Raw genomic sequence first — 144,179 nt, 5'->3', positions numbered from 1 at the left:
AGCCTTTTTATCTGGAGCACCAGATAACAAGAGGGTCCATCTGCAGGAGACGGAACACTTGTCCTTTCACCTCTTCCTTTCCATTGTCCACAGACCAAGCCATTCCAGATGAAGCAGCACTTGACTTGCATTTCTTCTAATCTAGTCTACTGCCTCTGGTGTTCACAATGTGGTCTCCTCTGTACTGGAAAAACCACATGGAGATTGGGTGATTGCCCGACAGAGTACCTTCATTTAATCCGTGGGAGCGATCCTGAGCTTTCAGTTGCCTGCCACTTTAATTCTCAATCCCAGTCCCACACTAACCTGTCTGTCTGTGGCTTCCTGCACTGTTATAGTGAGACCCAATGCAAGCTTGAGGCGAAACACCTGTCTGGATAAATTCCAGTCTTCCGGACTCAATATTGAATTCTCCAACTTTAGGTAACACATTCTTTCTTTCTGCCTGTATCAGAATTGGCCATTTCTACCTGCCATCTATTTTGGCCCAGTTTTTCTCCTTCCATTAGTGTAGTCAGACCCGCTGGGGACATATTCCACAGCCCTGCTATTGGCAACACATAACATAGATATAGAAGCATAATCAGGTTCTAACTGATACCTTAACCCATTTGGTCTCACCCTATCAGGAATATTCTCTTTGTTCTACCCATCCATCCCCTGCCTTTTCTGTGACTGAAAACTGATTTGTTTCACTTTCCTCCAGTTCTGATGAGTGGTCTTGGATCCGAAGTGTCTGACTTTCTGCAGACATTGCCTGAACTGCTGAGTATTTCCAAGATTTTCCCTCTCAGATTTCCAGCCTCCACATTTTTTTGTTCCCACCATTTCCTGGAAGATCGCCATTGACCTCAAACTTAACAACAGGACAGAGACTGTGATGAGTAACTCAAAATGTGACACCACAAATTTTCTCCACTATCTATAAAGCGCAAATCGGGAATGTGATGGCATACTCTCCACTTCCCTGAAACAGAATCTTTATTTTATTCTCCCCACATTTCCATCAGTTCTTCCCAGATTCTGTCACTCGCTGCACACTACGGGCAATTTACAGTGACCAATTCACGTCCCAATCTGCAGACCAAAAAACTGCAGAGTGTTGTGAATGCAGCCCAGTCCATCACGCAAACCAGCCTCCCCTCCGCTGACTTTGTCGAAACTTCCCACTGCTTCAGGAAAGCAGTCAACATAATCAAGGGCCCTTACCACCCCGGACGGTCTCTTCACTACCCTCTCCCATCAGACAGAACATACAAAAGCTTGAGAACACAAACCCAAGGACAGTTTCTATCCCACTGTTAAAAGATTCTCGAACGGACCTCTTATACACAAAGAGATGAACTCTTGATCTCTTAACCGACCTTCTTGTGGCCCTTGCACTTTATTTGTTGACCTGCACTGCACTTTCTTTGTAACTGCAACATTATATTCTGCATTCTGTTTTCTTTTTTCTACCTAGATGTAACCAGAATAGCATGATCTGTATGGCTGCCAAGCAAAACAAAGTTTTTCACAGCATCTCGCTCCATGTGACAATAATAAACCAATTACCAATACCAATGCGCTGAGGGAACCTGTGCCATTGTCCAGCTCAAACCCATTCCCCCTGCCAATGAGAACCCTCCCCACCATTGAGGACATCTTTAAGAGGTGGTGCCTCAAAAAGGTGGCATCCATCACTAAGGACCTTCACCATCCGGGACATGCCCTCTTCTCATTACTCCCATCGGGGAGGAGGTGTGGGAGCCTGAAGACCTGCACTAACGATTTAGGAACAGCTTCTTCCCCTCTGCCATCAGATTTCTGAATGGGCCATGAACCCATGAACACCACCTCGCTATTCCTTTTCTTGCACTATTTATTTATTTTGTAATTTATAGTAATTTTATGTCTTTGCACTGTACTGCTGCTGCAAACCAACACATTTTATGACACTTAAGTCAGTGATAATAAGCCTGATTCTGAGGATTTTGACAACCCGTATACATTGCTGCATAAGTCTGTCAAGGATCAGAGTTAGAATCAGATTTATTATCATTGACTTAAATGATGTGAAGTTCGTTTTGCGGCAGCAGTACGGTGCAAAGACATAAAATTGCCATGAATTACCAAAATAAACAAACAGTGCAAGACATAAAAATTACAATGTTACTAAAATAAATAAATATGCAAAAGAGGAATATCGAGGTAGTGTCCATGGGTTCATGCACCGTTCAGACATCTGATAGCGGAGCAGAAGAAGCTGTTCCTAAAATTTTGAGTGTGGATCTTCAGGCTCCTGGACCTCCTTCCCGATCCTGTGTATTGGAGCATCCATACCAGGCTGTCATGTAACCAGCCAGAATGCTCTCCACTGTACATCTGTAAAAATTTGCAAGAGGTTTCGGTGACATATCAAATCTCCTCAAACTTCTAATGAAGTAGAGCCACTTGCGCGCCTTCTTCACGATTGCATCAACGTGTTGGGCCCAGGTTAGATCCTCTGAGATGTTGACGCCCAGGAACCTGAAGTGGAGTGCGAGGTTGTTGTTGCCACACTACCCAACCAACCAATCTACCTCACTCCTGTACGCCTCCTCATCTCCATCTGAGATTCTGTCAACAACAGTGGCATCACCGACAAATTTATAGATGGCTTTTGAGCCGTGCTTAGCCACACAGTCATGAGTGTAGAGAAAGTAGAGCAGTGGGCTAAGCACACATCCTTGAGGTGTGTCTGTGTTGATTGTCAGTGAAGAGGAGACATTATTACCGATCCTCACTGACTGTGGTCTCCCAATAAGGAAGTCAAAGATCCAGTTGCAGAGGGAGGTACAGAGGCCTGGGTTTTGAAGCTTGTTGATTAGTACTGAGGGGATGATGATGTTGAATGCTGAGCTGTAATCGATAAACAGCAGCCTGACATATGTGTGGTTGTTGTCTAGATGCTCCAAAGCCGAATGAAAAGCCAGTGAGTTTGCATCTGCTGTAGACCTGTTATGGCGGATGAGTGCACCTGCAATAACTCTCAACAAGCTCAGTACCATCCAGGACAAAGCAGCCCACTTTGATCACATCTGATTAACCATCCTAAACAATTGCTGCCTCCACTGGTACCCACTGCTTTCAGTGTGTATCACCTACAAAATGCACTACAAATAATCACCCAGGCTACTCCGTCAGCACCTCCTAAGTCCAAGACCTCAGCTACCATAAAGGACAATGACAGCAGGCACATGGGAACACTGCATCCTGCAGGTACAACTCTAATTCACACATCTCCCAGAACTTGGAAATATATCACCATTCTATCATTGTGGTTGGGTCAAAATCCTAGAACACACCAGCTAGCAACACTATGGGACTAACATCACGAGATGGATCACAGCAGTTCAAAAGGTGACGCCCCCACCCTCTCGTTCTCAGTGTATTTGAGGATGGGCAATAAATGGTGGTCTTGCTAGAGAAGGCAACATCCTATAAATGAATAAATAAGAAATCTATGAGATATGCTGCAACAACTCACCAAGGCTTCTTCAACAGCATGTCCCAAACCTGTGACTTCTACCAGCTAGCTGCTGCCCCCTCCAACATCAGAGACTTGGGTTCAGTCCTGATCTCAGGTGCTGTCTGTGTGGAGTTGGATTGGTATTGGTATTGGTTTATTATTGTCACTTGTACCACGGTACAGTCAAAAACTTGTCTTGCATACTGATCATACAGGTCAATTCATTACATAGTGCAGATACATTGAGTTAGTACAGAGTGCATTGAGGTAGTACAGGTAAAAACAATAACAGTACAGAGTAAAGTGTCACAGCTACAGGGAAAGTGCAGTGCAATAAGGTGCAAGGTCACAACAAGGTAGATCGTGAGGTCAGAGTCCATCTCATCGTATAAGGGAACCGTTCAATAGTCTTATCACAGTGGGATAGAATGTGTCCTTGAGCCTGGTGGTACATGCCCTCAGGCTCCTGTATCTTCTGCCTGATGGAAGAGGAGACAAGAGAGAATGACCCCCTGGGTTTCCCCCGGGTGCTCTGGTTTCCTCCCACATCCCAAAGACTTGCGGGTTGTTAGGTTAATTGGCCATTGTAAGTTGCCCCCAGTGTATAGGTGAGTGGTAGAACTTTGGGGGGGAGTTGATGAGAAAGCAGGATTAGTGTAAATGGGTGGTTGATGGTTAGTGTGGACTCAGTGGGCTGAAGGGCCTGTTCCTGTGCTGTATCTCTTTATGAGTCTCTATGAGAATATAGGACGCAGAACATGGAACAGTGCAGCACAGGAACAGGCTCTACGGCCCATGACGTCTGTGCAGCTAACATTGCCAAAAGAAACTAACCAAACTCAGACCAAGTGACCGTTTCGCAGAACACCTGCGTCCTGTCCGTAACCGTGACCTGCATCTCCCTGCTGCCAGTCACTTCAACTCCCCCTCCCACACTATCACTGATATGTCAGTCCTCAGCCTCCTCCACTGCCAGGAGAATTCTAAGCGCAAACTGGAGGAACAGCACCTCATTTTCCGTCATGGCACCTTGCAGCCTAATGGCATCTACATTGAATTCTCCCACCTTAGGTACTCTCCACCACCCTTCCCCACAAACCCCCCTCCCCCCAACCATGATTCTTCTCTTCTTCCCATTCCCGGCTTTTTTTTCCCTCTCTCTTCTTACCTTTGACCCATCCCCTGGTGGACCTGCTCTCCCCTCCTCCCCCGCTCCTGCCTATCACTATCTCTTACCTGCATCTACCTATCACCAGCTTGAGCCCACCCTGCCTCCCCTCTTTTGTCCACCTATCACTGCTCTGCTTTTCCCTCCTATATATTGGGCTTCCCCTTTATCTACCTTCAGTCCTGAAGAAGGGTCCTGACCTAAAACGTTGACTGCCTGCTTTTCTCCACAGATGCTGCCTGACCTGCTGAGTTTATCCAGCATCAACGTGTTTTTCATCTAGATTCCAGCATCTGCAGTCCTTTGTTTCTCTGAAACTAATCCCACCTTCCTGCACTCGATCCATACCCCTCCATTCCCTTTATGTTTACATGTCTGTCTACATGCCTCTTACATGCCACTACCATATCTGCTTCCATTACCACCTCTGGTAATGTGTTCCAGGCACTTCCCACTCTCTGGTAATTTAGTTTGGTTGTGCAATGCAGTGGAATGAAGAAGTGGCAGAAAGGGTCCCAAACACGGAGAGAAAATAACAGTAAAATAAAAACAGAATACCGATAAAAACACGAAATGGAAGAAGTGAACCATGGTCACATTGCAACCAGGATTGATTCAATTGCAAACCGATGCAGTGACTCTAAAGTGAGAACTCATTGTTCCAAGTTAATCGGTTTGATGAGAATGGAATGTATTTTGTCACATGTAATGATTAAATTCCACAGTAGGAAATATTGGCAGGGCATTTGGCGTGACAAAGATTATTTGTTAATTCAGTAGAAGTTGTGTTCTGCGAAAGACGAATGTATAACATAACTGGTCATTCTAAGCTTCTCTGAATATATTTACTTCTGTTTTTCAGTCATTTGTTCACCAAAATTGGGTTAAATATGGAAGCAGGTCCAAAGCAAGGTGCACCCTCCTCTTGACAGTTCTGGTTACTGGGCTTTGAGCTTGTTACCATAAAAAGATGGCTGAGTCAGGGAGACTTCAGAAAGTGAACGTGCCAGTTCTCATTGGTGAGTCAGAGGTGAAGGGAGTCAGCAGCTTCAAATTCCTGGGCATTAACATCTCAGATGACCTGTCCTGGGCCCAGCATGTGGATGCAGTCACGTAGAAGGTGTGACAGAACCTCAACTTTCTTAGAAGCATAAGGGGATTTGGCATGTCACCAAATACCCTAACAAACTTTATAAGATAAGATATAAGATACCTTTATTAGTCACATGTACATTGAAACACACAGTGAAATGCATCTTTTGAGTAGAGTGTTCTGGGGGCAGCCCGCAAGTGTTGCCACGCTTCCGGCGCCAACATAGCATGCCCACAACTTCCTAACCCGTACGTCTTTGGAATGTGGGAGGAAACCGGAGCACCCGGAGGAAACCCACGCAGACACGGGGAGAACGTACAAACTCCTTACAGACAGTGGCTGGAATTGAACCATGGGTCGCTGGGGCTATAAAGCGTTACGCTAACCACTACACTACCGTGCCTGAAGTATCCTGACTGGTTGCATCATGGCCCGGTACAGCAATTGCAACACACAGGAATGTAAGAGGCTGCAGAGAGTAGTGGACCCATCCTGGTCCATCAGCCCTTCCCACCAGTGACAGCATCTACAGGAGGCGCTGCCTGAACAAGGTGGCATCTATCATTTTCTAATTACTTTTTTTTTGCACTGATGTTTTGTTTTGCACAGTCTTTTTTATTTCTTCGCTGCCTTGTATAATTTATGTATAATTTATACCCTGTGTGTTGTCTACATGCCTGTGATGCTGCTGCAAGCAAGTTTTTCATTGTAAATGACCTCACCGTACTTGCTCTCATGACAATAAACTCAGCTTGACTTGACTTGAGCACGGTAGCGTAACGGTCAGCGTAACGTTATTACAGAGCCAGTGACCCGGGTTCAATTCCAGCCGCTGTCTGTAAGGAGTTTGTACATTCTCCCCGTGTCTGCGTGGGTTTCCTCCGGGTGCTCCGGTTTCCTCCCACATTCCAAAGACGTACGGGTTAGGAAGTTGCGGGCACGCTATGTTGGCGCCGGAAGCGTGGCGACACTTGCGGGCTGCCCCCCAGAACACTCTACGCAAAAGGTACATTTTACTGTGTGTTTCGATGTGCATGTGACTAATAAAGAAATTTTATCTTATCTTACGTAGTCAAAAGAAGTCAGGAGGAGACAGGAGCTTTCAACACCTCTGACAGGAAGCCAAGAGGATCCAAGCACAGAGCAGCTGGCCAGGGTGAAGCTCTGTTCCACATCTCAGCGCTGAGTGGCTGGACCATCCACCCCATCTCGCCCAACACTGACCCTCACAGGCAGCCTCTCCCCACAGAGCCTTACGTGATTCCTGCTGCAGGCACACCAGCTTTACAGCACAGCAATAGGGATAGCAGGTGTTCACGCCAGGCTCCCGGCACAGTGGGGCACAGCCCAAGCAGACGTCTTCTTTAATGCACAAGTGGCTACGTAACTCTGAGTGTTCAGCCTAGAAGACCAAAAGCACTATAACGAATCAGAACTCTGTGGAACAGCGCTAAGCAGGGTGTCAGTGTGCCGATTAACACACTGAACCTCTGGATCATTAACACAAATCTGGAGTCATTCATGCACAATTACTTTTTTTTTGCACTAAGGTCTTGTTTTTACAGTCTTTTTTTCCTCTCTCTCTCTCTTTACAGTCCTGTATAATTTATATATAACAGTAGTGTAGGGGCAGGCACAGTAGTGCAGCGGTTAGTGTAACACTATTACAGTGCCAGTGACCCCGGTTCAATTCTGGCTACTGTCTGTAAGGATTTTGTACGTTCTCCCCGTGATTGCGTGGGTTTCCTCCGGGTGCTCCGGTTTCCTCCCACATTCCAAACACGTACAGGTTAGGAAGTTGTGGGCATGCTACATTGGCGCCGGAAGCGTGGCAACACTTGCGGGCTGCCCCAGAACACTCTACGCAAAAGACGCATTTCACTGTGTGTTTCGATGTACATGTGACTAATAAAGATATCTTTTCTGTGTGTTCTCTGTACCTACGTGCCTGTGATGCTGCTGCAAGCCAGTTTTTCATTGTACTTGTACCTCCCCATACTTATGCAGATGACAATAAGCTCGACTTGATTTAAACTTGACTTGACTTGATTACCACACCTTTGGACAACGGGAAAACTCACTCTCAGATTAAATGTCCTCAGAATGGCTTTTGCTCTCCCATTATAGCTTTGTCAGAAACCCACTATAGCACGTTACAAAAAACGTGTTTCTGTCATCACACACAAAAAGCTGGAGGAACTCAGTGAATCAGGCAGCACCTGTGGAGGGAAATGGACAGACAATGTTTTGGGTCGAGACCCTTCATCTTGTGTCTCCGTGTTTCTGTCACCCTTCTGATAGAGTGGTTCCAGAGATATTCCCATCCCCAATGCTTGTGAGTATTCTGAATGGGTTAATTTCAAAAGGTTACTGCAGATGTGAGGGCAGCCAATAGTACATGGTTATTGTTTGGGTCAGGATCAGAACTACTCTTTTCTCTTAGCGCTGTATAAGGAGAAAGCAATCCAGGAATTCAAAGGCCAAAGAAATCTCCTGCACCACCCAGGAAGCCAGCCCCCTGCAGTTACCTGGATATGTCTGAGAGCCATGTGCCTGCACCATGTGTCAGCTTCAGTCATCTTTGCAGGTTAATAGGAAATCAATTCTCAAAGACTAAAACATTGGTAATTAGTAATTGGTTTATTATTGTCACATGTACCGAGATACAGTGACATCCAAACAGATCATTCCATGCATAAGGTAGTACAAAAGGGAAAAACAATAACACAATGCAGAATATAGTGTTACAGTTACAGAGTAAGTACAGTGTAGGAAGACAGATCATGATGAGGTAGATTGCGAGATCAGCAGTTCATCTTTATCAGAAAAGAGTTCTATAACAATAGGATAGGAGCTGTCGTTGAGCACTAAATTTACAGCAAATTTATCAGTTAGCAGATAGAGGAAAATAAAGCAACATTTTACTTCTGTTCCACCTGGAACCTTGAGCAATCTTTCACTTACAAGCTATATTTCTCTTGCTGTGCATTTCCCACATTTTCGAGATTCCTTCCATCTGATTGACAATGTTTTTCTTGCTTCTCCCAGGGGTTTACACACTAACCAGAGGAAAGTAGTGGCTGTGCTTCAGAAAACCTGAGTGTGAAGAAGCTTGACAGATCTTTCACTGACAAGCATTTTCATATTTCAAATGTATATCCTTATTCTATAACAAATATTTTCTTCTACAATGCATGTAAGAATGTATAGCAGGATGGAGGGAAGTAGGGTAGGGGGCATTGGATGGGAGAGGAAAAACTCTGTCATGTGTATACATGTGTGCTCATGTGTGTGTGTATCTGTATATGCGTATGTGAACATGTGCATGTGTATGCAAAATTGGGCTGTGCAGGCTCGTTGGAACATTTAAGAGAGACAGCCACATGAATGATAGAGAAATGGGGGGCTATGTGGAAGGGAAGGGTTAGACATGTAGATCTTAGAACAGGATAAAATGTCAGCACAACGTTGTGGGCCGAAGGGCCTGTACTGTGTTGTAATGTTCTATGTTCTATGTTGGGCCGGATGGGCCTGTTACCGTGCTGTATAGATGAAGTTTTAAAGTTTTTTTAAAAATGAAAGAGCAAGTTTAATTCATTCTGTGTGCTCCGCTAGTGAATTTGTGCAGCCAAAGATTGATCAGAAGCGTGTGAGCACGCATATGTTTGTGTGTGCATGCGTATGAAAGTGAAAAGACATTTTAAATTGTTCTATGAGCTCCAGGAGTGAAATTGTGTGGACAAGGAAGTCTCAATTCCCCAGAAGATTGTGTGTGTGTGTGTGTGTGTGTGTGTGTGTGTGTGTGTGTGTGTGTGTGTGTGTGTGTGTGTGTGTGTGTGTGTGTGTGTGTGTGTGTGTGTGTGTGTGTGAATCTAATTTACTGACTTCAAGAGGTCAACTATGCAGGAAAACAGCATTAAAAAATAGTCAAAACTCCAGAGTCAGGAAGGTTTTGCATTCCGGTTAAGCCTCTTGTTTTTGGTAATTGTAACTGATATGGGTTTGGTTGGGGATTTGCGTTCAAATTTTATGGCAGCCATATTGCAAATCATGTAGAAAAGTCAGGTAGGTCATGTGGATATAATTGTCCAGTTTTTGATCTCTTAAAGCATTTCCACCTCCTTTCTAATAAGCGGTTCCCTGACCAGGTTTCAGTGCCCCTGGAAGGTTATATCTTACTGCCTGCAGTGATGGGAATATTAACGACACAGGTCCACGTGTGGAGAGGATTATAGGAGATCAGGCTTTGCTGTACTTTGATGAGAGGTCCAGGAGACCAGCCAATTCTGTGCCTGCATCAGCTTCAATATAAATTTTGGAAGTTCAGAGGTTAAACTGTTCAAAGTTAAGCTATTCCAGATGTGGTCATGTCTGCAAGTCTGCAGCGAGGGCCACTTTTCTTTCGGGTAGGCTGGTGACAGGGAACAGTAATGCTCAGATGCAATTTATTCTCATAAAGCAGATCTTCACCAGTTGCAACTCCGAGACGTCCGTGAAATAACAAAACTTTCCAGAAAACCAGGTGCAGAGAGGGGAAAAAAAATGGCTGTGATGTTTTAGAAGCATAAACCAGTCATGTTGAGTCTTCCGTTTCTATAGGTGACGGTGATCTTCTATGAGACATCCCATCTCATTTGTTGGTTTTCCACCCAAATTCTAAGGGGTCTCTAAACTGGAAACAGGAATTGGCATGAACACTGCCCAATCAAATCACTGCAGATCAGGCTGTTGGTATTGTGTGACAACCTCTGTCCTTGCTTCCTTATCGTTGAGAAAAATTAACAAAAGATGTAAAGTGTGTCCCAATCCTGAGGTACCTATTGTCCACTTGCACTTTGTGAGGATTACCCTCAATAAATGATTTTTGATGTAGTAGGCAGTGTGGGAGGGAGTTGGCCAACAGACATAATTATCCCACAAGCCTTATTGTCTACCTGCAATGCACTTTCCTGTAGCTGTGACACTTTACTCTGTATTCTGTTCTTGTTTTTACCCTGTACTACCTCAATGCACTCTGTACTAACTCAATGTATCTGCACAGTGTAATGAATTGATCTGTATGAACGGCATGCAAGATAAGTTTTTCACTGTGCCTCGGTACAAGTGACAATAATAAACCAATACCAAAGCCAAAATGAATGACAACTTCCCTTGTTTTCAAAGTCAAAGTTGAGTTTATTGTCATACGCACCAGTACATGTGTGCACAGGGGCAATGAAAAACTTACTTGCAGCAACATCACAGCACATAGCATGAGATTAGCAGCATTCACAAGAAAAAACATATATTAAACATATTATACACAATTTTTACAAGAAAGAGCTTAGAAAAAGAATTAGAAAAAGAAATCTAGTAATTAGAATTTTGCTGGTTGGTTCAAGAACTGGATGGTTGAAGGGAAGTAGCTGTTCTTGAACCAGGCGGCGTGGGACTTCAGGCTTCTGTATTTCCTGCCCGATGGTAACTGTGAGAAGATTGCATGGCCCAGATGTTGGAGATCTTTGAATCTTTAAAGTAAAGAACATTTTTACAGCACCGTTCACATCCCTGGCAGGATGCCCCAATATGTTTTGCATCCAATGAAGTACATTTGATGGAAAAACTTTGTTGCAGGAGACACAGTAAGCTTACACACATTGTAATCTGACAGCAGCCAGGTAATTTACTTTATTGGAGACACAAGAGACTGCAGATGCTGGAATCTGGAGCAACAAACTGCTGGAGGAACTCAGCAGGTCAAACAGCATCTGTGGGTGGGGGGAGATCCTCAATGAGACCTGTGGTCTATTGAACCTCAAACACACAGCCTCACATAGAGTTCCCCTAGTCCTCACCTTTCACCCTGCATCCAGCTTCGAAACATTGACAATTCATCTCCCCACCACAGATGCTGCTCGACCTGCTGAGTTCTTCCAGCAGATGGTTTGTTGCTCAACTTTATTTTAGTGATGGTTGTTGGTGCATAAATACAGAACAGAACACCACTGAAAAGTCCTATGCTCTTCTGTAAAACAATCTTTAGATTCACGTGAAAATTTAGACTGGTTCTCAATTTTGCGTACTCGAAGAGATGGTATCTCTGATCCTAGACATTGTTGTGGTAAGATCTCTGAAGTGAGACTTGAAATTAGTCACAAGTGAGTGGAGCTTCCAAAGAGTTCTTTACTCTTCTTCAATCAGGAACTTTAACACAAAAATCACCAGAGCTTCACAGAACAGTTGATTGCCTATATTTCATAGCTCTCAATGACATAGAAGTAGGCAATTCAGCCCATCTTGGTCTGAACACTGTCAATAGTTCTTTCTAATGCTTCTCCCCATCATAATTATTGCTATTATCCACCTCCTTCTAAAATCCAATCCTTTAGGAATTGCCAACTCTTGATTCATCACTCACCAGCCTTTTTTTCTGTACAGTATGACTCACCTCCCTGACACCAGCTCAACAGCCACAATGGAGCCAAATAAATTCACTTCACTACCAGCTGTGTGCAGTTCTGGTTGCCCCATTATGGGAAGGATGTAGAGGCTTTGGAAAGGGTGCAGAAGAAGTTTACCAGGATGCTGCCTGGATTAGAGGGTATGAGCTATAAAGAGAGATTGGACAAATTTGGGCTGTTTTTTCTGTAGTGTCAGAGGCTGAGGGGAGGCCTGATAGAAGTTTATAAAATTATGAGAGGAACAGATAGGGTAGACAGCCAGAATCTTTCTCCCTGGGTAGAAAAGTCAAATACTAGAGGGCATGCATTTAAGTTGAGAGGGGGAAAGTTTAAAGGAGATGTGCGGGGCAAGACTTTTATGCAGAGAGTGGTGGGTGCCTAGAACGAGCTGCAGAGGTGGCAGTGGAAGCAGATACGATGGTGGTGTTTAAGAGGCTTTTAGACCGACACATGAATATGTAGGGAATGGAGGGATATGGATCATATGCAGGCAGAAGAGGATGAGTTTAACTTGGCATCATATTCGGCACAGGTATTGGTATTGGTTTATTATTGTCACTTGTACCGAGGTACAGTGAAAAGCTTGTCTTACAAACCGATGGTACAGGTCAATTCATTACACAGTGCAGTTACATTGAGTTAGTACAGAGTGCATTGATGTAGTACAGGTAAAAACAATAACAGTACAGAGTAAAGTGTCACTGCTACAGAAAAAGTGCAGTGCAATAAGGTGCAAGGTCACAACAAGGTAGATCGTGAGGTCATAGTCCATCTCATTGTATAAGGGAACCGTTCAATAGTCTTATCACAGCGGGGTAAAAGCTGTCCTTGAGTCTGGTGGTACGTGCCCTCAGGCTCCTATATCTTCTACCCGATGGAAGAGGAGAGAAGAGAGAATGTCCCGGGTGGGTGGGGTCTTTGATTATGCTGGCTGCTTCACCAAGACAACGAGAGGTAAAGACAGAGTCCAAGGAGGGGAGGCTGGTGTCTGTGATGCACTGGGCTGTGTCCACAACTCTCTGCAGCTTCTTGTGGCCCGGGGCAGAGCAGTTGCTGTAGCAAGCCATGGTACATCCAGATAGGATGCTTTCTATGGTGCATTGGTAAAAGTTGGTGGGCGTTAGTGAGACTTCAGCCCACAGACATCGTGGGCTGAAGGGCCCTGTGCTGTACTCTGTTCTATTTTTGTCTTGCAGTATTTCAAAAACATTGGAAATGCATTAAATTATGAAGAAGTTAGATATAGCTTTAAAAAAATTAAAACATTTATAAATGATGCATTTATAACTGCACTCAATTTCTGTACATTAATTAAAACAAATACTGGAGGACACAGCTTTAAGGTGAGGGGGTGTGGGGGTAAGTTTAAAGGAGATGTGTGGGGCAAGTTTTTTACACAGAGAGTGGTGGGTGCCTGGAATTCGCTGCCAGGGGTGGTGGTGGAGGCAGATATAATAGCAACATTTAAGAGGCATTTAGGCAGGCACATGAACAGGCAGGGAATAGAGGGATACAAACTCTGTGCAGGCGGATGGGATTAGTTAGATTGGCATCAGACATGTCGGTGCAGACATTGTGGGCCAAAGGGCCTGTTCCTGTGCTGTACTGTTCTATGTTCCACAATATTAAGATTAATTAAAAAATCACAAGGCACAATCCTTTATTTTGATGAGGGGTGATGGCTGCATCCAAACGAATGAGGCAGGGCTGGGACGATAGGCATGGCTGGGATACAGCTGAGGGGGCAGATACAGAGTGCATCTATTCCCTCTGCTCAGTTTATAATAGAACTGCCAATGGGTACGGTACTGAGACCAACAGTGGAGCAGAGGGTCAGCTGTGCTGTACTATCGTACTGGAGTTTGCAGTGTGCACAGTAGCACAGCCAGCAGAGCCTCTGCCTCGTAGCTCCAGAGACCCGGGTTCAATCCTGACATCCTGTGATGTCTGTGTAGAGTTTGCACGTTCTCCATGTGAATGCATGGGCTTCCTCCGGGTGCTTCACTTTCCTCCCCCATCCCAAAGGGTCGGTTAATTGGCCACTGTAAATTGCTGTAAGTTGAGTGATAGAAGCTGAGGGAGAGTTGATGAGAATGTGGGGAGAATAGATAACAGGGAAATTTAGCAGAGGATTGGGATTGCTCTGTGAGCCAACACAGACTTCATGAGCTGATTGGTCTCCTTTGTTGTATTTGGTGATATGGAAAAATTGCATTCTAGAACGTTTGACGTATGCATTTAGCCAGCCGGGATTTCTCCATTGAAGAGCTAGCTCACTATCAGCATGATCCAGACTAGTTAACTGTTTTAGCACAGAGGAGTCTGATCAATTAGTAATTGGAAGATTATGATTCCAGTCCCTTTGAGAGAAAGAGCATATTTGAGTTTGGAGACTGTAATGTTTCACTGATAACATGAAATCTCTGCTCAATTACTCAAAAGTAACATGCAGAAACACAGAGCCTTACCTATCAGTGACAGCATCTGTAGGAATCACTGTCTCAAGAAGGTGGCATCCATCATCAAGGATCCCCACCATCTGGGTCATGCCATTGGTATTGATAGTGGTTTACTATTGTCACTTGTACTGAGGTATAGTGAAAAACTTGTCTTGCATACTGATCATACAGGTCAATTCATTGCACAGTGCATTGAAGTAGTATAGGGTAGAAATAATAACAGAATACAGAGTAAAGTGTCACAGCTACAGGGAAGTGCATTGCAGGTAGACAGTAAGGTGCAGGATCATAACGAGGTAGATTGTGAGGTCAAGAGTCTATCTCATCGTATAAGAGAATCGTCAATAGTCTTATCACACTGGGATAGAAGCTGTCCTTGAGTCTGGTGGTATGTGCCCTCAGGCTCCTGTTTCTTCTAACTGATGGGGGAGGGGAGAAGAGAGAATGGCCCGGGTGGGTGGGGTCTTTGATCATGCTGGCTGCTTCACCAAGGCAGCGAGAGGTATAGACAGGTATAGACAACTTCTTGCTACTACCGTTAGGCAGGAGGTACAGATGCCTGAAGTCCCACACCACCAGGTACAGGAACATATATTTTCCTACAACCATCAAGTTCTCGAATGGATCTGCATAAACCTAATCCTACCTCTTCAATATAATACTACAGACCACTTCTTGCACTACCGTGGACTTGTCTTTGATTATGACTTTTTTTTTGGGATAAGGTCTTGATTCTGCACAGTCTTTTTTTTACACTATATGGTATAATTTATATTCTGTGTGTTTTCTGTACCTATATGCCTGTGATGCTGCTGCAAGCAAGTTTTTCATTGCACTATACCTCACCGTACTTGTGCACATGACAATAAACTCGACTTGACCTGGCATTGTCCTGCTTAATGTTTTATCTGTATTTGCACACTTATTTTAGGCAAGCATTGGTCAGAAGGCATAGAGAATGAGCAGGTTAATGACTTGTTCCATTATACCACTTTAACAGTTAGCACCATGTGATGTTAAATGGAAAGGAATTCATGAAATGTTTGTACTTTATCCTGGTGTAATTCAGCGTAGGAGAGAGCTGGACCCATCTGTGGAGTTTATTACGGCAGACAGTGTAAAGTGCCAGATCGTCACTGCTTGTCAGCTTCATGAATGAACTTTTGTTGAGTTGAATGTTACTGATGCAAGGCAAAAAATGGGCACAAGAAGTGGCTGGAAATTCTCTACAATGCCTCCCCTTTCAAAACCACTGCATTGCTTGCTAAAATTGACTTGTTTTCCCAAGTGCAATTGTGGTGAACAAATCCAAGTTCAAGGAGTGAAAAAAATGTTTGTAACTAATTTAAGACGACAATGACGTTGAGAATTGATGAGAATTATTTTAAAATCTATAATGTTCTGACAAGTAAAGGCTGCTGGGCCATTATTTTTAAACAGAATAATAATCTTTTGGATTCTTTTACTGAAAAATCTGCCAAAAAGATTGAGTAATACAGCTCATTGATTTCCCATCGCTGTCATCTGACTTCACAGACTGTGCAGGGGATCAATGGAAGAGTCTTCTCGGACACAACCTGAGCATGTTCGGGTCTGCTGAGCAATGGTAGGGGAGAACACCTGGAAAGACTTTGTTACTTCATTGACTGTGAACTAAATTGTCCAACCAGCAGACCAAATTAAATAAGGATCTCGGTCAATTTGCCTTGCAAGCAACAAACTGGAGATGGTGAGGGCAAATGGAGGGGGGCTGAGATCCACTTTCTGTTGCTTGTGTTATGGTGTAATAATGTAATCATTTGAATTCTGCTTCTGAAGTTTTGCTCCACTGAAGTCAGTTTCAGAAGCAAGAGTTTACTGCAAACATTTCCAATGTTCTCAAGTGCACTTCCTATTTTTAGCAAGGTGGTCAAACGTACGAAGCCGCAAAACAAATAACTGACCTACTTTTGTGGCAATTAGAGTAATGCAGCACCAGTAATTCATCTGGGTATTTCTCAGGATGAAAGGGAATGTTTTAGGAAAACTAGACAGCATGTTAAAAGACCAGGGAAAATGTGCAGGCGGCTGGAATGTAATATTTAAACCTTGATGGGAGGTGGGAGGCCAGGAATTTGCCATATCCCAGATGATAATAATATAACAATGGATTATAGCCAGCAAAGTAACTTTAGAGCAATACTGAATCCACCAGGTAATGAGAGCGCAAGGATGAGAGTTTTATTTTATTCGTTATTCATAATAGAGCAGCCAACTTTAAGCTTTGAAGGAACTTTGACTACCAAGGGTAACTGGAGCAAGGCATCTGCCTTGGAGGGGAATGCAATATTGTGAGACACAGGCAGGGCTGTTTTCAGACTATATTTCTGTACTACATCTCAGAACCATGCAAGTGCCATGTACATTACTTGATAGATGTTTGAACCACACACTGTGCTTGGATTGAAAAGCAGGCAAGCGTTAATGCTACATGCTGAAACACAAGGTTTTGCAAGTTATTCATTGAAAGGTCAGAAAGATGACAAATGAATGCACAGGAAAAAAAAACACAAGGCTCTATTTGATTCTGCTTCTTGGGATAGAATGGAAATTGACCCTGTAAGTAGGGAGAAGTCATCCAACGGAGTAAACCTGGACAAAGAAGTCCATCACAGGCTCGTCACTTCCTTCCGTCCAGCCCATCTTCACGGTGAGTTGCATTTGTAAGGTTAGTAGTATCATCAAGGATGCCTGCCATCCCTGGCCATTCCCTTTCCTCTCTTCTACCTTCTGGGAGAAGATACAGGAGTTTGAAAGCCCAGATGACCAGACTCAGGAACAGCTTCTTCCCCACCGCAATCAGACTTCTGAATCAATCACCTCTTTCACATCCCCTTCCCGATGATGCTGCCATGTTCTCGAACCCTTAATTGTACCTCTTCTGTTATTGTCTCTTAGCATTTCTTTTTTGCACTAAGATAAGACATCTTCATTAGTCACATGTATATCGAAACACACAGTGAAATGCATCTTTGTGTAGAGTGTTCTGGGGGCAGCCCACAAGTGTCGCCACGCTTCCAGCACCAGCATAGCATGCCCACAACTTCTTAAACTGTATGTTTTTGGAATGTGGGAGGAAACCGGAGCACCCGGAGGAAACCCACACAGACACGGGGAGAACGTACAAACTCCTTACAGACAGCAGCCAGAATTGAACCCAGGTCGCTGGCGCTATAATAGCGTTACGCTAACCACTACACTACTGTGTCTGCCCTCGTTTGCACCACTATAATTTATGCCATTTTGTTGTTTTGCACTTGTCATTGTATTTATTTTTGTTTTTATTATTCCCATGTGCACTGTTTACTCTGTGAGCTTTATGTGAGCAAGGAATTTCATTGCTGTATATGACAATAAACTAATCTGAATCAGAATCTAAGGATTTGCTACAGCCTTTAGCTATGTTTACAGAGGAGAACATACCATTTTGTGAAGAGATCAAGAGAAGGTGTAAGCAAACTCTTAACTTTTATTGGAGTGGAAATTTAAAATGACCAAAATACATATGGAGAATCCCAAATGGGTTTAAGTCTGCCATGTGTTTGTTTCGTGAGCTTCTATGACAGGAAATGTACAGGTGGAAACTCTTAGCTTATCTTCGTGAGTTTAAGTGATCCTGACAATGGAAAATGAAAGTCAGACCACCTCTGCTGGCACGGTGGAGATGTTATCATTAAACTTGACCTGATTTAGCATTCAATGCACCCGGAGGGTCAACATTCAAATAAAACATAGAACAGTATATAGCACAACCCTTCAGTCCACATTGTCTGTGCCGACCATGATGTCAAACTCAACTAATCCGATATGCACATGATCTATATCTGTCCATTCTCTGCATGTTCATGTGTCTGTCTAAATACCTCTTGACCATGGCTATCTACTTCCACTCTTCCCCAGCAACACATCCAGGGGATTTGCAAACATACTCAGTGAACCCTTCCTTTGTTTATAAATAGAAGATGAACACAGCATTAGACATTGCTGCGGTGAAAATAGTTTTAAGAGTTTTATCTGAGGAAGAATCTTACTTGGCAAAAAAGGTCCAGATTTCCAGGGAAAGATGGGATTAATCACGGGACACTCTATGAATGTTTGGGAAATATTTCTAGATTGGAAATAGGCCAACATAATAAATCCATATTTAAGAAAGGAGACAATCTAATCTGAGGAATTACACCGTCATTGCTCTGACAGCAGTCTCTGATAAATTGGAAGCATTTATGGTTTCAAAAGTTATTAGTATGTTCTCTTATGTCTGCGTGGGTTTCCTCTGGGTGCTCCGGTTTCCTCCCACATTCCAAATATGTACGGGTTAGGAAGTTGTGGGCATGCTATGTTGGTGCCGGAAGCGTGGTGACACTTGCGGGCTGCCGCCAGAACACTCTATGCAAAAGATACATTTCACTGTGTGTTTCAATGTACATGTGACTAATAAAGATATCTTATATTCTTATTTTGACTTGTAGATGAAACTGTCAAAGCAGCACATTCCAGGAACCCACCACTCTCTGTGCAAATAAAAACTTGCCTCGCACATCGCCTTTAAACTTGTACCACTTAAAAAAGGCTAACTGCAGAACTTTGGAAGAACAAAGAAAAGATGACTGGCGAGGAAGAGAGTTCCATTACTGTAGGTGGAACTTTTTTAAAGAGAGACCAGCAAACACAAAGTCAAAATCCACCTTTGGCACAGTGCTGCAGTGAGGAACAAATTCCTGCTCTACAAATGTTGAGCCTCTTATAGAAGTGGTGAGTTTGTAAATAAAAGAGAGAGCGAAAGAAAACAAGCATGTCAGCAAGAAGGCATTGGTCATGAATTTAGCTTCAGATTAACACCAGGGACTTATTTCAGTGCAGAGAACCTAAGTATAATCACTGAGATATCACAAAGGACGCTGCCTGGATTAAAGGGTGTAAGCTATAAGGAGAGATGTCTTTCTCTGGAGTGTCAGAAGCTGAGGGGAGGCCTGACAGAAGTTTACAAAATTATGAGAGGCATAGATAGGGTAGACAGTCAGAACCTTTTCCCCAGGTAGAGATGTTGAATACTAGAAGGCATAGCTTTAAGGTGAGAGGGGGAAAGTTTAAAGGGGATTTGCGGGGCAAGATTTTTACACACAGAGTGGTGGGTACCTGGAATGCGCTGCCAGTGGTGGTGGTGGAAGTAGATATGGTAGTGACGTTTGAGAGGTTTTTAGACAAGGAATGGATCACAGGCAGGCAGAAGAGGTTTAGTTTTATTTGGCATCATACTCGGCACAGATATCATGGGCCGAATGGCCTGTTCCTGTGCTGTACTGTTCTACGTTCTATATAAATACATGTTAAGAAAGAAACCTTTACCTTGATATCTGGAGGGAAGTGGAATTCTTAACCACAAAAAGTTGTTGAACAAAATGTACAAAAATTTTCTTTAAAAATGATTTTTGCCTAAAAGAGAGAGAAATAGTAACTGGATTGAAAAGAGTAACAGGATTGGAAGATGTGATTTACATGGAGAGCAGACGGTTAGTTCAATGGAGACACCACTCCCCTCTGTCCGCCCTCCTTTTCCCCTTATCCCACCGGCCCCATCATCCCTTCTCTTGTTCCTCCCCTGCCGTCTCAATCAGCCCATCACCCACACATTCCTTCCACTGGTTCCCCTCCTCACCTGCTTCCCTTTATTCCATGGCCCACCATCGTCTCCTATCAAATTCCATCTTCTTCAGCCTTTTGTCACTTCCACTTATCACCTCCCAGCTTCTTACATCATTCCCACTCTCGTCCCCCCTCACCTGCCTATCACCCCCCTCACCTGGATCCACCTATCACCTGCCAGCTCTTGCTCCGCCCCTTCCCTCCACCTCTTTATACCGGCTACCTCCCCTCTATCTTTCCAGTCCTGATGAAGGATCTCAACCCGAAACATCGACTGTCCGTTTCCATCCGTAGATGCCGTCTGACCTGCTGAGTTCCTCCAGCATCTTGTGTGTTGCTTCAGTGAGTTCAATGTCCCTTTCCTGTACTGCAACTTTCTGTGAAGTTCCTTCACAATATCAAGAGGAGTCAGTAAATGAGTGGGGACCTGAAGAAATGTCAGGAGGGACAAACCTGAGGATTACCAGGGGATTTGCAAACATACTCAGTGAATCCTTCAGGCATATATTGAAGAACAACACAGCATTAGACACTGTTGTGGTAAAAATAGATTAAAGAGTTGTATCTGAGGATCTTGCTTGCATAACGCTATTACAGTGCCAGCAACCTGGGTTCAATTCTGGCCACTGTCTGTAAGGAGTTTGTACGTTCTCCCCATGTCTGCGTGGGTTTCCTCCGGGTGCTCCGGTTTCCTCCTGCATTCCAAAGACGTACGGGTTAGGAAGTTATGGGCATGCTATGTTGACACTGGAAGTGTGGCGACACTTACGGGCTGCCCCCAGAACACTCTACAAAAAAGATGCATTTTACTGTGTGTTTTGATGTACATGTGACTAATAAAGAAATCTTATCTTAAGTTTCCAGGGACGGAGGGAATTAATCACGAGACACTCTGAATGTTTGGGAAACATTTCTAGATGAGAAATAGGCCAACATAACAGGTTCATATTTAAGAAAGGAGACAGTCGAATCTGAGGAATTACACAGTCATTGCTCTGACAGCAGTCTCTGATATACTGGAACCATCTTGGATTTCAAGTTATTAGATTTTGAGACATGGATGATACTGTCAAGGCAGCAGTCAGTGTCAGTGAACTTGTATGAAGGCTGCAAGGGTCAAACTACATAGGTGTACCTGGTCACATCCAGGAGAGTTTTATTTATAGCGGTCTTGCAAAGGGATGTGATAGTACAGTTGTGAACTTACTGGATTGGCATCCAGAAGTCGGTGCTATTGATCTGGAGACATGGTTTTGAATCTCATCACAGGAAAGGATGATTTTGATCTGCATCAAAAAGACAGTATCAGTGACAATAAAACTGCCGGATTGCTATAAGACCATCTGGTTCACAAATGTTCTTCAGGAGACGTAACCTGCTGTCTTTACACAGGCTGGGATTTGTGTGATTCTAGGACTATTGCTGTGTGATTGGCTCTTAACAACCCTATATAATGGCCCCATAATCCACTCAGACAATTAATGCTGGCTGGGGCAATTAATACTGGCTGGGGCAAGTTATGCTGGCTGGGACAATTAATACTGGCTGGGGCAATTCGAAATCCTTCATCTGGACTCCATTTCCCTCCAAAGATGCTGCCTGACCCCCTGAGCTCCCCCAGCAGTTTGTTTTTTGATCCAGATTCCAGTATCTGCAGTGTCTTGTGTTTCCACCTTAGAGAAAGGAATACAATTAATATTTCAGGTCAATGGCCTTTCATTAGATTTCAAATACAAATGCAAATTGTTGTGTCCTATGCATCTGCAAAGAAAGAAGGAATGATTTACTGAGCCCCTTACCACATGGACTCTCTTGACATGACTGACATTGGCAATGCTCTCATCCTCAATTTTACTGACATAAAGTTGCACGTTGGACAAGGCACCACTTCTATGGAAAACGGCAGTCATTCCAGACAAAGTTAACAAATTGTTCACTGTTGGGAATACCAGCCATTGCCAAGAGCATTAGCAGTTTGTTCACTGTTGCTGAGTTAATGTGCCAAGATTCAACTTTGCAATAAAAGCTATGCTGCAAGATCCACAAAGCCAATTCCAGGTTTCCGTTGCTTCTTGAATCCTTAATTTCATGGTTTTGGTATTGGTTTATTATTGTCACTCGTACCGAGGTACAGTGAAAAATTTGTCTTGCATACCGATCGTACAGGTCAATTCATTACACAGTGCAGTTGCATTGGGTTAGTACAGAGTGCATTGATGTAGTACAGGTAAAAACAATAACAGTACAGAGTAAAGTGTCACAGCTACAGAGAAAGTGCAGTGCAATAAGGTGCAAGGTCACAACAAGGTAGATTGTGAGGTCAGAGTCCAACTCATCGTATGAGGGAACCGTCCAATAGTCTTATCACAGTGGGGTAGAAGCTGTACTTGAGCCTGGTGGTCTGTACCCTCAGGCTTCTGTATCTTCTGCCTGATGGAAGAGGAGAGAAGAGAGAATGACCCGGATGGATCTAGACCTCAAGAGCTTTCCCGGTGCATTGGATGTTTCTGATGCATTGGGTCTTGCTGGAATGGGAAGAGAGGGAGCAGTTGCAGTGGGAATTTTCTGACCCACAACCTATTAAAATTAATGAATGGAAAATATATATATTCTCTGGAGATTCAAAAGCTCTCGTGGCACTGATGGGCATCTGCAGCTCACACCTGAAAGCAGGAGGCACCACAAAGCATTTCACATCCTTTCTCCTCCAAGTATGGCTTTACTTATAGAGGCACACAGCAACAAACTGGGCCCGTTTCTCTCCACGGATGCTGCCTGACCTGCTGAGTTCCTCCAGCGCTTTGTGTGTTGCTCCAGATTTCCAGCACCTGCAGTCTCTTGTGTCTCCATTTAATGTTATATAAGAAAGGTGGGAGGCAGCACAAAGGCAATTACAGACCTATTAGTCTGACGTCAGTGGTGGGAAAATTATTGGAGTCTATCCTCAAGGAGGAGGTTACCGAATACCTAGAGGCGCAAGGCAAGATAGGACCTAGTCAACATGGTTTTGTGAAGGGGAGGTCCTGTCTGACCAACCTATTGGAGTTTTTTGAAGAAATCACAGGTAGGGTGGATAAGGGAGAGGCGGTAGATGTTGTGTATTTAGACTTTCAAAAGGCCTTTGATAAGGTGCCTCACAAGAGACTGATTAATAAGATGAGAGGTCATGGAATTATGGGCAGGGTAGCAAAATGGGTGGAGAATTGGCTGGTTGGCAGGAAGCAAAGGGTGGAAATAAAAGGATCTCGTTCTGGTTGGTTACCGGTTACTAGTGGTGTGCCGCAAGGGTCGGTGTTGGGGCCTCTCCTTTTTACCTTGTACATCAATGATTTGGATGATGGAATAAATGGTTGTGTGGCTAAGTTTGCGGATGACACCAAGATAAGTGGAGGAGTAGGGAGCATAGAGGAAATAGAAAGAATGCAGAGGGACCTAGACAGTTTAGGAGAATGGGCAAGAAAATGGCAGATGAGATTCAATGTTGAGAAATGTGCAGTTGTACACTTTGGAAGTAGAAATAAGCGGGTAGATTATTATCTAGAAGGAGAGAAGATTGATAGTGCGGTAGTACAAAGGGACTTGGGGGTACTTATACAAGATACCTTAAAAGTTAACCACCAGGTTGGATCGGTGGTTAAGAAAGCGAATGCTATGTTGGCATTCATCTCGAGAGGTATAGTGTATAAAAGTAAGGAAGTGTTGATGAGGCTCTACGGGGCGCTAGTGAGGCCTCATTTGGAATACTGTGCGCAGTTTTGGGCCCCGCATCTTAGGAAGGATGTGCTGACGTTGGAGAGGGTTCAGAGGAGATTTACGAGAATGATTCCAGGAATGAAAGGGCTTAAGTACGATGAGCGTTTGTCGGCTCTTGGACTGTACTCGCTGGAGTACAGAAGGATGAGAGGGGACCTCGTAGCGACATTTAAAATGTTGACAGGTAAGGATAGAGTAGATGTGGCTAGGCTGTTTCCCTTGGTGGGCGTGTCCAGGACCAGAGGGCACAATCTTAGAATTAGAGGGTACAGTTTCAAGACAGAGATGAGGAGAAGTTTCTTTACCCAGAGGGTGGTGAAATTGTGGAACTCCTTGCCACGCACAGCAGTGGAGGCCAGATCAGTGGGGGTGTTCAAGGAGGAGATAGACAGATATCTAAATAGTCAGGGTATCAAGGGATATGGGGATAAGGCTGGCAAATGGGATTAGAATAGTTTTTTTTTTCTCTCTCTTTTTTTCCCACCCCATTTCTTTTTCCCTTTTCCTTGGAGCAGACTCGATGGGCCGAATGGCCTGCTTCTGCTCCCTTATCTTGTGATCTTGTGATCTTGTGATTCCACCACAGCTAAACTGTATCTCATCAATTTTTGCCCATGCCCCCTGATATCTTCACCTAACAAAAACCTACCCATCCCAGACTTGAATAACTTCAGCTGACTCATCAATCACAGCCATGTTGCAGTTCCAATACCACATATTGAATACTTTATTTCTAGTGTCCAGCTCAATATTAAACCTGCTTATGCTGGGCTCCCCTACTGGAGAGAATACTGTCGCTCTGGTATGGCCAACAACGGGAACTGCCCAGTACAAGCTTTGAGGAGTAGGGAGGAGGACAGCTGTAAATGCTGCATCACTATCTGGCAGGGCTGCTTTGCCCAATGGATGTCAGATGTCCCCAGAAGTATAGGTCAGACGTTTCAGGCTTGGTTGGAGTCTATTAAAGAAAAGGTACTTCAGTGATTGCATCTGTCAGGGTGCCTATTACCAGACCACCTCACCTCAGCCAATCTACCTTGGCAAACAGTTTGTGGCTCTCACATAGGACAGACGCCGTGGCAGAACTTGTAGGTTTATAAACCTCTGAGAATTTTACAAAGGCTAGTGTAGCGGTTAGCGTAACGCTATTACAGTGCCAGCAACCCGGGTTCAATTCCAGCCACTGTTTGTAAGGAGTTTGTATGTTCTCCCCGTGTCTGCGTGGGTTTCCTCCCACATTCCAAAGACGTACGGGTTAGGAAGTTGTGGTCATGCTATGTTGGCGCCAGAAGAGTGGCGACACTTGCGGGCTGCCCCCAAAACATTCTCAGTAACGCAAAAAAGATGCATTTCACTGTGTGTTTCGATGTACCTGTGACTAATAAATAAATATCTTATCTTATCTTGTCTAGTCATAGAGTCACAGAGTCACAGAGTTGTACAGCATGGAAATAGACCCTTCAGTCCACCACATCCATGCTGACCTTTTTCCCCACCTGCACTAATCCGACTTGTCTGCATTAAGACGTCCTTCCGTGCTGTGCCTGTTTAAGCGTCAGTTTTAGCACCTAAACAAAGTAATTGCATCCAATTCCACCATCTCTTCTGGCAGGACCTTTCAGACATCAACCACACTGTGTATAAAAACTTGACCCCTCAGATCCCCTTTAAATTCCTTCTTCTTGCCTTGAACCTGTGCCCTCTAGTTATTGATACCCCCACCCTGGAAGAAAGATTCTGACTATCTGCCCCATCTATGCCACTCATAATATTATCTACTCGTTTGTTTGGGAGATCCACAGACCTTCTGTGGTCAGCGTAATGCTATTACAGCACCAGCGACCCAGGTTCATTTCCAGCTGCGGTCTGTAAGGAGTTTGTACGTTCTCCCTGTGTCTGCGTGGGTTTCCTCCGGGTGCTCTGGTTTCCTCCTAACGGGTTAGGAAGTTGTGGGCATGCTATGTTGGCACAGGAAGCGTGGCAACACTTGCAGGCTGCCCCCAGAACACTCTATGCAAAAGATGCATTTTGCAGTGTGTTTCGAACTACATGTGACTAATAATATCTTATCTTATCTTGTCTTATCTTATTTTCACTTGTTTTAGAACATAAGGAGTAGGAGCTGGAGGAGGCTATTCTGCTCCTCATGCTAGCTCCATCATCCAAAGAGATCATGGTTTACTTCCATGAGCTCTCATTGCAAAGACCCGAGGTCAGCACCCAATGTCAGCACAACATTGTGGGCCGAAGGTCCTGTACTGTGCTGTAGTGTTCTATGTTCTATGTTCTCGTTACCTTCCCAGATGCTGTTACTCCATTTTCAGTGGTCACATTCCAGGGATTCCTAGCCCCCTGGATCCTAATCAATGAGATTTTTTTTTCCCAACACTAATCCGTTTCTCTTTCCCCCTATAATTTGACCCCATCCGCCTCTCTGACCATGGGGAAGCTCTGTAACACAGCAGTTTGTGCTGTTTTTGCACAACTCCCAGTGATCCGGACCTCTGGTGTTGTTTGTACTGAGTTTGCATATTCCCCCGGACCTCACAGGCTCCCCCTGGGAGCTCCACTTTCCTCGCACTTCCCAAAGGAGCTATGTTAAGGCAAGTACAGGTAATCCCCGGGTTATGTAAGAGTTCTGTTCCTGGGAACCATGAGCTGATTTCTCCATTTCCGATACTAAACCACATCAGAGGCACAAGAGTCTGCAGATGCTGGAGTAACACACATGGAACATAGGACACTACAGCACAGTACAGGCCCTTCGGCCCACAATGTTGTGCCGACATTTTATCCCGCTCTCAGATCTACCTAACCCTTCCCTCCCACATCGCCCCCCCCCCATTTCTCTATCATTCATATGTCTATCTAAGAGTCTCTTAAATGTTGCTAATGTATCTGTCCCCACAACCTCTGCCGACAGTGCGTTCCACGCACCCACCACTCTCTGCGTAAAAAACTTACCCCTGACATCCCCCTTGTACCTTCCTCCAATCACCTTAAAATTATGTCTTCTTGTGTTAGCCACACAAAACAGTGGAGGAAATCGGCAGATCAGGCAGCATCTATGGAGGGAAATGGACAGTAAACGTTTTGGGTCGAGACCCTTCTCCTGGACTGAAGTCAGAACCATATCATAGTGCTGTACATTCACTTGCTATAACTCTTTAATTTCATTCAATAACCACCCTATCACGACTCATAATTAAACTAATGGAATATATACTGTATCCAATTGTTAATGAATACCATAAAACATTTTATTATTCATAAGGATGTTGCCGGGACTGAAGGATTTGAGTTATGAAGAGAGACTGGATGGGCTGGGACTGTTTTCGTTGGAGTGAAGGAGGCTGAGAGGTGACATTATAGAGGTTTATAAAATCATGAGGAGCATAGATAAGGTGGATGGTCACAGTCTTTTTACCAGGGAAGGAGAGTCTGAACCTAGAGGGCATAGGTTTAAGGTGAGAGGGGAAAGATTTAAAGGGGAAATGAGAGGCAAGTTTATCACACAGGAAGTGATGGGTATACGAACCAAGCCATCAGAGGAAGTGGTAGAGGTGGGTACAGTTAAAATGTTTAAAAGACATTTAGAGAGGTACATGGATAGGAAAGGGTGACGGGATAAGGGACAAACGCGGGCAAATGGGATTAGCTCAGGAAGCACCCTGATCAGCATGGATGAGTTGGTCCAAAGGAGCTGTTTCCGTGCTGGAGAATTCTATGACGGTTAGCATAAAGCTATTACAGCGCCAGCGACCCGGGTTCAATTCCGGCCGCTATCTGTAAGGAGTTTGTACGTTCTCCCCGTGTCTGCGTGGGTTTCCTCCCACATTCCAAAGACGTACTGGTTAGGAAGTTGTGGACGTGCCATGTTGGTGCCGGAAGTGTAGCGACACTTGCAGGCTGCCCCCAGAACACTTTGCAAAAAGATGCATTTCCCTGTGTGTTTTGATGTACATGTGACTGATAAAGAAATCTTATCTTATCTTACTAACTTGAAAAATGCTATGGGAGAATTTGCATGAAGTCAAATTTTAGTAAGTCAGGTCATTCGTAACCCAGCGAGCTCCTGTAGTTGATTCCATTACTAAGTGATAAGGTCACTTGCAGGAGGAATCTATTCTCACAAGCCAGAATCTTAATTTGTGATTTAGCCTCTTTTAGAGCTTTAACTTAAATTTACTGTTGCTTCAATTCTGACAACTGAAATGAGCAGGGATTATGGGATAGAATTCTTAGCCTCCTAATTGCAATCAGATCAACATAAATGGCACTGGAGGAACTAGTGGGTCAAGCAGCTTCTATGGAGGGAAAAGGACACTCGACGTTTTGGGTCAAGACCCTTCATCGGGACTGCTATTTTAAGCTGGGGGCCTTGGATTGGAGGCGGATGATCTTCCGATCCTTCCTGGACACGCAGAAGGAGAAGGTACAATGGTTGAAGGTGTGGATCCGGCGAAGGATGAAGTGGAGGAGAGGTCCGTGGCTGGTCATGGAGAGCGAGGCCCGGAGCCATGAGAGAGAAAGAGAGAGGGCCAGCAGATATCTGTGCATGACAGGGAGGAGTATTGTGGAGGGTCGTGGCTGTCACGTGACAGCACTGCCCACTACCTGGTTGGAAGACACACCACTGTCAATCAAGGTTTAGCCCCGCCCCACCCATCAGCGCACACCTGACCATTGGCCCCTTTAAGTACTTTTGTACTTGGCCTTGGGCCATTGGCCTTTGTAAATTACCTGGACTGGAACCCCCCAGCCCTTCAGCACTATAAAGGGCACCACGTGTGCTCAGCTCACTCTCTTTCCCATCTTCGAGGGACCACCCTGCTTCAATCCAGGCCGAGTACTGTGGAATGGTGCTGGAGAGATCATTGGTGAGGTGTGCACTGTTTAAGGGTTGGGAGCGTTTTAGTTAGTGTCCCTAGTGGCATAGAGCCGTGCCTGCACTGAGTCAAGGGGTGGCGGGTATCGTATTGTTTTTCCTTGATTGTATGTACCTAGTTCATTGTGTGTGCGCGTGTGTGTGTGCGCGTGCGTGTGTGTGTGTATTTTATCCCCGGTGTGATTTTCCCATGCTCACTATAAACTGACCACGTGTGTGTGTGTTATTCCTGTTACCATTTTCCTATGCTTGTCTTTTGTAAATAAAATCCTTGACCGCCAGACTGTGTTCAGAGTCCTTGCTTTTGAGACCCATCAAATCTGTTATCTCACCCGTAACAGGAGGGTAGTGTGCAGAATACAGAGGGAGAAACGGAGGGAGAAGCAATCGATGGAACGTAAATGCCTGGGATCCTTGCTGGGGCCAAACTGGAGAGAGAGAGAGCGGGAAGTCACATGGGACAAAATGGCAGTGGGAACAAGTGCCCAGGAAGGACACGTGGCTGTGGTAACAGTGGTTCTGGGTGAGCCCACGGTCAAAGAGCAGGAGAGCAGCAGAGATCACAGAGAGGGAGCAGTGAAAGAGGGTCTCACAGAACTCCCGTTGAAGAGAGGAGGAAACCTTTATCGAGGTGGACATACCTTGAAGAGGCTTTATAGTGGAGCAACAAAATGGAGACACAAGATAAGATATTTATTAGTCACACGTACATCGGAACACACAGTGAAATATGTCTTTTGGCGTTGCTAAGAATGTGCTGGGGGGCAGCCCACAAGTGCACCAATATAGCATGTCTACAGCTCCTAAGCTGTACATCTTTGGAATATGGGAGGAAACCGGAGCACCCGGAGAAAACCCACGCAGACACACCGGGAAAACGTACAAGCTGCTTACAGGCAGCATCGGGAATTGAACCCGGGTCGCTGGTGCTGTAATATTGTTACGCTAACCGCTATGCTACCAGGTCAACACCCTGTGACCCAGCCATTGCTCTCCATCCTGCCCCCTTCCCCCCTTCTCTCATTTTTCCATTGCCTGTGCATTGATAGAACAACTCTTGTAGCCCTTCTAGTTGAGAACAAAGTTCAGTGACCTGAAGAGTTAACCCTGCTTCCCTCTCCACAGAAGCTCCAGCGCTTTCTGTTTTTATTTTGCTGATCTTGATCATACCACAGTCCTTCTGACTTTTAGATATTTATCTTTACATTCTGTCACATCCCACTGAACCTTGAAATTCTCTCTGGGTTTATGACAGTGCTTGTTTGTCCAAATTGCTATGTGTTTTAATGTCTTGTTTGAACAGATTGTGTGATTGTTTTGGTAATTAGCATTTTCTAGGGGCAATGATACAAACTGCACACCATATGTTTACTCAGCAGGCTTTTCAAACAGTGTTTACTGTGATACTTTACTCTTTGAACATCTTCAATCTGTCCTCCACCTCATCACACTGTTCAAGGCTCATTGTCACTCTTCACTCTGATCTCTCAGTGACCTTTCCCTGATCAATGATATCATCCTTATCTTCCTTCTCCTTCCTGCTGTACGATGTGGAATTTATTTTTGCTGGGTTCAATTCCGTCCTTTGCCATGGTGCCAGTTGTAGTATGCCCTGGTGCCATCTTTGTTTCACTGTCGTTCCATGGAGATCACTTCACCACATCAGTGCATTGAGGTAGTACAAGGGAAAAGCAATAATAGAATGCAGAATATAGTGTTACAGTTACAGAGAAAGTACAAGAGATGAACTCTTGACCTCACAATCTACCTCATCATGGCCTTGCACCTTATTGTCTGCCTGCACTGCACTTTCTCTGTAACTGTAACACTATATTCCACATTCTGTTATTGCTTTTCCCTTGTACTACCTCGATGTACTGATGTGGTGAAGTGATCTGTATGGATGGTATGCAAAACAAAGTTTATCACTGTACCTTAGTACACGTGACAATAATAAACCAATCACCAATTATCTCATCAAAATATTACCCATCCGCTTTCACATATAAAAAGCAAAAAAAAAATCAGCAGGACAAATGGCGTCTGCAGAGGGAGGAAGAGTTAACGCTTCAGGCCAGTGACATTTCTCTTGGACTGGTGATAATCATCTTTACTTCTTCAGGTGCATTTTCTTCAATAACTGTTAGCAAGTGGACAGATGGCTTCTCTGATACCACAGTGTAGGTGAGAAAGAATTGTTTTGTATCTCAAGGCTTGAAGCCGGACTGTCGGTGCCACAGTATACTTCGCTCGCTGAAGGTCCATTTGAGTTCTCCACATTCAGATTCAGATTTAGATGAGCTTATTGTTATTTACACCAGGGTGCAGTGAAATTCTTTCCTCGTGTGAAGCTCACAGAGTGAACAGTAATAATAATAAATACAGTGACTAGCATAAAAACAATGGAATGGTGCAAAGTATGGTAGTGCAAAGTGAGATAGTGCAAAAAGAAATGCTAAACGACATTTAGCAACAACATTTAAAAGACACTTGGACAGGTACATGGATAAGAAAGGTTTAGAGGGATGTGGGTCAAATGTGAGCAAATGGGACTAGCTTAGATGAGCATCTTGGTCAGTGTGGATCCGTTGAGCTGAAGGGCCTGTTTCTGTGCTGTATGACTCTGTGACCCTGAAGTAATAAAATGGAAAAGGTCAAATTAAGGGTTCGAGAATGTGGTAGCACCACTGGGAAGGGGCTGTGAAAGAGATTATTGGTTCAGAAGTCTCATAGCAGTGGTGACGTCTGAGCTTTCAAGCTCCTGTATCTTCTCCCAGAAGGTAGAGGAGAGAAAAGGGAATGGCCAGGGTGGCAGGCATCCTGGACGATACTATTAGCCTTCCTGAAGCAATGCACCGTGAAGATGGACTGGATAGAAGGAAGTGCTGAGCAGCGATGGACTCAAAGCAACTTCCAGATGGTGCCCTTCTTCAGTCTGGTTGCAAACTCCTTCTGGAACTCTCGCATCAGGACCTTCAATGTCATGTCTGAGGAACGGTCTACCTTGGTTCCTATTGTGTTCCCACCACCTCCCCCCCCACCGCCCCCTAACAAGCATAATCCACAGCTTCAATGGAAGTCAGTGAGAGGAGCCCACATGGACTACTCCACACTCACTTCCTGAGCATGGAACTTGTAGTTTCCTGGTCTAAAACTTACAGGCAATCAGCAATTCCAACCAAAAATTTAAGCTAAATCCAACTTTCAAACAAAAGGGTCTTCTTAGCATGATAACTAATCAGATGCTGCCATTGTCCTTTGGATAAAATAACCCCACCACAGACACACAAATCTCGGGCAGTTTATGATGCAAGGGTCAAAGAATTGTGTAGGATTTGGATCCAAGTGTATTCCAAAATTATAGGATAAAATTTCTCTGCAGAACCTTAGTGAAAGGAGCACAAAAGTACCTCTATGCTAGCATTAAAATCAATAAATTGTGACCTCATTCAGAGAAGCCATAAATTTGGAGATACTGATATCAACAGCATCTTGCAGTTATAAATGCCCTGAAAGTCATCCTCAGTGGGAAGCACTAAACCTTTTTTGGGATGGACTTCTAACTTTAGAGCCTTTGCAACTGGAGGCAGATTCATCGATGGTAGAGCAATTAAATTGGTATTGGTATTGGTATTGGTTTATTATTGTCATATGTACTGAGATACAGTGAAAAGCTTTGGCTTGCATGCCATCTAGACAGAACATTCCATACATAAGTACATTGAGGTAGTAAAAAGAAAGCAGAATGCAGACTATTGTGTTACAAAGTGCAGTACAGATAGACAAATGAAGTGCAAGGTTCACAACAAGGGAGATTGGGAGATCAAGAGTTTGTCTTTTAGCATATGAGTGGTCCATTGAAGAGTCTGATAACAGTTTTATAAGATCTTTATTAGTCACATATAAATCAAAACACACAGTGAAATACATCTTTTTGCGTAGTGTTCTGGGGACAGCCCGCAAGTGTCACCACGCTTGCGGCGCCGACATAGCACGCCCACATAACAGTGGGATAGAAGCTGTCCTTGAACCTGGTGGTTCTCAAGCTTTTGTCTCTTCTGCCTGATGGGAAAGGAGAGAAGAGAGAATGACTGGGGTGGGAGGGGTCCTAGGGTCCTTGGGAGGGCTGCTTTCCTGAGGCTGCAGAAGTGTAGACAGGATCAATGGAAGGGAGGCTGGTTTGGCTGTGTTCACAACTCTGCAATTTCTTGCAGCCTTGGGCAGAGCAGTTTCCATACATTTGGAGAAGCACAGAGATCACAGAGTTATGAGGATAGAAGACATTGCAGAGTTACGAGAAAAGACAAGGCTGGGGAGGGATTAGAAAGCAAGGGCAAGCATTTTAAAACAAGAAAACTGCCAGACCCAGCATGAAGAAAGACACAAAAGACTGTAGATGCTGGAACCTGGAGCAACACACAACACGCTGGAGGAACCATGTGAAGGGTCTCAACCCGAAACATTGATTATCCATTTCTCTCCATCGATGCTGCCTGACCTGCTGAGTTCCTCCAGCGTTTGGTGTGTTGCTCTAGTAAGAAGGAATGCTACCATCAGCGGGGTGATCGGTGAATGGGACGACACAAGCATTGGAGACATGAGAGGTTACCGAAGCGGCACACTGAGAGACCAGCTGTTGGAATTGTGAAGCCCAGTGGTAGCTGTAATAAACAGGACGTCACACCGGTCCAGCAGATTGCTGAGGTTACGGCACATTGTTGGGATGGAATGCAGAGTGCTGTACTCTGAAACTAACTGTGCTGATTACAGACAGCTTGCTGTTGCCAGAAACAAGGCAACCTTTCATTGTCCAGTACTCCAGTTCTCACTTATTGATGCACAGCACCCTAAGCGGAGCCATTGAAAGGAACAGTGTCTCCTGGGAATAGGCCTTCTCAGATCTGCTCCCCCCACTCAATACGATCACGGCTAATATACCTCAGGCCTCAACTCCTTTTCTGTGCTAGTTCCCCACAGCCCTCAATCCCCTCGTCTTTCAAAAGTTTGCTCACCTCCTCTTTAAACACCTCCAGTGATCTAGCCTCCACAGCCCTCCAGGGCAGACAACTCTGGAGGAAGATTCTTCTTCTCAGCAGTTTGTGTAACGCTTTACAGCGCCGGCGACCCGGGTTCAATTCCGGCTGCTGTCTGTAAGGAGTTGGTACATTCTCCCCGTGTCTGCGTGAGTTTCCTCCGAGTGCTCCGGTTTCCTCCCACATCCCAAAGACGTACGGGTTAGGAAGTTGTGGGCATGCTATGTTGGCACTGGAAGCATGGTGACACTTGCGGGCTACCCCCAGAACACGCTATGCAAAAGATGCATTTCCCTGTGTGTTTTGATGTACAGGTGACTAATAAAGATATCTTATCTTACCTTTGTCAGTATTTGTTCTCTAAACAACACCATTAAAAGAAATCCCGATTACCTGTACATGTCCACATTGCTACTTGTGGGAGCTTGCCATTTAAGATACGTCGAAACACACAGTGAAATGCATCTTTTGTGTAGAGTGTTCTGGGGGGGCAGCCCGCAAGTGTCGCCACTCTTCCGGCGCCAACATAGCATAGCAACAAATTACAAAGCCAGTATTACTTCTCCACAATTTTCTCTCTTGCATGCAAATCAGTCACCAATTTTGAAGTTCATCCCATAGTTTTGATTGATTCTTTGCAAGATACTAACTTATTGTACTCATCTGCTTGAAGAGACTCCACGGCCTCATTACACATCACTGCTACATTAACAACATTTAAAAAGTACTTGGACAAGTACATGGGAAGGAAAGGTTTAGAGGGACAAGGGCCAAATATGGGCAAATGGGACCAGCTTAGATGGGAATCTTGGTCGGCATGAACCAGTTGAGCCGAAGGGCCTGTTTCCATGCTGTTTGACTCTCTGACTCCAAGTAGTTTCTAATAATGTTATAGTTCTTATTGTTATAGTGAATGATGATTGACACTAATTTCCACAAATATACATTATCACCCTTGTTCTTAGTTTTTTCACAGAGTTAAATGTTGAAGACATCGCAGAGGGACTGGTTGGACAAAACTACTGAGAACAGGATAACTGAGATTAACTTGAAATTCCCTTTTCTTTGTACCTTCCATTCCAGTGAGTGTGTTGGAAAGAATAACCTTAAGTCAATGTTAGGTGTGATCGGATAAAACGACTTGACAATCTCTTGTGCTCGGCTGCTATGTTCTATCATCTCTTTAGGAAAGCAAAATCCACTTCAACCATTAGACAGTTCCAGTCCGCACAATCTATCAGAGGGTGATTCCCGACGTAATCTCAGCTGGTTACAGATGTGGTGACCATCACAGTAGGTGAAATATGACAGAGACTACCAAAGCTAATTCCACATGTGTAATTAATGACTTCACATTCTGAAAGGGAGCCGTCAATCTCAGCGTCCAGACAGGACCCAAATCCACCTCCTATGAATGAGCCCATCATACATCAGCTCATCACAACATTGACCCTGCTACTATAATCCTGAGAAACTACAACTGGCTTATTAGTTAATGTACAGTGCACTTCCCACAGGGACAAGCCATACTTGTTATAGTGTTAAAGGCACTATAATGTTAACTGAAGGTGTTTGTCTTAATAGATTCTATCTGTAAATTTGTCATTAAATACAAAATGGAAAAAAAGATGAACTGACCTTGAATCATCTCAGTAAAAGCTTTTGTAAATGATTTTATTGCAGCTTGCTAGGTGACAAATGCATATTGACCATCCATTGTACTCCCTGCCAACATTCAACTGCACCTTCAAAGTATGTGAAATGTTCTTTGCTCTGGGGTTTGCAGCCGAGAGAGTCTGTTTCATTTATCCCTCTGCCAATGCCATGTTGAGCTCAAAGGGCTCCTAATATTTAGAGGTAAAAGGTGTGTACAGTTTTGGCACCCTGTTATAGGAACAACGTCATTAAATTGGAAAGAGTGCGAAGAAGGGATTGACAAGAATTTTGCAAGACTCGAGGGCCTGAGTTGTTGGTTGGAGAGGTTGGGCAGGCTAGGACTTTATTCCTTCGAGCATAGGAGACTGAGGGGTGACCTTATAGAGACGTATGAAATTATGAGCAGGCATAGACAGGGTGAATGCACACTTCTTTTTCCCAGGGAAGGGGAATCATCAACTAGAGGGTATAAGTTTAAGGTGAGAGGGGAAAGACTTAATAGGAACTTAAAGGGCAACTTCTTCACATAGAGGGTGGTGTATATATGGAACGAGCTGCCAGATGAAGTAGTTGAGGCAGGTAAAATAACTTTTAAAAGACACTTAGACAGGTAAGTGGATTGGAAAGGTTTAGAGGGATATGAGCCAAATACGGGCAAATGGGATTAGTTTAGATGGACACCATGGCCAACATCGACAAGTTGGGCTGAAGGGCCAGCTTCTGTGCTGCATTATTCTATGACTATAGTTATCCTCCAAGTATTGCTTTTATTTCCTGATGTTCCTCACATTTCTTGAACAATTTATTTTGCCCTGCTCTTAACTATTCGGAGCTGATTACAATGACGTTACCTCTCTCTTGGAGGCAGAAGCAGTCTAAAAGCTAGAATGATCCCTGAGATGAGGAGCCTATCCAATCACAACTGGATAAAGAAATTAGATCTATACTCTTTGGAATTATAAAGAATGAGGGGTGATCTTACCGAGACATAAAATCCAGAAGGGGCATGACTGGGTAGATGTCAGGATGGTTCCACTCATGGGAGAACCTGGAACGAGGAGATATAATCACAAGATTAGGGGTGGTCATTTAAAACATATTCTTGCTCTTGTAACATAATTCTGCAAGGGAAATGGCAGTTCCGTTGAAGCCTGAAGACCCACACTCAATGATTCAGAAACAGCTTCTTCCCCTCCGCCATCAGATTTCTGAATGCTCCATGAACACTACCTCGTAATTCCTTTTTTTTGTAATTTATAGTAATTTTATATCTTTGCACTGTACCGTTGCCATAGAACGACAAATTTCATGTAATATAAGTCATTGATAATAAAACTTAATTCTGATTCCGATTCCATTTTAAATGGACAGCATCTCCTTGGATTGAAATGATGAATTCAAACAATGCAGTACTTTGGACCACACAGTCCTCAGCCTAGGTGCCCGATCAAAAAGGGACTCATTTTTACAGAGTTTCACAGCACAGGAAATAGCATAATGGAGAAATGTTGGAGAAGGAGAAAAAGAGCGAGTGAGTGAGGGAGAAAGAGAGAGAGAGAGCGAGCGAGAGAGAGGATGGTAGGAAGGAAGGAAGGAAGGAAACCCAACATGTAAAATCTCTCTGCAGCATATAATGAACTAGCCCTTCAGTGCACTGTTGTGTGAATCATGCGGTAAGATGCTACATTTGTGTGTGTGATTTATCCATTAGGAATAAAAGCAGAAAATTGCACAGGTCAGATAGCATCTGTGGAAAGAGAAGCAGTTAATGTGTCAGGTCCAGGCCCTTCATCAGAACTGAGAAAGGGAGAAACAAAGTAGTCAGGGTGAGCAAGGGTGAAGGGAATTTCTCCGACAGGGTGAAACAGTGGGGCAGTTAAGATAAGATTAAGATGGAGACACGAGAGACTGTTAAGTGCTGGAATCTGGAGCAAACAAGAAGACTCAGCAGATCAGACAGCATCTGTGGAGGGAAACGGACAGTCGGTGTTTCAGATTGAGACCCTTCTGGAGTAAAATTAAGTTGCTTTGTCTGGGTAATGGTCTGTGTAACTGTCTGACTATATATAAAAAAAGGCCAATTCTTATGTAAACAGAAAGAAAGACAGAATTAGCTAAAGTTGAAGAACTTGACATTTAAGAGGGTCTTAGATAGACACATGATAAGATTTCTTTATTAGTCACATGTACATCGAAACACACAGTGAGATGCATCTTCACGTAGAGTGTTCTGGGGGCAGCCCGCAAGTGTTGTCACGCTTCTGGCACCAACATAGCATGCCCACAACTTCCTAACCTTCTGAATGATAGAGAAATGAGGATCTATGTGGGAGGGAAGGGTGAGATAGATCTTAGAGCAGGATAAAATGTCGGCACAACATTGTGGCCCAAAGGGCCTGTACTGTGCTGTGGTGTTCTATGTTCCATGTTCAATGTTGATATTCAGTCCTTTCTGTTTCCTTTTGTGTGGCCAGGCTACACACCATTACAAACTGACATGACTGTATAATGCATTCAGAGCAAGCGACAAGGAGGAATTTTGAGACAACTTATCAATATCATGTTACTGTTTATAGGAACTTGCTATGGTCCAATTGGCTACCTTGTTTCCTGTACTACAATAGTGTCTACACATCAAGTCATGCTTCCTTGGCTAGAGTGTGCTTTGGGACATCACCAGGTCAGGAACAGTGCCATGTAAATGTTCAGATATTTGCTTAACTCTTTTAAAAGGACTGACAGCAACATTTGGTGAGCTCCGATGTCAATGTTATGGGGAAAGGTTCCTTCAGGGTCTGTTTCCTTTCAAAGAAAGTTCATCTTTCGCTTTTGTTTTCTCTCATTCTGAAACCCAAGCGAAATAATTTGCTTCGTTCTCAGTTTTTTGAACGCTTGGCTGATGTCCACTTTCACCCTTCTTAAAAGTTAACTGTTTAGCTCTGTGAATATTCCTTAATGAGTTGGAATCTTGATTCTTGGAATCATCTTCCTTTGAACTCTTTTATAGATCTTTTATAGATCTCTTGCAAATTTTTACAGATACACAATGGAGAGCATTCTGACTGGCTGCATCACTGCCTGGTACGGGGGCTCTAATACACAGGATCGAGAGAGGCTGCAGAGGGTTGTAGACTCAGCCAGCTCCATCACGGGTACAACCCTCCCCGTCATTGAGGACATCTTCGAGACGGTGCCTGAAGAAGGCAGCATTCATCATCAAGGACCCTCACCATCTGGGACATGCCCTCTTCACATGACAACCATCGGGGAGGAGGTACAGGAGCCTGAAGACCCACACTCATGTTTCAGGAACAGCTTCTTCCCCTCCACCATCAGATTTCTGAACGGTCCATGAACCCATGAACGCTACCTCATTGTTCCTCTTTTGCACTATTTATTTATTTTTGTAACTTATAGTAATTTTTATGTCTTTCACTGTACTGCTGCTGCAAAACAACAAATTTCATGACATATGTCAGTGATAATAAATCTGATTCTGATTGATTCTGATTAGATCATTTATAGATAGGGCACCTAAAACAGTGTACACTACTTCAAACCATTTCATATTATTGAATGTTCCAAACTATAGATGAATGTAGAATTGTGTAGAATAGTTACAAAGCAGAAGGAAGCTATTCACCTGATTGAAACAGCTCAGCTCAGGGAGAGGAGATGCAACTCACTGCTGCAGATCTGAATTTCAGATACATGCTTCCAATCAAGGCCAAGTAATCAGAGACATGAGAGATGACAGTTGCTAGAATCTGGAGCAACAAATAAACTACCAAAAGAACTCAGTGGATAGAACAGCATCTGTTGGGTGAAAAAGGAATTGTTGACATTTCAGGTTGAAACCCTCCATTGGAACTGAATTAGGATAAAGTAGATGGTATAAAAAGGAGAGGGGGTGAGACAGGGGTCACAATACTGATAGGTGAACCAAGGAGAGGAGGAAGCAGACAAGGTCAAAGATGGAGAATGGAGAAGATGGAGGCAGGTGGGGGAGAAGGGAGGGTGAAGGTGGAAAGAGTGACTGGAGGGCGGTAAGTGGGGAACACAAAGGATATCAGTGCTGGAATCTGATAAGTAAAGAAGGTTATAATGGGAACCACTGGGGGAGAGGTGAAGGGCGGATGGAACCAGATGGGGAAGGGGATCCGGTGGGTGAATGTATAGGGAGTAGGTGGATGGAACCAGGAGAGGCAGGGTGATGGGGGCTGGAGGGGATTATGGGAAAGGGAATAAAAATAAGAGGACAAGAGGTGGATCAGAAGGAGAAAGAGAGGGGAACACAGGAGGGAAGGTTTACCTGAAACTGGAAAAGCCAATGTTCATACCACTGGGTTGTGGACTACCTGGGCAGAATGTGAGGTGTTGTTCTAGTTTGCATTGTGCCTCACCCTGGCAGTGGAGAAGACCGAGGATGCACAAGTTGGTGTGGGAATTGGGAGGGGGATGAAATGACTTGCATCTGGAAGCTTGGGTTGGCTATTGCGGACAGAGTGCAGGTGCTCTGCAAACTGGTAGCCTCGTTGGCACCCTTGTGCTTTAAAAGGCCAAACAACGTCCAGACAAAGATCACTGAAGGATGGCGCTGTACCTGAGTGCTATCAAATGTTGCACGTGTGGATTGGCTGGTTTGGCCAGTGCTTTCATGGCACTGACTTGCTGTAATCTTTATTTTACCAGTATGTGTTTTTCATACTACTTCTGAACACTAATCTGAAGAATGACATTTTGTCTAACAAGTAGCAGATGCAAAGGCGTGGATTTGGGTTTAACCAGCAGATTGATTTAACTTTCTTTATTTTTTTTCACTGCCACCTTCATTCGTTAAATGCCAAATGCTGCACATTTATTAGCAAATATCTTCAAAGGACACATTTGGTATGGTGTGCTCTTTCAGTAATGAGCGGCACAGACCTGTGAGGAGGAGAGAGGTCAGTAACATTTCAGAGAGATTGACCTACCTATTAAAGTGCCTTTCATAAGTCAATAACCAATTTTACCCCATGGGTCTGCTAGATTCCTTAGAACATACCACTGTGTTGATTTAACCTTGAGGTTTGGATTTCTCTGTGCAGCTAATGGAATCTCATGTGAAGATAGACATCATTGCATGCAACAAGTGAACACTTTTACTTTCAATCTTATCTAATAGAAACCAGTTTGTATATATGTTTTCATCTCTTGGAAACAAAGGGAAGCAGGACTTTTAATTGCACACAGCTTTTTATGAAACCAAAATATCTGAAACTGCTCTGCAATGAATGAAGTAGATTTGAAGCGTAGTCACAAATTCAATGCAGAAAACACCACAGTGAATTTACACACAGCAAAGTCTCACAAACAGCTGAGTTAATAAGGTGATGGGGAGTTTATTTTAATGTAAAGTTATGTTTGATGAAGGGTAGATGTTGCCTAAAACTTTATTTGTTTGCATGCACTGCACTTACTCTATAACTATAACACTATGTAGAGTCAGCGTGTCATAGAATCATACAACGTGGAAACAGGCCCTTCAGCCCAACTCGTCCATGCCGACCAAGATTCCCATCCAAGCTTGTCCCATTTGCCCATATTTAGCCCACCCCCCTCTGAAACTTTCCTATCCATGGACCTGTCCAAGTGTCTTTTAAGTGTTGTCTATGTACCTGCCTCAACCACTTCCTCTGGCAGCTCGTTCCATATATGACCACCCTCTGTGTGAAAAAGTTGACCCTCAGATTCCTATTACTTCTCTCCCCTCTCACCTTAAACCTGTGCCCTCTAGTTCTTGATTTCCCAACCCTGGGAAAAAGACAGTGGATTTACCTTATCCATACCCCTCATAATTTTATACACCTCTATAAGATCACCCCAAATTCTCCTATGCTCCAATGAATAAAATTCTAGACTGATCAACCTCTCTCTATAACTCAGCCCCTCAAGTCCTGGCAACATCCTCGTAAATCTCCTGTGCACTCTTTCCAGCTTAATGACATCTTTCCTACAGCAGGGTGACCAAAACTCAACATAATATTCCAAATGCGGCCTCACCAATGTCTTGTACAATGCAACGTTACGTCCCAACTTCTGTACTCAATGCCCTTCTCGATGAAGGCCAGCGTGCCAAAAGCCTTCTTCACCTCCACCTATAATGCCACTTTCAGGGAACAATGTCCTTGTAGTCCTAGGTCTCTCTGTTCTACAACACTCCCCAACGCTTGCATTCTGTTTTCTTTTTTACTACCTCGATGTACTTATGTATGGAATGATCTGTCTGGATGACACGTAAACAAAAGCTTTTCACTGTTTCTTGGATACATGTGACAGTAATCAACCAATACCAATTCTAATTCTGCAAACGCTTCCTTGCTCTTTTATGTGGCATGCGGTCTTTTATGTCCTCCTGATAGATGAGGCAGTCTTCGGTTTAATACCATTTAAAATATTGCACTACTGACAATGGTAAACTTCCTTATATGTGCCTGGTGGGACAATCTTGAACGAGAGGGCATAGTTTCAAGATAAGAGGTCGATCATTTAAAATTGATGTATGTAAAATTTCTTTTCAGAGAGAACATTGAATCTCTGTCTCAGAGAGCTGTGAAGGCTAGCTCATCGGATGTACTTAAAGTGAAGGCAGTAATATTTTTGAAAGACCGGGGGATTGAAAAGCATGGGGATCTGGCCCAGAAAGACTCAACACCAGGGGTAGATCAGCCATGATGATATTGAATGGTGGGGCAGTCAAATACCCCTTTCCCCAATCCCCACATTGAAAGTAACAGAACATTGCAATATCATCAGTGCAAGACATTGGTAAAACTGGGATCTGTCTACACACTTCATAAAAGTTTTAGAGAGAGAAACAGGCTTAAGATTCAGGTTGATAAACTTTCTTCAGATTAGCTCTGAAGAAAGATCATCAACCTATGCCCTGCTTTTCTCTCTCCATAGATGTTGCCTGATCTGTCTTTATTTCAGACTGCCAGCATCTGCAGGTTTGTTTTTCCTTGTTTTTTGATCATTTTACATTTATAGGCACGGTTTCATTATGGGCAGCCCTCAAACTGCTTGTGCTCCCGATTTGCCATCTACTTTTGTGGTACAACCATGGGTCAGATACTTTGAAAAGAATTCACATCCAGCTTCAGTTATTTATAATAGATTTATCCATAACCTGTATGACGTTTATAAGTAGACAAACATTCCTAAATTTGCAACATTTTTAAAAGTCTATATCCTGCTGTGGCCTTAGACAACCTTGCTCTCTATCCACAGCACCACTAATTTCCGTGTCATCTGCAGACTTACTAATCATACCTTCTACATTCATACTTGAACCCCACTGACTCTCTGTTCATCAAATTTCCTTAGTGCCCTACCATTTACTGTTTATGTGTTACCCCTATTTGTCTTTCCAAAATGCATCACCTCAGTCTTGTCAGGATTAAATTCCATCCGCCAATGCTCTGCCTAACTTCCCATCTGATCTATATCCCGCTGTTGCCTTGACAATCTTCCTCGCCATCCACAGCATTCACTAATTCTTGTGTCACCCGCAAGCTGACTAATCGTACCTTCTACATTCGTATCCAAGTCGTTAATGTATATCACAAACAACAAAGATCCCAGCACCGATCCCTGCGGTACACCATTGGTCATGGACTTCCAAGTTGAAAAGCATCCTTCCACCACCACCTCTGCCTCCGATCACCAAGCCAATTTTGGATCCAAGTTAACCAGCTTGCCTCGGATCCCATGTGCCAACTATATGAGACCTTGTCGAATGCCTTACTAAAGTCCATACATGAATAAATACATACATAAAGTCCATGGTAGACAATGTCTACCACCTTGCTTTCATCAGTCTTCTTAATTACTTTCTCAGTAGAGATATAAGGTATCTTTATTAGTCACATATACATTGAAGCACACAGTGAAGTGCATCTTTTTTGCGTAGAGTGTTCTAGGGGCAGCCCGCAAGTGTCGCCACGCTTCCAGCGCCAACATAGCATGCCCACAACTTCCGAACCCGTACGTCTTTGGAATGTGGGAGGAAACCGGAGCACCTGGAGGAAACCAATGCAGACACAGGGAGAACGTACAAACTCCTTACAGACAATGGCGGGAATTGAACCCGGGTCGCTGGCGCTGTAAAGCGTTACGCTAACCACTACACTACCGTGCCTGCCCAGTATTGTTTCTCTTATCATTTCGAATATTAACTCCTGTAACTAAACCAAGCAAGTCTAAATTAAGAGATATGCCCTGTTAGCACAGTCCTGACCTTTATACTTAAAGTTTCAGTTAAAGGAAGAGATGGGTAAGTTGGGCTTGTTTTCCTTGGAGCAGAGGAGGCTGAGGAGAGACCTGATAGAAGAGTACAAAGTTATGAAAGACATAGATAAGATCGATAGCAAGAAACTTTTCCCTGTGGAAGAGGTATCTAAAATCAGAGAGCAGAGTTTTAAGATAAGATATCCTTATTAGTCACATGTACATCGAAACACACAGTGAAATGCATCTTTTGTGAAGAACGTTCTGGGGGCAGCCCGCAAGTGTCACCACTCTTCTGGCACCAACATAGCATGCCCACAACTTCCTAACCCGTACGTCTTTGGAATGTGGGAGGAAACCAGAGCACCCAGAGGAAACCCACGCAAACACGGGGAGAATGTACAAACTCCATACAGACATTGGCCAGGGGGACAAGTAAGAGGTTGAGAAGGGATCTGAGGAAGAATTTTTTTTACCCAGAGTATGACATGAGCTACCTGAGAAAATTTAAGAAGCATCTGGACGAGCATTTGAATTGCCAAGGCACCGTAGGCCAGGACAGTGCTGCTGAATGGATTTAACATAGTTAGCTATTGAATCAGAATCAAAATCAAAATCAGACTTATTATCACTGGCTTAGATGACGTGAAATATGTTGTTTTGCAGCAACAGTACAGACCAAAGACATACAATTACTATAAATTACAAAAATAAATGAATAATGCAATATTGATAGTTAACATTGGTTACAGTGGATCTGCTTTTGTGCTTTAGAACTATGGCTCTATGATATTGAGACACTGGAGAAAGAGCCTGTTTCTAGAATATAGATGGAATAACTTTCAGAAAAGGTTATGTAGGCTGTAAATTCTGCTTCACCTGGTTTTGTTTTGCATCTTCCTTGATCAATATTTTTCCCACTCTTCAGCTGTGTTTTCCCTCCCTTGTTCTCTCCTTGGATGCTTTAATCCTTTCTGCCTTGAGATATATTTCCTTCAGACTCTGCTTCTTCTGCTCCCCTCCCCCTCGAACTAAATTCCATTATGCACACCAAAAGAATCAGATTGCTGATTGCCAAGTTGTAAAAATAACTGAATGTCTAGACTCACAATCGATCACAGAGACACAACCTGCAATGATGTTTTTGCAAATGGTACAACATAACATAGCAACAGTTTCAGCCTGAAGAAAGGCTCCCCTATGCACCATTTCCACTTGGTAAATGTTTTATAATCCTGAGAACCTGTCGAACTGCTCCTCGAAACTCATTAAGGTTTCTTGTTTCTAGTTTGCTCAGCCTTCCTCTGTCGGCATGTTCATGGGGAAAACCACGACCTGCAGGTTTTCCTTTGAAATGCTGACTTGGAAAGAAACGTCTATTCCTTCACCATCACTGGCTCAAAATCCTTGAACTCCAATAGCAACAGCCCTGTGAGGTTGAAGACTAAAAAGATTGCAGTTGCAAAAATCTTGAACAAAAAACAGATTTTCCCCCTCTTCCGCCCCCACCTTTGTTTACCCTTATTCTCATGGCCCTCTCACCCCATCTCTTTCCACTCCCCCCCCACCCCCCGTCCTCACGACCTGCCCATCATCTGTAGCGTAGCAGTTAGCGTAACGCTATTACAGGGCCAGCGAACCCAGGTTCAATTCTGGCCGCTGCCTGTAAGGAGTTTGTACGTTCTCCCCGTGTCTGCGTGGGTTTCCTCCGGGTGCTCCGTTTCCTCCCACATTCCAAAGACGTACGGGTTAGGAAGTTGTGGGCATGCTGTGTTGGTGCCGGAAGCGTGGCGACACTTGCGGGCTGCCCCCAGAACACTCTACGCAAAAGATGGATTTCAATGTGTGTTTCGATGTACATGTGACTAATAAAAAAATCTTATCTTAACTTACCTTATCTTATTCCATGGTCCACTGTCCTCTCCTACTGGATTCCTTCTTCTTCAGCCCTTTGCCGCTTCCACCTATCACTTCCCAGCTTCTTACATCTCCCTCCTCCCCCACCCACCTACCTTCTACCTCTCACTTGGACGCGCCTATCACCTGCCAGCCTGTGCTCCTCCCCCTCCCTCCACCTTCTTATTCTGGCTTCTACCCTCTTCCTTTCCAGTCCTGATGAAGGGTCTCGGCCCAAAATGTCGACACCATAGATGCTGCCTGACCAACTGAGTTCCTCCAGCATTTTATAGAGTCATAGAGTACTACAACACAGAAACAGACCATTCGGCCCACCTAGTCCATGTCGACCTGATCTTCTGCCTAGTCCCATCTACCTGCACCTGGACCATATCCCTCTAAACCCCTCCCATCCATAACCTATCCAAACTTTCCTTAAGTGTTACAATTGAACCCACATCTACCACTTCCGCTGGCAGCTCATTCCATACTCACACCTCCCTCTGAGTGAAGAAGTTTCCCCTCAGATTCCCCTTATATATTTCACCTTTCACACTAAACCTATGACCTTTTGTTCTAGCCTCACCCAACCTTAGGGGAAAAAGCCTGCATGCATTCACCGTATCTATACCCCTCATAATTTTGTATACCTCTTTAAGATCTCTTATAGGATCTGCTGCACTCTGGGGAATAAGGTCCTAACCTATTCAACCTTTCCCTCTAACTCAGGTCCTCAAGTTGTAACAACATCCTTGTAAATTTTCTCTGCACTCCTTCAAGCTTACTGATATCTTTCCTGTAGGTAGGAATCAGAACAGCACACAATTCCCTAAATTCGGCCTCACCAACGTCTTGTACAACTTCAACATAACATCCTAACTCTTGTACTCAGTGCCCTGATTTATGAAGGCCAATGTGCCAAACACTCTCTTTATGACCCTATCTACCTTTCAAGGAACTATGGACTGTTATTCCCAGCTCCCTCTGATCTACTGCACACCTCATTGCCCTACTATTCACTGTGTATGCCCTACCCTGGTTTGTCCTCTCAAAGTGCAACATCTCACACTTGTCTGCATTAAATTCCATCAGCCATTTTTCAGCCCATTTTCCTAACTGGTCAAGATTTTCTGTGTATTGCTGGAAGAACTCAACAGGTTCTGTGGAGGCATAAGGTATAAGACAATATTTCGGCTCAAGATCTTGCATCAGGACTGAGAAGGAAGAAGAGTTTGCCAATATGTAGCAGTACAGGTGTTGGGGGGGGGGGGGTGCAAGAGAGGCTGGTAGCTGATAGGTTGAAGTTTACCTTCAACAGAAAAACTGCAATGTATCAAAGAAGGCGATCACCACCACCATCTCAAGGGCAATCAGGGGTGGCAATAAATGCTGGCCTTGCTAAGGTTGTCCACATTTTGAAAAATAAATAAAAAGAACTTTGTTTTTCATTGTATTAAACTTTTACAATCCCTTTCAATTTGTACTCTTGAGTGGTGGAGGTCTGGGAACTCACTTGAAATGCAGAGCAACTTAACAAAGTAGCTCTTTACTTAGAAAGAATAATTTATTAATTCTGACTGTAAATGAAGGCTTTTGTGACTACATGTAGATGTTTAAACAAATAGGAGCGGTTTCTGATTACAAAAATCATTAGTAAGTTGCCATGAGAATTCATGATTGCAATTTGAGTATATTCACAAAGCAATTAGGTTCAACCCTGGTTTAAGGATTCGGTTGGATTGTCAAGTTGTTTTTATCAGTTGGTCATCTGGTTTCAATCATTCTCCTTTTAAATTTATATTCCAACACTTCTTAGGTAGGTCAATATCTCAACCCCTTGGCATACATGGGCATGCAAGAATGAACATAGAACACAGAACAGTACAACACAGGAACAGGCCCTTCTGCCCACAATGTTGTACCAAACCAATTGCATTAGTAATAAAATTCCCAACAAGACTAATCCCTTCTGCCTACACAATGTCCATATCCTACTATTTCCCTCACATCCATATGCCTGTCTAAGAGTTTCTTGAACACGCCTATCATATTTGCCTGCACATCTCCTTTGAACTTACCCCCTCTCACCTTAAATGCATTCCCTCTGGTATTAGACATTTCAACCTTGGGGAAAAGATACCATCTGTCTACTCTATCTATGCCTCTCATAATCTTATAAACCTCTATCAGATCTCCCCTCAGCCTCCGCCGCTCCGGAGAAAGCAACCCAAGTTTGTCCAAACTTTACTCATAGCACATGCCCTCTAATCCAGGCAGCATCTTGGTAAATCTCTTCTGCACCCTCTCCAAAGCCTCCATATCCTTCCAGTAATGGGGCAACCAGAACTGAATGCGATACTCCAGATGCGGCCTAACTAAAATTTTACAAAGCTGCAGCATAACTTCCTGACTCTTGAACTCAATGCCTCGACTAATGAAGGCAAGCATGCCATATGCCTTCTTTAACACCATATCAAACTGTGTAGCCACTTTCAGGGAGCTATGAACTTGGACCCCAGGATACCTCTGCTCATCAACACTGTTAGGGGCTTTGCCATTAGCAGCGTACTGTCTCTTTACATTTAACCTCCCAAGGTGCAACACTTCACATTTGGCCAGTTTGAGCTCCATCTGCTATTTCTCTGCCCATATCTGCAACCAATATATATCTCGCTGTATCCTTTGCCAGACTTCTATGCTATCCACAACACCACCAATCTTCGTATCATCTGCAAGCTTACTAACCCACCCACGTACATTTTCATCCAGGTCATTTATATACATCACAAACTCAAGGTGTAGGTTAGGACTCAAAGTATGCATTTTGAGACTCACATCGAAAGGTTATCACATGCTCTAGAACCAGAACCAGAGAATCAGGAGGAGGCCAGGCCATTAGGCCCATTGTGTTCATTCCAACCACAAATGGAACCACTTAGGTCAATCTTACTGCCCAGCTCTAGGTCCACAGCTCCTGCTCTTCAAACTCTCATCCTGGTACTTTTTAAATGTGATAAGGACTTCTGTCTACACCGTCCTTTCAGGCAGTGAGTTCCACACCCTGTCTCTGTCTCTCACAGGCCTTTCACCTGGCAAATGTTCCTCTTGCTAAACTCCCCTGCCTCCATACCCCAGAAAATACTTCCCCCATTAATTCAATTATTTCCCATACAGTTTTTTTTAAGGAGCTATTTTAATTTTACTTTTCACATTAATCATGGAGTAAAGTAACAGAAAAGGCTGTAAGAGTTATTGTCTTCTAGTTCCTATGCCCATCTCCTCAAGGTTCTGGTTTTTTATGGGTTCCTGCCACCTCTGGCCATTGTCCCAACCCTCAGAAATGTGGTATGGAGCAATTCCAGCATGGAAACACTCCAACCTGACATCTCTAACTCACAAGGCCACCTTAATGCCTAGCTAGTACTCAATTAAAAACAAACGGAGGCAATGGTGGCGGTGCAAATAAGATCCACTTGGATGTAACCTGAACTGAGAGGCAGTATGTTGTTTCAGTGGTCTGAGACTAATGAAGGTCTTTGTTTGGAGATATATGGGTCTCCTTGGATATAGATCACAAAAAGTTAATGTGCATTAGGGAACTCCTGACTGGTTGCATCACCGCCTGGTATGGAGGTTCCAGTGCACAGGGTCGCAAGATGCTGCAGGGGGTTGTAGACTCAGCCAGCTCCATCATGGGCACAACCCTCCCCACCATCCACGACATCTTCGAGAGGCAGTACGTCAAGAAGGCGGCATCCATCACAAAGGACCCTCACCATCCAGGACATGCCCCCTTCTCATTACTACCATCGGGGAAGAGGTACAGGAGCCTGAAGACCCAGCCTCAATGATTCAGAAACAGCTTCGTCCCCTCCGTCATCAGATTTCAGAACAGTCCATGAACCCATGAACACTACTTCTTTATTCCTTTTTTTGCACTATTTATTTATTTTGTAATTTATATTAATTTTTATATCTAATTGCACTGCACTGCTGGCACAAGACAACAAATTTCACATCATATAATCAACCTGATTCTATGCCTCTCATGCACTGGGTCAATGCACTGTCTTGAAGGAGTTTGTACATTCTGCGTGGGTTTTATCCGGGTGCTCCGGTTTCCTCCCACATTCCAAAGACGTACAGGTTAGGAAGTTGTGGGCATGCTATGTTGGCGCCGGAAGCGTGGTGACACTTGCGGGCTGTCCCCCAGGACACTGTATGCAAAAGATGCATTTCCCTGTGTGTGATTAGTCCATGTGACTAATAGAACATAGAATAATTACAGCACAATTCAGGCCTTTTGGCCCACAAAGCTGTGCGGAACATATCCCTACCCTAGAAATTACTAGGCTTACCCATAGCCCTCTATTTTACTCAGCTCCATATACCTACCTAACAGTCTCTTGAAAGACCCTATCGTATCCGCCTCCACCACCGTTGCCGGCAGCCCATTCCATGCACTCACCACTCTCTGAGTAAAAAACTTACCCCTGACATCTCCTCTATATCTACTCCCCAGCACCTTAAACCTATGTCCTCTTGTGGCCACCAATTCAGCCCTGGGGAAAAGCCTCTGACTATCTACCCTATCAATACCTCTCATCATCTTATACAGCTCCATCAGGTCCCCCCTCATCCTCCGTCTCTCCAAGGAGAAAAGGTGGAGTTCCCTCAACCTGCTTTCATAAGGCATGCTCTGCATCCCAAGCAGCATCCTTGTAAATCTCCACTGCACCCTTTCTATGGCTTCCACATCTTTCCTGTAGTGAGGCGACAAAAACTCAGCACAGTACTCCAAGTGGGGTCTGACCAGAGACCTATATAGCTGCAACAATACCTCCTGGCTCCTAAATTCAATTCCCCGATTGATGGACAATACACCATATGCCTTCTTAACCACAGAGTCAACCTGCGCCACCACTTTGAGTGTCCTATGGACTCAGACCCCAAGATCCCTCTGATCCTCCACACTGCCAAGAGTCCTACCATTAAGACTATATTCCGCCAACATATTTGACCTACCAAAATGAACCACTTCACACTTATAAGATATGAAGATATCTTATCTTATGAAATGGGAAACCAGCAATGTGGATATACCCACACCGAAGGACTGCAAGAAGCTCATTGCAACCTTCTCAAGGGGAAACTAGGGATGGACAATTAAATACTGGCTCAGCCCACATCACTTGAATAGATATAAACAAAAGGTGTCACAAGTAAATAGGAAAGCAAATTGAATGTCAGATGAATGGAGTGTAAAAATAGAGAAGCCATGCCATAAATGTTTAGGGTAGTGGTGAGAGCACACCTGGAGTACTGTATTGGTCTCCCTATTTAAGAGGATATTCGATCAAGTCAAGAGGGTAATTGGATTGGTAAATGAACTGTAAGAGACAGGGAGAGGGCTTGGAACTCCTTGCCCAAAAGGTTGGTGGGAGCGATGCCAAGAAGGTCCACGAGGCTGGTCCCTTTGTTGAATAGGACACCTTCTGTGGAAAAGTTGAGCAGATTGTGACTAAGCTCTGGTGTTGAGAAGTATGAGAATCAACTTTGAAGGGGCTTGAAGGGCAAGAAGGTGACATAACATTGAGAGATATTTTGTCCATTATATTACAGTTTCTGTAAGCTTGAAAACATAAATGGCTCAAATTTGGATTCAAGCCACGGACTGCGGACTGCAGATCCTCAGTCAATGATTTTCATGAAGGCCGACATTTTTTGATTAATGGCCTGCTCCTATTTCTTATGCTCCAGTGGAAAGTTTTGAGCATGGTTTTGTGTAGGAGTAACAAGCAAGGGACCCACCAAAGTCTTTCTCAACACTTTTCAAACTAACCTTGAAGTATCCTGGGGAACTCTACATTCTGTGCTGTGCATTATGTTTTACAAGTTTCCAGAGTAAAATGTCAAGAACTCCTTCAAGTTACGGCAGAGGCCAGAAAACCCTGTCAGAAATTATTAGCTGCCATTCTGTATCCATGTTATCAGCAACTTCTAAGGATGTGTGTTGAAAATTATTGGGGCAAAGCCTCATGAAACAGCAGGCTTCCAGAGCAACCATACCATTATGGTCATTAATGGACTGTGACTGCATTAATCCTGTGGGTTGGAGTATCCCTCTGCTAGTAATTTTGTACTGCTAAGCAATTGCAGAGAAAAGCCTAATTGTAGTAGCTGCTCCTGGGGGTATTTTTGGAGTACTGAATGCACTGATTAAAAGTAAGTGCACCTTTTAAAGAAATCAGGGAAGTAGCAAATTCAGGACTAACAAGACGATTTGAGTTAGCACAATTTTTTTAAAAATATGTTTTCTTGACTGTCTGCCAGGTATCTGCTCCAAAGCTGCTTATCTGGTAATACACCTTGCAAAACATAAGGCCACAACCACAGAAACGTCACGGCCAAGAAAGTGCACCAGCATCTCTACTTCTTCAGGAGGCTAAAGAAATTCAACATGTTCCCATTGACCCTCACTGGTTTCTACAGATGCACAGTAGAAAGCATCCTATCCGGATGCATCATGGCTTGGTACGGCAACTGTTCTGCCCAAGACCGCAAGAAACTGCAGAGAGTTGTGGACACAGCTCAGCACATCATGGAAACCAGACTCTTCTCCATGGTCTCTGTCTATACTTCTCATTACCTTGGTGAAACAGCCAACATAATCAAAGACCCCCCTCCCACCCAGGACATTCTCTCTTCTTCCCCATCCCATCGGGCAGAAGGTACAAAAGCCTGAAAGCACAGACTACTAGGCACAAGGACAGCTTCTGTTCTGTTGTTAAGGGACTATTGAATGGACCTCTTGTATGATAAGACAGACTCATGACCTTCCAGTCTGCCTCATCATGGCCTTGCACCTTATTGTCTACCTGCACTGCACTTCCTCTGTAACACTTTATTCTGCAGTCTGTTATTGTTTTCCCTTACATCAATGTACTGATGTGATGAAATGATCTGTATTGAATGACTTGCAAAACAAAGTTTATCACTGTACCTTGGTACATGTGACAACAATAAATCAAATTGACCAATGGGCAGGCACAGTAGTGTAGTGGTTAGCGTAATGCTTTACAGTGCCAGTGACCAGGGTTCAAATCTGGCCGCTGTCTGTAAGGAGTTTGTACGTTCTCCCCGTGTCTGCGTGGGTTTCCTCCGGGTGCTCTGGTTTCCTCCCACATTCCAAAGACATACGGGTTAGGAAGTTGTGGGCATGCTATGTTGGCGCCGGAAGCGTGGCAACACTTGCAGGCTGCCCCGAGAACGCTATGCAAAAAGATGTATTTCACTGTGTGTTTTAATGTACATGTGACTAATAAAGATATCTTATCTTATCTTAATTTACCAAATTTAGATTAAAAAATAATGTGCACAATGCCTGTGATGTGTGAATGCTTAGATTATCACCCCTGTAGCAGCAATGAGAGGCAGCTGGTTATATAGAACCTTTCACCTCCACGCATCACTTACAACCAATGATATACTTGCTGCTACAATTTTAAGTTAGGAAACATGACAGCCAACTTGTGCAGAGCAAGATGCCTATCAATGGGGACTTTAAAGGATGAGAAGTGATGAGGACTTTATAGGAATAGTATTTACGCTATTTCTTGTAGCGTATCCAAGAAACACTTCTGAACAGTGCAGCGCTCCCTTAAAACTGTGCACAGGTATCAGCTTGAATTTTTGTGCTGAAGTGGAGTAAGACTTGCAATTGCGTGATGGCTGATAATTGTCCGTTAATTGGTTTAATCTCAGTAAATTACTAATCACCTTTTCTCTTCTTAATATGAACAGTCCTCCACATCTTCCATCTGGCAACAGCTAATTCTTGTTCCATCTTGTTTCTTTGCTTTGAATAGTTTCCAGGTATTTCCCGGTCTTCTGGTAATATAATAGACAATCTGTTCCCCTCGCCAAAAGCAATTGTTTGATCTGTTCCTCCCTGTACATTCATTCCTCCTTTCTGTCGTCTGACCTAAAATTCCATGTTCAATATGTTAAATTAACTTTTATATGGTCAAAATAACACAAACCAACCCTCTGATTTTCCCTGCCTCTTTATAACCTCTCAGTCACTTGTCTTAATTTTTTTTATGTGCCCCATTGTATGAAAAAAGCTCCTGCAAATTTCCTTGAGATGCTTTGCCATATTAAAGTCATCACAGAAACTTGTTATTGATGTTATTTCCAGTATCATGTTGGTTTCTGCAGATAAAGTTCTAACTATTGAACTGGTAACAGGATTGCATCAGGAATGAGTGAATCTGAAACCTAGTGGTTCCCTCAGATCTCTATGGACATCAGGGCAATATTGTTTCAACTGCATCCACATTAGACTATCTTGAAATTGAATATAAATTTTGTTCGCCTGGCGCCACCTTCCATTCTAAATTTAAACAATCCTCTACATCGGGCATCTGGCTGCAGGTAATTCCTGTTCTCTCCTGTTTCCTTTCTTTGGATGCTTTCCAGGTAACTAATGCCATTTCCCTATCTTCCGATTACATAATAAACAGGTGAGTCCAAATTAACTACAGACAGGAACTTCCCTTGGGAAATCAATTGTTTGATCTGCATTGGCTTGTTCAATCAAACACTCGTGCTCTCCTTCTGAACAAAAGATGGCTCAGATTGTATCTTGTCTTTATAAATGGAATAAAAATATATCAAATAATCTTTCAGCTTGGTGGGAGGGTGATGGTGTAGTGGCTCAAGGATGGCTTTTGAGAAGGAGGGGTCTCAAACTTCCAATTGCAGAATTTGGATTACAGTCAAGAAGATGCAAATAATTAGCAACATTTGGAATGCACTTTCAAAGAATGTATTTGAAACACCAACTATGAACTCATTTAAGAAGTGGTGATTATTGCCAGATATGTCAATGATGATAGATGAAGTGGGCTGTGTATTGGCCTTTGTAGAGTTTAAACACCAGTGTGGACCATTTGGGTCAGCAGAACTATTTATTCATTCCATAGTCAATACCGTTCTGGGCAATTGAGTTGAATAAACCCTCCTTATCTTAATAAGCACAAAAGGTTCAACCAAAAGGCCTCTTTTGCACCCTTTTACAACTTATTAAAGCCCCCAGTGAAACAATTTGTGCGATGATTCTCTCTTGACCTCCCCATCATCTTCCCCACTTTCCTTTGTCCTATGAATGACCATGAGGTCATGCAACAGGTTTCCAGCTTTCTCTTTCAGATGTTGACTGATCTAGAGTTATAGAGTCATACAGCATGGAAACAGACCCTTTGGCCCAACCGGTCCATGCCGACCAAGATGCCCATCTAAGCTAGTCCCATTTGCCCTCATTTTGCTCATATCCCTCTTAACCTTTCCTATCCATGCGCCTGTCCAAGTGTCTTTTAAATGTTGTTATTGTACCTGCCTCAACCACTTCCTCTGGCAGCTCATTCCACATATAGACTACACTTTGGGTGAAAAAGTTGCCCCTCAAGTTCCTATTAAATTGCTCCCCTCTCACTTTAAACCTACACCCTCTAGTTCTTGATTCCCCAACCTTAGGAAAAATACTGGGTGCATTTACACTATCTATGCCTCTCATGATTCTATACACCTCAAGATTCTCATTCTCATTCTCTACTCTTTGATGAATAAAGTCCCAGCTTGCTCAACCTCTTCCTGTAACTCGGTCGCTCGAGTCCTGGCAATACCCTCGTAAATCTTTTCAGCAGTCTTTCCAGCTTAATGGCATCTTTCCTATAGCAGGGAGATCAAAACTGAACACGATATTCTAAATGTGGCCTCATCAGCTGCTGAGCGTAATTGTATATTTTCATTTAACTTGATGTTGACCTTGGCATGACTACTGGATTTTGCTCTGACAGGCCAGGTTTATGAATCTCAAAAGAAAGACTTCACTTTATCCATTTTCTAGTGTCTCATTTACAAAACACAAAGTAATGTTGTAATGTAAGAGATGCAACAATGAATGACTGTACAGTACAATCCTACAAGCAGCAATACCAAAATGACTGGATAATCTATTTTGGTGATATGTTCACGCAGGACATCAATATCAATTCATTAAAATATTTAAGGTGTTACATCTTTTACCTCCATCTGGGAGAGCAGACAGTTTATCATCTCACTCCCTCAGTCCTCCCTGGAACATCAGCCTAGATTTTTATACTCAAGTCTTCGGGAAATGAGATCCTCATGTGAGAGGGCCATGGCTGACATCTCACTTAAGATAAGATAAGATTTCTTTATTAGTCACATGTACATCGAAGCACACAGTGAAATGCATCTTTTTTGCTTGGAATATTCTGAGGGCAGCCTGCAAGTGTCGCCACGCTTCCAGCCCCAACATAGCATGCCTTCTTAACCTGTACATCTTTGGAATGTGGGAGGAAACCAGAGCACCTGGAGGAAACACACGCAGACATGGAGAGAACGTACAAACTCCTTACAGACAGTGGCCGGAATTGAACGCCTGGTCGCTGGCGCTGTAAAGCATTACGCTAACTGCTGCACTACCGCGCCTGCCCTACACTACTGTGCCTGTTTGGCTTGGCTTGGATGCAAACTTTCAAGCTCTCAGTAGTTTAAGTACAGCGAAGTCTTGATGTTAACATTCTGTATTCAAATGTATTAACGTGTATTCAAATCCTTCCGTGGCTTGGTTACGCACTCTCCCCACCTCCATAATCTCCTCCAACTCTCTGAGATTTTTGTGCTCTCCAATCCCATTATCTCTGAATACTATGAGTCCAACAGTGGTGGTTTTGCTTTGTTGCCAAGGCTTTAAGCTCTGGAATTTGCTCCGAAACCTTCCCATCTCTCTACCTGTATCTCCTCCTTTAGGATTTCCATCACCTCTACTGATATCCTTTTATGGGGCATGGTGTTGAACTTTGTTTCATAGCATTCCTGTGAATCACTTTGGTATAATTTAATAATGTCCCTGACAGGTCCCCGTTGACACTCATCAATTTTTATGGATGCACTATTGAAAGCATTCTGTTCGGATGCATCACAACTTGGTATGGCAACTACTCTGCACAAGACCGCAAGAAATTGCAGAGAGTTGTGGACAAATCTCAGTCCATCATGAAAACCAGCCTCCCCTCCATGGGCTCTGTCTACATTTCTCGCTGCCTTGGTCTTTCAGGCAGAAGGTACAAAAGCTTGAATACATGCACCACCAGGCTCAAGAACAGCTTCTATCCCACTTTTATAAGACTCTTGAATGGATCTCTTGTACAATAAAGATGAACTCTTGACCTCACAATCTACCTTGTCATGACCTTGCACCTTATTGTCTACCTGCATTGCATCATCTCTGTAGCTGTAACTATAACTGTAACACTATATTCTGTGTTCTGTTATTGCTTTTCTCTTGTATTACCTTGATGTACTGATGTGGTAAAATGATCTGTATGGATGGCATGCAGAACAAAGTTTTTCACTGTTCCTCGGTAATAAACCAATACCAATACCAATGTTAAAGATATGAAATAAATGCAATTTTTACTTATTAAATCTGAAATAGTTGAATAACAACATTTGGAGCCAATGACAACCAGTGGCACCTGGAGACCCCAGGGGCATTTGAGGTCCATGAATCTCTGGTGATGAAGGCATTTCTGAGGCAATGCTCCTGGAATTGTAACTGCGCCCAGCAAATGCAGGATGCTAACAGGGAGAAAAATATGGTATTCACCAAGGTCACCATTGTCCTATGACTTGGTGAACACAATGCTTATTTACTATAACACAGAAAGAGGCCATTCAGCCCATTGGGCACATGACCACTCCCAGCAGAGAAATCCCATCAGTCTCATTTGTCACTTCTCATTGGCCCACAGCCATTCTCTCTCACATGCCTATCAACCTCTCCATTAGATTACCTGCACCGAGACGTAATCTACAGTGTCCAATTAACCCATCAGCATGTGTTTCGGATGTTCAACGAAACCAGAGATTCAATGTCGCGTTTATTGTCACATGCACAAGTACATGTATGTACAGCTGCAATGAAAAACTTACTTGAGGCAGCAACACAGGTACATAGCATCAGATATACAACATTCACAAGAAAAACATAAATTAGCAACATAAATCATACAAAATTATATAAGAGAAACATAATTAGAGCAAAAATAAAGAAAACAAAGTCCATTGCAGTGCAAAGTGATCAAAGTGGTCATAGTGTGGCTATGCTGAGGTAGTGATTAGGGTTGTGCAGGTTGGTTCAAGAACCGAATGGTTGATGGGAAGTAGCTGTTCTTGAACCTGGTGGTGTGGGACTTCAGGCTTCTGTACCTCCTGCCCAGCAGGAGCTGTGAGGAGATGGCATGGCCCGGATGGTGGGGATCTTTGATGATGGATAGGCAGTGCCTCCTGTAGATACTACCGATGGTGGGGAGGGATGTGCCTGTGATGTTTGGGCTGAGTCCACTACTCTCTGCAGTTTCTTACATAACTGTGTAGTTGAATTGCTGTACCGGACCATGATGTAATCAGATGATGGAAACCACTTGATGGAAACCCACATGGTTACAGGAAGAACATACAAACTCAACACTGACAGAAGCAGAGGTCACCATTGAACCTGGGTCACTGTAGCTATGAGGTAGAAGCACTAACCGCTGCACCACTCTACACCGGATTTGTTCTTTCTTCAACATGAGGGAAGATTGCATTCATTTTCCCTGCCAACAAGCTTTCAACATACCATATTTTTAAAGTGAAATAACAAAAGCTCACTACAAAGTAAAGTGAAAGGGAATAAAGGAAGGTATACGACACGCTTGCCCTCACTGGTTGGGGCATAGAATATAAGAATTGGACCATTATATTGCAACTTTTCAAAACACCGGTTAGGCCACACTTGAAATTGGAATCGGAATTGGTTTATTATTGTCACTTGTACTGAGGTACAGTGAAAAACTTGTCTTGCATACCGATCGTACAGATCAATTCATTACATAGTGCATTGAGGTAGTACAGGGTAAAACAATACAGAATACAGAGTAAAGTGTCACAGCTATAGAGAAAGTGCAGTGCAGGTAGACGATAAGGTGCAAGGTCATAATGAATGACTGCCAAGTTGTGTTCCTTCTCCCTGCATACAAACAGAAACTGAAACAGGAGGATCCAGTACAGAAAGTCATACAGTGCTGGTCTGAGGATAGAGATGAGCTTCTACGTGACTGCTTTGAGTCAGTGGACTGGTCCATGTTCAAAGGCTCAGCTGCCAGCCTAGACGAATATGTCACCACCATCACTGACTTTATCAGCAAATGTGTTGAGGATTGTGTACCAAAGAGGACAATCCAGGTGTTCCCAAACAGGAAACCATGGATAAACCTCTATAAGCTATGGATGATGCATCACTATAGAACTATAGTTAGGCTGCATTTAGAGTATTGCGTGCAATTCTGGTCACCTCACTACAGGAAGGATGTTGAGACTTTAGAGAGGGTGCAGAAGAGGTTTACTAGGATGCTGCCTGGATTAGAGGGCATGTGTTATCAGGAGAGGCTGGACAAACTTGGACTCTTTTCTCTGGAGCGGCGGAGGCTGAGGGGTGATCTGTTGGAAGTGTATAAGATTATGAGGGACATAGATAGGGTGGACAAGCAATATCTTTTTCCCATTATTGAGTGATCCAAAACCAGAGGGCATGCATTTAAGGTGAGAGTGGGTAGGATCAGAACAGATGTGAGGGGTACATTTTTTACTGAGAGAGTGGTGGATGCTTGGAATGTGTTGCCTGATAGGGTGGTGGAGGCAAATTCATTGGGGGCTTTTAAGAGGGGCTTGGATGGATACATGAATGAGAGGAAAATAGAGGGATATGGGCATTTTGTAGGTAGGAGGGAATAGCTATGTCAGCACAATATTGTGGGCTGAAAGGCCTGTTCTTTGCTGTACTGTTCTATGTTCTATGTTCTATGAACTGGGTGATCCAGACCCTACTGAAGTCTAGGACTGCAGCATTCAAATCAGGTGATTCTGACCTATACAAGAAATTGAGATACAACCTCGGTAAAGCTATCAGAGATACTTGGAGTTTTTGTGTGCACTTCTGGTCACCACACTACAGGAAGGATGTGATTCCGCTGGAGACAGTGCAGAGGAGATTCACCAGGAGGTTGCCTGGATCAGGGGGCTTTCATTATGGGAAGAGATTGGATATTCTGCGATTGTTTTCCCTGGAACAAAAGAGGCTGAGGTTTGACCTAAAAGAAGTATATAAGGTTATGAGAAGCATAGTGTAGATAGTCAAAGCTTTTTCCCATGGTAGAGGAATCAAAAACAAGAGAGTATAGGTTATACATGAGAGGAAGGAGCTTTATAGGGGATCTGAAGGGTAGGTTTTTTACACAGAGAGTGGTTGATATCTGGAACTCGCTGCTAGATGAGGTGGTGAAATCAGATATAATTATTGGATTCCAGAATCAGAATCGGACATTTAGACAGAGACTTAAATAGGCATAGAAGGAGACTGTTTTAATGCAGGAAATTGGGATTAGTGTGGTTGGGCATAAAGGTCGGCATAGACATGGTGGGCAGAAGGGCCTGTTCCAGCACTGTACAACTCTATGAGTCTATAACTATGACAAGCACTCCTCGCTGCACTTTAACACATGATAACCTGAAGAAGTCATCCCACCAAGTGGAATTAGTTGATAGCTGCTGAGATGTATTTGCTTCCCATGTTGTGTGGTCTTTCATCTTGGGGTTAATTGGAGCCATTGATGTTTTAGGATTGAGAGCATCGCCCTTCCACTTGGAGAGAGTGACCTACCCGACCCCCACCCGGGGCTGAAGGTCAAGAGGTAAATACAACTGTTCTTCCATGCAGAGCAGCAAGGACAGTAATTATGAAGTAATTATTTCCTTCTGGGATTAATTATCTGCCCTTCTTAAGACATCAGAGACCAAAGCAAGGACAGATAGAAGGGAAATCATGCATATTCCCAATTGTTGTAGCTTGTGCTCAAACTAAGTAAATTGTGCTAGAAAGTTTTCACAGATTAGCCTGGGTCCACAGTCAGTCCTTTAAAGTTGGCTACGTACATAGTTGGTGACATTTTAAAAGAAAGTATTTTGGTAATTGATAATTGGTTTATTATTGTCATGTACCGAGATACAGTGAAAAGCTTTTATTTGCATGACATTCAGAGAGATCAATCCGTAGGTAAGTACATCGAGGTAGTACAAAATGAAGAAAAACAGAATGCCGAATTTAGTGTTACGGTTACAGAGAAAGTGCAATGCAGGTTGACAAATAAAGTGCAAGGGTCACAATGGGCTAGATTGGGAGATCAAGAATTCATCTTTATCATGCAAGAGGTCCCTTCAACAGTCTTATAACAGTGGGATAGAAGCTGTCCTTGAGCATGGTGGTATGTGTCCTTAAGTTTTTGTATCCTCAACCACTTCTTTTGGCAGCTCGTTCCATATGTGAACCACCCTCTGTGTGAAGAAGTTTGCCCTCAGGTCCTTTGTAAATCTTTCCCCTCTCGCCTTAAAACTATGCCCACTAGTTTTTGATTCCTTTTCCCTCACATACCCCTCTATTTCCCTATCATTCATGTGTCTATCTAAGAGTCTCTTAAATGTCACTAATGTATCTGCCCCCACAACCTCTGCCGGCAGTGTGTTCCACGCACCCACCACTCTCTGCGTAAAAAACTTACCCCTGACATCCCCCTTATACCTTCCTCCAATCACCTTAAAATTATGTCCCCTCGTGTTAGCCATTTTCACCCTGGGAAAAAGTCTCTGACTGTCCACTCGATCTATGCCTCTTATCATCTTGTACACATTTATCAAGTCACCTCTCATCTTTCTTCGCTCCAAAGAGAAAAGCCCTAGCTCGCTCAACTTGTCCTCATAAGACATGCTCTCCAATGCAGGCAACATCCTGGTAAGTCTCCTCTGCACCCTCTCTAAAGCTTCCACATCCTTTCTATAATGAGGTGACCAGAACTGAACATCCATCGTCAAAGATCCCCACCATCTCGTCCATGCCATCTTATAGCTGCACTATGACCACTCTGACCACTTTCCTACAATGGACTTTGTATTTTTTTGCTCTAATTGTGTTCTTTCTTGTAAGAGTTGGAATAATTTATGTTTAGTTTATGTTTATCTTGTGAATGTTCTGTATCTGATGCTATGTGCCTGTGATGCTGCTGCAAGTCAGTTTTTCATTGGACCTGTGCAGACATGTACTTGTGCACATGACAATAAACTCGACTTTCGACTTTCGACCCCTCAGTCTCCTGCGCTCCAACGAGTAAAGTCCTATAAAGACACAACAGACTGCAGATGTTGGAATCTGATGGAGGAACTCTATGCATATTCACTTTACCTTGTAGTGAGCTTTCGTACACAACATATACACGATACAACAAACAATCCGCTGGGGGATCACAGCGGGTCGAGCAGCATCTGTGGGAAGAAAGGAATTGTCGACGTTTCAGGTCAAAACCCTGCATCAGGACTGAGTTAGCCTTAAGTCCTAGCCTAATAAAGTCCTAGCTGTTTATTTCCCTCCATCGATGCTGTCTGACCTGCTGAGTTCCTCCAGATGTGCATTTGTGTATTGCTCCAGATTCCAGCATCTGCAGAATTTCTTGTGTCAAAGTCCTAGCCTTCCCAACCTCTTCCCAGGCCCTCCATTCCTGGCAACATTCTCACTGTACATCATACTTCAAGTGCAGCCTCACTAACATCCCCAACACTAAGGCCCCAGTAATACTCATATGCTATAGATGGGCAGACTACATCATTCGCAAGCCTGACACCAGACAAATGAAACAGATATTCTGTTCCCAGTTCTGTCACAGCAAGAAAGTACCAGGCAGACAGAGTCAATGATCTGCGCAAACCATCCATGAAGGAATGCAATATCCATGCTAACTCCAATGAAACCCTGGCTCGTGACCACTGAAATTTTAGGAGGAAGTTACTAATCTCAAATCTACAGCACTGGGATTGCACAGAAACCCCATGTGAATAGAAGAAGGAGTCTATTACTTCACCAACTACCCATCTGCCCACTTCAAACACTTCCTCCCCCATCTGTGAAAGAGTCTGTGATGCCTCATCAGTCACTTCGAATCCCACAAATCCAGAGTGGAAGCAAGTTATTCTCGGTCCCAAGAGTATTGGCATTGGAATTGGTTTATTATTGTCACATGTACCAAGACACAGTGAAAAGCTTTTGTTTGCGTGCAATCTAGACAGATCATTCCATACAAAAGTTCACCGAAGTAGTAAAAAGAAAACAGAATTCAGAATAGACTGTAGCAGCTATAGAGAAAGTGCAGTACAAGTAGACAAATAAAGTGAAAGGGCCACGATGAGGTAGATTGGGAGATCAAGAGTTCATCTTTTAGCGTATGAGAGATCCATTCAAGAGTTTGATAACAGTGGGATAGAAACTATCCTTGAGCTTGGAGGTACATGCTCCTAAGCTTTTGTATCTTCTGCCTGATGTGAGGGGGAGAAGAGAGAATGACCGACGTGGGAGGGGTCCTTGACTGCTTAAGAAGGGGAGATTTGCAATTAAAAAAAGACATTGCTCAGTAGTTTGTGAACGGCAGTAGATTGCTTATATTATCCATCCAGCAAAGGCAGCTGGTAATGTTTTACTGAAGCAAATTGAGAGCATTAATAAATTAATTCAGGTCAAAATGCTTAAAATACCACAGTATTCCAAGCTTCCAAATGATCAGAACTGGGATGGGGAGCCAGTAAACATGAAACAGGCAAAAGACTCTCTTACACCTTTACAACCCCTTTTTAGGTTTTGAGAGAGGTCCAACATTCATTAACCTTTGTCATATGGTTACATTTTCCATTTGGCTGTGTATTTCATGTGCCATGTCAAATATGATGGAATTATTATTAAAAACAGTATTTTCACGGGCCTGGGTGAACATGCTTAAGGAGCTTGTTAAAAATTGCTACTGTAATGTGTAACAGTCACAGACATCAGGCGCTTTCTCTTGAGCTTGTGGGGAGTGGAGAGGTTTTTCCAAGCTGTTCCCCCACCCATTCCCATGTAGACTTTCCTCCCCTGTGTGTGTGGTAGTGTTAGAGCAGTGGAGTGGGAGTTTCTTCTCGATAGGCTTGCCCCACTTGTGTAAGATGCCATTTGGAGAGCACAGTGGCAAAGTTAATAGAGCTTGATCCTGACATCAGATGCCGTCTGTGTGGAGTTTGCATATTCTCCCTGTGACCACATAAACCAGTTTTCTCACACGTTCCAAAGATGGGGGTGCAGAAGAGGTTTACCAGGATGCTGCCTGGATTAGAGGGCATGCGCTATGAGGAGAGGTTAGACAAATTAGGAATCGTCAGTGATCAAGAGGTCTGAGGTTCCAGAACGAGGCTATCCATTGCACTTTGGTGTGCTGACCCCTGGGATGTCCCCAAATGCGGGATACTTGACTGCATACTTTGTGGTAGTGGAGGACTGCGTTCACGCTCTCCCCTGGCATAAGGGGCAGGCATGGTAGTGTAGCGGTTAGCATAACACTATTACAGAGTCAGAGACCCGGGTTCAATTCTGGCCGCTGTCTGTAAGGAGTTTGTACGTTCTTCCCGTGTCTGCATGGGTTTCCTCCAGGTGCTCTGGTTTCGTCTCACATTCCAAAGACGTACAGGTTAGGAAGCTGTGGGCATGCTATATTGGCGCTGGAAGCATGGTGATAATTGTGGGCTGCCCTCAAAACATTCTACACAAAGCTGTACTTCACTGTGTTTTGATGTACATGTGACTAATAAAGAAATCTTATTTATCTTATCTTATCTGATAGTTATAACAGACATTCTGTTATTATCTCTGATTTATATCTGACATTATCTCCACTAGAGATAAAATTATGAGAGGCAGAAATAGAATAGGCAGTCGGTACCTTTTTCCCAGAGTTGAAATTTCTAATATAGGAGGGCAGGCATTTAAGGCGATAGTGGGTGAGTTCAAAGGAGATGTGTGGGGCAAGTTATTTACACAGAGAGTGGCGGGTGCCTGGAATGTGCTGCCAGGGGTGGTGGTGGAGGCAGATACGATAGAGACGTTTAAGATGCTCTTAGGCACAAGAATATGCAGAGAAGGGAGGGAGATGGACATTGTGTAGGAAGGAGGAACCAGTTTACGTAGGTGTTTAATTACTAGTTTAATTAGTTTGGCATCATGGGACGAAGGGCCTGTGCCTGTGCTGTACTGTTCTATGTGTGGTTTGGTAGGTTAATTTGCCCCTTGTGTGTAGGTGAGTTGTAGAATCTGGGGGAATGTGGAGAGAATGAAATATAGGATTGGTTTAAATGGGTGCTTGATGTTTGGCATAAACTCAGTGGGTGAAAGGGTTGTGATACCCTGACTCTATAACTCTTTTACCATAAACATAAGGGGGAGCTGTTTTCACCAAGGAGATATTTGGCAAACATTTTGTTCCTTAGGAGGATATTTCAAAGAGAGCAAATGGGACTATAGCTACAGCGTGCACACAGGCACTTCAGCCCTCTGAATCCATCAAGCACCCATTCCCACTAATGCTGCATTAATCCCATTTTATTCACCCATCAGCTCCCTACCAGATGCTACCACTCACCTCAGATCAATTTTCAGTACCCAAATAACCCACCAACCTGCACATCTTTGGGACGTGGGAGGAAACTGGAGCACCCAAGGGAAACCTACGCCTTCACTTGAAGAACGTGCAAACTTCACGCAGACAGCACCTGAGGTCAGGATTGAGCCTGGGTCACTGGAGCTGTGAGGCAGTGGCTCTTCTAGCTGCAGCACTGTGCTGTCCAGTGTAACTATAATTTATAGATCTGCCTCAGACACAATCGCAGATTGGGTGACCTCTTCGTCGAGCACCTTCACTCCGTCCGCTGCAACAGCCAGGACCTCCCAGTGGCCACCCACTTCAATTCCTCATCCCACTCCCACACTGACGTGTCTATCCATTGCCTCCTCTACTGCCACGTTGAGGACAGATGCAGGTTGGAGGAACAACACCTCATATTCCACCTTGAGAGTCTCCAACCTGATGGCCTCATCATCGATTTCTCCAACTTCCAATAACCTTATCCCTTCTTTTCCATCCCCCCCCCCACTCCTTTCTCTTCCTTTATTCCTCTGGCTCCCTTCCCCCACCTTGATGACCTGCCCATCTCCCCTCCTCCCCTCCCCCATCTTTTATTCCATGGTCCACTGCCCTCTCCTACCAGATTCCTTCTTCTTCAGCTCATTGCCTCTTCTACTTATCACCTGTCAGCTTATTTAATCTCCCCCCCCTCCCACCCACCTACCTTCCCCCTCTCACCTGGACCCACCTATCACCTGAACTCACCCATCCCCTGCCTGCGTGTGCTCGTCCCCCTTCCCCCACCTTCTTATTCTGGCTTCTGCTCTCTTCCCTTCCAGTCCTGATGAAGGATCTCAGCCCAAAACGTCGACTGTTTATTTCCCTCCATGGATGCTGCCTGACCTGCTGAGTTCCTCCAGCACTTTTTCTGTGTTTCTCCAGATTCCAGCATCTGCAGAATTTCTTGTGTCTCCATAATCTTCAGTTGACACTGTGCTGGCATTGCGACGCCCTGGAGATCATAGCTTATTTTCAGATATGAGGGCTACTCTTTGTCCTTCAACCATTACAAATGGCATTTGTAAGCCTACCATAACAGAAGGCAAAAAGTTTTTTGACATGCTGAACAGGAAGGAGCTATTTCCCTTGGCAGGGAGATCGATAACTAGAGAAAACAGATTTATGTTAATTGGGAGAAGGATTAAAGGAAAATTAAAGGAAAACTGTCTTGCTCAAAGAACACGGTGACACTTGAACACTGCTGTAAGGTTAGTGGAAGCATAATTTATGAAGTAAGGTATATAATTGAATATGTATAGTTGATACTTGTTTTCCGCAGGCTAGAAGGGTCATGGTGCTTTTACGAGCATGCATCACTGGTTTGATCTTTGGTTGCTGTCTGTAAGGGCTGCATTTGCTGACACGTATACTCAGCAGGCTTGCAGATATAATAACTGCAGAGTCTCCCATGCCAAATTTAATGCACCCCTGGGGACGGGACAATGATATGCCAATGATTTGTAGTATCTAGCCCAAGTTCAAGTTCATCATTGGCATGGTGGTAGCACTCTTGCTTTTCACCCTCAAGGTTATGAGTTCAATCCTGTTCCAGTGACTTATTGTAAGATAAGATATGTTTATTAGTCACATGTACATTGAAACACACAGTGAAATGCATCTTTTGTGTAGAGTGTTCTGGGGGCAGCCCGCAAGTGTCGCCATGCTTCAGGCTCCAACATAGCATGCCCACAACTTCCTAACCCATACATCTTTGGAATGTGGGAGGAAACCGGAGCACCCAGAGGAAAACCATGCAGGCACGGGGAGAACGTACAAACTCCCTACAGACAGTGGCGGGAATTGAACACGGGTTGCTGGTGCTATAATAGCATTACGCTAACCGCTACATTACCGTGCCTGCCTGTGATACTTTATTTTCTCATCAATTATAAGCAAGGATTATCCAAGTCGCTTACTCATTCCCAGCTCTCAACAGCCCAGACTCCGTGTTTGACCACTGGTTGCCTGACATGTCTACCTCACGGTTCATCACCTTCCCACATTAATGGAAAATGAACAGATTCTTTATCCTCAATGTTACTAGAACTGGAAAAAGTCTTCCTATGTAGAGAATAAGAAATGACCTTGTTTAAACATATAAGATCCTAAGGGGGCTTGACAGGGTACACGTTGAGATGTTTACTCTACTGACAGAGTCACGAACATGCAGACATAACTAGAAAATAAGGGGTCGGTCATTTAAAACAGGTGCGTAGAACTTTCTTCTCTCTGAGGGTGGTGAATCTCTGGAATTCTCTGCCTCTGAGGGTGGTGGAGGCCAGATCATTAGATTTGATTGAGATAGATATACTGTATATTTGAAAGATCAAGGTTATGGGGAACTGGCACAGAAGAAGAGTTGAGGCCAGCGCTTATAGCCTGAGGGCACGTACCACCAGGCTTAAGGACAGCTTCTACCCCACTGTGATAGGACTATTGCACAGTTCCCTTATACGATGAGATGGACTCTGACCTCACAATCTACCTTCTTGTGACCTTGCACCTTATTGTCTACCTGCACTGCACTTCCTCTGTATCTGTGACACTTTACTCTGTACTGTTATTGTTTTTACCTGTACTACATCAATGGACTCTGTACTAACTCAATGTAACTGCGCTGTGTAATGAATTGACCTGTACGATCAGTATGCAAGACAAGTTTTTCACTGTACCTTAGTACAAGTGACAATAATAAACCAATACCAATGCCAATATAATCATTTTAATGATGGGACAGCCTTGAAGGTCCTGGTGACTTACTTTTGCTCCTGTTTCCTTATATTCTTATGTTCTATGTCTAATAGTTTTATAATCAGCAAAAATCAACATAGAAAACTACCTTGAATTACATTGAAGATGACCTTTTGTTAAGGGACATGCAAAAGTCAGATAAAAACAAAGAGAGGTGTGGTTTCTGGTTCTAATTCAGACTGAACCTCAGACTAGAAGTTAAGACAGGAGCAAGTGCTGTATGCGTGGCAGTGGGCAGCTGGATCTGCCTTTAATATTCCTCCCTGTGGAGACACCTCTGGCCTCTGGCACAGTCACTCTGTGCGGTAGCTGTTACACATGGAGAACATGAAAGAACGTAGATGGAGAGTGGCTATAAAATGCAATAAAAATATTTCACTCTATTTGTAGATCCTCTATTATTTTTTATTACAATCATTATTTCCAAATGAAGGGTCCAGCTGTGACAGTCACCCATTATGTCTATTTTCACCGAAAACGCACTAAAAGGTGTCTCCAAAGGATTACAACTCCTCTCATGTCAATAACCACAATTGTTTGCTAAAAGTGTTTCTGGAAAGTAGAAATTTGACCTTCTACTAAATACACAATCAAACAGTATATACTTCTGCTGTCTCTGAAATTGATCTTTACTTACTTCCAGATTTTGGAAGCAAGGATTCAATATGCAACCAGAGCTTCATTGTAGATCTACCTTAAGTGACTGCGAACAAATTTTCACCCCCAGAGTATAACTGAGACTTCTTTACTCAGAAGTCTGTTGAATCCATTGTTCATTTACAGTAGCCATATGAATAAATTGAATCTATGATGATTTGCACTGTCTTAATTTGTTGCCAACGACCAGCTTATCTCTTTTATCTAAGCAAGATCACGTCTCCGTAGGCTTCTCTCAAGGACATGAAGCCCAAATACCTTGCAGTAAATTTCCATAGCTCAGTGATGATGAAAGGTGTGGTTATGTGCTTCTTTTATGCCTCTTAGTTGGTTCCTTCTGTTTTATTGGCCACATCTGGCCATTGTCCTCATTGAATGCTTTGACTAAAGAACTCTACAATTCCAGTGCAAGATTTTTCTCTCTATAATACCACATATATGGACCATTCAGCCAAAATGCCTATACTGTCTCTTTAAAAGAACGATTCAATTTGTTCCCTTACTTTGCTCTTGCCCCCAAAACCACGCATAACAAATTTATCTCCAACCATCAAACTAGTTGAAGTCTAGGGAGCACAGTTTCAGGATAAGTGGTTGGCATTAGGACTTGGGGGTGAGGAGTAATCTTTTTTCCTGTATAAGGTTATAAATCTTCGGAATTCTCCATCTCAGGGAGTTATCTATGCACATTCCTGAGGATGTTTAAGGCTCAGATCAGTAGATGGGATGGCACAGTGGCAGAGTTAGTAGAGCCACTCTCTCGCAGTGCCAGTCACCTGGATTTAACCCTGACCTCGCATACCATCTGTGTGGCGTTTGCACGTTTTCTCAATGACCACATGGGTTTCCTTCCACATTCCAAAGATGTGTGGGTTGGCAGATTAATTGGCCACTGTAAAGTGCCCTTGCTGTATAGGTGTGTGTTCGAATCCACAGGCAGTTGATGTACATGTGGAGAGAATAAAATGAGATTAGTGTAAATGAATGTTTGATGAAGGATCTGTTTCTGTGCTGGATGACTCTATGACTCTTATTTCTGGAGTATTAGAATCAGGGAATATGGGGGCCAGGCAGAAAAGTGAATTTAAGCAAAGATCAGCATCGATGTTATGATGTCACTGACTGGAGGAGCCAAATAGTTCACTACTGTTTCTTTTTATAATGTCCTTAGTATTTAAGTGGAAACAGATTATAATCAACCTTTGGGAATGATTTTAGTCTCATTGGTTGAATCCTTTCGAGCAATGCTTTAATATCTTGGTGATAGGTTCAATTACTATCTTGGGTGTAGACTGAACCACAGCATTGTACCAACATCTTTCTGAGGTTGTCTCTGAGAACAGGTTGTGGTCTGTTTTTGGTTCTATGACTGCCATTTCTCACAGATCAAGGCTGTACTCTTAGGTCAGATAGAAACCTCTGTTTCCCCATCTACAACATCTCCATTCACTTCCCTTCATACAGGGTGTTCACTAGGAGATCTCATTATTCTACTCAGCAAGGTTGTGTATTGGCATACTTGCCAAAAGCAGGCCTGTCGTTTCAACTCACAGGAGGTTTTATTTTAAGGCAGAGAGAGGTTATAACTTTCCATTCTTATGTCCTTATCAGCAGGTGGGGAGATCATGGAGGACACAGCCAGGTGGAAGTCAGATGAGGAGTTGGGCAGGAGGTTATTGGAGGTAGGGAGTTTGCTGTAAGTGATCCACTGGGAGTTGGGAGAGCAGAGCTTGCATTGAAGGCTCCACTCACGATAAAATGTTGGTATCCATCAGCCTGACCTTTCTGTTTCTAGGTTTTCCATTCAGAAATTATCCCTATTTTGGTTATTTCCTAAGTTTTATCTGATTTTCAACTGGCCCTCAGCCAATATATTTTCAAAGTCTTCACATCCCACAATGGTCTTACAGCGATGAAGGCTAGTCTAAGTAATGGTTGCCATAAACCTGTTGGATTGTTATTAAAACCCCATTCTGGCGGATTAATCTCCTTCAAGGGAGGAAATCAGCCAGTCTGATCTATATGTGACTCCAGACCCACCAATGTGATTGATCTTTAACTGCTCCTTTAGTTTAGGGACATTCAAGGATGGACAATAAATGTTGGCCATATACCGTGAATATTTTAAAAACTAAAACACATTAGGTCTTCGACCTCCTCTTCCTCTTCATTACCCAGTTCCCAACTTCTCCATCTCTAATGTTGGCCAATGTTCATGTCTGCTTTCCTCTGCACCACCATCAGTGCCAGAGTTCCAGCATCTCCTCTTGCACTCTCAGAATACTCTTCTGAGTAAAACCAGAGTAGGACTTTCACAGTGAACGGTAGGGCCCTGGGGAGTGTTGTAGAACAGAGGGACCTTTGAGTACAAGTGCGTACTTCCCTTATAGTGGCACCACCTGTAGACAGAGTGTGAAGGTGACTTTTGGCATGCCTGGCTTTCATCAGTCAGGGCATTGAGTACAGAAGTTGGGATGTTATGTTGCAGTTCTACAAGTCACTGGTGTGGCTGCATTTGGAGTATTCTGTTCAGTTTTGGTCACCCTGCTATAGGAAAGATGCCATTTAAGCTGGAAAGAGTGCAGAGGTGATTTACAAGGATGTTGCCAGGACTCAAGGGACTGGGTTATAGAGAGAAATTGAGTCCCCTTGGAATGTAGGGGACCGAGGGGTGATCTTATAGAGGTGTATAAAATCATGAGGGGCATACATAGGGATCCAATAACTAGAGGATATAGGTTTATATCCTCTTGGAGAGGGGAAAGAATTAATAGGAATCTGAGGTGCAATGTTTTCACAGGTGCGTATATGGAACGAGCTGCCAGAGGAAGTGGTTGAGACAGGTGCAATAACAACATTTAAAAGACACTTTGACAGGTAAATGGATAGGAAAGGTTTAGAGGGATATGGGCCAAATGCAGGCAAATAGGACGAGCTTAGATGGGCATCTTGGTCGGTATGGACTAGTTTGGCCAAAGGGCCTGTTTCCATGCTGTATTTCTCTGTGACTCTAGTCAATTTTCCTAGATCCTGAAAACCTAGTTTTTCAGCTTGATAAAGGGAACAACACAAATGACATCTACAATGAACTTGTAGACTTATGGCAGCTAAATCCTTTGAAAAATATGCATTGTACTATTCATGCATTTTGTGGTAAAATATTCTTTATTACAAGATGTACAGTAAATTGAATTAACATTATAAACATAACTATACATCAGAGGGCTCTGCTTCATACGTGCTATTAGCTCCAGCACTACCTTGGTACTAGCAGTGTCTCCTTGAGTGCAACATTTATATTCTTAGCTTTTCTTTCCATCATTGTTTTCAATACAATTTAAACATGTGAATGGATGAAAATGTACATTTCTCAAGTGGGCCAATCTGTGGATTCATTTTATCCAGCTGGGATGTGATGGGAATATCCTTATAAAGATAAGTGTGACATTCGTGCTGTCTGTTGTATCCTTCAGCCTTGCTAAAAGATTTCCATTTCAAGACTCACTAAATAAACACACAGCCCAGTGCAGAAGTAATCCTCACAAACCAGTACATCCGGGATTCCCTGCATGACATATAGTTGGCTGTCAGCAGGTTGTGCGCGCGTGTGTGTGTGTGTGTGTGTGTGTGCACGTGTGTAGCTATGTGCAAAATGCAGTCTGCATGCATGTATGATGCAATGTGTTGTCTGTACATACGTACAGTGAGCATGTGTGACGTGCACAATATAGAGTGCGTATAACGTGTGTGCAACATACTGCACGTTCACTGTGTGATGTGTATGCCCATGCATGCAATGTGCAGTGTGTGTATTTTGTAGTGTATCCATCTGATTGGGATTTGGTGTGATATCTAATGTTTTGTTTTACAGCTTTAAATCATCAACCAACTTGACAGCAAAACAATTGGTGGCAATTTATAAAAAAAATACTGAGACATCTGCAAGGCACATCAACCCCAAAGACGTACCAACCTTCCACTGAGGTAAATTACAATCTGGTTGCTTTGATGTTAATGGCCATGTATACCAGCAAACAGCAGCAAACCTCTGGCTGATTTCTTAGCAATTTTAATCTCATTCTTGGAAAGAGACATTGCTGACAAGGGTGGGATTTAGTGGCCATCCCTTGAGGCCTGAGAATGTAGCTTGGGGGCTTCTTTAATGCAAGTAAGTGACTTGCGGAGCTAGTTGAGAGGGTAGAAGCCTTGGTGTAGGTGTAATGCCACATTAGCGGTGGACCAGGTTTCACTCCCCATGGACACGAGTGAATCCTACAGAATATTACACTAATTATGATCACTTTTCTCCATTTACTTCCAGATTTAAAAAAATAATTTAAATTCTCAAACTCACTTTCTCCAGTCACAAATCCAGCAACATAACCCCTGGGTTGATGTGGCTGATTTTTAAAAGGTGTGAACTAATTTACAGGATCTGAGTAAAAACAGAAAATACTGGAAACACTCAGCAGGTCAGGCAGCATCTATGGAAACAGAAACAGGTCTGAAGTCCTTTGTCAGAACTGGAAAGAGAGAAAACAGGGAAATTTTAATTTCGGAGAAGGTGGAGGACAAGTAGAGTGCCAGTGTTCATTCCACAGTGACCCTGATCTTCCTGTTGTCCGTCACTTTAATTCACCAACCCACTCCCACTCTGACCTATCGGTCTGTGGCCTCCTGCACTGATACAATGAGGTGCAACACAAGTTTGAGGGACAATACCTCATCTTATGTCTGTTACAGTCTTCCGGACTTGTTATCAAATTCTGCGACTTTAGATACCTTGTTCTTTCTTCCTGTGTATATCAGAACTGGCCATTTCTACCTGTCATCAATCTATGATTTTTGGCTCAGTTTTTCACTCTCTCATTGTATACCCTGGCCTGTTGAGCATATATCACTGTCCTGATGACACCACTTAACCACAGACAAAGAAGCATAATCTGCCTCTAATTGCCACATTTGGTCTCACCCTACCAGAGATATTCCCCTTGTTCTCCCCATCTCTCACCACCCGCCCCCTTCTCTGTAACTAAAATTGACTTGTTTCCTTTCTTTCCCAGTTTGGATCGAGGGTTTTGGATTTGAAACTTTAACTCTGTTTCTCTCTGTACAAATGCTGCCTGACCTATTGAATGTTTTGATCAGCCATGATCTTCATGAATGGTGGAGCAGGCTCGATGGGCCAGATGGCCAATTTCTTATGTTCTTATTTCCTGCTTCTATTGCCAATTTCCAGTATTTAAGTTTTATTTTCATTTTCATTTGCAGGATATGAGTGTTGTTGACAAGCCTAGCACTTAGAGTCTATCTCCTCCTTGCACTTGAACTGAGTGGATTGCTGCACCATCCTGAGCACTTTGCTGCGGGTCTTGAGTCACACACTACATAAGGATGCTAATTAGTGGTTCAGATGGAAGGATTAGAGGAAAGATGAGGGTCGTTATTTTTTCACCCAGCAAGCAGCAAGTGTTTGGAACTCACTGCCTGAAAAGTCAGTGGACAAACACTAAACAGTACCTCGAAGAACACTTGAGCAGCAACGAGCTGTAGGGTTGTGGACTTAGATCTAAGGTGTGAGGTTAATCAAAGTACCCAATTTTTGGCGAACATGACAGGCTCACTTTGTATCATAAATTGCTCTGATTACTAGATATGATTTCCTAAGGGGCATTGGAGTACCAGTAACCTTTTACATCAATCCTGTAGTAGTAACTATTGTTATTTTGTCTTTTACACTGGATCTAAGATTTTTAGTTAACTGACTGCAATTTTTTTATTGACCTGCTATGGTAATGTCTTAAAGATAGCTTAGCTGTGATATGGCCAATTATGGCACTCTGTTTGCTACCTCAATCAACCATCTCAGACTGAACCTTCCTGGATAACATAGCATTGTGGAGTGGTGGAACAAGCGCCAAAGTAGGTTACCAAGCACAAGATTACAGCAGATATCCCTGCCTTTAAACTTAGCATTTACATAAAACTTACAAGCTACTGGTGCTTTATGTATTTACATAGCTAGTGTAGTGGAAGTGGTCATTTTTATTTCAAATTTTTATCATACAGTAACATTAATTAAAGTAGTCAACCTTTGTAAATTGGTTTGGCCTCAGTTGGTTTTGGCACTATATTTTAGTATGGTTGTCAAATCTTTGGAAATAGTGAAGAGGGATGGTAGCAGGAGCGATAGTCTTCATTCAGGTGGAAAGACTACGAGAAGCCATGAGTCTCCTTGAAGCAGCGAAGATTAAGATTGACTGACTGTGTTCAAAATTCTGAAGGGTTTCGGCAGAGCGAAAGAGGTGAAGCTCTTTCCATTGGCATGAGGGTTTCCTTTAGAGCAACTGCAAAAGGAACCAGAGAGGGAGTTGAGGAGAAATAGTTTAACATAACAAGGCACCATGACCTGGAACACTCCTTCGGAAAGGGTGGTACAAGCAAATTCAATAGTAACTCTGGAGTCGGATACCTACTGGGAAATGATACGTTGGCAGGATGCTGGTGATAATCAGATGTGCTCTCTCTAAGTTGCTCTGGTTAGAACACACGTAGAGTATTGTGTTCAGTTCTGGTCACCTCATTATAGGGAGGATGTGTAAGCTTTAGAGAGGGTGCAGAGGAGATTTACCAGGATGCTGCCTGGATTGGAGAACCTGTCTTATGAGGAAAGGTTGAGCGAGCTAAGGCTTTTCTCTTTGGAGTAACACAGGATGAGAGGTGACTTGAGGTGTATAAGATTATGAGGGGCATAGAGTGGACAGCCAGCACCTTTTCCCCAGGGCGGCAATGGCCAATAACAGAGGACATCAGTTTAAGGTCAGAGGAGGAAAGTTCAGGGGAGATGTCAGAGGTAGGTTTTTTACACAGAGAGTGGTGGGTACCTGGAACGCACTGCTGGGGGTTGTGGTAGAGGCTGATACAGCAGGGACATTTAAGAGACTTTTTAGACAGGCACATGGATGTAAGAAAAATGGAGGGTTATGGGCTGTGCGGCAGGGAAGGGTTAGATTGATCAGGGAGTAGGTTTATACAGGTTGGCACAACATTGTGGGCCAAAGGGCCTGTACGGTGCTGTAGTGTTCTATGTTCTATAAAGAGGCATAATGGATTGAATGACCACTGCTGTACAATGTTAGGACTATAACTATAGGAGAGCGAAGGATTATGAGGAACAAGCAGCAATGTAGAGCTAAGAAGAGGAACAGGCCAGCCATGATCCTACTGAATATCAGATTAGCCCCAAGGACCATATTGCCTACACCTGCTCCAGTTTCTTATGTCCTTACCTTGTTATTATAGGGAGCTCTTGGGGTTTAAAAGAACACTGCTTACAATAAAAAGTACGTTGATTTTGGTAAGTAAAATAGTTAGGACTAATATTGCTATGAGACTATTAATAGGACTAACACTACTATCTGACATAATGCTGTTCGTAAGTTGAGTTGTCAGAAATGTGTTCAAGTTCCATTTTCTTTTATTATAGCTTGTTATTATTGGGATGAGCCCCACTGCTCATTGACAGCATAGTTACTCTACCAATAATGATCAATAATTGAAGACAGACCACTTTATGAAGAAGATCAGCCTGTACAGTCATGATTTCTCCTTTAGGCAATAATGTTGGAGGGAAAAAAAGGATATTTGCTACTTTTACCCAATCCCATGTATTGGCTATTAATGTGCTAGATTGCTTCTCTCAGCTATGAGACATGATGCCAGATCTGTAGACTGGTAGTTCTAAGGCTGTGGAGCTGGACGCTGGAAATTATCTGAATATTTCAATTTAACGCAGATTTTGAATCAAACATTTCTATCCCATGTCCCATCTTTTAAGGCATAAGTTATTAAGTATGTATGCAACTGGTGTCTAAAACAAATTTCAGTCTGAAGTCACTCGAGGGAACATTGAAGCGACATCTTGTGCATTTTCCGTAAAGCTCAGTGAGGACAGTGTGCCATTTCACAACTGGCAGTGCCCACTGCAAATGGGAGGCAGCCGTCTGGGCATTTCATTAGGGAAAAGAAAGACAACAACTTGAAAGAAACGTTCCTTTAAAAAACGTGAACGTAGGTTATCTTTGAGTCGCTACCCAGGAGGTTCTTTGCAGTGCACTTGTAAAAGCCGGTGTCTCTGTTGGACGGGTTCTGAAGGATCAGCGACCCTTGAGGGTGGAGGAATTTGTTGCCAATCAGGCGAGCCTGGAACGCTGCCGTGAGCCGTGTCCGGTCCGGCAGCTCCCAGCTGATTTCTGCCCTCGGAATCCCCATGGCCATGCAGTTTAGCTGAACCGAGGAGCCGTGTCTGGCGTAGGTCACGGGCGTCGGCCCGTTCGTGATGCGTGGTGGGTAGGCTATGACGATCACCGCCACGCTCATCAAGGTAAGCCCCAGCTCACTCACCGCCTTGCACGAGTAGGTGCCCCTGTCATACACGGAGGCCTCGCGGACAATTAAGGTACCATTCTGCAAGAGAGAGAAACGGCCCACGGTTTGGGGTCTGCTCAGAACCACCCCGCTGGGCAAAATCCATGATAACTGAGGCAGGGGGCTCCCTCCAGTCACGCAATCAAGCCGCATGCTTTCCCCAGGTAAAACTTTGACCAGGCTCGTGTATCGATTGCGCATTTCCGGTTTGTGTCCAATCTCCAAGGTGACGAATCTTTCAACGGAGCCTACTGTATTCCTGGCAATGCACCGGTAAGAACCAGCCTCGGTGGCAGAAGGACTACTGATGTGCAGCGTGCCATCTCTTCCATGGTACATCTTTGGCAACTGCTGACCACTCATGAGCTTGTTTCCATTTGGTAAGATCCAGGTTATCTCTGGCGTGGGGTTCCCTCTGGTGGAACAGTTGAGGTTGACGCTGTTACCAATCACGATGGCAACCCCGGCGTTAAGCGGGTTGGTAAATGAAGGTTTCTCCAGGTTGTTCTGCACTTCCAACTGCACTGTGAGCCTTGCTTCTCCCCCTTCATTACGAGCAATGCATACAAATTGGACTCCATCTGACTGCTTCATGCTCCTGATGTCGAGGGTGCCATTTCGATGCACCTGAATTCTATCTCCGTAATATGGTGCTGTCACAATAACATTCTCAGGCAGCACCCACATAACCCGCGGAATGGGTATGCCTTCTGCTTTGCAGTCCATCAGCTTGCGGGTGTCCCTCATCGCCGTGTCCTTGACTACGGTGTTCACCCTCCTCTGCCCATTAATACTTGGGGGTTCAATGATGACTTGTACAGTGATGACCCTTTTCTTCTCCCCTGCTGTGTTTCTGGCTGTGCAGGTGTAGTTTCCACTGTCCGACCTCTGGACCTTCTGTATGAATAGAGTGCCGTCAGTGCTAACTTGGTATTTTGATGAAGGTGAGATCAACTTGTTGGTTGGAGAGTGCCAGGTGATCCAGGGGGTTGGTTCACCCTTGGCTTCACACTTTATTGAGCACACCTCGCCATATGCCACCTCAACAAGAGAGGGTGCGTGACCTTTGAAAGTTGGGGGCTCAGCCAGTACCTTCACGTTGACCTTCATTTCATCCTTGCCAATCTGGTTGACCGCGTAGCAGGTGTAGTCACCTTCATCTTTCAGTCCAACCTCGTTGAAGTACAGGGTACCATTATCAAAAACAATATACCTTCGCATCCTTGTCCCGCTGTCATCCGACTGCATGACGCTGTTGACCATGGTGCCGTCCGGCAAGCCCCATGAGATCTCTGGATCTGGTAGCCCCGATGCTATGCAGTCAACTTTGAGGTCTTTGCCATACATCACCTTGTGGTTGGCGTCTTGCTTATATTCAATTTTCGCTGGCTTCATCATCACATTAACCTTGAGCACCATGAAGTCATCTCCCATGTTGTTTCTGGCGATGCACAGGTAATCTCCTGCATCTTTGTCTGTCACCAATTGGACCATGAGTGTCCCATTGTTGTACACTTTGATTCTCTTGCTGTAACTGCAAAATAAACCACAGTTAGAGTTCAATGACAACCTTTCAGTTTAGAGGAACGGAGTTGATGACATAATATTGCTCTGTTTCTATTGAGAAATTTTAGTCCAGTTTTTTTTCTGTTTTATTAAATTTTTTTTTCCTTAGCTTAGTTTGGTTTGATATATTGTTTATATTTTTTTATTGTTTTGGGGATTTTTTTTTCTTTCTTTTATATTTTATAATAAATCTTTTCTCTTTATATTATATTAATTCACTAACAGAACGTTGGATCTACAGATTTTTTTAATACTTTATTGTTCTTTATGATTATCCATGTCATGATTGTTCTCCTGATCTCTTTGTATTACATGTATAAACATTGATATATTAATCTGTATTAATCTGTATTAATTTGAAAACTAATAAAAAGATTGAAAAAGAAAAGAGTTCAATGACAAAGAGTTGAAGTTTGCAGATGACATCACTGAAGTGGCCGAATCTCAATGGTTCCCTTATACGATGAGATGGACTCTGACCTCACGATCTACCTTGTTGTGACCTTGCACCTTATTGTCTACCTGCACTGCACTTCCTCTGCAGCTGTGACACTTTACTCTGTACTGTTATTGTTTTTACCTGTACGACCTCAATGCACTCTGTACTAACTCAATGTAACTGTGCAATGAACTGACCTGTACAATCGGTATGCAAGACAACGTTTTCACTGTACCTCGGTACAAGTGACAATAACAAACCAATACCAATACCAATACCAATACCAAATAACAATGAGTTAGAGTGCAGGAAGGAGATAGACTGTCTAGTGACATGGTGTCATGAAAACCTGAAGTCCTGAAGTCAATGTCAGCAAAACAAATAAGCTGCTCATTGACTTCAGGAATGGGAGCAGTGCACACACTCCTGTTTACACCAACGGTGCTGAGGTTGAGAGGGTTGTGAGCTTCAAGTTCCTGTTATCGTTTTCCCTTGTACCACCTAAATGCACCGATGTGATGAAATGATCTGTATGGATGGCATGCAAAACAAGGTTTTTCACTGTACCTCGGTACCTTTGATAATAATAAACCAATTTACCAATTTGGTTTACACTTTTCCAAGGGAAAACAATATTTTTTAGTATTAACACTTTTCTGTGCCTTGCAGTTTGCATAGCCTTAATACAATAACTCTTCATATATGGATGTCACTTAACTGGAAAGGGTGCAGAAAGGATTCACGAGGCTGTTACTGGGACTTGAGTTATAAGGAGAGGCTAGATAGGCTAGGCTTTTTTCCCTTGTGCATAGGAGACTGAGGGGTGTCCTGATAGAGGTGTATAAAATCATGAGAGGTGTAAATAAGGTGGATGGTCAAAGTCTTTTTCCTGGGGTAGGGGAATCTAAAACTAAAGGACAGAGGTTTAAGGTGAGAGAGGAAATATTTAAAGGGGACCTGAGGTGAAACCTTTTCACAAAGAGGGTGGTGGGTATATGGAACGAGCTGCCAGAGGGAGCTGTAGGGATGGGTATAGTTACAATGTTTAAAAGACATTTAGACAGGTATATGGATAGAAGAGGTTTAGAGAGATCTGGGCCAAATGCAGGCAAATGGCACTAGCTCAGATGGACATCTTAGTCAGTTTAGGGACTTGGGAGTCCTGGTGCAAGATTCCATAAAGGTTAACTTGCAGGTTGAGTTGGTAGCAAGGAAGGCAAATGCAACGTTAGCATTGATTTCAAGAGGATATAAAAGCAAGGATGTAATGCTAAGGCTTTATAAGGCATTGGTCAGACCGCATTTGGAGTATTGTGAGCAGTTTTGGGCCCCATATCTTAGGAAGGATGTGCTGGCATTGGAGAAGGTCCAGAGGAGGTTTATGAGAATGATCCCAGGGGTGAAAGGGTTAATGCATGAGGCGCATTTGATGGCTTTGGGCCTGTACTCACTGGAGTTGAGAAGGATGAGAGGGGCTGTCATTGAAACCTATCGAATATTGAAAGACCTGGATAGAGTGGACGTGAAGAGGATGTTTCCAGTAGTGGGAGAGTCTAGGACCAGAGGGCACAGCCTCAGAATAAAAGGACGTCCCTTTAGAACAGAGATGAGGAGGAATTTCTTTAGCCAGAGGGTGGTGAATCTGTGGAATTCGTTGCCACAGATGGCTGTGGAGGCCAAGTCATTGGGTATATTTAAAGCGGAGGTTGATAGGTTCTTGATTTATAAGGGTGTCAAAGGTTACAGGGAGAAGGCAGGAGAACGGGGTTGAGAGGGAAAAATAAATCAGCCATGATCGAATGGCAGAGCAGACTCGATGGGCCAAATGGCCTAATTTTGCTCCTATGTCTTATGGTCTTATGGCACAGATGAACTGGGCCAAATGTTCCGCTTCCATGCTGTATAGCTCGATGACTCCATGACTCTATAAACCAGATCATACACAAGAACACAAGAAAATAAGAGCAGGAGTAGCCCACCAGGTCCCTAATGCCTGCACTGCTGTTTTCAATGTGATCATGGCTGATCTATGCTGGCCTCAACTCCTCTTCTGTGCCAGTTCCCCATAACTCTCAAGTCCCTGATCTTTCAAACATTTATCTACCTCCACCTTAAGCATATCTAATGATCTGGCCTCCACCACTCTCGGGAGCAAAGAATTTCAGAGATTCACCACCCTCTGCAAGAAGAAATTTCCATGCACCTCAGCTTTAAATGAGCAGCCTCTTATTTCGTAGCTGTGTTCCCTTGTTTGTGACTCTCCCACATCTACTGTGTCAAACCCCCCTTAGAATCTTATATGTTTGAATAAGGTCATACTTCTCCTAAACTCCAAAGAATACGGGTCCACTGGTCTCGCCCCTCTTGACAGGACAACCTTCTCATCCCAGGAATTAGGCTGGTGAACCTCTAGAGGTGTACAAGATGATAAGAGGCATAGATCGAGTGGACAGTCAGAGACTTTTTCCCAGGGCGACAATGGCTAACACGAGAAGCCATAATTTTAAGGTGATTGGAGGAGGGTATAAGGGGGATGTCGGGGGAAGTTTTTTACACAGAGAGTGGTGGGTGCGTGGAACGCACTGCCAGCAGAGATTGTGGGGGCAGATACATTAGGGACATTTATGAGACTCTTAGATAGACATATGAATGATAGAGAAATGGGGGGGGTTGATGTGGGAGGGAAGGGTTAGATAGATCTTAGAGCAGATGGATAAAATGTTGGCACAACATTGGGGCCAAAGGGCCTCTACTGTGCTGTAGTGTTCTATGTTCCATGTTCTAATCTCCATTGGACCACCTCCAGCTAAGGCGACCAAAACTGTGCACAATATTTCAAGTGTGGCCTCACCAATCCCCTGTACAACAGTAACAAGACTTCCCTATTCCATTTGGGGAGCTCCATTGAGACAAGAGAATATATAATGGGTGGGAGATTATCATGAAGAGGTAGAGGGACCTTGGAATGAATGTCCTTCGAGATAGCTGCATATGTCAACAAGGTGATTAACAAGGCAAATTGGATGTTTTCCTTTGTAAGAGTAGGGAGGTTAAGCTAAAACAGGCAGGCTTGAATATTGCATGCAGTTCTTGTCACCATGTTACAGGAAAAATTTACTATGTTGTTGCCGGGACTCGAAGGACTGAGTTATGGAGAGAGGTTGAGCAGAGTGGGACTTTATTCAATGGATCGTAGGAGAATGAGGGGTGATCTTATAGAGGTGTATAAAGTCATGAGGGGCATAGATAGGGTGAATGTGCACAATCTTTTTCCCAGGGTTTGGAAATCAAGAACTAGAGAGTATGGGTTTAGGGTGAGTGGTTATTGGTTTATTATTGTCACTTGTACCGAGGTACAGTGAAAAACTTGTCTTGCAAACCGATCGTACAGGTCAATTCATTACACAGTGCATTGAGGTAGTACAGGGTAAAAACAATAACAGAATACAGAGTAAAGTGTCACAGCTACAGGGAAGTGCATTGCAGGTAGACAATAAGGTGCAAGGTCATAACAAGGTAGATTGTGAGGTCAAGAGTCCATCTCATCATATAAGGGAACCTTTCAATAGTCTTATCAAGAAGCTATCCTTGGGCTTGGTGGTATGTGCCCTCAGGCTGGGGAGAGATTTAAAAGGAACCTGAGGGGAAAATTTTTCACCCAGAGGGTGGTGTGTATATGGGACAAGCTACCAGAGGAAGTGGTTGAGGCGGGTACATTAACAACATGTAAAAGGAACTTGGACAGGTACATGGATAGGAAAGGCTCAGAGCGATATGGGCCAAACGCAGGTGAATGGGACCAGCTTAGATGGAAATCTTGGTCAGCATAGACCAGTTGGGCTGAAGGGCCCATTTCTATGCTGTGTGATTTGATTGCACTGGATAGGGTGCTGAGGAGATTGACAAGAACATCGGCAGGACCAGAAAGATCTTGCTCTGAGGAAAGATAGGAGTTGTCTTCTTTACTTGGGGTGCAAGGATTGACTCCTACAGTGCGATGGGATCAATCCTGTCCATCTGAGAAGCCGGACGGGGCCACTTTTTAACATCTCATTCAAAAGCCAACACCTCCATCAGCACGGCACTCCTGCACATCTGCAGTGGAGTGTCCAACTGAGACTTTGTGCTCAACTCTTGAGTAAGACCTGAGCACAACCTTCCGAATTGAGAGTGTCACCAAGTGAAGCCCATGGCTCAGTGAGGTGTGCATTCACCTTGCGATCTATTGGGATGGCTTCTGTTGCAACAACAACAATAGCAACAACAACAACTCATCCCTCCTGACCTAAAGGTGTTCATCTGGTTCCTTTACAACTGTACCTGTAGCGTGAATCTACGAGCAATTTTGAAGGCAACCTCCAGAGTATCCTCGGCCCTGGCTCTCCAGCGGCCTCACAGTCCAGATGTAGAATGCTGCCGTAACTAATGTCTACTCTTTGAGGGGAAGACAAGGTGATTTTCGCCATGGCTGAATGCCTTTGGATTCCAATGCCCACCGTCCTCCTGGCGATGCCAACAATGTTGGTCGCCACGCATTCGTAGGTCCCCACTTCCCTCTGCGACAGGTTGCGGATGTAGAGGGTCCCGTTTGGAAAGACGAATAGGTTGCCGTGGATGAACTGGGAGGGCCGGATCTGCATGCCATCCACCAGGATCCAGCGGACGTTGGCCGCCGGAGCGGCTTTGGTGGTGCAGTGGGCGTGCACGGACCGCCCTGGCGCTGCTGAGATGTTCTCGGTCCTCTGCTCCAGTATTCGGGGGGGTAGGGCTGAGACGTGCAGCCTCACTGTCGTCGTGTCCGCCCCCACCGTGTTGCCGGCGATGCACTTGTAGACCCCCCGGTCAGAGAAGGTGGTCTGCCCGATGTCCAGCGTGCCGTCGAGAGCCAGCGTCACGCCGCTGCCCGTGTCACCCGGCGCGCGCAGTGTCCTCCCGCCCGGCAGTAACCAGGTGACATGGGGGGCGGGGCTCCCTGCAGCCCGACACTCCGCCGTGAACGGCTCGCCGAGGTAGACGGTGGCGTCCCGGTAGCGGGCCCCAGTGATCCGCGGCAGCTGAGCCAGCACCACCAGGGTGACCAGCATCTGGTCGGTGCCGTGAGGGTTCTGCGCTACGCACAGGTACTGCCCACGATCCTGCACCTCAGTCTCGTGGATCCCCAACGTCCCATTGTCAAAGACTTCAAACCTCGCCAAGTTGCTGCCTGCAGTCACCACTGCCCCTGGAAGAAGCATAGAGTGGTTAGCACTGAATCGTAGCACATGGAGCGTAGAATATTTGGATGATATTTGCTGCACTTTTAGCTATTTTTGCTTAGAAATGCAGTTTATTACATAGAACATTGAACAGTACAGCACAGGAACAGGCCCTTCAGCCCACAATGTCTGTGCCAAACACGATGTTAAATTAAACTAAATCTCTTCTACCTGCACATGATCCATATCCCTCCATTCCCTGTACATTCACTTGTCCAGCTAACAGCCTCTTAGCCGACACTCTCGTATCTGCTTCCATCAAGACAAGATTTCTTCATTAGTCACATGTACATCAAAACACACAGTGAAATGCATCTTTTGCGTCGAGTGTTCTGGGGGGAGCCCGCAAGTGTCGCCACACTTCCAGCGCCAACATAGCATGCCCACAACTTCCTAACCCATAAGTCTTTGGAATGTGGGAGGAAACCGGATCACACGGAGGAAACCCACGCAGTCATGGGGAGAACGTACAAACTCCTTACAGACGGTGGCCGGAATTGAACCTGGGTCTCTGTGGCTCCCACCACTTTCTGTGTTAAAAAAAAACTTGCCCCATACATCTCCCTTAAACTTTCCCCCCTCTCACCTTAAACACGTGTCCTCTAGTATTCGACATTTCTACCTGGGAAAATGATTCTGACTGTCTACCCTGCTCTATGTCTTGAACTGTGATAGTTGAACTTCAGCCACATTGGTGGTCTGGAAGTACGTGTGGGGTGGACCTGAAGGATGTTGGTGAACCAGATTAATTTTTACAACAATCTGAAAAAATTTATAAACTTCTCTCAGGTCTCCCCTCAGTCTCTGCAGACACAGAAGTGGGCCATTCTGCCCATCATCGGCATGCCGGTCCAAACTGTTTAGGCTAATCCTTATTCCCAAGTTTCAACCACCACCAGGGCATTTTGTAATTGTAGAGGTGTACAGGTCTGACATATCCATACCCACCATTAAACAGTCATCCACACTAATCCCATTTTTCCTCTTGTATCCTCTTCAACTACCCCCACCCCCCTACCACCCGAGCATCCCCCTATTTCTCCTGCCACTGACCTATACTATGGGAACCCATACTCAACTATTCAGGAGCAGCTTCTTCCCGTCCATCATCAGATTTCTAAACGGTCCATGAACCCATGATCTCTACTTCATTGTTCTTTTTTTGCACTCTTTATTTATTTTGTAATTTATAGTTTTTTATGTCGTTGTACTGTACTGCTGCTGCAAAACAACAAATTTCACATCATATAAGACAGTGATAATGAACCTGATTCTGATTTAGAATGGCCAACTAACCTGCAAACCAGGACACCTTTGAGACATGGGAGGAAATCGGAGCACCTGGACAAAACACAGGTGGTCACAGGGAGAAGTCCACATGGGACTCGAGGCCCTGAGTTATAGGGAGAGGTTGGGCAGGCTAGGACTTAGAGCATAGGAAACTGAGGGATGACCATATAGGGGTGTATAAAATCATGAGGGGCATAGATAGGGTGAATGCACACTGTCTTTTTCCCAGGGTAGGGGAATCAAGAACTAGAGGGCATAGGTTTAAGGTGAGAGGGGAGAGATTTAGTCAGAACCCAACAATCCACCTTTTTATGATCTTGCACCTTATTGTCCACCTGCAATGCACTTCCCTGTAGCTGTGTCACTTTACTCTGTACTGTTATTGTTCTTACCTGTACTACCTCAATGCACTCTGTACTAACTCAATGTAACTGCACTGTGTAATGAATTGACCTGTACGATTGGTATGCAGGACAAGTTTTTCACTGTACCTCGGCAGTGACAATAATAAACCGATACCAATACCAAATGGGATGAGCTTAGGTGGGTATTTTGGTTGGCATGGATGAGTTGCGCCGAAGGGCCTGTTTCCATGCTGTGTTACTCTATGACTTTATGACTCTATGTTGGCACCGCAGGTCAGGGTTGAACCCGGGTCTCTGGAGCTGTGGAGCAACTCCATCCCCCACACCCCAGCCCCCAAGGGATTGGTGAAGGCACTGCTGATGGTAGAGGGAGGAGAAATAGGCATGATGACAGATGTGGGCACAGGTGAGAGAACAGCCGATGGCAAAGGTGAAGCGACATGAGGGCATGGATGAGGGTACAGGTGAGGTTATTCGCAAATGGAACCAGGGTGTCCACCTTTGAGGCAGTGCGTTCCTGACTTCCAGCATCTTTGGGTGGAAAGCATCTTCCTCACCTGCCCTCTATTCACTCTACCAATTACAATGAATCAACGCCCAGTAGATATCAACCTCTCTGCTCTCTTCAGCCTAAAAATTAGCAAGGACACAACAGGCAATCTCTGCACACTCATGCCCTCACCACAAATTCACCTGTAACATCAGCCACCCATGTCGTCAGTGGACACAGAGGTGTCTATTTTCACATGTCCACTGTTGCACATTGCTTATTGTTCATGTATAGAGAGCACAGCTTCTGCAACTGATTCTTGGTCGAAATGAATGAGTGGATACTGACACACAATACATTTTGGTTTTACCTGACCTTACTGAGATCACTCCCATTTTCTGTTCATTGACAAAGACTAAAGCAGTGTGCCCACTGAGCAATTTTATGGAAACATTTATGCCAGAACGCAATGGTATCAAGGCTCTAATCAAGTAATTGAAAATAGGAAAATAAAGAAAGACTTGTCAATAACTGCACGATTCTAATACAGTTCTTCATATTGGATTATTTTTATACATTTCTTTAAAGGCAAAGGGTACTTAAAACTGGAATCCTGTTTCATTTGCTTAAGTAGGTGATTTAAACTCTCAGAACTTATGTCGATGACAAACCAGAAACAGAGGGACATAACTTTAATAGTAGTTACAGAAGACTCAAGGGCACAGGTGAGATCTCAAGTGATGGTGCAGGTGAGAGCATGGGTGAAGGCAACAGGCGAGGTTACGTAAAGGGATGGGTGAAGTTACAGATGACGTTATGGTGACACTACAGGTGAGGGCACGGATGAGGAGGCAGAACGTGTGAGAGCACAGGTGAGAGTGCAGATGAGTGTACAGGTGAGGGATTGGAAGCGGTTAGAGCTGAGATTACAGGTGAAATTATGGATGAGAGCACAGGCAAGGGTACAAGTAGGGCACAGGCAAGTGCACAGGTGAGGATACAGGTGAAGGCACAGCCAGGGGCACAGGTGAGGATACAGGTGAGGGCACAACCAAAGGTACAGGCAAGGGCACAGGTGAGGATACAGGTGAGGGCACAGGCAAGGGCACAGGTGAGGATATAAGTGAGGGCACAGCCAAGGGGACAGGTGAGGATACAGGTAAGGGCACAGCCAAGGGCACAGGTGAGGAAGTAGATGAAAACTACAATCATAAACCTGATAGGGTACGTCAGCTGCAGGGCAGAACCCTTGTTGCCTGCCCAAACCTTTCCTGGAATATTAACAAGTGCTAAATGTGTTGGATTCTCAGAAGACTTACAACACAGGAGGCAATTCAGCCCTCACCTGTACCCTTTCCTGGCCTCCTCAGAGAAGTGCGAGCCAGCCTAATCCCACCTTTCACTGCTTGGCCCATGGCCCTGCAGTCACGGCTATTCACGTGCGTACCCAAGTACTCTTTGAATGCAATGAGAATTTTTGCCTCCACTGTCCCTTCAGTCAGTGAGTTCCAGACCCCCTCAGGGTGAAAAAAAAAATTCAACATGCCTTTGAATCCTGCTACTGATTACTTTAAGGCCCCGCTTCCTGCTTTTTGGCCTCTGTTTATGTAAGTAAATTCTTCCTATTTGACCCATCTAGCCCCATGCTTGTATACACCTCAACTGTCTCCCTTCAGCCTTTGCTGTTCCAAAGAAAGCAACTCCAGCAGTCTTTCATCCTAGCTAAAATGTTTCAGTCCTGGCAACATCCTCGCAAATCTTCTCCAATGTAATCTCAACTCTTTTGTAATATGGTGACCAGCTGTGGTCTAACCAGGGATTTATATAGTTCTAGCTGACCTTCCCGCTGTTATGTTTGACTTTTTGGCTAATAAAAGAAAGCATTGCATATGCTTTTTTAACTATGTTTCCACCCATCCTGCTACCTGTGAACACAAGTGTCCTCTGTTCCTCCAAACCTCTCAATATCCTCCCATTTGATGTTGGCTCCATTTGCATTGATGAACCTTCCCAAAGGCATTACCTCACATTTCTCTGGATTGAATTCCATTTACCACTAGTCTGCACAACTGGTCAAACTTTCCTACATATTTCATTACAATGCAGATGGAGGCCATTTGGCTCATCGAGTTCATGCTAGCTTCCAGAGCAATCTCACCCCCGCTTACTTCCCTATAATTAATTCCCACACACAGACCTTCAATATCTTCCTGCAGTCTAGCTGTTTCCCCCTCAATATCAAGCACACAGCTAATTTTTGCTTCATCAATTTTCTCCCTTCATGTAAGTTTAATTCATTATTACAAAGCACGTGAGACTTGAGTACTAGGTCCTGTGGATCCCACCGGTAACAACTCTCCAGTCATCACAGAAACCACCAACATTACCTTTTGTTTCCTACACTGAACTAATTTTGGATTCCGGATCGCTCTCCCTTGAATTCCATGGGTTTCTACTTATAGGACCATAAGACATAGGAGCAGAATTAGGCCATTCAGCCCATCAGATCATGGCTGATTTATTTTTCCCTCTCAATCCCATTCTCCTGCCTTCTCTCCATAACCTTTGACACCCTTACTAATCCAGAACCTATCAACCATCGCTTTAAATACACCCGATGACTTGGCCTCCACAGCCGTCTGTGGCAACAAATTCCACAGATTCACCACCCTCTGGCTAAAAAAATTCTTCCTCACCTCAGTGCTAAAAGGACCCCCTTTTATTCTGAGGCTGTGCCCTCTGGTCCTGGACTCTCCCACTACTGGAAACATCCTCTCCACGGCCACTCTACCCAAGCCTTTCAATATTCAGTAGGCTTCAATGAGATCGCCCCTCATCCTTCTAAACTCCAGTGAGTACAGGCCCAGAGCCATCAAACGCTCCTCATACATTAACCCTTTCATCCCAGGATCATTCTCAAAAACCTCCTCCGAACCCTCTTCAACGCCAGCACATCCTTCCTTAGATATGGGGCTCAAAACTGCTCACAATACTCCAAATGTGGTCTGACCAACGCCTTACAAAGCCTCAGCATTACATCCTTGCTTTTATATTCTAGTCCTCTTGAAATGAATGCTAACATCGCATTTGCCTTCCTTACTTACCAACTCAACCTACAAGTTAACCTTTAGGGAATCCTGCATTAGCACTCCCAAGTCCCTTTGACCACATAGCCAGCAAATCCATCATCCAGATCATGAACGTATAACGTGAAAAGTAGCAGACCCAACACCAACCCCTGCAGAACACCACTAGTCACCGGCAGCCAGCCAGAAAAGGCCCCCTTTATTACCACTCTCTGTCTTCCACCAGTTAGCCAACCAAGCCAACTTACTTGACCAGTCTACCACGTGGGTAACCTCTCTAAAGCCATGCTCAAACCCAGGTAGAATACTTTAAAGGCACTGTGTTCATCAATCCTCCTCGTTACTTATTCAAGAAATTAACCAGGTTAGCCAAACACAAACTTCCCTTTCCTTGATGAATGTCCTTGATTAATCTGTGTCTTTCTAACTGAATGTTAATACTTTCATAGAACATAAAACAGCACATCACAGGAACAGGCCCTTCAGCCCACGATGTGTGTGCTGACCATGATTCCAAATTAACCTAAACCTATCTGCCTGCACATGATCCATATCCCTCCATTTCCTTCATGTTCATGTGTCTGTCTAAATGCCTCTTAAATGCCACTATCATATCTGCTTCTATCACCACCCCTGGCAGCCCGCTCCAGGCACCTACCACTCTCTGTGTAAAAAACTTACCCCATACATTTCCTTTGAACTTTCCCCCTCTCACCTTAAATGCACATCCTCCAGTATCTTGACACTCCTACCCTAGAAAAAAGGTTCTGACTGTCTACCCTATCTGTTCCTCTCATAAGTTTACAAACTTCTATCAGATCTCCCCTCAGCCCCTGACGCTCCAGAGAAAACAATCCAAGTTTGTCCAAATTCTCCTTATAGCTAATACTCTCTAGTCCAGGCAACATTCTGGTGAACCTCTTCTGTACCCTCTGCAAAGCTTCCACAATGGGGTGGCCAGAACTGTGCACAGTACTCCAAATGTTTTACTTAGCTTCAACATGACTTCCTGACTCATGTTCAGAAATTGACTCTAGTCCCTCAGAAATGATTCCAATAAATTGCTCATCGCCAAACTGGCCTTAAATGACTCTGTTTATTATTTCCTTTTCAAACAATGATAAAGCTTTAACAGTCCTCTAATCTTCTGGCACTGCCCCCGTAACAGATTTTGTCAAATAAATACTTTAAGAGAAAATCTATCATTCTACCTTCAAAATGAGAAAGAATAAATTTGAAAATAGTTTGGAAAATTCAGTTCTTTGAAATAACGTATGATCTGTTCCAGTGACAATACTGGCATCTAAGCTAAACTCATATTGTATCTTTTAATTTAGATTTTTTTCAACAAAGTAAAACATTCCAAGGTGTTCTTCAGAGACATTATCAAGCAAAGTTTGACTCCAAGTTACGACAGGAGAAGTTAGGACAGATGATAAAAACTTAGGCCAATATGGTAGGTTTTATAAAGAAGCCTTAAAGGAAGAAAAGTAAAGTAAGAGAGGCATAGGACTGGAATTTCAGAGCTTAGATTTTTGACAAGTTCAAGTGTGGCTCTCAAAGGTGGATATTAAATTAATAATAAAAAGGCCTGAATTAGAGAATCAAAAATATCTCACAGAATAGTTCGCACATAACGGGTGAGGCTGTGGCACCAATTGAAAACACTGAGTATTTGAAGGCAGAGCCATTGATTAATTAGGAGACAATGAAAGTCAGCAAACACAAGGGTGATGCGTAAACAGACGGATGATGCAGACACACGCAATAGAATTTTGGATGACAATTATGCAAATTTGTATTGGAGGCCAGACCTACTGAAATATCTCTCCTGAATGGGAGAAATATTTGACCTTTTTTTAGGAGAAAAAAGCTGGGAAGGAGAGGAGCATTATTTGGTAGGCAGCGCCATAAACATTATAGTGATTTTATGAAGTTTATAGTCTTGTAACTTACAGCAATTCAGATGTAATTTATAAAGCATCTTCTGAAGAATCAAATGTTTTTTTAAAGGTTTCTGCTTCTACCACCCAATGGTGTCTGTTATAAAACTAGTTCTGCAGATCAAGTCCCAGTTATAGTGTCATAGAGTCATACAGCATGGAAAAAGGCCCTATGGCCCAACTCATTCATGCCGACTATGTTGTCCAGCGAGCTAGTCCCATCTGCCGGTGTTTGGCCCATAGCCCTCTAAACCTCTCCTGTCAATGAGCTTATCTAGATGGCTTTTAAATGTTGCTAATGTGCCCGCCTCAACCACTATTTCTGGCAGTTCATTCCAAATACGCACCACCCTTTGCGTGAAGAAGCTGCCCCTGATGTCCCTTTTAAATCTCTCGCCTCTGATCTCAAACCTGTGCCCTCTTGATTTTTACACCCCCTCCCTGGGAAAAAGACGATGTGCTTTCACCCTGTCTATGCCCCTCATGATCTTATATACCTCTATCAAGTCACCTCTCAATCTTTTACGTTCCAGGGAATAAAGTTCTAGTCTACACAACCTCTCTTTGTAACTCAGGCCCCCAAGTCCGAGCAACATCCTGGTAAATCTCTTCTACACTCTCTCGAGTTTAATAACATCTTTTCTTTTACAGGGTGACCAAAACTGTACACAGTACTCCAAGTGCAGCCGCACCAATGTCTTATATAACTGCAACATAACCTCCCAGCTCCTATACTCAGTGACCTGACTGGTGAAGGTCAGTGTGCCAAATGCCTTCTTCACCACCTTATCTACCTATGACACTGCTTTCAGCAAACTATGCACTTGCACTCCTAGGTCCCTCTGTTTCATAACACCCCCCACCCCCGCCCAGGGCCCTATCATTCACTGTAGGGCATGCACGGTAGTGTGGCTGTTAGCATGACGTTATTACAACGCCAGTGACCCGGGTTCAATTCCCGCCACTGTCTGTAAAGAGTTTGTACGTTCTCCCCGTGTCTGCGTGGGTTTCCTCCGGGTGGTCCGGTTTCCTCCCACATTCCAAAGACGTATGGGTTAGGAAGTTGTGGGCACACTATGTTGGCGCCGGAGGCATGGCGACACTTGTGTGCTGCCCCCAGAACACTCTATGCAAAAGATGCATTTCACTGTGTATTTAGATGTACATGTGACTAATAAAGATATCTTATCTTATCTTATCTAATAAGTCCTACCCTGGTTTGATCTCCCAAAATACAATACCTCATACTTATCTGGATTGAAAGCCATTTGCCATTACATAAACTGTTACATTCTTCTCTACTGCTGGTTGCATCTTTGTAGACATAAATCTCTCTTACCTGTTGACACCTTTGACCAAGAAATAATAGGCTTGGGCTCCCCATATGCTTCACAAGGGAGATATGCGTCCATCTCTGCTTTCACTGACACAGGCAGGGGGCTGCTGGTAATTATTTTTGGTTTGGTTCTTGTTGTTCTAAAGCTGGGAGATGGCAGGGCAACACTAGATGTATCTCTCTCGACATTTGCCAGGTCCAGGGAATAGTTTACCCTTCTGTTCTCTGAGGCATTTCTAAACAACCGCTCAGTGGCGGCTGGGGTGGATATGGTTGTCTGAGTGGGTACAGGCACTGGGTGCGTGGTTGTCTTGTAGGCGGTCGGTGAAGTTTTCACATTGGTAAATTGAATCGGAATCTGCACAAAATGTAACTTCTGATTGCCTCGACTAATGTTGGATTTTTGCACAGTAGATTCCTTCATTGGTAATGCGTAATTTGTGTTATTAGTCCTTGAACGGTTGCCTAAATCAGCAACAAACTTATTGGCAGGTTTGTTAAATATCACCGGGATCGTTCGGATTGGAGGCACTAATGTCACAGGTAGTTTGATAAAAGGTTCGTCTGGCTTTGGTGTGCTTTGTCCACCCTTTGTTTCAAATACTTTCAAGTTGGGCTTGCTGGTATCTACTGACGGTGCTCCAGTTACAGAGTAAGGGGGCTTATCTCTTACTGCAGGACCAGGCATTTTTTGTGTTGTTTCTACAAGGATATATTTGGGAGATTTACGCCGAGTGTCTTTGTTTGGAATGGGTATCGGCCTGAGGCTTGCACTTGGCTTCCATCCACCCCTTACAATCCAGGTTAAGTTGTTGGTCTTCCCGGTGTATATTTCCTTTAATTGTTGCCAACCATTTGTATGGTGTTTTGGAATGAATCTATCTGGTATAGCATTGCTTTCAGATGTTCTCATGGTTTCTATTCTGTCCTGTTCAATTCCTTTCGCTCCAGTATTCAGCTGAGTGGGTGAATCCCTTTCCTGAGAGGTAACTCCACCTAAATTAACATCTGGAGACAGGACTGCTTTGTGCTCTGTAAAGGTAATTTGAGAATGCAAAACAGGAACTGTAACCAAGGCTCCAACAGTCGGTTGCACTCCTGGTACAACGCTTTCAATTCCCTTACTATCTGGAGTTCTATTTTCAACAGAGGATAGTGAAGCAGATGTATCAACATAAGAAAGGGAAGGTACTTCTGGTGGGATGTCACCTCTGTGGTCTTGAACTGTAGAAATTCCATCATCAGGATGAAGCACTGGTGATTCAGGATCAGGTTCTAAAACTGTTGTAGTTGGTATTTTTACCACAGTGTTTGATGCTTGAGTGTTGCTTGATCCCTGTATATTAGAAGCAGTAGTTGATGCTGTAAGGTAATTCGTCACAGATTTTGATGTCGATGTAACTGTTTTGGTAATAGGAAGTTCTGTACTTGGGACAAGTGGACTTAAGATAACATCTGATGTTTTTCTGTTGTCCTCTACTGGAATATCTACAGTAGTCGTTGTTCTGCTTGATACTGGCACTTTACTCGACTCTGGAGAATCTGGAGGTTTACCAATGGAATTTACCATTAGAGGCGACGCAGTTGTAGTCATGAATTTTGGGCGCAATTCATAGTGGCTTTGAATATGCAGAGTTTTTGACTGATGGATGTGAGGGATAGAATTCGCAGCCTCTGGAACAGATCTTGCCGTGTCCTGTGTTGCCTGCAGTGTTGGAGTTGAATTCGGTCCTTGCAGCTTTGAGCGATGTTGCACTAGGCTGGGACTTGTACCTAGATGTGGAGACTTTAGAATGGTTAAGACATGTGCTGATTTCAGTTCTGGTCGCTCTGTGGTCAGTTGTTGCGGGCTTATTTTGTGGTAAGCTGCTGTGGACAACATTGAATCAGCCTTATTTGCTGCGGTAGTGTTGACCTTGACCTGGCCACCAACCAAATTGTTCATTTCCTTTGGAGCAACCTTCACAGCCGGCCAAGTGGTTGATACATCATTGGCCTTGGCTTTTGGTTGTGAGTTATGGTTCTGCCTAAGTCTATTGAGGCGATACCTCCTACCAGGGCGCCTCTTCCTGCTGTACCTTCGAGAACCAGGGTAAGGCCAACGCCTTCTAGCCGCTGCCCGTGTGTTGGTGTTGGCACCAGTGGTCGTGGTCGTCATGGTGCTGGACTCCATTGGCCTAGATATAGTTGCTTCGCCTGAAGAGGTGGGAACAATGATTGATGCAGTTGAGATATTATCAGCTTGGGTGATAATACTAGTGGCAATGGTGGTTATTCTAGCTGTGGTGGTGTGAACCAGCTCAGTAGTTCCCTTCAAAGGTTGGTCTCTGGTGCTCACTGTAGTTGCTTCAGGGGTGTTCATTGTTGTAATGGTTTCACTCGCTATACTGAGATCCCCTCTGAAGTATGTGGTGTCGTTCTCACTGTTCACATCTACATCCATCACATCAACCATGGATTCCACTCCACGAAGCTTGACTTCTGGATGATCAAGGCTTTTAGCAACCCAGCCTCCTACAATGTACTCATCTGCATCTGTTTTCAGAACACTTACTTGCTCCACATCACTCCCCCCTTCCTCCTGTGTCGACTCTATGTCGATAAATTTCCCTGTCGCTTCACTAGGATGCACTTCAACTGGTGGGATGGGGGTCGGTACCAGTTCCAAAATCTCTGGCTCCCAAATGAACGTTGCCACAGTGGTAGACTTGGTGGTGTTTTCAGGAGAAGGAGGAGGTGTAGACTGGTCTTCTGAAGAGCCACGATGGCCTTCTACAGGTTGGAGTTCAAGGACGAGGTTTTCTTGGAGCGTAGCGGTCTCTGGCATACCCACCAGTACATTATGTGATGTGCCGACGTGAATTAACTCATCCTCAGAGAAACTCAGATCACCATTTCCCGAGGAATCTTCCACATCGAGCCCTGCCATTGGACTGAGCCTAGCGGGCAGTTTCACGGTGGGATCCGGCACTTGTCGTCCAGGGGTGATTGGAGATGTGAAGGTTGATGTGTAGACTTGACGCAATGGGGCGACTGTTGGTCTGGGAATGGATTTCCTTCTGACTTTGGCCAAGATATCCGCCCACTTTTGTGGGTCTATCTTTTTATTCGTCATGTTGATCCGTCTGCGGGAGTCCAACCTTCTCCTGCCTTCCGCTGCCAACATCCCTCTGCCTCTCTTAAACCCTTTCCTCAGTCTGATGTCCCTGATATAATCTACTTTCGAATCGTCCTGGGCTCCATCAGCATGAAGGTTCCTCCTCCCATTGGGTGGACCACCTGTGTATACGTTGTAGGTTACCTGCTTCTGACTTTCATGTGCTGTCTCTTCACCCGAAGCCTCCCCTTCCTTTTCCTTCTGATACCCAGCTCTTAGGTAGAACTTCGGTGACGGATTCCCCTTCTTGACTATCTGGCTTGGCAACTTTTTAATGACTGCCACATTGACAGTCAGTACATCTAAACCGTACCTGTTGGTGGCTATACACCTGTAGTGTCCGCTATTGCCATCGTGGCCGCCTCTGATGACCAGAGACCCGTTTGCCATGACGGACCCGGTCGTGGTGTTTATCGGGGCAGCAAGCACGCTGCTGTTTGGAAGGATCCAGGTTAGTTGAGCGTCCGGTACTGAAGAGGCCGTGCAGGGAAGAGAGATGGTGTCGCCATAAGGCACAGTGATGCCTCTTTCTCTGACTTGCGATGCAGGGAGTTTTGCAGGCTGCACAACGACCCTGTAGGTCATTGTGTCTGTATCATCCTTCACAGACCCAATGCACCGATATAAACCCGCATCATGGTGTTCCACTGCCTTCACCACTAACCTCCCAGTGTTAAAGACTGAAATACGGTTGTCTTTGCTGGTGTTTGGCGCTAACACTTGGCTACCATCAGGAAGCACCCATTGGATCGATGGATTCTCAGAGGCTACCACCTGACATTTTAGCTGCAACATGGTCCCAGTAACCACAACGTGAACCAATTTTGTCTTGTCGCTTACTTTGATCAAAACCCAGTCAGTCTTGTCTCTTGTAGTACCCCTAATTGGGAATTGTTGAGACAGGTACAGTGAGAATATGAGGATGACATCATTTGCAGTAGTGAGTTTTCTATCAAGCTTTATGTTGACATAATCTTGCATTAACCAGGAGGGCTCAGCCTCAATGTTAGCCCTTACATCGGTGTAGTAATAGGAATCACTGTCAACCACCTGTCTATATTGGTAGCTTGAAGGTCCTTTAGACAACATTAAGCCCTTTTTTAGTCTTACAGGTGTTTCGCTGTAATAGGCAATAAGTTTCCAAAGTCTTTCCATGCTTTCTTGATTCATGGGGCACGTAAGTTTTACCGAGAGGGTCATATTGACTGCTATGTCTTGTTCAGTTAGCCGACGCCACTGGGCATGCCTCTCATTCCCCATACTGTTGATCCGACAGAACAAGTCATCTGTGTTTCCTTGCTGGTCAGTTAAGTTCAAGGTCATGCGGCCAAGAGGTTTTTGATAGTTCTCATGTGATGTATCTTCGCCTTCATCTGCTTCCCATTCATTCCCGTAACTCTTCTTTAATGTGGATTTGATGGTGGGCTTTGTGCAGGCCAGTTCACTGGAGTCCAGTTTAAACAGCTCTTTCTTGCTGAACTGTTTGGGGTCCGAACAGACTGAGCACACTCGACCTCTGGGGTTCGATCGGTCCTTTTTACATTTCACCACATCTGTGAATGAGAAGGAAAGGATAATGCGCCAAATTATTAGACAGAAGCAGCTTTGCTTTTGCCAATCTCTCCTACATTTTTTTGCGGTACCATGTTGTACCGCACTGTCTGAAGACGGGGTCTGGAGATCCAGTCCTGGCTCGGTGCAAAGCACAAAGGAACATCAACCCTGGGAACTGTTCCACCATTCAATAAGCTCATTACTGATCTTTATGTTAACTCTGTACATCTACCTAGGTTCAGCAACCTTTAAGACCCTTGCTTATCAATTGAGATACAAGAGTCTGCAGATGCTGGAATCTGGAGCAAAAAGCTGGAGGGAGTCAACGGGTCAAGCAGCATGTGGGGGATAAGGAACTGTCCATATTTCGGGTCAAGACGTATCAACTGACCCAGCCACAACAGATTTTTGTTTTAAAGAGGTCCAAATTTCCACAATCTTGAGCGAGAAGGAGTGCTTCCAAACGTCACTCGAGCTGAAATTTTAAGTAAAATCGGTAAGTGCAGGAAACACTCAGCAGGTCAGGCAGCATCTGTGGAAGGTGAAACAGAGTGAACGATTCAAGTGAAAAACCTTTTGTCAGAACTGGGATAGTTATTTTTAAGTTATAGAGAAGCTGGGGGAGGTACAGACTTTGACAGGGTGAGGCCTGGGTCCCCTTTGTCATATTCACTCAACTACCTGCCCATCCTCTCTGCACATTCAAACTAACTTGTTATCTTTCTTTCCCACTGCTTCAACATGAAACATGAACTCTGTTTCTCTTTCCACCGATGCTGCTTGACCTGTTGAGTGTTTCCAGCATTTTCTGTTTTTAATTTGGAATTCCAACATCTGTAGCTTTTGTTATTCATTTACCAGACTGAACCATCTAGTTCCTTAAGGTCTTTCAGTGATTCCAGAGAGCCACAACAATGTGGCTAACGCTTCTGCCCTCTTGAATGGTTGAATAATTCAAGTTTGTGTTTCTCCGCAACTTTAAATTTGTTTAGAACATAGTACAGCACAGGAACAGGCCCTTCAGCCCACAATGTTGTGCCAAACTAATTAAGCTAATGATGCCTAAGTATGCTAATCCCTTCTGCCTGCATATGGTCCATATCCGTCCATTCTCTGCATAAATCCCTCCAATCTGTTTCATTTCTATTTTTTTTTCTGATGAAAGATTATCAACCTGAAAAGTTAACTCTGTTTCTCTCTGCACAGATGCTGCCTGACCTGCTGAGTGTTTCCAACATTTTTCCAGTTTTATTTCATGGGGGGATTTGGACTGGGCAACTTCATCAGCAATGTCCTTCTGGAAATAGCATGAAAAACACACCACCACCGATTGCTTGATGGCATTACAGACACCGGAGATTCCTCGGTTTGATGCCAGAATGAAGTCTGCACTAGAGCTTGACAGATTGTTGCAGGTGATTCTCTTCAAGGTCAACAATGAGTGCTGTCACTTTGCCACTGACAAGAAAATAGTGGCCACTGAATTTTACAGGAGAAAGGCGGATCATTCAGCCAAACTGCATTGTTCATTCCACAGCCCCTACCCACTCTATTTATTCAATTATGTCCTTCTATTTCTTTATTTTTCTTTACTTCTCCTTAAAAGCATCTTCTATTTGCCTCCCCCATTCCTTGTGGGAACAGGTTCTCTACTAAGTAAAGCAGTTGCTCCTGAATTCCTTGTTGGATTTGCTAGTGACTATCTCATTTTCATTACCTTTGGTTTTCGCTCAAATTACAATTTTTCTAAACCTGCTCCATCAAGCTTCCTCATAACTCACAAGTTCGTCTTCTCATTCCTACATGGAGATTCTCTCTGCAACCTAAGTGTACTGTACCACACCTGAGTACAGTGGAAAATCAAAATGCACTGTTCTCCGACACTAATACCAATACAAAAATATGTTCCTTCAAAAAGTCATTGATTACCTCCAGCCTCTTTTCCCCAGTCCAGCAGCCACTGCAATCTACAGTCACAAGACCACGGGTTATCCTGCAGATAGATGCTTTCCAGCTGTAACATCTGACCTAGCATTTCTCTGGGCAGCGTACGGATGGAATTATCAGAGAGGTAGAGGTGCTTTATTGATGAAAACTTAAAATGCTGTAGAACAGAGAGGGTTACAAAGGTGTTTGGATGGATTTGTTGCAACTGGTTTCCTTCAAGATGCAGTAGTGTCAGGGAAGTCATTCCATAGAATGCGCCAGGTTGAATGAATTCTATCTTGTTATGATCCAAGTGCAACCGCAATAAATTCACCAGCCCCTGAAATGTATATCCCGTTATAGCAGTCATTTTATTGTAGCTCATTTTAAGTGCCTGGAAGAAATGAATATAGCATTAAATAACAAGAGGCAATTCAAAACAAAAACTAAATCAGTTCAATATGCACAATGATTTCTACCAAAATGCCACGGCACTACATTAACAAGCAACACATGCATAATATTCACAGATCATTAAGGTGATTAGTTTTGAATTTCCCACAGAGAATTATTGAACTTTACTGGATCATCTTGGGAGGTTTGAGGAAATAAAGGAGATGGAGGAAGGTAATATCTTGTGGCACTGGTGGACAGAGAGGTAGAATGGGACCTAACAGTGAAAGCCTAACGAGGCAGTAAAATATAGGATGAAGCCAATATTCTGTTTAAAATCTCTTCAATCTTACTGTTAAAGTCTCTACAATCTTACTCTTTTAAGCTCACTGGTAAAATATTTTTCTCCTGTGTTTTAATTTCTGCTTCTTCAATCAAGAGGAATGGAGCTCTTGGATTACAAAATTGTACTCAATAAACTTTATCATTTATTCAGGTAATTATTGTGACATGGGCAACACATTACCGTTCAGAGAATCTGCAGCCAGACTTCCTGAAGTGTCTCACTTGATACACAGCAGGGCCCTGATATTTTAGTCAGATTCAAATGCTGCATTTACTCTGTACTGTTATTGTTTTTACCTGTACTACATTAGTGCACTCTGTACTAAATCAATGGAACTGCACTGTGTAATGAATGTGACCTGTACGATCAGTACGCAAGACAAGTTCTTCACTGTACCTCAGTACAAATGACAATAATAAACCAATACCAATACCAATGATGAGCAAATCAGTGGGGAAGAATATACAATACTAAGATTTTCATTGCCAGGAGCAGTCCTGCAAAGGAATTTTTGAACTATGTCACATCTTAGACAAGCACCATGTCCAACATATTTAGCACTGGTTGACTCACAATGGTAATGTCAGTTTAATTTTCTATGTTTTAATTACTGGGGATGGTGGCACCTTGGTTGTGTTATTGGAGAAGTAGTCTTGGAGCCTAGACTGATGATCCAGAACAAAGAACATCACAGCACAGTACAGGCCCTTTGGCCCACAATGTTGTGCCGACGTTTTATCCTATGCTAAGATCTATCAGAGATTTGTTCGAACCCCAATAGAGCAGCTGGAGATTTGTTTACTTGGGTAAAAACCTACTGCAAGTAGATGGTACCAGTAAAAGTAAGCATGGAATTGAATGGTTACAAGACTGCTATGGAGACTCATCTATTAATGTTCTTTAGGGAAGGTAGTTTGTCATCTTTACCCAGCTCCTGACGTGTTAACTGGCCCTCTGAAAAGGACTAGCAAGTCACTCGCATGTCAAGAAGAAGTCTCACCACCCTTTCTCAGGGGAAGGAATGGGCAATATATGCTGGACATACCAGTTATTCCTGCATCCTGTGAGTGATATAAAAAATATATGACAAAGTGCCATTAGCCAAACTAGGTTAAGAATAGGGAGACAAAATAGAGATAAAAAGGAACCTTTGTGATTAAGCAAAAGAGTCACAGTGGAACCACACAGTTACAGTTGCTTCAACACTTTGCAAATGGCTTTGAGAATTATGAACATTGGCAATATTGTTGGAAGGAATGGTTTTCCATGAATTTCCACATGTGAAGAGTGAGGATGATTAAAGATATCTGGCAGTGCATTCTCAGCAACCTGAAAGAGCAGGAAGTGATAGACTTTTTTAAATTCCAAATAAACTTCTAAACTTTAAGAAGGATATGGAGATCCGAGAGAGGTTATAGAGAAAAATTATGAAAATGATTGGAAGGCTGAGATATTTCAGCCTCAAGTTAAACCAGGGAAGCTGGGGTTGTTCTCCTTGGAGCAAAGAAGGTTGAAAGGAGATTTGATGGAGACTGACTTAAATAGGGCAACTGAAGAGAGACTGTTCCCATTAGCATGTAGCTCAAGGACTGGGGGGACAGGGAGGGGGGGTGCAAATTTAACATTTTGGGCAAAAGAAACAGGAAGGGCGTGAGGAAAAACGTGTTTAATGCAGAGTGTAGTTATAATCTGAAACTGTCGGGATCGTGAAAATAGAATCAATTGAGGCCTTCGAAAGGTACTTGAGGGAGAGTCATTTGTAGGGCTGTGGGGAATGAGTGGGAGACCTCACCTGACAGATTCCTCGACTGGGGCTCAGCAGAGACCCACTGGCCTCCTTCTGTGCTGTAACAATTCTATGATCCTACATTCCATATATTTTAAACTTATTTGTGATATTCACTCTTGTACCTAACAAAAACATAAATGTAGCTTTAAATAGTTCATGTAATTTAAATAATGTTCTAGAGCCAAGTACTACCTGCAGTGATTTCAAGTTTTTGAAGACTTTATCTGGAAGGCTTTGAATATCATTGCCATGAAGCATTAGAAGTTCCAGCCTTTGCAGTCCATCAAATAGTTCTTTGCTCACACTCTGTATATTGTTAAAGCTGCACAATACAGAAGAAGGACATCACTCCTCTGACCCATGAAAGAAAGCCAACTAATGCAGTTCATTATGGAGGTCAAAACTCTCTGACCTTCCTATACCAGACATTTCACTTATCGGGCAGATTTATTTCTTTTCTGGTTGCCTTTAAACCTTTACTTCTGACAGAAGATTTGAACAGAAACTCTTCAGCGAGGATAATGCAAAGAAATACAGGGATGCACTTTTACAGCATCCTCTCTGTCACAAAACACAATACAGCCAATGATGCTCTTTTGAAGAGTAATGGCTGGTGTAATGTTGAAAATGTACCAGACTGTTTGCACACTCAAATAAAGCACTGATGTAAATTATTGCAATGTTCTTCATTTTAAAAGCCATCAATTATAATTATTCAAGCAATTTATAATAAGCACACTTAATTATCACTAAACTGTGTTTTTAATCTAAGCTTAATAAAGTTTATCATCTACCACAAAAATATATTTCTTTGCTAAACAATTAAAAGAATTCTGATTTAAAAAATCGTTCAAACAGCAATAAAATGAATAGCAGGCGGATTTGGTTGATTCATATCGCCCAGGACACCAGACATATTCCCTTGGCTTGTTTGAATCGTGCCATGGAGGGTTTTTTTTTGTCTTGACCGAGAGGGCCTTGGTTTAACACTTCAGATGAAGGATAGCACTGCTGATGGTGTACTGTCCTGTCAGTACTGCAGTAGAAGTCAAACTAGGTCTTGTGCTCAAGTCTCTTGAGTGGGGCTTGAACCCAGAAACTTTTGACTCAGAGAGCAGGCTGCCACCACTAAGCTACAACTAAGGGCATGTCTAGATCAGGGATAGTGAGCTCATACAAGGTGAATAACAGTCCCCATTGGGATTGAACATTTCTCTCAATGTGTTCAGTGCAATTAAAAATACTTTTTGCTTGGTAGAGATCCGAGCTACGTAAAAAAATGCCTTGCAGACTTATAAAACATGCTGTTAATAAAATCACGTCCAGAGGGGTACGCACCCAAAATTGATCCTTTCTACCACCTTTGGTATTCCTGCTGGCACAGCTGTCAGCGATCGAAAAGTACAGTGAACTTCAGTGGAGAAATAACAGGCACAGGGTTGTGGACATGAGAGCGTCAGGCTTGGAAATCCCAGAGGCAGCATCAGCACCATGGAGAGGGTTACCACAGGAACCATTTGGGGCGATGCCTCAAACATCTTTGCTGTCCTTCTGTAAGAGGTACCAGAATTTGAATGCTATGGATGGCAGAACGAGGGACGATGTTGTTTGTTTTAAACTGACAAGTGGCATAGGCTCTACTTTGGTTCTCTTAGGGAATGTCTTTGCGCTGTTACTTTGGCAATGGCGAGCAGTTCATCAAGAAGGAGGCTGTTTAGAAATGATTGCCTTGGTATTGCATCAACTTCTGGCTTGTTCTGTCAGAGAAAAAGAAAAATAACATTCATTCACTGATCAACTGATATCCAAAATATAATAAAGTACAGTTCACGTAAAGGATGTCTGCTTCGTTGTCCATTCTTTTTGCAGGCCATGTACAATCTCACTCAACCATGAATAAATCAATACGTTTAGTCTGTCAAAGAAAGGTTCCGCATGACCTCCCCCTCAGGAGCTAAATCCAGGCAAATTCCAGAGCACCAGATAACCTTACACCTTAGACATATACTTGATATTTGTCAAGACATTTCCATAGTGCCATTAACATAGTAATGAATAATAGAAGTTTAGTCCTGACCCCATTTTACCACCAATTAGGTTTCTTCAGACAAAACATGGGGCTATGAGAGATAACTGATAAATATTTGGCATATTGCGATAAAAGCTTGTGATTATATCAGGCACCATCACCATACTCAAAACTCTTCCATCATTTAAGCACATTAAAAACTCACATAAGCGCCAAAATATTAAAGACTTCTAAACTGCAGTTCCATTGCTTAAGATTCTTTCATTTACCTTCTGTGTTTTTTCCATGCCAGCACAATGCAGATCAAACCAACTTTACAGCATGGCAATCCTTTCAATCTCTCACTCAATCTTATCTCCCCTTCATTATCTCTCGATCATTATCTTACTGTCTCTGATCTCCCTCTCTCCTTTCTCCCTTGCTTCTTTTTGCTCAAGATGCTATAATGACCACTGATGTCAGTTTCTGTCTGCTTGCAGACATGATACCTGGTGACATTTTTGGAATGTAATTTTGTCTTAGCGTTATGTTGCACGTTCCATGGTATAATGTGTTATCTAACTTAGTATGAAAAATGCTTAAGGAGATTTGCTTTCTCAACATAGATACACAACATCTCAGGAACATAAATGATGATGTGACATCAGGGAGGATATCTGGGCTATTCCAGAGGGAGTCTGCTTTGCTTAGCCTATTCATCTGCTATGTATAGTCCTTCACCTTCAGGGCTGTTTCAGATTTGCTGTATACTCAGAGGGCCATAATGCCTCTCGAACCTGCTTCATCACTCAGTGAGACTCAGACTATCTTGTTTTCCAAAGGCACAAGAGACGGCAGATGCTGGAATCTGGAGCAACAAACAATCCACTGGAGGAACTCAGCAGGTCGAGCAGCATCTGTGGTGGGAAGGGGACAATTCCTTTCCTCCCACAAATGCTGTACGACCCGCTGAGTTCCTCCAGCAGATTGCTTGTTGCATCGTGTTCTTCAACTATGCTGTATTCATCCCTGCTGTAGGAAGGATGCCATTAAGCTGGAAAGAGGTTTACGAAGATGTTGGCGGGACTCGAGGGACTTTTTTCACTGGATTGCAGGAGAATTAGGGGTGATCTTATAGAGGTGGATAAAATCATGAGGTGTTTTGGAAATCAAGAACTAGAGGGCATACATTTAAGGTGACAGGGGAGAGATTTAATCAGAACCTGAGGGGCAACTTTTTCACCCAGAGGGTGGTCAGTATATGGAATGAGCTGCCAGAGGAAGTGGTTGAAGCAGGTACATGGACAGGAAAGGTTTAGAGGGATATGGGACAACCATGGGCAAATGGGACTAGCTTAGATGGGAATATTGGTCAGAATGGACCAGTTGGGCCAAAAGGCCCGTTTCCGTGCTGTATGACTTTCTGATTCTATAACTTCACTCACAGTTCTTACCTCGCATCCATTAATGTCCAAGCCTAATAACAAGCTTTGCATTTCCCTTGACACCCCAGACTGTCTCTGGTGTCCCAAGGTGCCACATGCTTCTCCTTGTCTTTCAGCTCACATCAGCTCTCTTCTCACTCTTTCCAATGAACTTATCATGTCTTCATTTTAAATGCCAATCCTGAGAAATTTGGAGAGAAACTGCTCCTTCTCACGGGAACACTCCATTAACACAAGTAACCCTGTTTCTACCTGCCATGAACAGAAGTAAGCAAAATCTTCAGTAATCCCTAAAATATAAACTGTCACCCAGTTAATGCTTAGATAACATTTGGTGCACACACACACACACACACACACACACACACACACACACACACACACACACACACACACACACACACACACACGAAAGGAGCCTCTATATTAATTTTCACCTACTAATGGAGAAACCATCCAATTCACCTTTGTTCTAACACATTCCACATGACGGCAATCTTTAATATACCACATGCTTTTTTATTGCTTTCAAACTGGTAAAGAAACCTTATAACAATGCACCTTCCAGGAAAGCACATTGCTGCTCAGTAGTAGTGAAACAATCAAAAAGCACGCTTGAGACACATCCTTTTTGTTAGCACATTATTTGGTACAATTATAAAGAGAAGTGCATGGAATTACATGGAATATACAGCACAGAAATAGGTCATTAATGCCGGTTCTGATGCTCCTTGAGAGTGGCCAAGATCACAATTTAACATCTCATCTGAAGGGTGGCACTTCTGACTGTGCAGCACTCCCTCAGTGCTGAGCTTGAGTGCCAGCCTCAATTTTGTGTTCAAAGTGGTGGCTGGAACCAAGGGAAATAGTTAGATGGCTTTATTCATTAACACTTCTGCACCAGACAGTGAGTTTGAGTGGAGCAGGTGTTGTGACACAGCAGTTAACTGTGCAGTTCACAAGGTATTTATTAAGAAAGTCTGCTTCAAGAGGAGAGGTAACAGAAACCACAGCTGCTTCTTCCAATAAAAGCAGGAAAATTTCTCCCAAAGGTGCAGTGAAGTGGAGGATATTTACAAATGCATCATGTTAACAGTCTGTCAATCATTGTCACTGTGGTTGGATCTAGTGTTGTAGCCTCAAACAAAGAAATCAATGCATGTTCCAGGGCATGGGTGGATTTGATAACATCAAGCCCTCCCACCGGCCTCAGGGAAACTTTAATATGTGTCAGATAAACTTTATTTTGTGTTGCTCTTGTTGGTAATTGGTTTATTACTGTCACATGTACCAAGAGACAGTGAAAACTTTTGTTTATGTGCCACCCAGACAGATCATTCCATACATAAGCACATTGAGGTAGTACAAAAGGAAACAAAAGACAGAATGCAGAATATAGTGTTGCAATTACAGAGAAAGTGCAGTACAGGTAGACAAATAAAGTGCAAGGGCCATGATGAGGTAGAGTGAGAGATCAAGAGTTCATCTTTATTGTATAAGAGATCTGTTCAATAGTCTTATAACAGTGGGGTAGAAGCTGTCCTTGAGCCTGGTGGTGTGTGTTCTTAAGCTTTTGTTGTCCAGAGATGTCTTTGCAACCAAAAAATTTACTAACTCATACAACCTTGCAATTACTCATTTTAACATTGTCAGTCATGTGATGGTGAGCTGTGGCTGTTGACAATAGTTCAAAGGTGAAATGCACTCCACGGAGTTAGAAAGGCTTCCGGTTAGAGGCAAGGCTTCTTTTTGCAAGTGGGAAGTAAAACAACATGTCATTCCCACTGAATTCAATGCACTGAATTCAGATACATTGAACTCCTGATACAAGTTTAAAAAATATGAGGCATAGGTAGGGTAGACAGTCAGAATCTTTTTCCCAGGGGAGAAATGTCAAGTACTAGACAAGCGAGAGAGGGGATGTTTAAAGGAGATCTGCGGGGCAAGTTGTTTTACATGGAGAGTGGTGGGTGCCTGGAATGGGCTGCCAGGAATAGTGGGGGAAGCAGATATGACCGTGGTGTTTCAGAAGCTTTTAGAGCGATACGTGAACATACAGGGAATGGAGGGATATGGATCAAGTGCAGGCAGAAGAGTTTTAGTTTAATTTGGCATCATGTTCAGCACAGACATTGTGGGCTGAAGGGCCTGCGCTGTACTGTTCTATATTTTATGTAATAAACTGCATTTCTAAGCAAAAGTTGCAGAAACTGCAGCAATTATCATCCAAATGGGAAATGCTGTTTAATGATTATGATAAAGCACTCAGGACAATGATTCAAGAAGATCGTTTGCAGTTTTTACATGTTTGAAGTGAATCAGGTATCATAGACATTTCCCAACTACCCCTGTTCTCCATCCAATGCCACCACCTGGGGGGGAGGGGGGAATCTCTTATGTCCAAATAGCCCCTACCCTTCCCAGCAACCACACCCAGGAGCTGATCAGTCTTTCCCTTGGCTACAGAATGGGATTAGACTCCAGCTGCAGAGATCCAAAAAAGGGAGGACATTTGGAAAAAATCAGTTGCCAGTGAAAGAGAGAATAATAGAAATCTGCTTGTGGTTATTCAATAGTAATTTCGTAAAGGTTCATTTATCTTGAAGTAATCATAGTAATAATCCAATCAAACTATTTGGATGCAGAAACCTGAATTAAGAAATTATTCACCAGTATCCACAGCATGCATTTGAGGTTCTCAATAGTTCCAATGTACTAATCTTTAACCTAACTTTCGAGGCACAAGTCTCTGCCAAATCCATACAGGAAATATTACTCCCTGAAATAGTTTGCTACCTCACTACTAATCTGGCTCTGATACAAGTCATAAGGAATGGCAGTTTCTATGCTCTTTGGTCTGTTTTTTCACAGGAACTCTTCACTCTTAATTCCAATGCAGTGCCATTTCTTCTTGTGAAATAGATATTGACTCAACATAAAATGTCTTAGTGGTGCAAACCACTGGAATACAGTTGTGTTATCTATGGTTACTGCTCCAGTGCCTTGACTGAACATAATGGTGAATTGATCCAGGTTGTTAAGATTACCTATGGGGTTCAGTCAGTAATTGGAATGGGAGATCCAGGAAGGGTGATGGAAGATGGGAGATTGGACCCACACAAAGAAAGAAGCATCTTGAATTGCCAAGATATAGAAGGCAACAGACCTAATGTGAGTAAGTGGGATAGGTACAACAGGCAGCATGGACAAATGGGCTGAATGGCCTTTTTCTGTGCAGTACAACTCTGTGTCAGAGAAAAGTGATGGAGTCTGTCTTAGTGGAAGATGAAATGATTCCTCTGACTCCCTGTTGTATATTTGATGGTGTAACTGAAAAAAAAACAAAATTTTTTATGCACATTTGGAAAGGTATGTCCTGCTTAGGAATATTCAACATGGCTTTGTGCGGGGCAGGTCACGCCTTACAAACTTGATTGAGTTTCTTGAGGAGGTGACAAAGGTGCTTGATGAGGGTAGGGCAGTGGACGATATCTACATGGACTTTAGTGAGGCATTGATAAGGTCCCTCATGGTAGGTTGATTCAGAAGGTAAAGATGCATGGGATCCAGGGAGAATTCCAAGTTTGGATTCGGAACAGGCTTGCCCATAGAAGACAGAGATCGGGGTGGAAGACTGTTATTCTGGCTAGAGGTCCATGACCAGTGGTGTTCCACACGGATCAGTGCTGGGACCTCTGTTGTTTGTGATATATATCGGTGATTTGGATGACAATATGGATGGGTGGATTAGCAAGTCTGTGAATGACACCAAGATTGGTGGAGCTGTGGACAGTGTAAAGGACTATCAAAGGATACAGCAGGATACAGATCAGTTACAGATATGGGCAGAGAAGTGGCAGATGGAGTTTAATCCAGGCAAGTGTGAGGTGTTGCACTTTGGGAGGTCAAATGAAAGGTATACAAGTAATGGTAGGCCCCTGAATAGCATTGAGGTACAGGGGGATCTTGGTGTCCAGGTCCATAATTCACTTAAAGTGGCTATGCAAGTGGATAAGGTGGTAAAGAAGGCATATGGAATGCTTGCCTTCATTGGGAGGGGTGTTGAATATAAGAGTAAGGAAGCTATGCTGCAGCTATGTAAAACTTTAGTCAGACCACACTTGGAGTATTGTGTGCAGTTCTGGTCATGGAATTATGGGCAGGGTAGCAAAATGGGTGGAGAATTGGCTGGTTGGCAGGAAGCAAAGGGTGGAAATAAAAGGATCTCGTTCTGGTTGGTTACCGGTTACTAGTGGTGTGCCGCAGGGGTTGGTGTTGGGGCCTCTCCTTTTTACCTTGTACATCAATGATTTGGATGATGGAATAAATGGTTGTGTGGCTAAGTTTGCGGATGACACCAAGATAAGTGGAGGAGTAGGGAGCATAGAGGAAATAGAAAGAATGCAGAGGGACCTAGACAGTTTAGGAGAATGGGCAAGGAAATGGCAGATGAGATTCAATGTTGAGAAATGTGCAGTTGTACACTTTGGAAGTAGAAATAAGCGGGTAGATTATTATCTAGAAGGAGAGAAGATTGATAGTGCGGTAGTACAAAGGGACTTGGGGGTACTCATACAAGATACCTTAAAAGTTAACCACCAGGTTGGATCGGTGGTTAAGAAAGCGAATGCTATGTTGGCATTCATCTCGAGAGGTATAGTGTATAAAAGTAAGGAAGTGTTGATGAGGCTCTACGGGGCGCTAGTGAGGCCTCATTTGGAATACTGTGCGCAGTTTTGGGCCCCGCATCTTAGGAAGGATGTGCTGACGTTGGAGAGGGTTCAGAGGAGATTTACGAGAATGATTCCAGGAATGAAAGGGCTTAAGTATGATGAGCGTTTGTCGGCTCTTGGACTGTACTTGCTGGAGTACAGAAGGATGAGAGGGGACCTCGTAGCGACATTTAAAATGTTGACAGGTAAGGATAGAGTAGATGTGGCTAGGCTGTTTCCCTTGGTGGGCGTGTCCAGGACCAGAGGGCACAATCTTAGAATTAGAGGGTACAGTTTCAAGACAGAGATGAGGAGAAGTTTCTTTACCCAGAGGGTGGTGAAATTGTGGAACTCCTTGCCACGCACAGCAGTGGAGGCCAGATCAGTGGGGGTATTCAAGGAGGAGATAGACAGATATCTAAATAGTCAGGGTATCAAGGGATATGGGGATAAGGCTGGCAAATGGGATTAGAATAGTTTTTTTTTTCTCTCTTTTTTTCCCACCCCATTTCTTTTTCCCTTTTCCTTGGAGCAGACTCGATGGGCCGAATGGCCTGCTTCTGCTCCCTTATCTTGTGATCTTGTGATTATAGGAAGAATGTGGAGACTGTGGAAAGGGTACAGAAGAGGTTCACCAGGATGCTGCCTGGATTAGAGAGTATGAGCTATAAGGAAAGGTTGGACAAATTTGTGTTGTTCTCCCTAGAGTGTTGGAGGCTGAGGGGAGACCTGATAGAGGTTTTTAAAATTATGAGAGGCATAGATAGGGCAGACAGTCAGAATCTTTTCCCCAGGGTAGAAATGTCAAACACCAGAGGACATGCTTTTAAGGTTTGGGGTGGTGGGGGGGAGTTTAAAGGTGACATAAGGGGCAAGTTTTTTTTTATGCAGAGAGTGGTAAGTGCCTGGAATATGTTACCAGGGGTAGCAGTGGTATTGGGCAGTTTGGTGGAGTTTAAGAGGCTTTAGATAAACACATGAATATGAAGGGAATGGAGGAATGTGAATGATACACAGGAGGAGGACATTTAGTATAAATTGGCATCAAGGTCGGCACAACATCATAGGCCGAATGGCCTGTCCAGTACTGTACTGTTCTATGTTCGATGTAAAACACGTGAATCTGCAAATCTATCTGGGAGAAAACTGCAGAGGAAATTGGCTGGTGTTGTACCTGGGGGTGTGTGGAAAGAATTATGAAGCAGGGATTGGTGGAGAAAACTAAGGAGAGTTTTAACAGAGGTAATCAAAGTTATGAATCAAAATAAGGAGAACGTACTTCCAGCCACAAGGAAACTGAAATCCAGATGTTATAATTTTAGAATGAATGGAAAAAGAACCAGAAGAGAAATGAAGATAATATTTTAATGCAGTGAGGTATTATAACCTGGAATATATTGCCTGAAATGTTGTTGGAAACGGAATCAACAGCAACCATCAAACTGGAAATCCAAACTGGCTTGAAAGAGAAGAAAGATGCAAGGTTCTGATGGATAACTGGGTGGATTTCTTGAAGTGACTAAACAGGCTTGATTGGCCAATTGGCTGGTAACTTTTCCTAAGTGGTCTGTTTGCCAATGAGTGACAGGGTCATTAAGTTTGACATGTTTTGTTCCGACGTCTGTTGTTACATTTGTTGTCGACGTGACCAAAACAACAAATTCCAACTCATATAGCCTTGCACTTATTCATTTTAACGCTGTCAGGCTTATAGTGAATGGTGACTGTTGACAATAATTCAAGGATGAAATGTAATCCATGGAGTTGGAAGGGTTCTGGTGAGAGGAATGGGTTCTTCTTGCATTGAGGAATGTAAAACAACACTCACTCCCACGTAATTCTAATGCAGTTTATAACACAGCTCCATGAAGTGGGCAGCTGGGAATGATATACTGTATCCCTAAATAAAAACTGCTGGAAATACAACCATTAGCATCTGAAAGAGAAATGCAGATCAACGATCAGGAGTAAACATTCAGGGTAATGGATCTAAGGAAGATTTACACCCAAACTGTGAAGCAGTTTCACAGAAACTGAAGGATTATGCATTTTCTGTTTCATAGACAAGCCCTGACAAAAAAAGCCAGATGGGAGAGGAGAACTTTTCAATGCAGTGTGCTGAATTGATCTGGAATGTACTGCCTTAAAGAGAGGGGTTAGCAGATTGAATAGCAACTTTAAAAAGGGAAGTTACTTTGAAAAAGAAACATTTGGGGGAGTTTGGTAGATGAGGCTGACTTGATGTTGGGAGCAGGAAATGTGCAAAATACAGGTTTTCAAAGGTAGGAGGAATTAATTGTTTTTTGTAGGTTTGCAATGAACTAACAGCAGAATTGACAAGTAGCAATGCACAAAAAGTGCTGCAGGAACTCAGCAGGTCAGGCAGCATCTATGGAGGGAAATAAACAGTCGACGTTTCGGGCCGAGACCCTTCATCAGGACTGGAAAGGAAGAGGGCAGAAGCCAGAATAAGAAGGTGGGGGGAGAGAGAGGAGCACACGCAGGCAGGTGATAGGTGAGTTCAGGTGATAGGTGAGTCCAAGTGAGGGGGGAAGGTAAGGTGGGTGGGGGAGGAGGGGGAAGATGTAGTAAGCTGAGAGGTGATAGGTAGAAGAGGCAATGGGCTGAAGGAGAAGGAATCCGGTAGGAGAGGGCAGTGGACCATGGAATAAAGTACGGAGGAGGGGAGGAGATGGGCAGGTCATCAAGGCGAGGGAAGGGGGAATTTTTGTTTGTCAGGGATTCACACCTAGATCGAGATGGGAGGTGGGGAAGATTCTGGGACTACGTTATGGGTTGTGGAGAGGGAGACTGTAATGCAGAGGGGTTTATTTGATGATGATTATTGGAAGGGATTTGATCATGGGAAAAGGACTAAGAATGAGAAGGTAGTGTGGGACTAATTCTTTCAAAGAGATACCATGAATATAAAGGGCTGAATGGCCATCTTCTGTTCCATGTGATATTATAGGGTAGAAATTTTCCTTGGTTGCATGCACTAAGTGCAGAATATCATAGAGACTGTACACCGTTCTCCTCCTCTGTAACTCAGGTAGTCCCTTGAAGTCAATGTGCAAGTTATGGAGAACTGTAGCCTCTGAATGTACAGAGGTAGCTAGTCAGAATGTGTGGAAGACTTGTGTTTAGAATAAAAATGAAACTCCAACCTGATCAATATGATTTAAAGCAGAACGTGGTGGAAATACTCAGCAAGTCAAGCAGCATTTGTGGGAGAGAACAGAGTCCATGGTTTTTCATCAAAACTGGGAAAAGTTAAAAATTGAGACACAAGAGAGACAGCAGATACTGGAAATCTGGAGCAACGCACACCAAATGCTGAAGGGACTCAGCAGGTCAGGCAGCATCTATGGAGGCAAACAGTCAGCATTCTGGGCCGAGACCCCTCATCAGGACTTCCTCAGTCCTGGCGAAGGGTCTCAGCCCGAAATGTCGACTGTCCATTTCCCTCCACAGATGCTGCCTGACCTGCTGAGTTCCTCCAGTATTTTGTGTGCGTTGCTCAAATTTAAAAATGGAACAGGTCTTAAGCTGCAGGGAGGGAGTGTGAAGGGTGGGGGTGCGAAGAAGGGCGAAAAGAGCAAAAGAAGTTTGTGATAGAGTGGAAACCAGGAGAGATTGAATGCTGATGAAGGAGGGTGGCAAAGGTAGGTCTGGAGTAGAGGTAATGAGACAAATAAAATCTGAAGCACCATGAAAAGAGAGGAAATAAAACATGATGTTGATAGAATGCAGAGCTGGGCTGAGAAGTGGCGGATGGAGTTCAACACGGAAAAGTGTGAAGTGATACACTTCAGGGGATCGAATTTGAAGACAGAATACAAGGTTAATGGCAGAACAGTGTGGAGGAACAGAGGGATCTTGGGGTCCACGTCCATAGATCTCTCAAGGTTGCGGCGCAGGTCGATAGGGTTGTTAAGAAGGCGTATGGTATGTTGGCCTTCATGAGTCGGGGTATTGAGTTCAAGAGCCGCAAGGTGATGTTGCAGCTCTATAGCACTCTGGTCAGACCACACTTGGAGTATTGTGTTCAGTTCTGGTCGCCTCATTATAGGAAGGATGTGGAAGCTTTATAGAGGAGACTTACTAGGATGCTGCCTGGATTGGAGAGCATGTCTTATGAAGATAGGTTGAGTGAGCTAGGGCTTTTCTCTTTGGAGAGAAGGAGGATGAGAGGTGACTTGATAGAGGTGTACAAGATGATAAGAGGCATAGATCGAGTGGACAGTCAGAGACTTTTTCCCAGAGCAACAATGGCTAACAAGAGGGGGCATAATTTTGAGGTGACTGGAGGAAGGTATAAGGGGGATGTCAGGGGTAATTTTTTTACACAGAGAGTGGTGGGTGTGTGGAACGCATTGCCGGCAGAGGTTGTGGGGGCAGATACATTAGGGACATTTAAGAGACTCTTAGATAGCCACGTGAATGATAGAAAATAGGGGGCTATGTGGGAGGGAAGGGTTAGATAGATCTTAGAGCAGGATAAAATGTCAGCACAACATTGTGGGCCAAAGGGCCTGTACTGTGCTGTAGTGTTCTATGTTCTATGCAGAAAGTGTGAGCTCTAAGCCTAGAAGGCTGTTATCTGAAATTGCTGAACTCTGTGTTGAGTCTGGGAGGCCATTAAGCAGTTAATCAGAAGATGAGGTGCTGTTCCTCAAGCTTTGCTTAGCTTCACTGGAGCAGCAGCAAGGGCAAAAGACAGATAGATCAGTGTGGGGGTTAGGTGGAGAATTAAAGCAACCGGTCACTTGTAGCTTAGGGTCACCCTTGTGCATGCTCTGCAAAGGGTCACCTAGACTGTGTTTGGTTCCACCAAATGTAGAGGAGACCACAGGTGAGCACCAAGTACTAAACTAGAAGAAGTAGAACTGAATTGCATTTCCAGCATCTGCAGCATTTTGCTTCTGGTATGAAATGACTGATTATCTCCTGATATTACTTCAGTTGGTTGACAGGATTCAGCTCCAAGGTATTTCCCAAACACTGTTTTGCAACTGTCTCTAAGAGGGATTTTAATTGCATGCACGGAAAATCCTGGAGTAATGGATATTAATGAACTAATACACTATGAAGAAGACCTTAACTCAATGTGGACATAGCTTAGCTGAAGGTTTACACCATGTGGGGGAATGTGGTAAATGGGGTTCTCTTGAAGTTGGGAACAGGATAAGAAAAGATAAGATATTTATTATTCACATGTACATCAAAACACACAGTGAAATACATCTTTTGCATAGAGCGTTCTGGGGGCAGCCCGCAAGTGTCACCACGCGTCCAGTGCCAACATAGCATGCCCACAACTTCCTAACCTGTACATCTTTGGAATGTGGGAGGAAACCCACACAGACACGGGGAGAACATACAAACTCCTGACAGACAGTGGCCGGAATTGAACCTGGGTTGCTGGCGCTGTAATAGCGTCACGCTAGCCACTACACTACTGTGCCTGCCCTTGTAAAATGCAGGTTTTCAGTGGGAGGAGGAATTACTGTTTTTGTTTGCAACACACAGACAACATAATAGACAGGTAGATCTATGTGGGAGGTGGGGAAGATTCTGAGACTATTTTATGGATGGGGGAGACAGAGATTATGATGCAGAGGGGTTGATTTGCCCAGGGATAGGATGATGGTTATTGGAGGGGCTTTGATCATTGGAAAGGAGCAATTGGAGAGGTCTAATTGTGTAGGCGGAGAGCTGATAATTGAAAGGAGTTTGACTGCAAGGGGAAGTTTGTGGTCGAGGGGGGCAGCGAATGGTGGCTGGGGGAATGATTGTTGGGGAGAAGAATGAAAGACAGACATAGTTGTGAGGAGCAAGTGTGGTGGTGTTTACCAGTGAGCTGCCGAACTGGTAGAAAATACTCAGTCCCTCCTATTTCACAAGAGCAGTAACGTCAGGGATTTGTTTCTTCTTACCTCCCTTCACCTGTTGGGTTTCCCGATGCCTGGGTAAAACAATTGAGTCAAGTTAGCAATAGGTTCACTTTTAAAACAATGACATACAATGTTGTTAAAATACTTAAATGACCGACTCACATTCTGAACAGGAGAGGTGGTGTAAAGGTGCAGGTTAGTCAAATGGTGAAAAGGCCCAGGAAATATCTGTGATATTTATTTGTGCTGAAAATATTTTTTTATTTAATGGATAGTGCTCAGTATCACCTCCAATTCAGGGATTCCTGCTCAGTCTGAAGCAAGGTTCTATCAACCCCATAGCTGTTGAGCTGACAAATATCTCAGCAATATGGTTGATGTTTTACAGTCTTCTGTGGTGTCCCAGCGAGTCGATCAGTGGTATCAAACTTCCCAGGATGATGAGAACTGGACAATGTTAGTCCTACCCAGATTTTTTATAAATAAAGGGGATAGCTCCTGGTCTTCTGGTAGAGGAGGCAAATATGATAGAGGTGTTTAAGAAAGACACAAGAGAGCATGCAGATGCTGGAAATCTGGAGCAACACACAAAATGCTGGAGGAACTCAACGGGTCAGGCAGCATCTGTGGGGGGAAATGGAAAGTCGAAGTTTTGGGTCAAGGTCCTGACCCGAAATGTTGACTGTTCATTTCACAAGATCACAAGACAAGGGAGCAGAAGCAGGCCATTCGGCCCATCGAGTCTGCTCCAAGGAAAGGGAAATAGAAATGAGAAATGGGGAATGGGGGAAGAAGAAGAAAAAAAAACTATTCTAATCCCAATTACCGGCCTTATCCCCATATCCCTTGATATCCTGACTATTTAGATATCTATCTATCTCCTCCTTGAACGCCCCCACTGATCTGGCTTCCACTGCTGTACGTGGCAAGGAGTTCCACAAATTCACCACCCTCTGGCTAAAGAAATTTTTGCTCATCTCTGTTTTGAAACTGTACCCTCTAATTCTAAGATTGTGCCCTCTGGTCCTGGACTCACCCACCAAGGGAAACAGCCTAGCCACATCTACTCTGTCCTTTCCTATCAATATTTTAAATGTCGCTATGAGGTCCCCTCTCATTCTTCTGTACTCCAGCGAGTACAGTCCAAGAGCCGACAAACGCTCATCATACTTAAGCCCTTTCATTCCTGGAATCATCCTCGTAAATCTCCTCTGAACCCTCTCCAACGTCAACACATCCCTCCTAAGATGTGGGGCCCAAAACGGCGCACAGTATTCCAAATGAGGCCTCACTACTGCCCCGTAGAGCCTCATCAACACTTCCTTACTTTTATACACTATACCTCTCGAAATGAATGCCAACATAGCATTCGCTTTCTTTACCACCGATCCGACCTGGTGGTTAACCTTTAAGGTATCCTGCACGAGTACCCCCAAGTCCCTTTGTACTTCCCTGCTTTGGATTTTCTCTCCTCCTAGATTATAATCTGCCCACTTATTTCTGCTTCCAAAGTGTACAACTGCACATTTCCCTACATTGAATCTCATCTGCCATTGCCTTGCCCATTCTCCTAAACTGTCTAGGTCCCTCTGCAACCTTCCTATCTCTTCAATACTCCCTACTCCTCACCCTATCTTGGTGTCATCCGCAAACTTAGCCACGAAACCATTTATTCCATCATCCAAATCGTTAATGTACAAGGTAAAAAGGAGCAGTCCCAACACCGACCCCTGCGGCACACCACTAGTAACTGGTAACCAGCCAGAACGAGATCCTTTTATTTCCACTCTTTGCTTCCTGTCAACCAGCCAATGCTCCACCCATTCTGTTATCCTACCCGTAATTCCATGACCTCTCATCTTATTAATCAGTCTCTTGTGAGGCACCTTATCAAAGGCCTTTTGAAAGTCTAAATACACAACATCTGCCGCCTCTCCCTTATCCACCTTGCCTGTGATTTCTTCAAAAAACTCCAATAGGTTGGTCAGGCAGGATCTTCCCTTCACAAAACCATGTTGGCTAGGACCTATCCTGCCCTGCGCCTCTAGGTATTCCGTAACCCCGTCTTTGAGGATAGATTCCAATAACTTTCCCACCACTGACGTCAGACTAATAGGTCTGTAATTTCCTTTATGCTGCCTCCCTCCTTTCTTATACAACGGAACTACATTTGCGACCCTCCAGTCCTCCGGAACCACGCCTGAATCTATCGATTTCTGGAAAATAATCGCCAATGTCTCCGCTATCTCTAAAGCCACCTCCTTCAGAACCCGGGGATGCACCTCATCCGGTCCGGGAGACTTATCAGTCTTTAGTCCATTTAGTTTTCCTAGCACCTTCTCCCTAGTAATCTTAACTGAACTCAATTCCATTTCGTGAGACTCCTGACTAACCGGCACATTGCTGATGTCCTCCACGGTGAAGACCGATGCAAAATATTCATTCAATTCCTCTGCCATCTCTCTATCGTCCATTATCATAGCTCCTGCACCGTTATCAATTGGTCCTATATCAACCCGTGTCTCTCTTTTACACCTTATGTATTTAAAAAAACTCTTAGTATCCTTTCGAATGTTATCCGCCAACTTCCTTTCATAATTCCTCTTTTCTTTCCTAATGACCTTCTTAGTTTCTCTCTGCATGTTTTTAAAAGCTTCCCAGTCCTCTGTTTTGCCACTAATTTTTGCTTCTTTGTACGCCGCCCCTTTTGCTTTTATTTTAGCCTTCACCTCTCTCGTTATCCACATTTGTGCCTTTTTTCCATTCAAAACCTTCTTTTTTCTTGGAATATATCTATCCTGCAATTTCCTTACTTCCTGTAGAAATTCCTTCCATTTTTCCTCTGCCGTCCCTCCAGCCAGCTTACTCTTCCAATCAATTAGGGCCAACTCCTCTCTCATACCATTGTAATTTCCTTTGTTCCACTGAAATATCGATACACCAGTTACCAGTTTCTCCTTCTCAAACTTGAAACTGAACTCAATCATATTGTGATCACTGGTTCCCAGTGGTTCCTTTACTTTTAGTTCCCTAATCACCTCCGGTTCATTACACAGCACCCAATCCAAAACAGCCGATCCCCTGGTGGGCTCTTCAACAAGTTGCTCTAGAAAAACGTCCCTTAGACATTCCACAAACTCCCTCTCCTGAGTACTACCGCCATTCTGGATTTCCCAGTCCACCTTCATGTTAAAATCCCCCATAATTATCTTCACATTGTCACTCTGGCATGCTTTTTCTATCTCAAACTGCAACTTATCGTCCACTTGCTGACTGCTATTAGGGGGCCTATATATGACTGCTACCATTGTCCTTTTACCCTTGCTATTCCTTAGCTCCACCCACAAGGATTCCACCTCTTCTGACCCAATATCCTTCCTTTCTATCGATTTTATATCACTACATTTCCCTCCATGGATGTTGCCTGACCCGTTGAGTTCCTCCAGAGGTGTTTAAGAAGCTCTTAGATAGGCACATGAATGTGCAGAGTATGGAGAAATATGGGTGTTGTGTAGGCAGAGGCATTTAGTTTAGTCAGGCGTTTAATTGCTCGTTTAATTAGTTCAGCACAACACTGCGGGCTGAAAGACTTGTTCCCATGCTGGACTGTTCTATGTTCTATAACTCTGAGATGAAGAAGCAGTGGGTCATTGATAAGGCCTTTGATGTTATGCAATATTTCTTTGATAACTAACAGTGTTTTTTTTCTTGCCTTATTGAATCTGATAATGCCTAGGATGAGGGTGTGGTTCAGCTGAGTTATTGAGATTGAGAGAAGGACGTGAATTAGAAGTAGTTATTGACTCAGTACCTTTTAATCATTCTGTCCACAATCTGTCTCAATTGGAACATTTGACTGACCACTAAGTGCAAGTTCCAGCCCATATCCTCAGTCAAAGAACAGGAAGAACGTGTTCAATTGATGAAATGAATCATTCAAAAAGATTATTTAAAAAATCAACCAAATGGAAACAATTAAACAAAAATGCATGATAATCATTTTTGATTTGTTAACCTTGAATAGGATAAGTGTGCGCTTTAAATTAAAGTGAAATTTTGCATTGACATGAACCCGTGCATCCATACAAAAGCACACACTGGAGAAACAAAGGACTGCAGATGCTGGAATCTAGATGAAAAACACGATGATGCTGGAGGAACTCAGCAGGACAGGCAGCATCCGTGGAGAAAAGCAGGGGGTCAATGTTTCGGGTCAGGACCCCTCTTCAGGATTGAAAATAGGAAAAGGGGAAGCCCAATATATAGGAGGGAAAAGCAGAGCAGTGATAGGTGGACAAAAGAGGGGAGGCGGGGTGGGCACAGGGTGGTGATAGGTAGATGCAGGTAAGAGATAGTGATAGGCAGGTGTTGGGGTGGGAGGATTACCTGAAGTGGGAGAATTCAATGTTCATGCCATTAGGCTGCAAGGTTCCAAGACAGAAAATGAGGTGCTGTTCCTCCAATTTGCGCTTCTCCTGGCAGTGGAGGAGGCAGGGGACTGACATATCAGTGATAGTGTGGGAGGGGGAGTTGAATTGACTGGCAACGGGGAGATGCAGGTTGTGGTTATGGACAGACCGCAGGTGTTCTGCGAAATGGTCACCTCATCTGCATTCATAGCCTTATTCCTCATCAGTATATTTTAAGCTCCTGTCAATATTTATTATGAAAATGGACGAACTCCTCAAAGTTGTCCATCTGATGTTCTCTACTACTGTTGCAAGAAAATTTTGTGCTCTAATTAATCTTTCTTTCCTAATCCCAAATTTCATCAAGTTTTGCCATTTGAAACAATAACATAAAAGCTAACATGATTAGGTTTTGGGCACCCTAACAAGATATTCCTTTGCTAACTCTATCGAATTCATTTAACCCTAAAGAGTACGCAAATAGATAGTCTGAAGTAGAATACTGCACTTGGTTCAGCCCCATATCTGAGGGAGATGTGTTGGTCCTGGAGAGGGTCCAGAGGAGGTTCACAAGAATGATCCCAGGAACGAAAGGCTTAACATATGAGGAGCTTTTGATGTCTCTGGGCCTGTTCTCGATGGAGTTCAGAAGGATGAGGGGGGATCTCATTGAAGCCAACCGGATATTGAAAGGCTTGAATAGAGTGGATGTGGAAAGGATCATCAGTCCATCAGTCGGAGATTCTGGGATCTGAGGGCACAGCCTCAGAATAAAGGGATGTCCATTTAGAACTGAGAGGAGGAAGAATTTCTTTCAGCCAGAGGGTGGGGAATCTGTGGAATTCATTACCACAGACAGCTGTGGAGGCCAAGTCATTGGGAATATTTAAAGCAGAGATTGATAGGTTCTTGATTGGTAAGGGTGTCAAGGGTTACAGGAAGAAGATTGGCCAATGGGGTTGAAGAAATCAGCCATGATTGAATGGTGGAGCAAACTCGATAGGCTGAATGGCCTAATTCTGTTCCTATATCTCATGGCCTTATGGTCTTGATTTTGATTCTTTAGAATATATTTTGACTTTGTTTGTTTGTGGTTATAAGTTGAAGTCAATATAAGCAAAGATCAAGAGTAATGTTAATTGATAATTAAGTGTTTTTTTAAATTGTTAATTAATTAAGTGACGTTAAATAAGTGGGCTTAACTACCTTCTGTATTCTCACAAACTCTATTCCAAATGCTATCCCTCTCCCTAGGAAGTTGTGGGCATGCTATGTTGGTGCCGGAAGTCTGGCGACACTTGCGGGCTGCCCCCAGAACACTCTACGCAAAAGATTCATTTCATTGTGTGTTTCGATGTACATATGACTAATAAAGATATCTTATCTTATCTCATTACTCTCCCTCACTTAAGATTAGATAAGATATCTCTATTAGTCACATGTACATCGAAACACACAATGAAATGCATCTTTGCGCAGAGTGTTCTGGGGGCAGCCCGCAAGTGTCGCCAGGCTTCCGGCGCCAACGTAGCATGCCCACGACTTCCTAACCCGCACGTCTTTGGAATGTGGGAGGAAACCGGAGCACCCGGAGGAAACCCACGCAGACATGGGGAGAATGTACAAACTCCTTACAGACAGCAGCCGGAATTGAACCCAGGTCGCTGGCACTGTAATAGTGTTACGCTAACCACTACACTACCATGCCAGCCCTTTATTGCATTAAGAGAGGTATTTGAAATCAATGGATCAACATTATAGTTTTAGAAGAATGAATTTCAGATCAACTATTTGTGCATTGTGTAGTTTAAATGCACCTTATGCTCGATTATTATATAAAAAATACTTTTAAGTGCAATGTTTATAGAAAGAAGACTTCAAATAAAAATACATTGTGATGTGCACTAATCCATAATAAGCAGCCTAGGCCATAGTACACTATACTAAGCAACCTAGGTTATGCTGGGCTATAATAAGCTAAGGACATATTTATCAGAGGCCCTGTGGTTGCCTGAGCTGAAACAGGCAATAATGAATGGCAAAATGCTGCAGCTGTCCTGAGGTGCACCTGTGCTGGGAGTGTGTGCATGAGGAAATCAGCCAGACTTCCTACTGACTGCATGGTGCATCTGTATGTACGGATACATGTCTTCTGTGCATGTACATGTGCATGTATGTGTGTGTGTGGGGGGGGTGGGAGGGTGCAGGGGGTGGGGTGGATACATATATATAGGCGGATACATGTATATTAGGTGTGCGTACATACATTTACATGTATGTGCGCAGACCTAATGATAGTCTTTGCAATACAAGCTGTCCTTTTGTCACTAGGTTAAGAATACTTGACTTATGGACACCCCTACGTATGAATGAGCTCCTATTATATTATTAAATTTACAAGTCCAACATACGTACATTTATCCTACAGAAGGCAGATCTGGTTTCCTCTGTCTGTCTGTCTGTCTGTCTGTCTGTCTGTCTGTCTCTCCACTTTTAGTAATTGTTCTTTTCATCAGTCCTATGTGCTTTTGATGCCATTCAATACAATACTGTGGAGGGATGTTTACCATATCGAGTGAGGTTTGTGTATTTTCTGACTTATGGACAAAATCAACCTAAGGACATCAGTAAAAAGAGAATCCATTCATTACCTGGGGACTGCTTGTATGTGGCATTTTGTCAGTATCTCTTTGTTGAGCAACTGTGTGTCCTGTGCATATGTGTATACATCGTATATGTGTGTGTCTGTGTGTGTCTGTATGTATGTGTGTGTGTCTGTTTGTGTGTGTCTATGTGTGTGTCTGTTTGTGTGTGTCTGTATGTTTGTGTGTGTATCTGTGTGTGTCTGTATGTTTGTGTGTATCTGTGTGTGTGTCTATGTGTGTGTCTGTGTGTATGTGTGTGTGTCTGTGTGTATGTTTGTGTGTCTGTGTGTGTGTCTATGTGTGTCTGTGTGTACCCTGTATGTATTGTGTGCATGTGTGTATATATGAACGCCTTTGTATTTTATGTTTCTGTGTGTGTGTGTGTGTGTGTGTGCATGAGTGTGTACGCCCTGTGTGTGTGTGCGTGTGTTTGTGTACACTGCATGTGGTGTTGTGGGTGTGTGAGTATATATGAATCATTTGTATCTTATGATTCTGTGCGTGTGCATAGTGTGTGTGTGGGGGGGGTGTCTCTGTCTTCGATCTGTGTAGGGTCCGTGCAGAAACTGAATAGTGTAGCACGTCGGTGATATTTGGGGACATGGGGAATGCGAAGGGGGAGGCAACTGTAACGGTCTCTTTACCTACAATTCCCCTGAGAACTGAAAGGCTATCATTACAGGGCGTTCCGTTTCGAGGTCCCCGCCCACTAGTGAAATCACTGACTGGCTGCTTCACGCATCAATCACCGGACAGCCCGCCCCTACATAACAATGTTGGCTTCTGCAGAGAATGCACACTCTAACCTCAGGGGCTGTACTGTGCGGTGATCCCAAACTGAGACAGCTCTGCACCCTGAGGCGCTTGTATTGAGAACAGGTAGCGTTCAGTTAAGGAAAAGTCACTTAAACCAGATATTAATACTGCCTCTTCTAACTGAATTTCACTCATCTGTTCGAGCTAAACCCCAATTTCTTCTCAGGTGCATGCTTACTTTGCCTTGTTCTGGCCGGCAGTGATTAAGGGGCAGGAGTGTGTGTGTGTGTGTGTGCGCGCAGAAGTTTTATATCAGAAATGTAATATGTTAGCAAAACACCCGCACTCGAGCAAGCATGGTTCAGTCAGCGAAGCATAGTGAAAGCTTAAGGCAGCCAAATTGTACTGGGGTATCGTTCTTATACAGGAATAGTTTTAAACCTAGGTTGTGAGTATGCGGGGGCTGAGCAGTCCTGAGCGACGCTTGAACGCTTTACCCCCCCGCAGCCTGTCGCTGGAGACCCAAATACAGATGATTCCTATTACAGACACACGCACACTTACAAAAATCACTTCCCCGGGACATCGAGGCCGAATGCAAGATAACGTGTGAAATTCCCGGACCCTCTCTGAAAAGAACGGCTTGCCAATCAAACCAAGAGGCACGGTCCCCTGATGAGGATTTCACATGGGAAAGAAAATATTTGCAACATTTATACAATGTCCCCATCATCTGTTTTTGAAAAAAATTGCAAACTTTATCCTCACTAATATGCAACATCGTTACAAATAGACAGGTCAAATGGTATTTCAAATAATAAACACAATGACTTGAGATATTATTGCTTTCATTCGGAAGCAACATAGTTATAAATCCACCGGTCAAATGTAAACAAAACCTGTCTTAAAATAATAGTGTTTTAAAACTGTTTTTGAAATGTTTGTTTTTATCTTGGCCATCTCCGATCACTTAAACAAGCAGCGGGATAACAAAAAAGTTGTGATTTACCTTGTGTTTTGTAGTAGATGCTCGTCTGTAGAGCTGTCCGATTGCATGCGAGGGTGTGAGCGGATCACTCCGGGGTCGTTTTGTTTAATGTAAAAAGGGATCCATTAATCTGTGTGAGTGTGCGCGACATTGCCCGATACACCACACTCCGGCGTCCTGTTGGAATTAAGCAGCGAAAATGCGTCTATATTCAAGAAAACCGCCTCGGTTTTGACTCAGCCTTCTTGCTTTCCTCATTATAGCAGAGAGGAAAAAATATTGCGTTTACTGATCCATTATAGCGGGGGGGGGGGGGGGGAAGAAGTTTCAGCAGCTTTCCTTGCAAGTCTCACCAGTGACTCGTAGACTTGTATATTGCAAGATGGTAAATCTAATGAGAGGTGGTAAGTGAGACCGGCTCAGATTTTCTCGTTGCACTGAGGAGATCCAGCCAGGCTCGCAGAGAGTAACTTGTCAGGAGGTTTCTGTGAATCGGTCTCTCTGCAAGATAGAGTGGGAGCGGAGGGTTCGGGGAGGCTGTCTGACGGGGGTGGTGGGGGGGGGAGTGTTCTCTGCCGGCGGGCTGGTGTAGTGTGCATACACCCCTGGGCAGGGCTGGATCGGGGGGGTGGGGGGGGGGGGGGGGGAGCCTGCTCCCGCAGAAAGGGGAGGGAGAACATTACATTTAACGTATTCACCTCCCTTCATTATTACCAGCGCGGGTGCAGGCAGACACATCGGCTCCGTGAAGCAAAGCGTGCACCTCATACCAATTTAGCTCACTGGAGTGATGGATTCCTAGCGTACAATTGTCAACAGAATAGGTCAGGCAGCATCTACGGGGAGAGGATCGGCGATCTCCGTTCACTGCCAGAATTGGGAGAGGCAGGGATTTAATCGCTTGAGGTGGTAAGGGACAGAGGAGGGAGCAGCGAAAGGGTCTGTAATAGAGTTGGAGACCACAGAGGTTGGATGACGGACGTCTCTCCTCGGACAGGCTGCTTGACCGCTGAATTTTTCCATCAAGTTTAACCTGTTTCTGATTTCCAGCAATGAGCAATATCTTGTTACTGCTATCCTCCAGGTCTGTCATACAGCACGGGAACAGACCCTTCGGCCCAACTGGTCCATGCTGACCAACATGCCCATCCAAGCTAGTCCCATTTGCCCATGTTTGGTCCATATCCCTATAAACATTTCCTATCCACGTACCTGTCCAAAAGTGAAAAAATGCCCCTCAGGTTCCTATTAAATCTCTCCCCTCTCACCTTAAACCTATGCCCTCTAGTTCTTGATTCCCCAACCCTGGGGAAAAGACTGTGCGCACTCACTCTATCTATAGAAACACAGGACTGCAGATGCTGGACTCTAGATGAAAAACACGATGATGCTGGAGGAACTCAGCAGGCCAGGCAGCATCTGTGCAGAAAAGCAGGCAGTCAACGTTTCGGGTCAGGACCCTTCTTCAGGACTGAAGGTAGGAAAAGGAGGAACAGCACCTCATTTTCCATCTTGGAACCTTGCAGCCTAACTTCCTATTTTCAGTCCTGAAGAAAGGTCCTGACCCGAAACGTTGACCGCCTGCTTTTCTCCATGGATGCTGCCTGGCCTGCTGAGTTCCTCCAGCATCATCATGTTTTTCACTCTATCTCTGCCCCTCATGACGTTATACACCTTATGGATCCCAGCTCCGGGAGACTGGGAGCAGCACAGAAACCGTCAGCTCCCAGTTCCGGGAGACTGGGAGCAGCACAGAAACCGTCAGCTCACAGCTCCGGGAGACCGGGAGCAGCACAGAAACCATCAGCTCCCAGCTCCGGGGAACTGGGAGCAGCACGACGTCCAGCGCACCCCAGCTCCAGGAGATGGAAGGTACAGAACAAACAGACCCAGAGGGTGGAACAGGGACTAACCTCACCCCCCCACCCCCGCCATGACACCACCAGCAGCGCCACACCCTGGGGAGGACCATTCCCAGTACCTGAGCCCAAAAAACAGTGCTGCAGTTCACCAAGGCTGTGGGCATGATTGACAATGGACAGCATTTGTGATCCCTAAACTCAAATGACTATGGAGATATAACTGGCGTCTCTGAACATGTGCTGTGTGAAGAGCACTGTGCCATGTGTGAACACCTTGCAGTACCTTGCCGAGATCAAGGCGGACGTAACCTTTTTGCAGGAGTGTGGGCTGCCTCACCACCATAACTATCGGCGGTGGTCACGATGGTGCTCCAAGGGATTGTCTATATGGTCTGGAGGAGGATGATAGTCGCGCATCCGGCCTGGGGATTCTGCTGCGGGGAGGTAACTTCTCTCTCACTGAAGTCAAAGAGGTGGTGGGGGGGAGGGGGCGCTCCTTGTGGCTGACATAAAGTACCGTAACACTCCGCTCTGGCTAATTAATGTGTACGCCTCGCCTGTGCTGAGTGAGCGGCTGGCTGTCCTTCAGCAGCTCCCACCGCTGCTGGCAATGTCCCTACCAGTCGTTCTGGCCGGTGACTTCAACTGCGTCATTGATGCAGCTGGACAATCCGGCAGTGCTGACAGGAGACTGGACAGCAGCTCCAGACTCCTGATGGGAACGGTTAAAGATGCAAAGTTGTGCAACCCCTTCAGCACCCCTGCAGGTGGAACACTGCCACACTACACTTGGACCGGAACGGACAGCTCAGTATGGTCCCGGATAGACTTCCCTTGGCACGAGTAAAACTCCCGGAAGTGACGGCTTACCGGCAGAGTTGTACTCGGCTCTGTGAAACTGGATGGGCCTGGACCTGCTGGAAGTGTATAATGCTGTGCTTCTGGCTGACAGAATGTCAGACTCCATGAGGAAGGACATCATTACCCTCATCAACAAGCAGAAGGAGGACATCAGAAATTGGAGGCCCATTTCACTATTGAATGTGGACTATAAGCTCCTGTCCAAGGCCACCTCCAACTGGGTCAGGTCTGCTCTGGGACAGGTGATCCACCCAGACCAAACCTGTGCTGTACCTGGCAGGAAAATCTCTGACAGCCTTGCACTGCTCAGAGATACCATCGCCTATGTGCGGGACAGAAGTGTGGACACCTACCTGGTCAGCTTGGACCAGGAGAAGGCCTTCGACAGGATGTCGCACACATACATGCTGCATGTGCTCTCCCAAATGGGTTTCGGAGAGGGAGTCAGATATTGGATCCAACTGCTCTACACAGATATCTGTAGTGCAGTCCAAATCAATGGGTGGGAGACAGATGGCTTCCCCATCAAGTCTGGAGTCAGGTAGGGTTGTCCACTCTCCCCTGTTCTGTTTGTGTGCTGCATTGAACCCTTTGCTGAATCCATCAGGAAGGATGAGAGCATCAGAGGGGGCCAGGCGGGCAGTGGGGGCACACAAGTCAAAACCTCCCTGCACATGGCCGATGTCGCTGTCTTCTGCTCGGATCCACGGTCAGCTCGCAGATTGATCAGCATCTGCGACCTGCTCCAGTCGGCTTCGGGGGCAAGAATCAACCGCAGGAAGAGCGAGGCCATGCTCTTTGGTAACTGGCCCGACCGATCCAATGTCCCTTTCACTGTTGGGTCCAACTACCTGAAGGTGCTGGGGATCTGGTTCGGGGGGCTGGAGCAGATTGGGAAGGTAAAACAAAAATTGAGTTTGTGGAAACGGTGTTCCCTGTCAATAACTGGGAACAACTTGGTCATCAGGTGTGATGTGCTCTCAGAGCTGCTGTACTTGGCGCAGGTGTGGCCTGTTCCTCACTCTTCTGCCTTGGTAATCACCTGGGATGTCTTCCAGTTTATCTGGGGGTCCAAGATGAAGTGAGTCTGATGGGTCACACTACACCTGTCCCCTGAGAATGGGAGCAATAGTGTACCCAATGTTGCCCTCATCCTGATGACCACCTTCATATGTGGCCGTGTCAGTCAGTGGACCCAAAGTACATGGGCACCAAGGGTCACTACATGCTGAGGTTCTACCTGTGCCCGGTGTTGTGGAGGATGGGCCTGGCCCCTCCACTGTGCAACGCCCCAGTCAGCTGGACATTGCCACACTACCTGTCCTTTGTGAAAGAGTTCCTCAAAACAAACACCTTTGACCACAAGTCCATCAGACAGTGGTCAGCGTGGAATGTACTGCAGACCCTATGGGATAGGGATGCTATGGATTCTGTGGGTTTGTTCCCGGAGCAAACGGTCCAAGCCATATGGCAGAATACTTTATCGTAACAAGGTAACAAGCACCAAGACCTCGCTTGGCTGGTGGTGAGAGGGGCCCTCCTCGACAGACCACACATCACCCCCAATGCACGCTACCCTCGGGACGGCTGCAGGGGGGGAGGGGAGGTGGAGAGGAAATGGTCATGCATCTCTTTTCAGACTGTGGATTTGCAAAGAGCGTGTGGAGACAGTTGCGAGGGTCCGTGTCCCGGTTCATGCCCAGCAGCTGCGTGACAGAGGAGTCTCTGATGTACGGGCTGTTCCCGGGGACACACACCGAGACAGATATCAAATGCCGCTGGAAGGTCATCGACTCGGTGAAGGACACTCTTTGGTCTGCCCGAAACTTGTTGGTCTTCCAGCACAGCGAGATATCCGTGAGGGAATGCTGCTGACTGGCACAGTCCAGGCTGCAGGAGTACGTGCTGAGGGATGCACTGAAGCTTGGTGCAGCCAATGCAAAGGCTCTGTGGGGAAGGACATCAGTCTGGGCTCCTTCTGATACCGCACATAGAGGGGCTGAGTGAGGTGGGGTAGCCCCTCAAACAATGAAAGGGGTATCACTTCAGGGAGCCACATCAGTGGCAATGGTGCTATGTTTGTATGTGTTTTTTTTCTCTTTAAGTTTTACACTACTGAATGTAACAATCATGAATGTTAAGCTTTTGTATTTTGCAGTGTTCTTCCTTTGTATTTTTTTATTATGAATAAAGTTTACTTTTGAAATAAAAAATTCCATAGAAAGCATTCTATCCAGATGCATCACAGCTTGGTATGGCAACTGCTCTGCTCAAGACCACAAGAGGTTGCAGAGAGTAACTGTAACACTATATTCTGCATTCTGTTATTGCTTTCTTTTTGTTCTACCTCGATGTACTTGCGTATGGAATGATCTGTCTGAATGGCATGCAAGCGAAAGCTTTTCACTGTATCTCGTTTCATGTAAACCAATTACCAATTACCAATATGGTAGTGAATGATCTGCCCCAGGCCTCAACTTGTCTTCTGTGCCAGTTCCTCAGAGCTCTGAATTCCCTGATCTTTCAAAAATGTATCTACTTTAAAATATACAGCATGGAAACAGGCCCTTTCACCCACCTAGTCCATGCCAATCATCAACCGTCCATGTACACTATTCTTAGATTAATCCTTTTTAATACTTCTCACATTCTCATCAACTCCCCCCAGATTCTACCCCTCACCTACATGCACTAATGGCAATGTGCAGTGGCTAATAAACCTACCAACCTGCATGTCTTTGGGATGTGGGAAGAAACTGGAGCGCCCAGAGGAAACCCACACGGCCTCAGAGAGAACGTGCAAACTCCACACAGGCAGCACCCGAGGTCAGGATTGGACCCGGGTCTCTGGTACTGTGAGACAGTGGTTCTACTGTCTGGTCTCCATAACCATCCAGAGTGGAGAATTCCAGGGATTCAGTGTCCTTTGTTCCAGTTTATGCAAGAGTTCAATTTAAAAATTCTTGAAATTGGAATAGGTTTATTATTATCACTTGTACCGAGGTACAGTGAAAAGCTTGTCTTGCATTTCATTCATACAGATCAATTCATTACACAGTGCATTGAGGTAGTACAAGGTAAAACAATACAGAATGTAGAATAAAGAGCACCAGCTGCAGAGAAAATGCAGTGCAGGTAGACAGTAAGGTGCAAGGTCATAGCAAGATAGATTGTGAGGTCAAGAGTCTATCTTATCGTACCAGGGAACCATTCAACTGTCTTATAACAGCGGGATGGAAGCTGTGCTTGAGCCTGATGGTAGGTGCTTTCAGGTTTTTGTATCTTCTGCCCTATAGGACAGGGGAGAAGAGAGAATGTCCAGGGTGGATGGGGTCTTTGATTATTTTGGCTGCTTTATCGAGGCAGTGAGAAGTGTAGACAGAGTCCATGGAGGGGAGGCTGGTTTCCATAATGTGCTGAGCTGTGTCCACAACCCTTTGCAGGTTCCTACGGTCATGGGCACAGTAGTTGCTACACCAAGATGTGTTTTCAAGTCCCTACACTGGCTTATCTAACCCTGTCTCTGTAACCCCCCACTCAGCCCTGCAACTCTGTGATTCTAGCTCCAAATCATTCCTGAATTTAATCACTCACCATTGACGGTCATATATTCAGGGGGCTAAGTCCTAGAATTCTGTCTTTGAATCCTTCTCCCTCTCATTAAAAAAAACATGCATCTTGGACCCAAGGTTTTGGTCATCCTGTCTTAACTACCTAACCTGACCCAGCATTACTTTTTGGGAGACACAAGAAATGGCAGATGCTGGAATCTGGATCAAACTCAGCAATCCCACCTCATCCTACCTCAACAATGGAACGCTACAAACCACTTCTTGCACTACCTCGGACTTGTCTCTGTGTTCTTTTTTGCACTAATATCAGATTTTGTGCAGTCTTTTTTTACTTCACTGGTATAACTTTATGTATAATTTATGTTCTGTGTGTGTCTGTACCTACGTGCCTGTGATGCTGCTGCAAGCAAGTTTTTCATTGTACCTGTACCTCACCGTACTTGTGCACATGAACATAAACTGTGCTGCTCGACTCACTGAGTTCCTCCAGCAGACTGTATGTTGTTCCCGCATTACATTTTGTTTGATCAGGCTCCCATGAAGATTCAAAGGATTTGATTGGGAGCAGGGCTGAAATGTAGGAATAAAGAGCTGCCCATATCTGTAACACAGGAACTTCACATAAGTTGATCAGATTCTATGTTGGGCAGCTTCCTGCACCACTGCTATTGAAATCCATGGTTATATCAGCTAGCAGGGAGATTTATCTTTTAATTCTGGGTCAGGTAAAAGTATAACATTTATAACAATTACCAAACACTAACCGGAATAATCTATTTTACTCAAGAAATTCAATGTGTGATGGGTTAATAGAAACAAATTCAATAAAGAAGATAAAGATATCTTTATCAGTCACATGTACATTTAAACACATAGTGAAAAGCATCTTTTGTGTAGAATGTTCTGGGGGCTGCCCTCAAGTGTCGCCAGTGTTCTGGCGCCAACATAGCATGCCCACAACTTCCTAAACTGTACGTCTTTAGAGTGTGGGAGGAAACCGGAGCACCTGGAGGAAACCCACACAGACACGGGGAGAACGCACAAACTCCTGATAGATAGTGGCTAGAATTGAACCCAGATTGCTGGTGCTGTAATAACATTACTCTAACTGCTACTATATTATGAAGAAGGTAAGAAAATTTCCTGATGACATTCAAGGAGGCCACTTGGCCCTTGAGGGCTATGCCAGCTCACAGAATGATCTTATTTCCCCATTAGTTTCTCCTGTAACCTATTCCCTTAACTTTCCCATCTCTTCAACCACCCTCCAACTCCAGGGGCAATTTACAGTGGCCAATCTGGCAGCTTGCATGTCTGTGGCATTTGGGAGGAAACCGGAGTACCTGGAGGATATTGGCAAACTCCACACAGACAGCTCCAGATGTCAGGATTGAACGTGGGTCTCCGGAGCTGTGAAGCAGCAGAGCTACCAGCTGTGCCGCTGCACGATCGATGGACTTGGACATGGAGAAAGAGTCATAGGAAGTGGGACCAAGTTTGAAATAGTTGTAATAACTTTTTTCCAACAACATATCAGAGATACTAGAATCAGTTTTCTGAAGAACCTTGCCCTTGGAATTATGTTTGTGTAGACTTTTGGCCTCTGGGACCAGATAATTAAACCCAGGTGCCCAATATCTTATGAGAAATATTGACTGGTTAAGTCCCAAGAAATGTTTCAGAATTACATTGGGCTCAGTGCCGACTACTGAATAAACTGATGTTGAGTGCCAAAAGCAGAAATGTTACAATTTGCTATTAAATACAAAATCATTCATTAACACTTGATTGAATGTGATCACCATTCCTTGGTAACATGATGCAAGTGAACACAGAACATAGAACACTACAGCACAGTACAGGCCCTTCGGCCCACAATGTTGTGCCGACATTTTATCCTGCTCTAACACCTATCTAACCCTTCCCTCCCACATAGCCCCCTATTTTTCTGTCATTCATGTGTCTATCTAAGAGTCTCTTAAATGTCCCTAATGTATCTGCCTCCACCACCTCTGCCGGCAGTGCGTTCCACGCACCCACCACTCTCTGTGTAAAAAACTTACCCCTGACATCCCCCTTATACCTTCCTCCAATCACCTTAAAATTATGTCCCCTTGTGTTAGCCATTGTTGCCCTGGGGAAAAGTGTTGGTTATTAATTATTTATCCGCAGAGAAATGCCTGTTAATTAGTTGAGTCTTTTTCCAACATGGGTTATTTCCTCGCACTTTCATCTTTGTCATTTGAGATTTGTTATCCTGTTAATGAATTTTCATACTTTTTCCTTCATCACTACAATAACTTTCTTCATTGGATTTATTCCACACATTTCCTCCTTCTCACTCTTAAGTAATTGCATGAACCTGAACAGTGGTCACAAAACTACAGGATTGTCATACAACCCTCTGGTTCAGTAACATCAATGTGACTCCAGAACACAGCAGTGTATTGACTCTTAACTCCTTCTGAAGTGGTTCAGCAATCCACTCACTTTAGGGACAACATACATGATGCTGGAGGAACTCAGCAGGTCAGGCAGCATCTGTGGAGGGAAATGGACAGTCGACGGGACCCTTCATCTGGACTGAAAGACAGAGGGGAGACAGCCGGTATAAAGAGATGGAGGGAAGGGGTGGAGCAAGAGCTGGCAAGCGATTGGTGGATCAAAGGGAGGAGGGGTGTTGGGCAGATAGAGGAGGAGAGTGGAAATCGTGTCAGAAGCTGGGAGGCGATAGGTGGAGGCAACAAAGGGCTGCAGATGATGGAATCTGACAGGAGAGGAAGGTGGGGCATGGAATCAAATGAGGGAGGTGGGGAGGGCAGATGGGAACAGTAGAGGGAGGGGACCCAGTGGGAGGAGGGTGTGGGTGATGGGCACATAGAGTGGGTGGAGGAGGGGAAGGAAACAGAGTGATGGGGGGCAGGGGTGGTTGTAGGAGGAACTGGGGAGATCAGGAGGAGAGAGAAAAAGGGACAGAGGGGGAGCAGTTTACCAGAAGTTGGAGAATTCAATGTTCATGCTATCAGGTTGTAGACAACCCAGGCAGAATATGAGGGGCTGTTCCTCGAGTTTGCGCAAATATGAGACACTATGGGATGGGAAATAAATGTTGGCCGATCCACAAGTGTGGTAGAATAAATTGAAAAAAGTCAACTGATCACATGATCACGTTTCTTACTTTATTATGGAGTCATGGATACAGGCTCCTTGGTCTACCAAGTCTCTGTCTTCTATCAAGCTCCCGTTTTATACCATTCCTGCTCCAATCCATTTTTTTTCTTATTTTCCCAATGTTCCCATCAACTCCCTCCAGATTGTACCACGGACCTACACAGTCGGGGCAGTTTCCCAATGGCCATTAACTTACCAAACCACACATCGTTGAGGTGTAGGAGAAAACTGGAGCAGCCAGAGGAAAGTCAAGTGATCACAAGGTGAACATGCAAACTTCACACAGACAGCACAGAGGTCAGGATTGAATACTGAATGCACCTGAGTACTATGTGCAGTTTTGAGGTACAAGCCTAAAGAAGAATCCAATGGTCTTGAGGAAGTTCAGTACTGTATACCCCTGCCTTACGGCAGTTTGGCTAACAGAAAGTTGACCTTACGGAATTCACACATCACTACCAAAAAACTGAGATACAGAATAAAAATTTCTCATACAGAATTTATGTGAGAGAGAAAAATAACTAAATAAGCACAAAATGCAAAAGAAATCTCTTTCTTTTAGATGTCTCTTAGATACTCTTAGATAGACACATAAATGTCTTTTAGACACATGAATGATAGAAAAATAGGGGGCTATGTGGGAGGGAAGGGTTAGATAGATGTTAGAGCAGGATACAATGTCGGCACAACATTGTGGGCCGAAGGGCCTGTACTGTGCTGTAGTATTCTATGTTCTATGTTCTAAACAACAAACTTTGTCAATTTTTGTCAAGGGTTTGCGTTATGGAAAATTGTGATACAGACGTTTTTCTAGGAACGCAATCCCTTCAGGAAGCAGGGGTGCACTATATAGATTTACAGGTTTGATTGCCGGGATGAAGGAATTGCCTTATGAGGAGAGATTGAGTAAGACTATTTGAGACTCACTGGAATTGCTGGGTCGCTGGTATTGTGAGGCAGCAGTTGTACTAACTGCACCACTGTGTCGTCCCTTTAGACAGGGGAACATCTACTAACTGTCTGCACTTCTGTTACAACCAATTGCATAAAAGGGTATGCATTATGTAATGAGACAGATAGAGAGGGAGAGAGGAAGAGTGTGAAAGAGACAGCGCTTTTAATTCTGACTCTGGGACGCAATACTTCACTCTGCAGTCTCCTTGGTGGCGAGGTGTACTAAGAGAAAGGATTCAGTGCCAGGGCTTGAAGTTGTAACCATTAGGGATGGAGGGAGGGCTCCAATTCTTTCTCAACAGACCTTGATCCCAAATTTATTTCACAGGGGTTAATGCCAAAATGCTGCCACTACCAGATTCCGCAAGTGCTTCATTTAAACGACTTACTGCTGTGAAAACCACTAAAAATCACTAGGGAGCAAGAACATAATGAAATGAATTATGTTGGAAAAGAAAGCAACATTGAATAAAGCCATTGTTGAGAGACAGGCATATAAAGGACGACAATTTATTCTCCTTGGACTCTTTTCACAGGGACAGGATATCAAAATTAAAGTCTCCCTCGTGTGCCCAAAACCTCAATCAATCCTGTTTAGTATTTACATTCACATGCTTGTGCCTGGACTTTCACTTAGACTTTTCAAAAGTTGATTCATTACCATATTTTGATTTTTTTTTGCTTCAGGAGATTTGATATTGGTTCATTATTGTCACTTGCACCAAGGTACAGTGAAAAACTTGTCTTGCATACCGTTCATACAGATCAATTCAATACACAGTGCATTGAGGTAGTACAGGGTAAAAACAATAACAGAATACAGAGTAAAGTGTCACATCTACAGGGAAGTGCATTGCAGGTAGACAATAAGGTGCAAGGTCATAACAAGGTAGATTGTGAAGTCAAGAGTCCATCTCATCATATAAAGGAACCGTTCAATAGTCTTATCACTGTGGGATAGAAGCTGACCTTGAGTCTGGTGGTATATGATAGTGTAGCGGTTAGCACAACACTATTACAGCACCAGCGACCTGGGTTGAATTCTGGCCACTGTCTGTAAGGAGTTTGTACGTTCCCCCCATGACTGCGTGGATTTCCTCCAGGTGCTCCGGTTTCCTCCCACATCTCAAAGACTTACAGGTTAGGAAGTTGTGGGCATGCTATGTTGGCGCCAGAAGTGTGGCGACACTTGCAGGCTGCCCCCAGAACACTCTATGCAAAAGGTGCATTTCACTGTGTGCTTCGATGTACATGTGACCAATAAAGATATCTTGATCTTATCTTGATGGAAGAGGGGAGAAGAGAAAATGACCCCAGTGGGTGGGGTCTTTGATTATACTGGCTGCTTAACCAAGGCAGGGAGAGGTATAGACAGAGACTATGGATGGGAGGCTGGTTTCCGTGATGTGCTGGGCTGTGTCCACAACTCTCTGCAGTTTCTTGCGGTCCCAGGCAAAACAGTTTCCATACCAAGCCGTGATGCATCCAGATAGGATGCTTTCTATGGTGCATCAATAAAAGCTGGTGAGTGTCAAAGGGGATATGCCAAATTTCTTTAGCCTCCTGAGGAAGTAGAGATGCTGGTGAGCTTTCTTGGCTGTGGCATCTAGATGGGTTCTTGTGAGAAGGCTCATAAAGCCTTGTATAGTATAGAGAAGCAGAAACTGCAGAGTCAATGAACTTAACGGGAGTTATGACAATATGATATAAAGCAAAAAATATCTGCAACACGCAAGGTTGGATGTGATGAAAAATGAAGATGAAATGAAATAAAGATATCAGACACTAAAATAGTTTAAAGATAGAGTAGATCATATTAAGACAAATGTGTCAACATTCAAGGCAGAATGAACAAGCGATTTTAGGCCAAATCTGTTGCAGAAATGCCTGCAGTTCCATGGCGAACTGGAGTTACCATAACAACCACATGGAAGTTTGAGATCCCAGCACCAATGTTGAAGACCTGAACGTCCGCACTACTTGGATACAGAAGGGGTTCACCAGGATGCTGCCTGGATTAGAGGGTATGAGCTATAAGGAGGTCTTGGACAAACTTGGGTTGTTTTCTCTGGAGTGTTGGAGGCTGAGGGGAAACCTGATATAAGTTTATAAAATTACAAGAGGCATAGATAGGGTAGACATTCAGAATCGTTTTCCCAGGGTAGACATATCAAGTACTAGAGGACATGCATTGAAGGTGTGAGGAGGAAAGTTTAAAGGAGATGTTTGGGGCAAGTTCCTTCCACAGAAAGTGGGACGTGCCTGGAACAGGTTGCTGGGGGAGAGTGCTGGAAGCAGATATAATGGTAGTGTTTAAGAGGTTGTTAGACAGGCACGTGAATATGCAGGGATTGGAGGGATATGCAGGCAGAAGGGATTTAGTTTAATTCAACGTCGTGTTTGGCACAGACATTGTAGGCCGCAGAGCCTCTTTCTGTACTGTACTATGTCTGCTCTCCCCCCCCCCCCCCCAGTGGTTCTGCTCTCCTCTCCTCCCCCACACCTGCCTATCACTATCTCTTACCTGCATCTACCTACCACCACCTTGTGCCCACCCCGCCTCCCCTCTTTCGCCCACCTATCACTGCTCTGCTTTTCCCTCTTATATATTGGGCTTCCTCTTTACCTATCTTCAGTCCTGAAGGAGGGTCCTGACATGAAACATTGACCGCCTGCTTTTCTCCATGGATGCTGCCTGGCCTGCTGAGTTCCTCCAGTGTCGTTGTGTTTTTCATCTAGATTCCAGCAGCTTCAGTCCTTTGTTTCTCCTGTACTGTTCTGTGTTCTACTGATTGCCAGGATACGCCAATTGCTCCCTGACATTGGATTCCTCCTGGGTCTGGTGCTAGAGGGTGATTTTGTGCAGATTTCCCTTGCTGGGAAATCTGTTTGCTGTTCAAGTTTGATTCGGGTGTGGGAAAATTAAGACGGAAGGATAGGGCAATTTATTTTTTTGATGTAATCTTCAATTTTATTACGCTTGATCGTTTGTATTTGTTTTCTCACCTTTGGCTTTATTGTTTTGGAATCATGGGAGGAGGTTGTCATCAATAAGGTCACATTTACTGCCAATCCCTATCTATCTTTAGGGAGGTGCTACCTGGAACTGTGGCAGTCCATGCAAGCATTCTCACAGTGCAGATAGGTGGGGAGTTTCGGATCTTGACACAATGACGTTGGAGGAATGGAGATACATTTCCTTGTAAGAATGGTGTGTCACTTGGAGGTGGTGGTTTCCCAGAGTACCTACTCTCCTGGATCTCCCATAACTTTTGGAATTGTGTATTATGAAGGAGCTGTTGAAGAACACTTGGAGATTCCTTATTGTAGGTGGTCCATGTCAAAACCATGGTGACCTGTGATGGAGAGAATGGATGGCCAAGGTGATGGGTGAGGTGTTTATTAAGGGGGCTATTTTGTCCTGGATGGTGTAAAGGTTCTTTGTCAAGTCTTGTTGGAGCTACTTTCATTCAGGTATGTGGAGAATTTCCCATCATATCCTGCCTTGGGTGTTGTAGATATTTAAAAAGCCTAGGAGAATCCGATACATCATGGTCACTATTATGTAACAATCCTCCACTTATAGCATTTTGAAGATGGAATTAACCTGCATTAATTGGGAGTCTGTGCTGTAGCTTTAATCATAAGTTCTGCTTGTTGTAGTTTGTAGAGACTCTTTAAGTAGACACTGTAGACTGTTTGCTGCAAAATAGGGTATAAACTGAGAGCCTCCTTATAACTGCTTCTCTACCTTTAATTCATAAGTCAACACTATGATATCAATAACCATTGAAGAATTTCAGCCAAACTCAACCATTTTATCACCTTCAGGTTCTTGGTTTTTCACAATGATTTATTATAATGGAAACCTAATTGGACCCTGACTCTAGACTTCCGACAAGCAAAATTTGAACACAGAACATAGAACATAGAATATGCAACATTAGAGCACAGTACAGGCCCTTCGGCCCACAATGTTGTGCTGACATTTTATCCTGCTTTAAGATCTACCTAACCCTTCTCTCCCACATAGCCCTCCATTTCTCTATTTTTCATGTACCTATCTAAGAGTTTCTTAAATGTCCCTATTGTATCTGCCCCCACAGCCTCTGCTGGCAGTGCGTTCCATGCACCCACCACTCTCTGTATAAAAAACTTACCTCTGACATCTCCCTTATACCTTCCTCCAATCACCTTAAAATTATGCCCCTTCGTGTTAGCCATTTCCACCCTGGGAAAAAGTGTCTGACTGTCCACTTGATCTAAGCCTCTTATCATCTTGTACACCTCCATCAAGTCACCTCTCATCGTCCTTCTCTCCAAAGAGAAAAGCCCTAACTCGCTCAACCTATCCTCATAAGACATGCTCTCCAATCCAGACAGCATCCTGGTAAATCTCCTCTGCACCCTCTCTAAAGCTTCCACATCCTTCCTATAATGAGGCGACCAGAACTGAACATAATACTCCTGGAGCTGTGACAGGAAGTATTTTATGAGCAACAGAATTAGAAAGTTATAAAAAATAAAGATGGATTAAAAATCATGATATTCTGAGATTATTTTACCTTCATTGTGGCTGATTTTCTTTGGCTTTCTTGATTCAGACCACCTCAGTAGTTCAGCCCTATGCACTTATATTTACCCTGTTATTCAGGTATGTTTCATAACATTCCCACGACACTGAACCCTTTATTTTAGATTACTTCATTTGCTAGTATAATCCCATGTCTCCACAGGATTCTACTTTGTAATGGCCACAAACCAAAACCACAATAGTTTTTGTGTTAGACATCATCACACAATAACAGCAAGTGCAGACAGCAGCAACAGCAAGAAACGTGTGTTATTAAAACACTCAATAAATTTTACTAACTCCTGTTTCAGTTAGAATAATAAACTTTTGCTAAAAGTATTGCACTATTTTGAGTTTGTGGTTTATTTTTAAACCTTTTTTCACTGACCACAAGTAGTCTGGCTCAACTGAATCTTGCAGAGTTACAGTGTGAGATCATCTCTTCATAAGTTTGAAAAGTATAGATTAATTAGTGTCTCAAAACAATAATGTAAACTTTATAAATGTATGTAAATGTTTAATATACAACACTGTCCACTGGGTACATTATTCAGCATGATTGTAGTTAATTTATAGGTCCAGCTTCTTCTGGTTAAGACCAAGTAATCAGTAATCACAGCAATATATAGGAATATGATTTCTGCAAACTTCCTTTTTAGTTCTGCATTCCTCAGTTTCTGCCCTCTTGATCATTCCTGGTTTCAATCACTCCACCAGTCATTCAATTGAAAAGACCCTCAAGCTCTGGAAGTCCTTTCTTAAATCTCTCTGCCTCTCTACTTCCCTCTCCTCCTTTAAGGCACTCCTCAAAACCAACATCTTGACCCAAAATCCTTGTCACCTTTCTTGATATCTCTGCACTTGACTCTGTGCAAAATTTTATTGAATCTCTCACACCTGTGAGATGGACATTTCACCATCAGGATATTTTACTATTTGATAAGGTGATGTAAAAAGCAAGTTGTTGTTGTAACCACCAAATAACAGTTTGCAGAGCGTGATCATATTTGAACCTTTGGAGTCAAGTTTTCGAAAGTACAGAAAAGTAGTCTTTGTCTTATAAGTATTAAATTTAATGGATGTTGTGCATTTTTTCAAAAACTTCAGTCTGAATTTGCATAGAGTGTTATCTGTCTTTATTGGATCTTTGAATGCTTCTCTGTCTCTGCTTGTTGAACATCAGTTAATCCCACTTCCATTTGCCAACATAATCAAGGACCCCTCCCACCCTGGTCATTCTCTCTTCTCTCCTCTCCCATTGGGCAGAAGATACAAAAGCTTGAGAGCATGTACCACCAGGATCAACGACAGCTTCTATCCCACTTTCTTGAATGGACTGCTTATACGATAAGGATGAATCCTTGATCTCTCAACCTACTTCATCGGGGCCCTTGCACTTTATTTGTCTGCCTGCACCGTACTTTCTCTGTAACTGCAACACTATATTCTGCATTTCATTTTTATTTTCCTTTAGTACTACCTCGATGTACTTATCGACATGCCATACTTGATAATACATTCTTTGCTAACCTATTAGGTTATTCATTCCTCAGTGGCAGATGTATGTCTTCACACCCAATTCATCTCAAGTTGTGAGGCAGAGGAATATTTATACTTCTGAAATTAATCTCTATGAATGCCTTTGTTACTTTAATGGCCAAACGACCCACTTTGCTTAAATGGAAGGATCCAATACCCCCTACTACTTTTCAATGGTTCTCTCAAACTATATCGTGTTTAAACTTGGAAAAAATTAGGAGTGGTACTGTTGATCCTTTGCTTAAATTTGAAGATATTTGGAGTCCATTTATTCAATATTTTCACATGCTATAGATCCCCTTTCAATAATTCTCCAATTTAGAGGAATGGAGTTGACGACATAATATTGCTCTGTTTCTACTGAGAAATTTTAGTCCAGTCTTTTTTTTCTTCTTTTTTTTTGTTCTTTTTGAAATTTTTCTGTTTAGTTTGGTTTGATATATTGTTTATAATTTTTCTTATTGATTTGGGGATATTTTTTCTCTTTCTTTTCTTTTATATATATAAGAAATCTTTTTCTTTCCTTTCTTTTATATTATATTCATTTACTAAGAGATCGAGGGATCTACAGATTTTTAAAAATATTTTATTGTTCTTTATAATTATCTATGCCATGATTGTTCTCCTGATCTCTTTGTATTACATGTACAAACACTGATGTTATATATTAATCTGTATTAATTTGAAAACTAATAAAAAGTTTGAAAGAAAGAAATTAATCTCTCAACATCACTTCAGCTTTCGAGCCTGAAAACCCTTTTTAGAATCAGGAATCTCATTGGATTTCTGAGTTTCTGGTTTTATTCACGTTTGTCACCTTGGAGATAAGATATCACATTGGCAATTTGTTGATCAACCTTCTAAACTTTGCAATAAGTTAAAGGTAGGGCCATACACCCCTTTTATTGTTTGTGTTTGTTTTTATGAGCATGTTGGGAGAGTATTTAGTACATTTTACGAGACTCTGAGTTTAATAAATCCAGGCATGGAATATAACTACTCGGAGGTTATGTTAATTCCTTATTAAACACTAGGTAATCCATAACTGGAGCATTCTGTCCAGTTCTGGCTAGGAAGGATGTGAATATCTGAGACAAACTACAGAAGAGATTTACAAAAATGTTTCCAGGGATGTGGTATTGCAACTACAAGGTTAGACTTGAGAAACTTGGATTGTTCTCCTTGGAGCAAAGAAGGAATCGAGAGGAGATTTTATAGCAGTGAATAAGCTCAAAGTTGGTTCCAGAGTCATCGAGTCATCCAACATGGAAACAGGCCCTTCAGCCCAACTCGTCCATGCCAACTGTGTTGCCCAGCGAGCTAGTGCCCTCTGCCCGCATTTGGCCCATAGCCCTCTAAACCTCTCCTATCCGTAGACTTATCTAGATGGCTTTTAAATGTTGCTAGTGTGCCCGCCTCAACCACTATTTCTGGCAGCTCATTCCAAATATGCACCACCCCTTGCGCGAAGAAACTGCCCCGTTTAAATCTCTCGCCTCTGACCTTAAACCTATGCCCTCTTGTTTTTAGCACGCCCACCCTGGGAAAAAAACTGTGCTCTCACCCTGTCTATGCCCCTCGTGATCTTATAAACCTCCATTAGGTCACCCCTCAATCTCCTGCTTTCTTGGGTAAGTAGGGGAAAACTGTTCTTAATTGCAGTTATTTCAAGAATTTGGAGAGACTTGATTTAATGTGATGGACAAAAAGTAGAGGGGATATGGGTCAATCAGCGATTTCAAAGAGGAATGAATGAGAAAAAGAACACAGGAATGGGATTGAATAGATTGCTCTATGGGGAGCCAGTATTAACTCAATGGACAGAATGGCATTGTGGTGCACATAGTAGAGCCACTGCCTCACAGTACCAGAGACCTGAGCTCAATCCTGACCTCAGGTACTGTCTGTGTGGAGTTTACATGTTCTCCCTGTGAGTGCATGGATTTCTTCTGGGTGTTCTGGTTTCCTTCCACATCCCAAAGGCATACTGGTTGATGGGTTAATTGGCCGCTGTAAGTCACCCCCTGTGGTAGAATCTTGGGGGGAGTTACTGAGAATGTAGGGAGTATAAAAAATGGCATTAATGTAGGATTAGTGCAAATGATTGGTTGATAGTAAGTGCAAACTGAGTGGGCTGAAGGGCCTGTTTCCATGCTGTATCTCTCTATCTCAGTCTGACAGTCTGATTCTGTGCTATAACAATACTCTTGATTCCATGATTCCATAATTTCAAACTGTACTCATGCAATTTAAGGTATCAGTTATTCAGCCTTGGAAGCGATTACTTTGTAGAGTCTCCAGAATAATGCCAAGCCATATGAGTTAAATAATGCCAGGGTTGCAAGGACCAGGCCTATACTACCTTAAGTGTAGAAAGATACCTGATTGTTTACGTCAATAAGCGTTTGTTAATAAATTTCAGGTTGAAGTCAGTGGGGATGAATTAAGCTTCTTTCTGTTGAAGGGTAATCCAAAGTAGGGTGAGAGTGAATGGGGTGCCCAGGTAAGTAATCTGAAAATTAGAGCTAAGTCTTGC

General features: G+C 43.8%; 1 protein-coding gene and 1 non-coding gene across 5 annotated transcripts; one reads left to right on the top strand and one right to left on the bottom strand.

Moving 5' to 3' along the window:
• Positions 1 to 64,165: 64,165 nt before the first annotated feature.
• LOC127576329 (U1 spliceosomal RNA) lies at positions 64,166 to 64,322 on the top strand. Its single transcript, XR_007957229.1, has one exon. It is a non-coding gene; the product is annotated as a U1 spliceosomal RNA (small nuclear RNA).
• Positions 64,323 to 72,050: 7,728 nt separating this feature from the next.
• mxra5a (matrix-remodelling associated 5a) lies at positions 72,051 to 125,636 on the bottom strand. 4 transcript variants are annotated; one of them, XM_052026148.1, is made up of 10 exons: positions 125,465 to 125,636; positions 125,133 to 125,288; positions 124,688 to 124,795; positions 116,273 to 116,384; positions 103,590 to 104,008; positions 102,444 to 102,573; positions 99,727 to 100,117; positions 93,090 to 97,796; positions 83,642 to 84,542; positions 72,051 to 78,850 (listed from the first exon to the last, which is right to left on the bottom strand). In XM_052026148.1, the coding sequence occupies exons 5-10, from the start codon at positions 103,787 to 103,789 to the stop codon at positions 76,945 to 76,947; spliced, it is 8,235 nt and encodes a 2,744-aa protein (XP_051882108.1). In that variant the 5' UTR covers positions 103,790 to 104,008; positions 116,273 to 116,384; positions 124,688 to 124,795; positions 125,133 to 125,288; positions 125,465 to 125,636; the 3' UTR covers positions 72,051 to 76,944. The 4 variants fall into 4 exon arrangements, with proteins under 4 accessions (XP_051882108.1, XP_051882109.1, XP_051882110.1 ...); XM_052026149.1 differs by lacking the exon at positions 125,465 to 125,636 and having other exon boundaries at positions 116,356 to 116,384; positions 125,133 to 125,405; XM_052026150.1 differs by lacking the exons at positions 124,688 to 124,795; positions 125,465 to 125,636 and having other exon boundaries at positions 125,133 to 125,405.
• Positions 125,637 to 144,179: the final 18,543 nt, after the last annotated feature.

Source organism: Pristis pectinata, chromosome 11 (genome assembly GCF_009764475.1).
Source record: "Pristis pectinata isolate sPriPec2 chromosome 11, sPriPec2.1.pri, whole genome shotgun sequence".
Classification (NCBI taxonomy): domain Eukaryota; kingdom Metazoa; phylum Chordata; class Chondrichthyes; order Rhinopristiformes; family Pristidae; genus Pristis; species Pristis pectinata.
Note: the sequence above shows the minus strand (reverse complement) of the source record. Positions and strands in the feature narration are given on the sequence as shown.

What these genes read in the sequence shown, in the direction of transcription:
- mxra5a (XM_052026148.1), bottom strand. Translation starts at nt 103,789, where the DNA reads ATGTTTGAGGCATCGCCCCAAATGGTTCCTGTGGTAACCCTCTCCATG. An exon ending in GTAGAAAGGATCAATTTTGG is followed by an intron (nt 102,574 to 103,589) that starts GTGCGTACCCCT and finishes TGTATTGTGCAG; the next exon opens with CTTTAACAATATACAGAGTG. An exon ending in TTGGTCAAAGGTGTCAACAG is followed by an intron (nt 84,543 to 93,089) that starts GTAAGAGAGATT and finishes TGCTTCTTCCAG; the next exon opens with GGGCAGTGGTGACTGCAGGC.